At 49.3% G+C, this 139,641-nt stretch overlaps 7 protein-coding genes and 1 long non-coding RNA gene across 16 annotated transcripts; 3 read left to right on the forward strand and 5 right to left on the reverse strand.

Moving 5' to 3' along the window:
• The first annotated feature begins 6,844 nt into the window (after positions 1–6,844).
• Positions 6,845–12,947, forward strand: EIF2B2 (eukaryotic translation initiation factor 2B subunit beta). The gene is made up of 8 exons (XM_055715662.1): positions 6,845–7,074; positions 7,668–7,788; positions 8,391–8,539; positions 9,266–9,429; positions 9,711–9,806; positions 10,671–10,808; positions 11,529–11,595; positions 12,492–12,947. Exons 1-8 carry the CDS (start codon positions 6,912–6,914, stop codon positions 12,647–12,649), a joined length of 1,056 nt encoding a protein of 351 aa, XP_055571637.1. The 5' UTR covers positions 6,845–6,911; the 3' UTR covers positions 12,650–12,947.
• Positions 12,948–13,936: 989 nt separating this feature from the next.
• Positions 13,937–35,146, reverse strand: MLH3 (mutL homolog 3). Of its 8 annotated transcripts, none has more exons than XM_055715656.1 (13): positions 35,028–35,146; positions 30,748–34,106; positions 27,082–27,180; positions 26,358–26,428; positions 25,261–25,365; positions 23,114–23,186; positions 22,393–22,464; positions 21,313–21,421; positions 17,916–18,075; positions 16,709–16,732; positions 16,426–16,507; positions 15,006–15,157; positions 13,937–14,411 (listed from the first exon to the last, which is right to left on the reverse strand). In XM_055715656.1, exons 2-13 carry the CDS (start codon positions 34,031–34,033, stop codon positions 14,337–14,339), a joined length of 4,308 nt encoding a protein of 1,435 aa, XP_055571631.1. In that variant the 5' UTR covers positions 34,034–34,106; positions 35,028–35,146; the 3' UTR covers positions 13,937–14,336. The 8 variants fall into 8 exon arrangements, 7 of the variants coding, with proteins under 7 accessions (XP_055571631.1, XP_055571632.1, XP_055571630.1 ...); XM_055715657.1 differs by having other exon boundaries at positions 34,997–35,146; XM_055715655.1 differs by having other exon boundaries at positions 34,956–35,141.
• Positions 35,147–35,328: 182 nt separating this feature from the next.
• Positions 35,329–36,556, reverse strand: ACYP1 (acylphosphatase 1). Its single transcript, XM_055717156.1, has 2 exons — positions 36,413–36,556; positions 35,329–35,996 (listed from the first exon to the last, which is right to left on the reverse strand). The coding sequence occupies exons 1-2, from the start codon at positions 36,494–36,496 to the stop codon at positions 35,781–35,783; spliced, it is 300 nt and encodes a 99-aa protein (XP_055573131.1). The 5' UTR covers positions 36,497–36,556; the 3' UTR covers positions 35,329–35,780.
• A 915-nt stretch (positions 36,557–37,471) lies between these two features.
• ZC2HC1C (zinc finger C2HC-type containing 1C) lies at positions 37,472–41,218 on the forward strand. The gene is made up of 2 exons (XM_027812584.2): positions 37,472–38,689; positions 39,369–41,218. Exons 1-2 carry the CDS (start codon positions 37,472–37,474, stop codon positions 39,633–39,635), a joined length of 1,485 nt encoding a protein of 494 aa, XP_027668385.2. The 3' UTR covers positions 39,636–41,218.
• A 2,195-nt stretch (positions 41,219–43,413) lies between these two features.
• On the reverse strand, positions 43,414–68,876 carry NEK9 (NIMA related kinase 9). 2 transcript variants are annotated; one of them, XM_027812569.2, is made up of 23 exons: positions 68,592–68,876; positions 67,985–68,014; positions 67,011–67,188; positions 64,015–64,070; positions 63,076–63,146; positions 61,096–61,201; positions 58,303–58,434; positions 57,217–57,327; positions 56,561–56,625; positions 55,569–55,619; positions 54,369–54,561; positions 53,020–53,164; positions 51,876–52,076; positions 51,436–51,482; positions 50,438–50,593; positions 49,939–50,047; positions 49,232–49,393; positions 48,678–48,848; positions 48,391–48,450; positions 47,630–47,820; positions 47,245–47,409; positions 46,373–46,585; positions 43,414–45,957 (listed from the first exon to the last, which is right to left on the reverse strand). In XM_027812569.2, exons 1-23 carry the CDS (start codon positions 68,778–68,780, stop codon positions 45,835–45,837), a joined length of 2,925 nt encoding a protein of 974 aa, XP_027668370.2. In that variant the 5' UTR covers positions 68,781–68,876; the 3' UTR covers positions 43,414–45,834. The 2 variants fall into 2 exon arrangements, with proteins under 2 accessions (XP_027668370.2, XP_027668368.2); XM_027812567.2 differs by lacking the exon at positions 67,985–68,014 and having other exon boundaries at positions 68,592–68,875.
• A 649-nt stretch (positions 68,877–69,525) lies between these two features.
• LOC129736521 (uncharacterized) lies at positions 69,526–71,974 on the reverse strand. The gene is made up of 2 exons (XR_008733255.1): positions 71,774–71,974; positions 69,526–69,707 (listed from the first exon to the last, which is right to left on the reverse strand). It is a non-coding gene; the product is annotated as an uncharacterized LOC129736521 (long non-coding RNA).
• A 1,457-nt stretch (positions 71,975–73,431) lies between these two features.
• On the reverse strand, positions 73,432–89,452 carry TMED10 (transmembrane p24 trafficking protein 10). The gene is made up of 5 exons (XM_055716269.1): positions 89,171–89,452; positions 84,978–85,098; positions 80,434–80,507; positions 76,158–76,284; positions 73,432–75,700 (listed from the first exon to the last, which is right to left on the reverse strand). The coding sequence occupies exons 1-5, from the start codon at positions 89,393–89,395 to the stop codon at positions 75,579–75,581; spliced, it is 669 nt and encodes a 222-aa protein (XP_055572244.1). The 5' UTR covers positions 89,396–89,452; the 3' UTR covers positions 73,432–75,578.
• Positions 89,453–112,755: 23,303 nt separating this feature from the next.
• On the forward strand, positions 112,756–115,484 carry FOS (Fos proto-oncogene, AP-1 transcription factor subunit). Its single transcript, XM_055716920.1, has 4 exons — positions 112,756–113,052; positions 113,479–113,724; positions 113,854–113,961; positions 114,080–115,484. Exons 1-4 carry the CDS (start codon positions 112,912–112,914, stop codon positions 114,686–114,688), a joined length of 1,104 nt encoding a protein of 367 aa, XP_055572895.1. The 5' UTR covers positions 112,756–112,911; the 3' UTR covers positions 114,689–115,484.
• The last annotated feature ends 24,157 nt before the right edge of the window (positions 115,485–139,641 follow it).

Genomic DNA, 139,641 nt, shown 5'->3' on the forward strand with positions numbered 1-139,641 from the left:
TGCCAAGGGGGAGGCTGACAATAGGGGGAAATGAGCCATGCCGCACACCCCGATGGTGGTGGCTCACGGTCCCAGTCGCTGCTGCCCGCGGCAGGCGGAAGCGTCCGGCCTTAGTCAGCCCCGGCTGCACGTGGCAGGAACTCTGCTGTTTGTTTTGGTTCCTCGGGAGGGGAGCTCGGCCTCCCCAGGGACCTGTGACCAAAACCCCAGGCACCTGATGGCCCGGCTGCATGGCTGGGGAGAGCAGGGTCTGGCTGCCCCTGGGTCACGGGCACTAGGGCTGGCTCAGGTCAGGCACGAGCTCGGGATGGGCACCAGGGCTGCCCAGGGGCACTCAAGGCAGGAGACTGGCCAGGCAGAGCCCGCAGCAAGCCCAGCAGCTGCATCCAGGCACCGTTTAAATCCTCTGTGGAGTCAGGGATGATGCGACTCAGGAGGAGATCCCTGAGACTGCCCGAGCCAAGCCCTGAGAAGCCATGACCCGCAGCCAGCCAGCGCTCCAGAACAGGTCGGTGGCTGGCGGACCCAGCACTGCTCAGCTTAGTGCTTCCTCTTCTAGCACAGGCTGGGTTTGGTGCTGAGGCTGAGCCTGGGGCAGGGGACAGTCACCTTCCCACCCGGCAAAAAGCTGTGGGCAGGTGGCAAAGCAATGCCAGCAGCAGACAGGGGGGTTAATGATGCCTAGCTGTTTCCCAGCCCAGCTGTCAGTCAGGTGTGCCTGGCTGGGAGGTGACACTGGTGACACTGCCGGCTGCATCCGCATTGCTCGGTGGCCAGCCGGCCAGGTAGCCCTGCACGAAAGGGACTGGCCAGGCCGCGGGTGTTTGCAGGAGAGCACAGCCCTGGAGCAGGGCGAGGCACCGGAGAGCCGAACCGCAGCCCCAAGCATACGTGGGTGCCTACAGGTAAGCGCGTCGTCAGCAGCCTCCGCAGGGCGTGCAGTGCCTGCGCCAAACAGCCCCTTGTACGAGAGGTACCGAGAGTGCGGAGCGGGAAGCTCCCACAGCACGGCTCACCTCCCGCTGCCCCAGCCCCGCTCCTGAAGCCCTGGGTGGGAGCAGAGGCCCCAGACCCCAGAAAGCCTGCAGGAATTTCTCTCCGGTGGCTGCAGTGTGCTGTGCTTGGGAAAGCCCAAACAGGCTGCGACCAGGACAGACTGGCACAGCAGCGTGTACATTACCCCCCACCGCCGGCAGAGATGAAACACCCCACGTTGTCTCATGGGGCAGGAGGGACAGGGTCTGGCAACCCCAGGAGGAACAGGACTCTCCCAGCAGGAGCGGAGCCGCCCCTCTCCCCAGGAAAGAGATGGAGGTTACTTTTCCACCGGAGAACCAAGCACGTTCTGCACATCTACCCTGTTTCATCTCTCCTGGCAGGAGGGCGGTGAGCATAGAACGGAGAGGAGAGGCACACGGGCACGAAGCTGCTCCGCTGCTGCCCCTCGCCTCCCAGCCCTTCGGCCCAGCCAGCCGGTGGGCAGGGGCTGCCAGGAGCTCCTCTCCCCTGCCAAACTCGATCCCCATCCACACCCAGCCCAGAGCTTCTGGCTGCTTATCATGTGGATGCAGTTCTCCTGCTTTTAGCTGTCATAATATTGACACAAAGCAAAATAATAGTGATGGCAAGACTCTGCCTGGCTCTGGAAGGCAAACAGGCGAGGAGACAGGGAGCAGCAGGCTCTGCTATTGTGCAGGACGGGGCAGCAGCCCAGGCTGCTTCCAAGTTCTGCTCCCCGGCATCACGCCTGCTGATAAGGGGGGGGGCTGTGGGATGCGAGCGGAGGGGGATGCAGGCTCCGCAGCACGCTCTCCCCGTCGAGGAGCGAACGTGTGCATCAGCAGGGCTTCATCCCCGAGGCTTTCCCAGAACGTGGGTGGAGGAGTGGCTCATCTCTCCCTTTCCCTGAAACCTGGCAGCCGCTGAATAGCTGCCATCACCCGCAGCAGACAATGAGCAAAGCGAGGCCGGGGCCAGCTGCAGCGCCGGGAGCGCATGAGCGGAGGAACTGCAGGGACCTGGCCGGTGACCAGGAAGCAGCCCAGACTGCTGGTGTCACGGACCCCTCGGTGACCACAAAGCGGCCAGCCCGCGCTTTGTCTCGACCCAAAGCCCTGGCTTCCTGCAGCCGCGCCGCCATTTGCTCGGAGGCTTCTCTGAAGCCAGCCTGGAGGGACGGGCCCCTGCCATCACCTCCTCCCCGGCGCGGCCAGCCTGCTGCGTGCCCTCTGAGCGGCGACAGAGCCATGGCCAACACCTGCACGGTGCCAGCCAGCCCCCCCCGAGCCACTCGTGCCTTTGGTGGCACCGACCAAACCGACGCCTTTTCCGGGTACAAAGAACTGGCACACCATCAGCAATGCCGGGGCCAGCACCGCCCGCACAGCCCTGCGCCGCGGTCCCTCATCCCTCGCCGGCGCTTGTTTTCCTACATGACATGCAGTGACTTCCCACACTTCCCGCGCCTCTTCCTGACCAGCCTGGCCTTTGAACCAGCTGCTTCCAGCTGCCTGCATCCCTGAGAGGAGACCTGGGGAACTGCCACAGATGAACGAGCCGACGAGAGAGGCTCCACATCCAGGGGAGGCATCTGTACGCCAGCTTCCCATGCCTCTCCCGCAGACTGGCAATGGCGCGGGGCAGCCCAGAAAAACCTTCCTGCTTCCCAGCCTTGGTCCCTATTTTTAAGGCTCTAAAAAGGAGAGGGGCACAAACGGCAAACTTGCTGGCAGGAGAGATGGTCCCTGGGCCAGATTCAGAACCGCCTACTCTTTTCCCGTAGGGATCGCAGACTCCATCGGTACCGCAAGGGTCTGGCTATGGGCTCAGCCTGCCCGCGGGCGCTGCGCTGACACCAGGATGAGCCAGCAGCCGTTCTCCAGGCAGACAGGCGCACGTACACGCGGGCTGCTGAGCAAGGAGCTGCATCCAACCCTTCGCTAACGTGAGGCACCGAATCCACCCAGTTACTCCCCATAGCACGCCCTGCCTGTTTCTCCTCAGCCACCCAGGCAGTCACAGCAGCCACACTTTCCCAAGGATGGCCAGTTTAGGGGACAGTTGTTAACCGGGTCATCAGCGAGGACCAGCAGAACACGTGCCCCGGTACCTGCAGCGTCACCCATGAATTTCAAGCATGCTAAAACTGCCGATGACGCAGGCAACACGTGCGTGCACCTCCAGACCCCCAGAGCTGACCCTTCCAGCTATTCACATGCCTGCTTTTGATCACCAGCTGTTTGTTTGGGGTTTTTGTTCTCTTTCCCTGGAAGCTCCAGTTTTACGCGTGCATTCGGTGCTCAGTTCAGCCCACCATTTCCACCCCCTTCACCTACTAAGCGACCTACTTTCTCCCCCGTAGCACGCAGAAAACACTGGTTTAGGCTTCCTCAGCCCTTCAGCATTCACTCCTGCCTCCTTAACAGCCCTGCCTCCGCATCTCTGGCTGTAAGAGCTTTGGGCTTCAGTTGTCCCCTCTGGTTTTGTCTCAAGTCTTTGAGCACAGACCTTCCACAGAGCAATCCTACCACACCAAAGGCACCTTTGGTGCACCCTTCCCCTTAGACTGTGCTTTGCATTCCCCCCATTCCCATGCCATCCTTAACTCAGTCATTTGTGCTCAGCGAGTGGCTTAGGCATCCAGCGATGACCCTATGCTGCGTCTTCCCATGTCACCTATCCAGCCTTCACAGCCCGTGCTGCGCTGACAGCCTGCCCTGTTGCTGCTGCTGGGCCGTGGCTGTGCTGGCTCTGTCCTGCTGGCTCCTTCCCTTCGCGTGAGCATCCCGCCTTGCTTACCCGGGTGTTGCAGACGAGTCCAATTACTAGAGTTCAGCAAACTCCAATTCCCCTCCCTGGCATTTCATCCAGCCCACTTATCTGCCGAGAGTTTCTAATCCAAACAGCCTCCCAGCACAGGATGTTCCAGTGCGCTCGGGCTCTACCCAGCCTCTGTCCTGCCTTCTCCTCCCTCACACGAGCACTTGGGGGATGACATTTGGTCCCCTGGGATGCAGAGTTCACTGGGTGGAGGGGAGCAGTGTCTCCAGCAGCCACCCCCGAGGGTACAGAGCAGGACACCATCCTGGGCAGGCTGGCAGCTCTCCAAGGAGATGAACCAGTTTTCAGCTTCTCTGCAGGCCCCGAAAATGTGCTGCCTTGCTCAGCTGGCCAGCTCATCCCCTGCTCAGCTCTTTTGCCCACAGCACCAGCAACCCCTGCAGTCGTGTCAGTCTCCTCGCTTGCTCACGCACCAACTGGGAAGCTGCAGCAGCCAACTCTGCTGGAGGGGACCTGGATACACTCGGGAAGGGAAGGGAAGGAGGGTGTGCTATGCAGGAGGCAGCTGCCTGTGGCTGCAGCAGGAGAGTGGGGTCCTAGTCTGCAACACCTGGCAACTTTGGACCACTAGATGAGTCTCCTTCCAGCTGCTCAGGGATGAACACGTGCACATCCCACCACATTGCCTCTGCCACAGTGGCCAGCACCGCCTGCAAGGCAGCAAGATTTCAGCTAAGTACACCAGGACACCAACATGCATCTTTCCAGTTGCCTTTCCCCACTTGCCCCGTGCTCCCCACACTGCCTGTCCTCTTCTCCACTCCCTCCTTTTCAGTCCTCCTGGGCACTCCCTGCCTAACTCATGGGTCCTGGCAGCAGCTGCTGGATAATGACAACCAGATGTCTCTCAGCTGCGGTCCCTTTGAGCAGCCAGAGCCTGGAGTTTGCCTTTCAGCTCTCCAGAGAGCCACAGGATCTGGCTCAGCTCAGCTCCACAGGGCTAACAGCTCCCAAAATCCCCATTCAGAGCCTTTCATTCATGAAATACAAGGCAGCAGACCAAGTGCAGGACTCTGTCCCTCAAGGGACACCAGACTGCTGGCCGTCTTTGGCTGGCTGTGGCAGCAATGCCCAGTGGAAAGTGCTGTAGGGAACAGGGCAGGAACAGTGCGAGCAGGGAAAAACCTCTGTAGCCTGGCAAGGCGCTGAGAAGAAACTGCCCCGCAATAGTTACTGGGACCAGAGCAGGGAATGTAAACAGCCCAGCATCCACAAGGAGGTCATAACCTCAGAGTCCGGTTTCCCTTCTTCTTCTCCCTCTCCTGCCTAATCTCCAAGAGCTGCTCTGTTTACTAGTGAGATAAGTAAACAAACAAAGGAAAGCTCCGAAGCAATTTTTTTTTTTTTTTTTTACCAAGTCACTGCATGTCCCAGTTCCAGGGTGCACACATGGGAGCGGTCTCTGCACGCCATGGCAGCTGGCACACAGCAATATGCAGGCACTGCCAGCAGCAGAGGCAGGCAGCTGATGGGTTGCCTTGCCTCCCATGTAGCTGTGTGGACAGGCAAAAGCATGAAGTGTGTGACCCTGTGCAAATACAGAGCCAGGTAGGCCTGGCTCCAGGGAGCCTCCAGTTTACACAAGGTGGAAGAAAACAGACCCCTAAAGCTGGGGAAAAGGGGGAAGAGAAGGGAAGGCAGCAGGGAACGAGAACATGCCTGGTTGGCACAGAAGGGCCCAGTACAGCTGAACCCACAGCAAGGCAAACCCTGTTACCCTTCACTGACTCTCTCCAGGGGCAAAGAACGAGACAAGCTCATCAAGCAGGGAAACTGTGACTTTCAGCCAGGGCAGCAGCACCCCCCAAGCACATCCAGGCAAACCCAGACATGTGGCCTTTCACCAGGTGATGCAGCAAGCCTCTTTCCGCAGGCTGGCATGCACTCTGGCTTCCAGGCACACTTGAGGAAGGGGCACTTGAGGAAGCCACAGGAGAGAGGTGTGGAAGGACTCAGTCCATCCCAGGCTTTGGGTCACAAATCATCTGCAATATGTCCCCAAGACCCAACCCACCGGCTGTTGGCACCTTCCTGGGGACCTGACACTCCTTGGAGAGCAGCTGGTGAGTCCTAAAGAATCAGACAAGCACAAAATAGATGTGACGAGCACCCAAGGCCCTCCAGGCCCCTACAGAAAGCACCTACTGAAAGCTTCCAGCATAAACCAGTTTGCTTTGATTTCCTAATCTAAACCAACAGGACACAGAGCAGCACCACGGAGTACAGCAGTGCCGCAATCAGAATTATTCCGCGGCTCCTGCCTGTTCCCTGGACACAGCGCTCCAGGAACTAGACACAAAGGAGCTACATTCCTGCCTTATCCAGGGCCGGTTCTGGCTCTGCCAGCAAGAACAATCGGACTGCCAGGAACTGCGCCTTTCCCACCCCATTTGCTTTGGCTCCCTGCGCCTGGAACACCGCACCGTCCAAAGTAAATCCCTGCACATGGGCTCTCCCTGCTGCTCGGCACAGGCCCGGCTCCCTCCCTCCCGCCCTACAGCACTGGCGCTGCCTTCCCTCGCACAGGCCCTTCCGGACACCGGCCCGCAGCATTCCCACCACCGAAGCGGCAGCGCGCAGGCCCGGCCCCTCCCCGTGCGGCGGCAGCCCCGCCGCTCCGCCCCGGGGGACCCCGCCAGCACCACGCCCCCCGGGCTGTACCAGGGGCACCTCGCCAGGGAGGCGGCCCGCCGCCCCCGCCCGCCCGGCTCCAGAACTCCCCACCCGGCCGCCCCGCACCGGCACCGCGGCCTGCAGCGAAGCCCGGCCGCACCCCGCCCCTCTGGGCCCGGCCCACCGCCGGCCCACAAGCCCCCGCGCCACGCGGGGTCAGGGGTCACCACCCCCGTTTCCCCGGTGACGGACCCACTCCCTGCCCCCCGCCGCCCAGGCCACGCGCGGCCTCCGCCACTCCCTGCCAGCCGCAGCCCGCCCGCGCTTCCCATTGGCTGCGCCACCGCAGGAGGGTGGGAGCGCTTTGGCAGCTTCCGCCAATGGGGAAGCGGGGCGGCGGAAGCGGAAGCGGGGCGAGTGGCTACGGAGCTCAGCGGGGCCGGAGCGCTGCCGCCACCATGCCGGGCGCCGCCGAGCGCGGCTCGGAGCTCTCGGAGCAGATCGAGGCCTTCGTGGCGCGGCTGCGGGGCGGCGGGGAGCGGCCGCGCTCTGAGGACACGGCGCGGCAGACGCTGTCGCTACTGCGGAAGATCATCGCGCACGGGCGATGGAGCCGGGCCGGTGAGGGCGGCGGCGGGCGGACGCAGTGCTTCTTCCGGGTGCTGGGAGGAAGGCGGCAGCAGAGCCCGGCGGCAGGGGCTCGGCAGTTGCCGGGTCCGGCGCTCCGGTGGCGGCCGTAGGGTGCAGAGGGAGTGGCAAGGGCGGGGCAGGCCCGGTGCGGCGGCCGGTGCGTGTGCGGTGGCCGGTGCGGCCGGGAGCCTCGCTGGCAGCTGCCAGTGGGTCCGGGCTCCAGCACTTGCCCTGCTGAGCCGCAGAGCCTCCCACCCCACAGCCTTGCTCTTCTCTCGATGCGTCGGTCTGAGCATGGGCTGTTCCAGCAGCAGCCGGTTTCCTCTGTCACTCAACTTACTGCTTATGGTTTTCCGTAAGTTTTGAGTGTGTGCTGCGTCCAGGTGATTCATAGTACAGACACCGCAGTGGAACGAGCAGCCCTGTGAGCAGCTTTCAGCTGGCATCTCTGTGCTTCCTGGTGTTGCATTACTAGTGGCAGCACCAGTCTCTGGTTGTGAGGCATCTGTGGGGCACACGCATCGGTTTGATGCTTGCGTGGGTTTGCTCTGGGCAGCAATAACCAAGGCCTTTCCCTCTTTCAGGAGAGCTCATGGATCTGATCCGGACAGAGGGCCAGAGGATGATGGCAGCCCAGCCGTCTGAGACAACCGTGGGCAACATGGTGCGGCGAGTGCTGAAGGTCATTCGGGAAGAGTATGGCAGGTGAAATGCCCCTGTACCCCGGCGTACCCCTGTACCCTATACTGACAGGTCTTGCTGCCTGTACCCCTCCTAGGAGCCCAGAACAGCCTTCCCACACACCGTGTCCTGCTGCTTCTGTGAGATCTCTGTAGTTTCCATCACCCCCCTGTTCCCGCCTCTCCTGTAGAGGGGCTCGGTGAGTTTAACATCAGAGGAAACCTGTCATTTTCAGCATAGCTGATAACATTTCCTTTAGTGAAACTCCTCTTGGCGTAAGTGCTGTGGGTGCACGAGAACAGTCTGTGCCCTGACCTCGGGCCTCTCTCCTTGCATTCCCAGGAGGGTCCATCCTACTGGAGCAGTCACCTTGAGCCTGCTCCTCATCTGTGGGCTGCAGCGTTTGCATACAACTTAGGAAGGCACTTCATGGCAGAGCTTTGGGTGTCTTTCTGCTAGAGACAGCTAGGGAAGCTCTTCAGCACACTGTGGCGTGCCTCCTGTGTGTGGTTTTCCTTCCTCTCTGTTGACATCCAGGTGTGCTGCGCTGTGGGGATGGTACTCAGCCTGGCCATGCCCCTGCCTTCTCTCCCGAGGCTGAAAGGCTGTTTCTCATCTCGCCCCAGGCTTCATGGGCGCAGTGAGGAAAGTGACCAGCAAGAATCTCTGCACAAACTGCTGACTTCTGGAGGACTGAGCGAGGATTTCAACACCCCTTATCCTCCCCTCAAAGCTAATGTTATTGAAGCTATTAATGAGCTGCTAGTAGAGCTAGGTAACGGATGGGTCTGAACTGCCCCAGGGGTGGAGCTTCTTATGGGATGGGAGCGATGCTTTCCCCTCCTCTTGGGTGGAAAGAAAACAACAAGGATCAGGGAGGCTTAACCTGAAGGAACTAAGGAACTGAAGTCCTGCTGCTCCCAGGACTTAGTTTGGCTTACGGGGAGATGGGTGGAACACTGCAGAGGGAACAGAGTGGGGGCTGTTGGCCTGTGTTCTTGGTCTTCTGGGAAGTTGAGTCCTCTGAGGAAGAGTCTAAAAAATACACCAAGGTTGGACTTAATCCCTATGCACATATAACCTGACCCTTGTCACAGAGCACTGTGATACATTTTTCTTCTTCTGCGATCTTGTGACAGATCAGGTGTCCAGCTCTCAGTCTGAGGCACAGGTTGCCCTGCCTCTCCTTTCTGTGTGGTTCTAGTGCTATTGAACTGTCACTAGTTGTTGCATGGGCATGGTGGTTATCTGGAGTTGTGCTGACATAATCCACTCCCCTCACAATAGAGTTTTTAGTGTGGCTATTTCTAGGAGTAGCTGGGGAGCACAGGGTATTCAAGGGCCAGCTTCTTGGTCCCTGTCCACTGGTAAAAAGAACAGGGAGAAAAGCTGTTCCTGCTCTACCAGTGCTCGTAGCATCGCTGTAGTAAAAAATGATCTTGTTGGACAGCCCTAGCAGCACAAGTGTTGCTTTTCCACCTATGGCTTCCTTCTGTTACAGAGGGCACCACTGAAAACATTGCTATGCAGGCGCTGGAGCACATCCACTCCAATGAGGTGATCATGACCATTGGCTACTCGCGCACTGTTGAGGCTTTCCTGAAGGAAGCTGCCCGCAAGCGGAAATTCCAGGTCATTGTGGCAGAGTGTGCACCGTTCTGCCAGGTAAGGCCCCAGCTGGCTGTCGTCTCCAGGCACCACGCTGTCCTGCGCATTCTTACTGAAATCTTGTCTCTGGAGGCAAGCTGAGTGTTACAGAAGTTCCTTTGCAGTTGAGAGACTGAAGGCGGCTTGTTATCGTACCCTGTGTCCTTCAGTTGGAGGGCTGTATTTGTGCCCCATCGCTTGGTATTTTCGCAGTTCAGACAAGAATTGAGTGCTAATATCTCTACAACTGCACTGCAAGGAGCTGTGTCCCAGGGGACCAATTGGATTCTCCTTTTTAGGGTCACGAAATGGCTGTCCGGCTATCTAAAGAGAACATTGAAACTACTGTCATGAGCGATGCAGCTATTTTTGCGGTCATGTCTCGAGTCAACAAGGTAAGGAGGGCTCCACTGGAGGAGGGAGTTCACAGGAGGTTAGGTGCTTTGGCTTCCCACACCAGCCACAGGTCCCAGCAGTGATGGATGCATTTCTTCACTGAAAACTCAAAACTGTAATAGTCCCTGTTTACAGCTGGGGTGGAGATTTGGGGTGGAATCCCAAGTCAGTGTGATGGCTCACTGCACAGTGATAGGTTTTTCTGCCTTAGTGGCTAACAGACAGAACAGTTATAAGAAACGAAGCCAGGAGAGCCTCAAAAGGATTAACCTTAGTTTTTAAAGAAGATGGAACAAAAAGCAGCATTTCCAAAGAGGAAAAACTCTCCTTGTCTGGAATGCAAAATTGGTGGCGAAGGGAATCACCAAGGTGTGTTTTTTCAAACAACATACCTGTTCTGTACTTTTATAGAGATGAAGACTTGGCACTCCAAACTCAAAAAAAAAAAAAATCTTTTTACTTAATAAAATCTAGCTACACCACTTGCAGCAAGGGCATTGTTGCAGGCAGCAGTTCAAGTTACTTGTGCAATGCTTACTTTGCGGGCTTGTAGAACAACAAGGAACACAGCCCAGTTTCTGCTCAGTGTTCCCTGCAGTAGAACATACATTTGTCCTCTGAAGTTCTCTGTGCTGGCCTCACCATGCTGGAGTCATGTTCTTGTTAGAGAGCAACGTCTCGGTGCAGAGCCAGTGCCAGATGAAACAGATCAGGCATCCAACTGTCCTGTAACTCCAGCCTTTGGCTGGCTGGCTGTTCTGACAAACTCCTCCTCCAGCTCATCCAGCAGGGTCCGAGCCAGGAAGCGTTCCTTCCCCACTCTGCTGTGGAACATGCTATCTAATGCTCATTTGCCTTTTAAGGTCATCATTGGTACAAAGACAATCCTGGCCAACGGCGCCCTGATCGCTGTGAGTGGGACTCACACTCTAGCGCTGGCAGCTAAACACCACTCCACTCCGCTCATTGTGTGTGCCCCCATGTTCAAGCTGTCACCACAGGTAGGCACAGCAGCAATTCAGGACTAAGCCTGCTCTACATAGAGATGGGGGGTGACTTTACGCTTGTGGGAGCTCAGGATGGACAGCACCATCTGTCCCAAGGGGAGGTTGGTAAATGAGCCATCTCCCCCATCTGGTGCTGTTACTTCACATAGGAAGTCCTGACGCATGCCACATTTGGAGGAGGGTCTCCTTGAAGCACCCTCTGCCACATGTGGTAAGCAGTGCATGAGGTGTAAGGATGTAGACCACTGCCTACTAGAGACTGACATCACCATAGTTATTTTTTCTTCAACCACAGCGGATTTCAATTTATATCTTTGGTGTTGAAAGACCCTGTGTACTGACAGAGGAGGTAGATGGAGATGCTCTAAACTGTTTCTTGCACCCTACTTTCTCAGTATTGCCAGATGAAGTTGCAGACCGAGGATTTAGCTTCTCTGCTCCAGTCCCCTAGGCTTTGCAGAAAGGCAGCCAGGTTGTAGGTGGCTCTAAAAGTGCTGAGGGAAAACCCTTCACCTGTAGATGTTACAGAGGTTCTAGGCACAAGCACTATGTAATTATTGTAAACAAGTGTCGTATCACCTGGCAGTCATCTTCCTCTGCTTCCAGCACTCAGGTTCTGTTTTCACTAGGATAATGAGGCAGTCCTTTTTTTTTTTTTTTTTTTTCCTCCCCCCCCCCCCCCCCCCCCCCCTTCCTGTACTCTTTCTCATTCAGTTTCCTAATGAAGAAGATTCATTCCACAAGTTTGTGTCACCACAGGAAGTGCTGCCGTTCACAGAAGGTACTGGTTCTTCTTTATATAGCCTGGTCAATCTGGTTCAGACTATAATTTAAAAGAAATTTTTTAATAGCTCACATAAAGCTTAAATGTAAGACTGTCCTGTAACCCAAGACAGAAAATCCTTTCTTACTGTCTTAAGCAGAAGAGAAGTGCTGGGAACCATCCTATTTTATACATAACTTTCTATTACAGGAGGTACAGAGAAAGGATTTCCCTTGAACACTATCTTTGCACTTTTGCTTCTGCTCTGAAATAGTCAGTGTTTTATTATAGGATTGTAATAATGGTGCCAGGCAGGTGGAAGTTTCCTGTGGGACAGAGCAGATGCCCAACGCTGAGGGCAGCTTCCTTTCCTTCCTACAACTCATGTTAACCTCCTGAAACTTTGTTGTGTGATCCACTTGTTGAAGCCCAGTATCTCTGCAATGGGCTGCCCACAGAAGCACCATCTTCAGAAAGGCACCAGCTCCCAAGTACCTTTTCAGATAGCAAAGCCTCCTTCAAAGCCCTGTTTCTATGTGACAAAGACTACCAGGTTTGGCACAGGTTTTTGGTTTTGGCCTTCTGAGCTTTTCTTTAAATAATAACTTTGGCAGCATCAGGACTCTTACATCCTGGTTACATACTGGCGGTTTTTTTTTTTCAATTAGTAACTACATCAGGGGATCTGTGGTCTTTTATCAGTAAAAACTACCAAAAGAGAGTGCTGCCATTCATCCAAGATTGCTGTATACCTCTAATTCCATGACATCAGTGAGGAAGCTGGAAAGTATCCAGGACATTCCAGTACTGACTTCAGGATGGCATGCACATAGCCAGTGAGCTCAGGAAGATGTTCAGAAGGCTAAATGTACTTTGAGTTGCTTTGCCTAATATTGCTGCTATTCACTTTACAGGGGAGATCCTGGCAAAGATCAATGTTCACTGCCCAGTGTTTGACTACGTCCCTCCAGAGCTCATTACTCTCTTCATTTCTAACATCGGGGGTAACGCACCTTCCTACATCTACCGCCTCATGAGTGAGCTCTACCATCCAGATGACTATGAACTGTAAGGCCACAAAGCGCATCACTCTCTAGACTCTTCCCAACCTTCTCTTTAGAAAGATACAACAGCTGATTAAAGTGTACCTTGTGGTCAGGTTGCTGTGGGGAATTTGCTCAGCAATGTCTTTCCTACCCAAAAGCAACAGAAGGCAGAGCTCTCGTACAGGTTTGGATCTCAGCTGTTAGAAGTCACATGGAGCTGCTAACCTAACTTTGATTTTTGAAACAGCAAGGTGGGAGTTTAACTCTCTGGGGCAGCTAAGCTGTTACTTCAAAGTAGGCTGCAATAAAGGCTGTTTACCATGATCTCACTGTTAAGCACGTTTTCTATATGCAGTTTCTTTGTTTCTTTAACTAGCAAGAGTTTTACCAATGTAGTGAGTTGCCTGCACCCGTGACGCAGTAACAGGCTTTAAGGTGTGCTTTAATCTATGTGTGTGATGGGAATCCATTGGCAGTTGTGTTCAAAATGGATTTTTTTTTGGTAGAAATTTCTGATAATTTTTGGTGACCTGCTGAAATACAAACCAGCTTTTTGTACAATGCTGGAATGGAATTTCCATTCTTGATGAAAAGCAGACCTTGAGAAGTCCTGTCAGCTAGCTGCTTCGCCTCCCTGTCAGAAGGCAGAGCTCAACCTCTTGTTTCGCTTATTGTAGTCTGAGGGTCTTTCCTTTCCTGTACTGAGTGACTGTGATTATTCTTCTTGGGTGGACCTCTCTCATTTGGAAAGCTCTCGATTTTTGTGAGGGTCAGCATGGAATGTCTTAGAAATCTCAGGCTGTTGCAGGTCAGTCAGATCACTCTTCATTAGTCCCCTTTCATTAATGTATGGCAATACACTACACCACAGGTAAGGCATCAAATGAAATTAGTTTCCACTCCTTTTGCTTTTGATTCAGCAGCTGTCAGTCTCTGGTTTGGTTTTAAGTTGTATCTCTGTGATTAAACAAAGACATCTTCTTCTTTTACCATTGTGAAATAAGCTCTACTCCTCTACCTTAGACTGAGATGCAAAATAGAATTGGGACCTGTAAAAAAATTCTACCTATTGTAAAAAAATGCCATGGGCTATTTAGTTATTTCTGTGGGGGTAAGTTTCTGTACCCTGGGAATGTATGGCTATACTAAGATTTAGAAATCTCTCACTCAAAAACACAAACTGCAGGGAGCTGGAGAAATCTGTGTGTCATTCGTTGGCTAGTTAAAAAGAATGGTTTTTGATCCTAACTTGGCCTGTATATACTATGAAGCTGGTCAATCCTCATTCCAACCACTACCATGAGCCCAAGGAATGAGTTTATATTAATTTTATTAGTAAATACCTCCCCATTTTCAAAGCACTATAAAATAAAGTGTCTTCTCTCTTATGCAGAATCATGCTGTAATTGCTGAAAAAAAGCACTTTAGTAACTGTGAGAGGGTGCAACTCCTTGCCTCCGATCGTCAAGCACTGACATAAGGCCCAGGCTTACAATGTAATTCCTTATGTTGAAGATGCTTCTCCAGGCTACGTGGGGTGGGCTCCTTCTGCTGTGTTCTCCTGCCTGGCCTCTGCTTCTTAGGTCAGTACTCGGAGCAGGAGACTGCACTGGCTCAGAAACTTGGCTCCACACAGGGTGTTGCTAACAACAGGGGCACCTGGATCATACCAACACTTCTAGTGGTTGCAGCTTACAGTCTTAACTTTTTTGATTAGGGTTGGGTTTTTTTTCCAAATAGATGCCATGCTCGTGCCATCTTCCGCAGTCTAGCCAGATTAGGTTTAGGCTGGAGGGAGAAAAATTCAGCAGCACTAAATCATAACTCATTTAAGTAAATGAGCTTCAGTGCCTCCACAGTTGCCCTAATACAGTCATTCCCAAGTTTTTTTAATATCTAATTTGAAGTTCCACCTGGCTTTCAACAGAATCCAATTTCATAACTTAACATAGCACAGTAATAGCAAAGGAGAAGGAATAATTTTTTTTAAGTGTTGTCATTTCTTTGCTTTCTCCCCTCCCCCCTTTTTACAACACCTTAAACTTCAGGGAAGCAGGCATTTGTTTAATTATTATCTCTTCCAGTAGCAGAATATCAGAATTTACCTATTTTTTAAGTTTTACACTTAAAAACTGCAAACACGTTAAATATATGCTTAACTTTTAAGGACGTGTGGACTGCATTCAAGTCAATGTGACCATTCAAATGAAATATGGTAAGGTCCTTGCTAAAATGTTTGCAGGACAGAGGTATCAGCTATGTAAAAATTCAAGTAAGATACAGCCATTGCTGATGGTTTCTAGTTCCAACACACCTATGGGGCGTGCCTCTGATAATCCAGAGTGTGGATTATCAGAGGCATATCTGTCTCCCACACAGTACCTGCTTTTCCTGCTGTAGATGGTCTGTGTCTGCAAGAGGCATCATGGAAGGTCTTCCATGAGCACACTGGAAGGGCAGCTGGCAAGATGACAAAGCTTCAATAAGCCTGCAGCTCTCCTCCAAAGTCAAATGCTCATTAAACTTAATAGCTCCTGAAAAAAAGATACAAATTCTTCCATGTGCTGCCAAAGAGAATTCAAACCACCCAGCTGACTTCCCTCCACTCTGTGGTTTTCACAAAAACAAGGCAGCTCCCAGAGATTAGCTGGGGAGGCACAAAGGCTGCATTAGGGCAGACCTGGGGCTTAGCTCAGACTGCTACATAAGGATCAGCTTCCCGTGGCCTAAACCTTCACCCAACCTAGGTCTGATGGACTCTAAGATTACTAGTTTTTGGCTTTTCAGATGACACTGCAAGAGGCAAATGTTTGGGGTTTTTTGCTTTTTACATGTGCGTGTGTGCCTGTGTTACAGGTGAAGACATAAGCAGTTCACAAATCAAAAACCAAGGTGACACCTAATATCAGTTCCATAGGCTTTACCAGTTTGATGTGCCTGCCACTGACAGGCATCAGTTCCAAGACGAAATGCTAGCCCTGCCACTAAGTCCTTTCTGAGAAATGAGCACTTAATGGTATCCAAAGGAAATCAGAGCAGAGTGTTAGGGACTCATTTCAGAGGTGTTTACAACCTTTAGTCTTCACAGATGCACAAGACCATCTGCAATCTGTCTTTCAGCCATGGGACTTTTTTAGATGTAAAGAAAATCATATACTGTCTGCAATTTGTAAAATGCAGTGACACGCTGTGAAAACAGATGCTTTCGGTTCACGTTTATCTCTTCAGCATAATCTTGTTAATACTGTATATGGCAGAGGAATTGCCACAAGAGACTATAGAGCTACTGCCATCTACACATGTAAGGTCTGCTCATTTCCAGGTCCTGGAAAGCCGTAGTCCCTTAGAAGATGTAAATTCTTAATGAACTCCTTCCAAAAATACTTCAAAGGTCACAGGCACACTTAAACTAGCACTTTTGGTACTTACATGAAGTAAAAAATGCTTTTTGGGAAGGGTCTGTAAGTGATCTTTCCTACTTGCTTTCAAGCACCTTCTAGCACCTCCTCTTGCCCCTTCACAGAGCTGTTACTTGAGTGGTTTAGAGCTCACAGGGATGAGTGCAGCTCAGAACTGTATTCTATCTGTGTTTCATATGAGGGTTGGAAAACATGAATAAATCAGAGCAGCATTGCTTGTCCCTCACAGTGCAGTCCATGAAAAGACCTTTATCTCCTCTTCCCTCTGAAGCACAAACTAATCCTAGAATTCCTGCAAACGTTCTAAAACCACTGCCCCAGGGAAGATGTGTAGAGACAGAAAGGTTAAAAAAAAGAATGAAAGAAAAGTACAGTTTCCCTACCATGACAGGCCTGGGAAGCTAACACCTTCAGAAATGTCAGAGGCAGTGGCCCTCGTGCTCCTCCTCCTGTGGTCTGCACTAGCTAAAAGTAGTAAGGGAACATCATCTTACTTTCCATTTAATATGAGAAAAAGGAAGAACTTTAACACAAGAGAGACTAAAAATGAGGAAAAGCTAGTGGATTATCTAGCCCACCTCTCATTTGAGATTTAACACACTCCCTTTGGTTCATGCAGTAAGCTTTGCATTATTATAGTCAGTTTTAGAAGCAGCCCCAACTCACCTCAACTTGTTCTTGAATAAGCTCCTGGAAAGAAAAAAGGTATTATCAGTTGCTATTTCTCCCTTTCATTACCCATATCCTACTTTGTCCACATCTGTGTATAATTTACTGTGTAACTGCCAAAACCAGGAAAAATGATGCTGTTGCACAGTGTGAAAGATCTAGCTGCAAGTCCTGGCCTCTGACAAATACCTTACCAGACCTTAGGCTAATCACTTGGTTTCTCTCTGCATCAGTTTCCTATGTGTAGAATGGGTATAATGGAACTCTCATACCTCAGGGTGCAATGAATGCATGTTATCTTTGAATAGCTGCCCATTCTTTGGATGATAGTCTATGAGGGTTTCATTTCTGATGTCTAAAATGCAATGAATTCATAATCAATCATGAAGAGGTGCTACCAGTCCTAATTAAAATAAAAAGGACTGCAGAAGAGATCTGCCAAAATGCTTATGAGATCTTGAGGCGTCAACTAACAATGAGTGCTCACGAGGCAGAGACCTGATCCCCTCCTCCACCACTTTTAGTGTTCTTGGCTCCCAAATCACAGCAGGGGATTGCATTTTGAGTTCTTCCAGATCATAACAAGGTATGAAAAGAAAATTTAAATCAGATTATGATCTCTGTTTCTTCTTTTCATATGAAAAGATGTATGGGAAGACAGGACTGATTCACAATGGCTCAGCCTAGGGGCTAAATACAGTGCTTCAGGAACAATTTTTAAGGAGTCCTTGAAGAAGTTATGATTGTGGAGAAATGTTTGCAATGGGAACTGCAAGTAATCAGTTCAGCAGTTTTTTCCTCAAACTGCAGAACATCTGGAACAGCAGCTTTTAGAAAGCTGTACTGCCCATGCAGAGATTTCATGACAACAACTTTAAATCTTAACAAATAATATTTCTGTATTGGCAATAGTGATCATTTTACTGTTCATTCAAGCATTCATGAGCAGTAAACTGTTGAAACATCTGTACTATTTACTGTTTTTCTTAGCTTCTTCACTAGTCCAAGTCTGAAACAGTCTCTTATTGTTTCTGTTATAGTTCAGGGACTTCAGCTGTGGAACTATTTAGCTATTAAAAGGGATGACACCCATGTTTGCCAAGGGACTTCATTGTCTCCCTCATAACAGAGATACTCTAATACCCTGGGCCATTAACACAGAGCAAGACCCCGTATCAGAATTTCACCCATACCCACAGCTGACCTCCACAATGTTTTTAGTGACAGGTTGTCTTTTCCGTCGTAATTCGTTGGCTTCTCTTTCTATAAAACACAGTGGCACTTTCCTCACTAGAATCAAGGAGCTGTTGGTCTCAGAAAATGATAATTCAAGACCCAAGTCCTCCAAATTTTTGTAGCAGCATCTGAGGAAAAAAAATACCAGAAAGACATCAACCACAGTAGCTATGTTTCCACAGCATACATAAATATTTCTGTAGTCTACATGTATGTTTCTTCCTGCAAGTTTCCGTAAAATGCAAGATGCAAGAATCCATGCATCATGAGATTCCAAGTAATTCTGCCCTTTCAGCCTACATTCAGCCGCATTTTTTCACTCCAGTCAGTTGTGCGTATTTCATGTTCCACAGCCACAAGATCTAAGCGTTCCTGTATTATGTGGAGCTTTATGTCTATATTTATAAATCTGTCTTTACTAAAGATGCATGAGGTGTCTGGTTCAACACACAAACACTCCAAATACTGAAATTATGCAGCATAAAGACTCCTTTCAGTTCAACCTAAAAAATTGTGATTTCAATTGGCATGTAATAGCAAATATTTACAATGGAAAAAATATTGTAAGAGATTTATGATAATTAACTTTATATCCCATTAAACAAAGAGAACCCAGGAAAGAACAACTTCTGGTGGATCTGACGTATTTCACCCTGTGGATGGAAAAATACACGCAAAACTGGGACTTCATAGTCAGACGAGAACTCATCTTCAAAATGAAAACAACTGTAGCAATATATAGTTTAGTTTATTAACTCAGGGAATATTCACTTAAAACAGTTGGTGAAGGTCAGTTTTAGAAAAAAGATTCTTTTTAGAAAAGAGATTCTTTGAACAAAAAAGCAGCTCATCTAGACTTACTAAAGTCAGTCATGAGAATAATGTAATTATTAGCCTCCATATGAAGATGACTTGTGTAATTCTACCCAAAAAAGGAAGACAAGTATAGCCTTTAGCAAAAGCAAAGAAAGACAGAAAAAGCCCATTGTGGTGAAATTACAGAATCCAAGCAGCTATTGAAGTCAGTCAGGGCTTTTCTTTTTTTCTTTAAGGGGGTGTTGGGGGGAAAGGAAGTTCAAGAGAGTCAACTGAACAATGCATTACTACAATGCTTGGTGGACAAATAACAGAATCAAAGCTGCAGGTGAACCAGAGGTCCAGCTGAACTGTTAAATAGCAAGCAGAGCTGAAGAGAAAGGTCTTTTAGGGAACTTGATTGATTTCATTACATCCAATTTTAACACAGAATAGTTATACTCTGCCAGCAACAATAACAGTATTTAGATTTGTACACAGTACTTTTTAATTCATAATTTTTAGTAAGGATAGTCGCACAGAATGATTGAAAAGAGATGAACTGCCAATAAATACCGATAAATTAAAGAGCAACACAATAAAAGCATCAGTAAGCCAGCACTAGTAAGATTCTTGAATCAATTTTTTTAATAATGGAAAATTACAACTGGCATCCCACTGTGCTGAGTAATTTAACCAGTGTCCTTAAAAGAAAACCATGCCTCTCTGATTTACTTTATCTTTCTGATTTTTGCAGTTTATTTGTAATTTAGCTGATGAAGAAAAGCAGCTCACAAAATTTATTTGGTCTTTCAAAAGCCTTTGATGATGCCTCTTAAAAGTAGCTAGAAAAGCAAATGCAGGAAGTTGTCATGGATAGAAGAGTAACATTTGTTGTGACTTAGAAACTACGGAAAAAAGTATGCTGGCAACAGATGTTCAGTGTTCAACATGAGTCCTCATCTGTATCTTCATAATTGTTTATCAATGACATGGAAAAGAAGAGGCATGGTCAAGCAGACAGATTTGTAGAAAACAAATTATTTTGGTTAGCTGAGACTAAAGATGATATTGAACTCAATCAGAATGTAAACAAAGTAGAAAAATGATGAATAAAAAAAGTATAATTAAAAATGGACATAAAAACCTAAATTCACTACTCCCAAAGACAAATATATGCAAATTATCAGGAATAATTTGATCTATTTGCACATTTTGCTGGTTTCTAGGTAAATAGCAAAAATCTAAAAAACCCCACAACTCTGTATGTTTCATTGCCATGACTATTCAACAAACAAGCAGTTCATGCAAGCAGCAGTAGCCAAAAAACCAAACAAAATATCAGAAGTGGATATAATAGACAGAAAATATGGGTACAACTGCAAAGCTACCATACAAATCAACATGATACCCTCACTTGGTATATTGTATTAAATTTTGGCCATCTGCTCTCAAAAGTAGATATATCAGAAGCCGAAGACATTCAAAGACGAGTGCAAACATCAGGAGGCACTGCAAATATTGTGGGGTTAGCAAGACCATCATTCAGAGGTGGGAACAACAAAGGCATCCAAATATTCCTGAACTATGAACAGCAACAGTTACAACCTCACATTTTTCCCTAAGGCTAGTGCTTTACACATTCCTTTGGAATTTCTGGTACTGGCCACTGTCAAAAAAGTTACCAAACAAATATAGCAGTGACACTGTTATGATTGGAATACGCCCAAAAAGGACTTTACACCAAACAAATGTATCCCTACAACAGGCAACAATTGTAACAAGGAGTGATTTAAAAGCTGTGGAGTTTGCCACAGACATCACAAAAAAGAGCAGTTTGAGAATAATGAGGTAGTCCTGTGAACGTTAAGATAGTACTTCACCTGAAAATGAAGGACAATGCAGGGGGGGGAAAAACCATAAATGCATACGGCAGGTGACAGGCAGGGATTTTGGGGAAAAAAGCTTGATTATTGTCCAATAGGTCTGCAACAGTCCAACAACAGATCTGTATCTAAACGTGCAGTACAAAAGTTAAATATCCTAATAGTAGCTAGGCCCCCATTCTGAAACATTTGGGCAACAGTGTTCATTAGTTACGCTTGGCAGGCACCTAGGATTAAAGAATGTGTTTTTGAAGGATTCACAACACAGACTTCCCATACCCCATCCCTCCCAAACACTGCCTGTTAAATCAGCGACTGGATCAACACTATGGGCACTGGACTCTGGTGTACACTCCCAAGTCCTGTGCCCCAGACAGCAGGATCTGTTGGAGACTGCGTTGGCACTTTACTGGCCTGCCCGTGAAGGTTTACTTTCCCAGGGAAAGCAGAGCACGCTGCGGCAGCACCGAGATGGCATATCACAGGGTTTTGTCTTGAGATGTTGTAACAACATGCCTGAGAAGCACATCTATATTCCTCGGCACAGATATAGCCAATTGGTCTCGGCTCAGGAAAGAATCAACAGCTTCTTTCCTGAGCTTCACGGTAACCTAGCAATGCACAGAGATCTTCCTGGTCAACAGAGCCATCCCCAAAGGTTTAGAGCTATTGGCCATTACCAACCGCAGAAATCTTCTTTGTTCTTCTGTAACTTCAATTTCCAAAGGGGGAGAGATGGAGGAGGACAGCAATTTCTTCTTGCCACATGCTGCAGCTTCCTTCTCATAGGAATCTGTGAATGAATCATTTAGAAGTATTCCCTCTTTGAGTATTTACGCAGGCATTATCCTTAATGACCCTATGGTTTGGCATGTAAACCTCTGTTTGGATTAAAAAGTGACCACAGAATGCCTTCTCCTGAAACTTGTGGAGGACTGGGAATGTCACAAACCAGACATCTAGTCTCTGGGGAAGGGTTGGTTAATGCCACTTTGTTTTTTCCCACCAGTTCCAAAAAAGAGTCACCCTAAATAGCAAAAAAACTACTGATATATTTAGTCCAACTCAGAGAGAGCAATTTTTCCACAGAAAAGTCTGATATAAATGACATTAAAATACTATTAATTAAGCGTTTCTCCTTTCGCTCTTTAACTTTTTTCACTACCAGACCAAAAGGAGTGGAGTTCCCGGAACCCTCTCTGCAGGAACTGCGCAGTATTTGTTGATGAAAGAGAAGGTCAATGATTTTTAAGTACTTGATGGATGACTATTGTGCTTTTTAACAGTGAAACCGATGGCTAATGAGCTTACAGAGAAGACTATTATCCCTTTGCAAACAGTTTCAGACTGTGGAAATGTTAGGCTTTAAGTACAGTATTCAGCTAAAAAGGAACTAAATGAACTATGCTCTTTCGTCCGCATCCCATGTCTTATTCCTCACAGTATAACCATATAATCTTATTGATGTTGTTCTATTTCCTCTTCATTGTTTTTCCTATCAGTCTTCCTGCTCTTTCATTATGTCAGGACTATTTTCGTTCGATAGTTCTGTCAGTAAAGACTGTATCTTCTATTTTTGGAAACACTGTACAATTCTCAGCTGCCAATACTATGACTGCTATACATACTGAATGTCTGCACTCTCCTAGGGATCAGGATAAAGATGAGACACGAATATCCTGTTGGTCCTATACATCCCAAACAGCTCATTTGTACTTTATGTGCACTAATTATCTTTTTTCCCAAGACTGTCAGAACCCTCACCTGCAATAAGCTGCTCCAAGCGGATCCGTTCATGAGCTGCATGTTGGTCCACCAAGATCAAGAGGTTTCCATCTAAAAATGTACCACAACAGATGAGAAATAGGCAACTTTGCACCAGACAACTGCACAGGTCGGGAAGAATGACCGCTCTCTACAGCCCACATTTAGAAGATAACTATCAACCAGTTTTACAGAAATAAAGTGAGGAGGAGGCTGTGTTGGCAGAACATAAAGTCACTACAGAACAGAATTTTAGTGATCCAAATTGGCGTTTAAATTAAGGTAATTAGATTGAGTCAGAAACTCTTGTCTATGGACATCTTCTAACGCCAGATTGAGAGCTAAGGTCACCCACAAAGTGTTCTGTTTAATACAGCCTTTAAAAATGTTACAAAAACTACTGGGTTTGAATGCCTTTTTTGTACAGCTTCAGCAAGCTTCAACAATGAATATGTCCAGACACTGTGAACAGAATCTGGGAGATGTTAGTAATTTGAGTACAATCTATTTTTATAACACTAATCTGAAGGCAGTAGGAACATTCAACAACATCCAAAATAAAGATAAAGAAGATCCAGGAAATTTCAAGTGAAGACTAACATTTTCCTCTAATCACAGTATCATCCCAAGGCAAGAAGAGAATACAAACAGGATAGCATTCCCTCTGCAGTCTAAATACACTTGACAGACACCTCAACTTTGTGTTAATAACCACTCTTACCTGCCTTTTTATCCATTTCTTTCCTAGTGTTGATTAAACAAGCAATAAATTTATTGTCCACTTGCTGAAGAACCTGTAAGATACTCAGAAAAATCACTACTCAGTGGTAAAATCATTTTTAAAATTAAGACAAACAAAAGAAGACAACAATCAAAATGGATCAAGTGCAACAAACAGCTAGTAGGATGATTAGGAGAGCGGAAACCACATCTTTTCCAATCCCAAAGGCTTAAAGAATTTGTCCTAGCAAAACCAAGATGGTATATAATTACTCTTTATAAATACAGTGGGGGGCTAAATATGGAAAAGGCAGCAATTATTTAAGCCAAAATACAATATTGGCACAAGGTCAAATCTGTAAATTGCTCATGAAACAATTTAGTCTGGAACAAAGAGAAAGTTTTAAAATATCCAAGAAAATTATTCTGGATCAAATTTTTTTCAAAGAAAGTCAAAAGGGCAAGAGCTCTAATTGTTCTAAGTTGGAGCTGGAAATCTACAGAATTTAATAGATTAAATGGTTGTGTAGAAGCCTTCTTGAATTGTGAGTTAAAGCTGTGCACAGCGACTCTGAGTATTTGATTTGCTGATTATCACCAAAAGAAAATGTAAACAACCTTTTTTTTTAAACTGTCCTGTGTTTAAGGACTTGTGCTGATCATCTGTAGCAGTCAGGAAGCATTTTTTTTTTTTTAATCTCATTTTCTGATGTAGAATTTGCCTCTATGACTTGAGTCCACCTTTCCCTCAAGCATCAGAAATGAACCACAGCTACAGGGAATACTGAGCAGGGCTGCACAATGCTTTCAGTATCTTATTCTTAGATGTAAATTAACAGATGTGGTGTTAGGGAGGAATTTCTCCCCAAGTCACATAGACAGAGCTCACTGAATTCTCTGTCTCACAACATGTGCATTGTTCACCTCCTAGGTAAAAATGAAGAGATGATCCTATTCCTTTGCAGGAATGAAAGACATTAATGATTCTATTTATTCTTTTCCTGCGGTATGATGCAACATTCTGTGCTTTTGGTCTTTTCTATGGAGATTCTAAAAATTACAATAGGGCACTGAAGGTAGCGTTTAGCTTCTTCAGGGATGGGAAGTGGTAATTTCTTCTAGCTTTACCTCCTTTGAAACATAAAAAGGAAAACATTACGCAGGTAAAGTTAACTACAGAACCACTCAGTAAGTTTTAAAGAATAGTTCTTATTATGAATAAACAGAAAAATGGTACCTTCCATTTTCCAGCTTTCCTCTCCTGTCTTTTTGAAACATAACCTGTTTACTGTAATAACTTTATTTACTCCTGTTATTCTTGCACACACAACAGAAATAAGGGAATCATTTGGATCCTTGTCCACTCTGGAGATCAACATTACCATGTCCCACACAGTCAGAACCTGCAACCTCAAATCAGCAACCTGATTGCATGAGAATAATGCTAACTGGGCCTGGAAGGCTTTTGTTACTGGGATGCAACAAAGGGAGAGAATCCACTGTGGCACTTCAGTCCAGGCAGACCATCAAAGAACGCAAATTGAAGCCACACATTTACATTAGCTTTTAAGCTAACATATAAAACATTTGATAAAGAAGCACTAAAACAGTTAAACTTGATGCTATGATGCCATTTTTAAGAATCACTTTTTAGGGCAGACATAAATCTTGAAGTGAAATTTCAAGCCTTTCTGTGAAGCCTGAGATTTGCTTTTGAAATTACCCTGCTGAAGAATTAAATTTCTAAGGTCAACACAAATGGAAGATGCAGGACAGACATTTCAGAGGAGTACAAACTAAGCGAATGCCTACAATAAATATAAAAAATTGCCCATTGAAATATCATTTAGTTAACAGTGCTTCTAAGCAGCAGTAGTAGGGCTGCCTCTTGATTTGATTTAACCATAAAGTCAAGGAATGTTAGAGTCACTTGCAGACAGCTGATTAACCACAAGCTGATACTAAGATCTGGCATGACATATGTCTGCTGGTATCACACAGCAACCAAGAATTCTGTTGGTGTTTGTGAAAATTAGGGATATGAACTATTTCCCTGGATACCTCTTTCCCACCAGGCAGAAACATCAGCAAATCCCATCTGCTGAATGGGAATTTGGCGGTAAAAACTAGTAATAGATCATACAGTACCTGCATTGAATGAACCATATCTTTGGTGAAACGATAAGGATACAATATATTGTGAATTTTTACAGCCAGATTGTCAGCCTGACCGCTGGTCACATCAACAGCAATCTGTAAAAACAGAATTACAGATCAGGCAGGCTATAAAGGATATGGCAAAAAAACCCAACAACCCAAACAAACATAAAATACTCCCAACAAACCAGCTTTAAGAAAAACTGGAACTAAGTCTGTATTTTGACAAACCAAGCTTTCTGCAAGGAACAGCACTAGCTAAAGATACCACACAACAAACCCTCTGCTTCCATCCCCATATACTTTCCCATCTGGATATTACCTGCTAACTTCAATGCATTCAGCTGATTTCAAGTACCTACCAGAAAACCCGAAGTTAATCATCAGCCTACGTGAGCTCTCAATGGATTGCATTACAAAAGATGCATTACCCTGAAATGAGTCAGAGTACACATCACGGCAACAACTGAACAAAACTGTTCCTTTTCAGAAACTCACCAGCAGGTGGTTTGCTACTCCATCCCTATTGTTTGCAGGTGGAAATGGTTACATACGTATGTTTACACACACACACGGCATGATGATGAAAGATAATGCTATCTCATGACAACAAAGGAAGTTTTTCTAAAAGCTCCAACATTGTTTCCCTCTCACATGCTATAATCCTGCCAGGCTATAAAAACAATTATAGTAAAATACACTTCTAAGACCCATTGCATCCCAGAGAAGAAAGGTGGATTATTTTAATTCTGTTCACAGACAACAGACACGATATTACAATTCTGCCATTTGATAACTTTTAAGATTACTATCTCTTAGACAGTAGAAAGAAAGACAGCTTACAATAATGTTTTGCTTTTGAAATAACATAAGCAAAAGATTAGCCTGATACCTGCTTCTCTGACTTTGAACAAATTCATGACAACTTAGTCTATAAAAAAACGTAACTGCCAGGTCTACAGTCTAATATATCACTGAAGACCTTATATGTAATTATTACAGTATTTGCAATTTTGGCCCCCATGTCAGAAAATAACCGAAGGCTAAAATGATTCTTACCTTAGCACGAGATGGAAGATAACACTCACCTCTGGGCAGGGAACAAAAACAGGATTATGCCATTCTGAAAGCAACGACTGGAGAGACTCCCCTTCAGCATCTAGGAAAGAACACATACACAACACAGGGGCTACCACCATCCATCAGTGGAAGGTGCATTGGGTACCTTTACCTCACACAAGTACTACCTTACTTTTTTCCTTCATAAAAAGGGCAGAATGTACAAATAAATAATGGAACGTGAGACTGGGCTTTAACTTTCTGCTTTAACTAGGAAGCACACTATGCAGCTTTCGGACTGCTGCAGCACAGTTCAACAGGCCCTGGAAATGGGGGGTGGGGGGGTGTAGGGAAGGGGGGAAGAAAGACCTGTTTAGCTACCCACTCCCTCTGGACAAAGCCACATACCAAAAAGATGATTTCATCCTTTCCACCACAAAAAAAGTTGTGAGGATTGAAACTATTTTTCACATTCCAAGGTTGGAACAAGTACAAAGAAGGGAGTAGGTAATTATTCTTTAAACTACTGACATAATTCAACAAAGAACTGGGTATTTCATCCTGTAAATAAGTATCCCCTAACCTGCCTTCAACCCTAAAAGATTTTTTTTTTCCAGTTCTAGATTTGAGATGACTCACACGGTCCCATTGTTAACAGACCTTGAGTAATTCTGGGTTCCTGTTGGGACATCTGGGAGAATTCTTTGATTTGTTTTTGCCACAGAACACTGTGTCCTGGAAAGCTGGCCCTACCTCGCAGATCCTGGCTTGCTAGAGTCTTCTCTTTTCGAGGTCTAGGAAGGAAGGGTAGCACAATCTCACTTCTAAAGGGATGGCACCTGAACTGAATCCCTAAACACAATACAAATTTACTGCTGTAGATTCAACAGCATGCAAAATTACAAAAGCTGTACAATTATTATATTCTTGTAAACAAGCCTGTGTTTAGCCCTGTACAAATTAAGAGTATCCCACAGATTTTGCAATCTAACATTGAGAATTAAAAGTACGTATGTAAAAAGTTAAGAATTGCCAGACTCGCACCAGGAAATGCATTTTAAAATAGTACCGTGGCTTCTGCAGGACTGTCCTTAAAAATTGGCTGCTGCTTTAAAAATGTAACAACTATTTCCAGAATTAGTGCAATCAGAAGTGTTATCCCCAAAGAAAAAGAGGAGGCATATAGCAGTCTGTCAGATACTGAATCACTCTTGAATTCCCTCCATTAAGGAGTGGCAAAACTGTCAGTCTATCACCACTCCTATCAGTATTTATCACAGTTATCAGGAACTTGTAAAACTGAAAACTACAAGTCAGTGAGACTGCATGAGATATCAGAGTTAGCCTAACAACATGTTCCTACCCACCCAGAAATGATTTAATGATATTACAAACCTGCACTGTTATCAAGATTATTAAGAAAAGTGGCCCACATTTCCAGCACAGTGGTAAACATTTCACCCTTCCTTTGGTACAATTCAGACTTCTATTCTTTGTGAAATAATAATGAATTAATAAAGTTCCTTTCTACTGAGAAATTAAGGGTGTGCATTCAGGAAAAGTGGCAGAGTGATAACGCCAAAGAAAAACAGCTGCGTGCTGATAAGCTGTGTGAAAAGGCTCTATGAGATCCTAGGCCAGTCCGTAGACTCCTGAGTGTTGGCTCCATTCCAGTAAGGACCACTGATAGTCCTACCCTGGGGACCAAGAATCCTTTCAAGAATCCAAACTGGCAGCCCAGCACAGGAGAGTAACTCAGCATCCCATTGTCACAAAATCCAGAAGAGAGGACAAGATGGCCTGACATGATTCCTGGTAAAGCGGCCAATTGAAGAATGCTGGCTAATTCAGACTCTGGCAGAACTTTTATAGCTATTGTCACAGAAAGGTATTATCTCTCAAGCTGACAGAAGCATACATGATCTATATGAACAGAAGTCCAGTATTTTATACATGTAATAAACAGTCATCTCCCTGCTTATTGTTGCAGGAAAATCCTTGTTCAGGATATACATTGCTCACACAGCTAGGATTTTCTTGCCCAAAGGCCAATAAGAATTCAGAGCTGGCAGAGATATTAATATGATTTTTCTGGCAAGTAACGTCAGAAAAGGTGCTGAGGATAATAATGTATCTACTTAATACATGCAAACCACATACAAGTACCATGCTTGAGTATTCATTTTCACTAACCTCAATTAGATCATTAAAATATCCTTACTGTAATGACGCATCAGTCAATAATGTAATAAAAGTAACAAAAAATGTAACTGTAGCTGGCATAAGAAAGACCAAGTTGAACCGGGATGTTAACCTACAAATGCATAGCATTAAATTATTCAAAAAAGCATCTGATGGTGAAATGAAGCCTGATGGATTTTCCCATAGCACTCAGTTTAATCAGTACAAAGATGCCTGAGGCTAACCTACAAAATCTAGCATTTCTGTTGAGCACATGGCTTGTGACTGGACAAGATGGCAGATGGCCACCACTGGAATGGAAAAGATGATATTGATTATTCCTACCTTTTTCCACCTGTCACCCACCAACATACTTTCCCTAAATTTGTGTATGAGATGCCGTTCTTAATAAATCATGGGGCTACAAAATTCTAAGTTGACACCTTGGGGTTACTGACGTTACTCTAAAAAGCAAAGTGAAAGCATACATAGCAAGTGAAGAAATTATTCCACTCCTGGGTCTTAACAACAGTCCAAAACAGTGCTCAACAGCAAGAGACATGAAGGTTACATTAGGATACAGCTATGTTTATTCCTACGGCTTAAAAGAATGAATATCCTTTGCTTGAAAAATGTGTCTGAATGTTTGTGTTGAACTTCAAAAATCTAAGCTCTATAGGGTCTAGCCACAGTGCAAACACCCTGTGAAGGTCTAGGAGGTCCAACCTTCAACTTAAAAAAAGCTGCAGTAGACATCTCACCAAAGAACACCACCATTGACAGAGCTAAGGAAGAGTGGCACCATTGGTACGACAGAGAGTAACACCAGTGATAAGGCTAAGAAAGAACAGTGCCATTGGAGGTAAAAAGATACAACACAATACACATCTTCAAGACTACAGACTATATACATAATCTGAAAGGGTACATGAGGTATTCTCTTCATAAACATGAATGTGCTACCCAAACGCCCTGGGTGGAAGGTCAAGCTTCACATCTCAGTGCTTTGGCTGGCTACCAAACAGCACTGTGGGCAACTGACCCACAGAAATTAAAAGTGTTAGTCCGGGAGAGTACATTTGCACTTGCAAGTAGTTTTACCTAATAAAACCAGAGACATTTATGAGCAAATTTCTAACAAATTTACTTAAATGGAACACCATAAATATTAAGAATTATTGGCATAAATTATTATTATTATAAGGGAATAGCTTAACAACTGAAACACCTACTGCACCAGTGTTTCTGTAACTGGTGATAAAGAAGGAAATAACAGAAAAAGTGAAACAAACCAGAGGCTGTCATGATTGATTAGACAAATATTTCATGGGAGAACCATCTAGAAAGAAGTTCAGACTACATTTTCAGGGCAAATTATGCAGCAGCAAATAGTCTACATGTGGAATAGCTGCATCTTCACTCATAAAATCTACCTATAGACAGAACAAAGAACAACTTTGAACAAAGATACGTCCATGGAAGGGAGAATTATCAAAAACACTATTCTGCCGAGCCAGATCAGGAGGACACAGAAAGCTAGACCCAACAGACAGATCAATGAAGACTCATGAACACCACACCCTTGAAAAATACAATGCAATGTAGTGTCTTGTCATTCCTGGAAAAGCTCCACCATCAGACCACCACCAGCACTGTACAACACCTCCTACAAAGCCAAGTGTGAAGGAACAGCCTTCCAAAATCTGCAGAAAGGAGATTACACATTCTCAACGAAGAGTTAAGATTTTCATTCATTTTCCAAAGGTTGTTTTAAATTGTCTATGCAGATTGAAAAAATATCATCTTCATATGGGGCTTTCAGTAACAACATATGCTTAGAAACATAACTGTTTAGGACAAAATGGTAAAAACCACAATATTTTTCTGGTACGCTTGCTTTGAAGTATGTTTCTCATTTTATATATGACATCAATTATATATAACTGTGATCACAGTAAATGTCATGATGCCCAGTGAAAACTAGGCAGCTGTCTGGTAATTGACAAGTTGCTGACATTTATTTTTACTGTTTTATTAAAAAGTCATCTTTTAGTATCTTGGATGTTAACATCTTACTGTCTCCATAGTTCCCAACACTTTCCTGTTTTCCATACAGCTATTACATGTAGGGCAGCAGTTATTTCAGTATACAGTCAGGTGCTACCAGCAAGATGTTTTATGCACATAACAGAAAACAAATGGCTTTCCTCATCCCATTTTTACCACCACCTCTCTTACCATTCTCTGAAACAACATTCACAGCCATTGTTGTTATATCTTGAATGCAGGCAGCTCGAAATTGTTCCGTAGGAGGAGTGCTGTAGGTGCTCAGTCCTGTTGCTTTATTGATGTATATTGTCTTACCCGATGAAACATCAAAATCTTGCAGCCAGTCAGAACAAGATAAGTCATTTCTGGGATCACCTGTGCTTGTGTTGTCTGCAGAGAATTCCAAGTTACTTAGGAAGGTCATATGGGGAACCTCAGTAGCTTTCAAATTTTTTTCTGAGGATTCATCTAATGTGCTTTTATCTTTACAGATTATGTTTGCACAATCCTTTTTAGCAGGTAATGATAAAATATTGCTTGAAGAGACTGTGCATTCCCCTTCTACATTGCTGAGCGGTGATGGGCTAACAGTACCTTTCACGAACTCTGTTATACTGTCTGACTGCCAGCACGCACCCTCCTTAGAAATGCTGTAACTATATTCCCCCATTTTTTCCACTGAGGATTTATATGTTTGACAAGTATTATACAAAAAATCGTTATTTGAAGATTCAAGATCAAAATAGTAATCTTTTCTACTTGGACCTATTTGGAGTTGTTCATCAAGTTGTCCTTCTACTTTGCCGCCACTTTTCATCCTGGACAGTTTGGATGACAACGATCCTGGAGATCTTTTACAACTTGCATTTTTGTTACTAACCTGAGAGTAATCAGACAATGTCAGAGGACTCTGACAAAGAGCTCGTTTGTCCTGTGAAGTTTCTTCAATGCAGAATAAAGTCTCTTCCAAAGAACCAAAAACTTGGCTACTATTATTCGAATCTGTATCTTCCACAGCTGGAGTTTCACAAGTGCTCAAGTTACCATGGTGACTATTCTCATTCTTTGAAAAGTCACAATTAGCTTGTGAATTTAAAATCGGGAGACCAACTACACTTCGCTCTGACAATGGTGTTGGTAGTGTACACCTGATTCTCCCATAACATCTCCTGAACTTTTCTAATGAACCCAGCTGTGTGGACAAGCTCAACTTCTTAGAGGGCTGAGATCTTGGCACAGCTATTTGTCTTCTAGGGCTTTTTGTAACTTTATAGTGAGGAATACCTGAAGAAGTTGCCAGCGGCAATTCTGTAACATTTGATGTCTCATAATGTCTTTTACCGGTGGCAGTAGGCATAGCTATCTCCTCATGCACCTGATCTGACAAAGTTTTTTTCTCCAACCACTCATTACCATCAGCCATGCGTACTTCTCTGGTGTGAGGAGGTGGATATTCTTTATTTGTATTACTGGAAATATTCTTACCATTTAAAGACTGAATCCGAAAATTCACTTTGTTGCCAAAAATATCCTTGGCACCGACAGGGCCAGGCCTACACTGCATGTTTAACGCAAGATTTGTTTCTGTTTGTTCACATTCATGTGGGGGCTCACTTTGCCTAGCACATGTTATGAAGCCTGTAGAGCACAATCGTAACGGTATTGAACTAACAGGTCCTCTTCTAGCATCATCTGTCACTTCAACTGTTTCCCTGTCTCCTCCTCCTGCATTACAGAGTCTCATCAATGAACTTCCGGAAACAGTTTCCGTTGCTGTTTCATTAGAGTCTTCTCCCTCAGATGGCAACTGAATAATATCATTATTTAAGATACAGACCTTATCACTTTTGTGCACTGCTTTGCCTTGCTGGCTTTCCACATCTTTTATGTAACTCTCTGCACAATGCTGCAGGTCACCACAACAGTCTATTTTTCTTATTTCTGATCTGGCCCCTCCAGTGAAAGAAGAACGAAGATTTTCTGAAGGTTTCAGATGAGTATCAGACGCTTTTTGGGAACTGTTAGTGTCTTTTGGCTCCTGCTCAGAGATATGTGATACAATGAAATCAGTCGTGTCATCTTTGCTGGGCAGTGAAATCTCCACTTCATTGTTTCTACATGGATCAGATGGTTCAGCAATCTTCTGATTCAGGGTGATTTCAGTTTCCTGTAAATTTTTATTTAACTCTGTAAGATTTGAAGATTTCTTTGCAGTAACAGATTTCCTTTTTACATCTTTTGATTGCAAGTTACACATTTCATAGGAATCTGCAATTTCATTGCACGCTTTCTCAAAACTGTCTTGGATACTCTTCTCATCAGAAATTGAGGGCTTCAGAACTGGAGCGTTATGCAAACAAAAGTCATTATCTTCATTAAATTCTCTGATGTCCTCACTACACGGTTCAATAAATAAATTTTCTCGTTTCAAAAATATTTTCACTCCTTCCTCTACACAATTTAGAAGAGCATCCCAGTTCTGGAACTCAATCAGAGTCTTTGCAGGTTCCAGACACACATCATAGTCACTGTATGCACAGGTCACATTGAGAATAAAGATCCCGTACAATTCCGGGCCACAACGATGGCGACCGGGACTTGAACTAGCCTGTCTGCTCGCAGGGCCACTTTTTGCCTTGCAAATGACACTTTCTTTTCTTAATAAAAAATCAATTAGTTTATGTAGTCTTGTCTTTAAAACAAGCCTTCTATTCACATACAAGAACTGCATATTCTTGTTGTAATGTCCTTCAGTACTGATATAACCACTTATCTCAAATCCCCCAGACTTATGCTTTATTTCTCGTAACTTCTGAGATCTGCCCAACCCATAAATTTGACAAAATCGTGAGTATACATCTCTTGTCTTAGGGAGCTGAAGCACCATAGAACAAGAAATGTCATTCCTTAAAGAAAGGGAAACAGAGGGATGCATCAGTGAAACAGCCTCTACTTTCTGTCTCACTCTCTCAAATTCCAGCATAGGATCCATACATTTTCTCCTCACCGGTAACTGATGGAACAGATTACACACAGTGACTGTAGTTCCACCACTTGGTCTGCTCAATTCAGCTTCACAGACTTCCAGTGCTCGCCCATTGTGAAACAGTTTCACAAATGTTTTTGCTGTCCTGCTGGTCTTAGATGAAACTTCCACTATACTGGCCATGTTGGCTATGCTTGCCACAGCCTCCCCTCTAAAACCGTAGAACGTCAGGTTCTCCAAGTCTCCCACTGAGCTGCACTTGCTGGTGAAGTACCGCTTTCCCATTAGATTTAAGTCCTCTCTCCCCATCCCGGAGCCATTGTCCACCACCTGGATCTTAAAAGCTTCCAAATCCACCCTGATAGCTATACATGTTGCTTTGGCATCAATGCTATTGAGGACAAGCTCCTCAACACACTGCCCCAGTGAGTTGATAGTCACTCCAGAACGCAGCTTGGCTCGAACATCTTCCACCAAACATTTGATCATGTCAAAATCAGATTGATGAGAAATTCAAGAAACTGCCAGGAGCTCACTCCTCCATGTTCCTTAAAATTATGCTCTGGGTGGAGAAAAAAAAAAAAAACAAACCAAATTAAAAGCCTGGAAAAACTTTCATTTAGTGCATTCACCTTCATAAATACACTTTTCTCAGTTTTTCAGGTATTCAGAGGCTATTTCTGTGGTGACTTTCCTGCTCAGGCTTTGACTATACATCATTGGTGCCTTCTGGGTAAAAGCTCAGAATATGAGTCTATGCTCTTTACTAACAACATACTTGATTCTGAAATGTAACGCACCCAAACCAAACTCCAACCACGATGAAGCAAAACTCAAAGAACCTGCAAATAAAAGGTTTCTACTTCTATTTGTATCAAAAATACAAAAGTACCACCAAGAACTGGGCAGAGCATTGCTTTCCTCTGGTTTTCACCTCAGCACCCTCACATCAACTCACGATGCCTCATTCCGGCCAAAGAGCATCTGCTGCAATTCTAAGGAATACAGCAGGCTTGGGAACGGCTGTGGGATGGCTGAGTAAGCTGGTTATGTGAAAAAGGACCCACTATTTCCCAAGTCCCTCATGCCTGCAGGTTTCTCATTCAAGAGGGCGCGCCATTCCCCCTCACGCCCCCGGCGCGGAGCTCCCCTGCAGCTCGGCATCGCTGCTCGCCCCCCCCCTCCCCGGGCCCGGCGGCCCCTCCGTGACAGGCGTGCGGGGCTGCCCAGCCCCAGGGGCAGCGGAGACCCTCCGTGACAGGCGTGCGGGGCTGCCCGGCCCCAGAGGCAGCGGAGACCCTCCGCGACAGGCGAAGGGGCTGCCTGGCCCCACGGGCAGCGGAGACCCGCGCCCGGCCTCGCTGCCACAGGCGGGGCCCAGGGCGGCCGCAGCAGCGGGCCCTCCCCTCACCTGGGCCCCGCCGCTGCCAGGCTGGGCGACCCCGCTCCTACCGGCCCCGCGGCCCCTCTCACCCCTCGGTACCGGGCTGGGCGGGGCGGCCCCGCAGCGGCCGCCGCTCCCACGGTGCGGTAGGACTGGGGGGACACGGGACCGGCGCGGCCGGAGGCGGCGGCGACTACGGCTCCCAGCAGGCCGGGCGCGCCGCGCGGTGCACGCCGGGAGCTGCGGAGCCGCCCCAGGGCAGCCGGAGCCGGGACCCGGGCAGCGCCCCTCCCCCCGCCGCCGCCCTCACGGCCGCACCGGGCTCCCCCGCGGCACCTCCCCGGCCACAGGGCCGCGATCCATTCAACCCACGTACGACGCACCCGTTCCACACAAGAAGCAAGCTCCAAGCAATTTTATTCTAAATTAAAAGCCAAGGTCGGGAGCAAAATTCATGTTTCTGAGGCATTCAGAGCACAGAAATGACGCTTTTAGCAATCTGTCCTACCAGCACTGATTCTGTGATTTCCTTCATGTGAGCGTAACACTATACAAAATCCAAAGAATTTTACTGATGTGCAACTAAACCCCGCCCTGCGCATACATTCAGAAATAAAGAGGCCGTGTCCCTGCACAGCCCCCGCAAAAAAGGCAGCACACCTCTTCCTCCACCTGCCAAAACTCTGTGAAAGGCTGGGAGTTAGACTGACAGTACAACGAATCAATAAATTAGAAACGTAATAAAATAAAGTTCTCTAGAGCTGAATAGTGGCTAACTGAACTAACGGGGAAGAGGGGAAACATTCTGTGAGGGGACGCCATGCCGCAGATTTTGCTCCTTCCCGGACAAAGTTATTTCAAAATCTGGAAGTCTTGGTGTTCCAACTCCGTGATCTTCTTCTCATTGCTGAACTCGGCTCGGCTGATGCGGGACTGGGGGCTTCCTATCTTCCTGAGCCATTCCTGCAGCTCCCGCACCCTGGCTGTTGGACCCTGAATTTGTCCTTGCACAGTGCCGTGGCTAGTATTTTGGACCCAACCAACGAGTCCTAGCCTCTTAGCCTCCCCCTGAGAAGACAACGCAGAGCAAAACGAGATTAATTCGAACTGTTAAGAGAGCTACAGAATGACATTCACATACAGCAGTCAATTTTATAGCTAAGACACAGACTTCCAAGAAGCTCCTCAGGCTCAGGCAGCGGGAAAGCAGCAGAGGACGCACCCCAGCACTTCATAATATTCTTCCGCATGAAAAACTGGGGCTGAAAAGCACTTTTCAGCCGTGCTTATGTAACACAGCACAGGCTGCCCGCAGCACTGACAGGATGGCTGCCCTGACTCCGGAGCCCGGGCCGCGGCCATCACCCAGCCCACCCCTGGCTCAGTCCCACCGAGGCGCCCACAGGAACTGCGGCCGCCCCTCACGGCTTCCCCCCAGCCCGGGGCTAAGCCCAGGACCCCGCCCCGCCAGCCCTGCCCCGCACCTGGGTGTACTTGCGGAAGAAGACGCCCTGCACCTTGCCGTACACCTCGTAGTCCACGGAAAGCAGGCCCTCGCCCTCCGCCATGGCGGCGCCGCCCGCCTCCTCCTGCCGCCGCCGCCACGCCCCACTGCGCCTGCGCGGCGTCCTCTCTCTGGGGGTGTGGCCTCGCTCCCACGCCCCCCCCCCACCTTGGAGCCAATGAAAATCCAGGACCGGCATGCGGCCTCATGAATAATGTATATTGACTCGCCCTCCGCTCAGTCTCCCCTCCTCGGCCATAGAGGTGCGGTCCTCCCAGAGAGCAGAGTGGATGAATGACCGTTGCGGAGGAACCACAGAGAGGCCGCTCAGCAGCGAGAGCGGCGCAGGAACTGGCATTCGCGTGCCCCTATCCAGGCAACGCAGCGACCGGGGTGGGCAGAGCTCCGCGCTTCCCGGGCGACCGGCGGCAGCCGCGGGTCTCGGGTCCTGCGGGTTATGACAGACCCAGAAGCGAAACGGGTGGCGACGCCGCATGTCGCGGAGTCCGGGCGCAGCCCCACAGGTAACTTAGCGGGTAACCCCACTCGCCCCGCGACGCCGGCCTGCGGCGTGGGTACCGCACACGCTCCGGGGGATGCGGTAGAACGAGCCTACTGAGCTCTACCGGACACCTGCGTGTCACAGTCGTGTGCCGCACTGGAGGATCTGCCGTGCCGAAACTGGAGGGACGCGTACAGGAAACTCCCTGAGGGGGGGCTCTAACAGTTTCTGTGGCAGTACAGCATATTTCTGCTGTTACCGTGATAAGACAGGGCTCAGGCAGAAAGCTAACTGAAATACCTTATTTCTGGCTGCATAAATGATTGGGACTAGAAGAGGCACTATGGGAGCTCCCTAGATGGAACAAATGTAAAGATTTACAGAACTTGGAAAAGTTACAAAACCTTCGCTAACGTTCATTATAGTTCCTCAATGTAGCCTCCAGGTGTAGACTGTTCAGAGAAAATTTGTCCAGTTTTGGATAAGATAGTCTGTAATGACTTTGCTTCTAACCTCAGGCTCTTTCTCACGCACAGAATGGCTTGGTTTCCGCCAGTGCGTTCTGTGATGGCAGCTCCTAAGCTTGTTCCCTGTTCCCAGCTGGCATACCAGAACAACTTTCAGCATAAACTCCTATCCGATAAAGAGGAAAGTTTAAAGGATCACTATGCCCAAAAGAGCCAAAGCTATTCTCTTTCTCCGGAAAGTAGTCAATACAGCTCTGGGTATGGAGGCTTCTGTTCTAATGGGCTGCAGGGCAAGTACCTTACCAGCCAGGCCAAGACTCTGCCAGCTATATCAGTAGCCGGACGGAAAGAAGGAGTGGACCGTGCATATCCTTTGAAGCCAGTTCTTCACTACTGGAATGTGAGTGGTCCAGTGGTCAACACAGCACAGCTCAGGAGTTCCCCATACATGGAGGAAGCTCCAAATAGTAGGCTTAACTCAATGAGAAAAGGGCAGCTTCCAGCAGGGAGGTTTCCGCTAGCTACAGTGTTCTCTCCTTGGACAGAAGAACCTAAACAGTCAGCCTCCCACCTATACAGGAGCAAGCAGGCCTACATCCTAAAGTTGGAGGAAGATGGATGGAAAATGGAACAGGAAATTCGAAAGCAAGAGGCCCTCCTTAGAGAGAAGCTGAGTAGAACAAAGGAGGAGCTTAGGAGGATTCAGAGAGAGAAGGAGCTTGTCAAAGCAGAGGAGAGAAGAGGCAGAGAAGCAGAGAGGACCCATGAGGAAAAGGCTGCAAGGCACCCTGAGGAGAGAATGTTCAGAGTTGCAGTCAGGCCAGGTGATGGGGTCTTCGGTGGGGTGCAGTCCGCAGAGGCCACTGTCCCCAAGCCTGGCACTGCCCGCCACTCCCAAGAACTGGCTATGAGGAAACTCAAGAAGGAACAGCTGGTGGCCAGCAACAGCAGAATTCGAGACCACGTACCCCAGGAGCTTTCAGCCTCTTCTTCAGAGCTGGCCGCAGAAGGTAGCTCTTGTCCTGCCACCCATTCAGTCCAAGGTTCTGGTGACCACCCGTTTGCAGAGGCGCCATGCATGCAGGCTGCCAGTGATGAGGAGCAGCAGGAGCTTGGAGAGTGCAGCTTCTGCGGACGTAAGTTTTTCCTTAGAAGGCTTGAGAAGCATATGAGTATCTGCAGCAAGATCCAACACTCCAAGAAGAAAGTGTTTGACTCAAGCAAAGTCCAAGCTAGGGGCACAGAACTGGAACAGTTTCAGCAGTGGAAGAGCTCAGAGAGGCCTCAGGTAATGTGCAGTCCCTTTGCCTCCCTCAACCCACATCTGCTGCTCACATTCCTTCCACCTTGACATCTAATTCTGACTGAGATGTGAGCACCTTCACGTGTACGTGGGGCTAAGGGATAAAATCCAGCTATTGCCTCTGAAAGGTTCTTGCCAAATAGATCCATTTAAAATCTAATAGATGGGAGGGCGAGGGTCCTAACTTGTCTTTATAATGTGTTGAGGGTGTGTGCTCCCAGAGAAAGCTCACTCCTTGCTGTAGTCAGGGTGCTCAGGATGCAGACCAGGTCTGCTGCAGTAAAGCTTTATGATGGGAAGGGCTGCAGAGAACTGACTGAAAATCCAGGTAGTAACACAGGCTGTTAAAATGAAGGCAGTGGAAACATGCAGCTCTGTTCCTGCAAAGCAGCTGTAGCAAACTGCTCCAGTTCTATGGTCCTACTGCTTGCTTTTCTGGTTAGTCTTAAGATCTTTCTATGTATTGATGTCTCCATCAGTATTTCCTTCAAATCCTTCTCTGTGCTGGTCTTTTTGATCCCCTTTGATCCTCAGTTTCTCAGCGAGGGTTTTATGTCGACAGGGAGTGGCCAGGGAAGGGTGACCTGGGTTGGACCCTGAGCATAAGACGAGAATGGAGGCTGACGGTGGTGCCAGTTGCTCTGACTGCCTTTCCCTTCTGCAGAGGAAGCCACCCAGAAGGAACAACTGGAGACAGAAGCATGATTATTTAATGCAGACCCTGCAGCAGGCCCGTCAGGTTCAGCAAATCGTCTCCCAGGGAGGAAAGGCACCTGCCCCGCCCTCATTGCCTCCCATCGAAAACTCAGACTACGTTGCCTGCCCCTACTGCACCCGCCGATTTTCTCCCCAAGCAGCTGAGAGACATATTCCCAAATGCAAAACCATCAAGAACAGGCCCCCACCCCCACCACAGAGGAAGTGCTGTTGAGACGGTGTCCCACTGTACCTGCTGTTGTCATTCCCTGCCTGTTTTCTGCCAGGTTTCCAGCCACAGACACTTGTGATTTTCCTGCTTTCCCTAGTCTCAACACTGGCTGCAAGCATTGAGCTTGTAGTGCAGCAAGTGAACAACCTGGGACGTGTAAGCAGGATACTAGAACACCTGTACTTTGACCTGTGCCGCCCTGTGCAGGGTGCCCCTCTGGGTGCCGCTTCTCCCCTCAATGAACTCTCAGCGTAGGCGTAAGGCAGGCACTGGCTACTCAGCTGGGCAGGGGAAAAAAGGCTGTTGCTGGGGTCAGCAGTGAGGAGCAAACCAGTCATCAGAAATGGGACTGCTGTTCAGAACTGTATTTTGCCTGTAGGTTAAGGTGGCTTGGGTGCTGATTGTTTTGTTTTTTTTAACTATTGCCCGATGTGAAGAGAGCTGCTTTAGCTCACCAGTGGCTACAGACTCCTTTTTTTTTTTTTTTTTTTTCCCTTCTCCAAAAGCATGGAGTAATGCTGTTTGTGAGAAGAAGGGCTGGGCCAAACAAAGCATCTGCCTTTTGTTTGCTGTGCAGCTCTGTAGGTGCAGTATTCAACCCTGGACGTGCTAACAGCAACGGTGGTTCTGGCTAATGTAGCATTTTTATTGTAGCTACCTGCAAGAGACTGGGATGCAGGGGCTGCCTCTTTGGTTTTGAGGTGGCTTTTTTTTTTTTTTGTCATAGAAAGGAGTCCACATTCTTCAAAACTTTAGCATTTAGACAAGACATTTGGAAAAGTCAGAGGGAGGGAGGGGAGGAAACTATGTAAGCAGTTAACTTTTTCAGCACACAGACTGCTGTGTTGTTCTGTCCATGATACCTGTGCTAGATGACAGGATCCAGAGCTGTCATTTCATCCTTGCTAGTGCTCTGTCCTATTTGTTGTAGCAGTGTTCAGCTGAATAACGAAAGCTCTGTAGGTAGGTTTATTCCACGCTTGTTCTGCAGCAGCCCAAGAGTTTATTTAGATGCTTTTCTAGAATACTGGTGACAATCCTGGGCCTACGTCTTACCAGTTGAAGATCTGTAATGTGACCACTTAAAAATCCAGTGTGCCTTGTTTTGGTTGGAAAAGAAGAACTGGGAGGAGTATTATTAAATGCTTCCTCAACACAGGAAGCCCAGGATCAGAAATTCAGGGGGTTAGAAAAGCTACCAGTAGCAAGCATTTAATGTTTGGGTCCGTATGTCAATTCACGTGCATTTAACAGCTGAGTACTCTGGACCAGCCAGGCCCTAGAGGCAACAGAACAACCATCCCAATGCGTTACCTACCATGTATAACAGCTGGGGCTCTGAGCTGGGAAGGGGTGGAAGAAGAAATATTTAATTAAAGAAGAATGGCACATGAGATCAAAAATAGGTCATGAATAAGCACAGACTGGAAATTAGGTTTCTAACCAGGAGAAGAGTGAGATCACGGAAAAACCTTCCAAATAATTCAGCACAGGCAAGGAACCTACATTGTTTCAAGATGGACTTGGAGAAGATCACGGAGCAGAGCATACAGCAGGAGTTAGAAATAAAAAATTTTCATACAGAGCGTTTGTTGCTGTCTCCAGGCTTTTTGTATAATGTGTGAACAACACCTCAGTGGCAGTTCTGTGCCTCAGTGCATCACTTTCAGGATCTGAGAAGGAATTTCCTCCCCTCAATTCTTAACTTGGCTTCTGATTTTTTTATCTTTTAATTTATATCCAAAATATTTAAGAACTGTTACAGTTAAAAAAACCCAAACACCACCCCCGGACAGTACACTGAGGAACTTCACATCAGAAAACCCGTTAGCTGTTTCACTCATATGTTCAGGGTTAAATCAACAATTAGATTTAATATAAAAAAATCCTTCTTTTGCTTTCTCATTAAGACGCAAGATACTTCCTGGGGATTCTGGCCTCACACTAAAGGTCTTAGTTTGCCACACTGTCAGAGGGTCTTTTGCAGGAAATAGGTGTCCTACAGACCCTTTTAGAGAACCATCTGCTTGTAACTGGTGCCAGTTCCTGCACATTTTTTAAGTCAGTTATTTTTCCAGATTCTGATTTTTAATATGTCAGATTAGTTCTGTTGTGTAAAGTTGTTTTAAATGGTCACAGAGCGGTTTGTGTTCTCAAAGAATGACTACTTTGTATGACAGAGTTGCAACAGGAAGGAAACAAGGAAAAAAAACAACCCAGCAGCTCCTTTTGCAAGTCCTTTAGTAAGGTAGCAGCAGCTCATGGGAACCTAGAAAAAGATGAAAGTGACTAAACTGGACTAGTCAGAAGCTGAAAAAACACTCCAGCCCTCCATGGGTGGATGTGACTCCTGAAAGAAGTTGGAGAGCTTCTACCCTATAAATATGTGGGCAGAAATCTCAATCCCTTGGCACATCCTAGAAAAGCACGAAGGTCCCAGAAAGGGTCAGTGCAGTGCTGTGCCAGCGGGTAGGAGCATACAAACCTAGAGAGTAGAGAAAAACCAGACTTGAAACAAGGGAAAATAATTTGCTATATCCAAATCAATTGGAGAAGGAAGACCAACCAACACTTTAACTTCAGAGCTTCAAAATAGAGGACAGCAAGAGGTAGGAAAGGGGTGAAGTGGAACCTTTATGCCAGCCTCCTTGATGAAAGGTGCAACTGAATTAACAAAAGGTAGTTAAGAAATTCAGTACCACTGCCTGTCTTATAATATTAACTAATTTCTCTTGTGCTATGTTTTATTGACCGTATTTAGTGGACTCTAAAAGTCAGCAGAGTGCAAATGGTGACTGGGGTAGACACAGAAAAGCTTTTGATACTGTAAAATAAATCTATCTGTTGGGGACTAAAGTGACAGGCAAACTGCTAACACAGAGATTGAAACTGTAGATTAAATGAAAGTTATTGGAATTAAATCACCAGGCTTCATTTATCATATTTGTTTTAAAGCTAGCAGTGGGCAGCTGACCCCTCTTTGCTGAGCTATTGTTTCAGGTCAAGACAGACAGCAGTCCCCAGGAAGTCTCTGATAACTGGTTTAAAACTTAGTAACAGTTTAGCCAAAGTATCAGGCTCAGGACCGAGATTTACTCCACTACTTTGCTATCATGGGCAGTGTTAGCCCGGCACTGCTCAAGCTATGTTATTCACACCAGCTCAGTTCCTCTTTGGCTACTGCAGTACAATCCCTCTTAAAGACATGCTGCATTTTCAGCGTCCAAATCTCTGGTGTATTTTAAGGCTTTGACCCAGCTCTACCTCTCAAGATATTTTACAATTTACTAAAAACCCTGATAAAGTATGACAGGCTTTAAGTACAGTGTGCAGGACCAGTTGGCCAAGCAGATGTCAGGCAGGTTCTCCCTTCTGTGGGCCTTAATGCTCACTAGAAGCTGTTCTGAGAGAAACAGGTACTTCTTCCCTTTGAGCCTCTCTCTTCCTGTTACTCATTTCCCACTTGGCACCACTGAAATAAACACAAGCACAAAAGCCCCCTGACATCACTAGGAAGAGATGTAGCAGCAAGAGAAAAAAAGAGTCAGTTTGTTGTTTGTTTGGTTTTTTAATGAAGGGACACAGAACGTGACTTTTTTGTTTCCCCACACCAAAGAACCTGCCAGCCCACTGGCCCTCTTTCTATAAGCAAAAAACCCACCCCAAAACAACAGAATGCCATGAAGCCAGCTGAATATATGCATATTTTCCCTCCCTCTCTTGCCAAAAAAACAACCAACCAAACCCAAACCAAAAAACCAAGACTCCAAACACAGGAGAATGAGTTTAAACATTTATTTAAACAGAAACTCCAAACCACTCCACCCTTTAACCTTTCAAAAAAAGACAACGACAAACTAGTTTTCAGCCAGAGTGTCAGAGCAGGCATAAGTTGTGTTCCACTATAACAACTCAGTAGCAATACTAGCAGGAGACCAACACATATGCAGCTAGCACTGCAAGAAGGGGAGAAGTAAGAAGGGGTTTGAAACTGCTCAAAGGCACTTCTGCCCACTTGCCCTTCTGTTTTCAGCCCAAAACAAAGGTGCTGGCTTTAAACTGCTTTTTTGGTTGCATAGCTGGCTGGTGTGAAATCTGTGGTCTGTAACAGGCACAACCTGGATAGCGTGAATCCTCTAAGGCACATATGAGATTGTGGAACACAGGGCATCCTCTGTCAGGAACCCTCATCCTCCACTAGATCCAAGGGGAATCCAGTCTGTGCACCTAGCTTCCCAACTGCAGAGCATTGAGAAATGAGGATAGCAGTGCACTGCAGGAGAGCGACTCCCATCAGCTTGGTGCTTGCTTATTGGACATGGCTCAGGCTCAACTCTTCACTCCTCAAAGGCACTGCTGCAATGTGACCAACTCAATCATTTCCAACTGCAACAACAACCCTCAAGCCGGGACCCTAACCTGAGAACTGGCTTCAACGCACATGGGGGAAAGGAGAGCAGTCACAAGGGCAACCAAGTGATGCGGCTGTGCCAGGGCGCCCGGCACCCACCACCTCCCAGGAGGGCTGTCCTCCTGCCCTTCCTTCAGGAACAATGGATGAGCACACTGGTACAATCCTTGCCCTGGACACTGCGCTGGAGAGACTACACTTGGTTCAGCTCCAAGATACTAGCAATAGGCACCGAAGAAATATTGAAGGAGCATAAGTTTTACAAGCAAATGGTTTGACATCCATCTCTAGAGACAAATGGGGAATGCTGGCTCCCCCCAAACAGTCTCTCGAAAGAAGTAGTCTAGGAGAGGTGACAGGATATCCAACTCCACTAGACCTAAGGCAATTCCAGTGACATGCCATTGATGGGGATGGTTTAAGCCTGATGAAATCACCTCACTCTCACAGCAAAGGTGAGAGGCACTCAGGACTCCTTAGAGGTGTCACGTAAGGCGGAGGAGGCAAGCTGCTCCCAGAGATCCTACCAATCCCATAAGCTTACTTCAAAGTCAGTTTGCTAACAAATTTAAGGGGAATAAAATTAACCTCATTCTCAAACAGGAAATGAGGAAATCTTGAGCATCTGACCATACTTCTTCCCATCTCCAATTTTCTTGGGAAAGCCTCTTGCTTCTAGAAAGAAGGTGAATTCCAGACAGAGACTTGATCATTCCTGGTCATTGGGGAAGGCTGCATCCTGTGACCACAGCATTAATGACCCCATTCTGGGTAGGAAACTGCATTCCAGCTTCATCAAAACACTGAGTGGAAAAACACTGATTCTTCCCACACCCACACAGAGCGTGGGCACCAGGGGCTGAGGAGAACAGAAGCCAAGCAGGGAGCAGCTACAGGCTTATGCCAAGAAACCAGAAGCTCTGGCATCCAATCCAAGTTGAACAGCTGGAGCAAGAAATGGGTGGCTTAGTCTGAGGCCCAGATGCTTGTCATCTGGTTGGGAAGCAGGTGGTCTGAAACCGAGAACTAGAGATCCCATCTCAGATAGTCCCTGCTCCTGCTGTTGGAAACAACACCGGATTCACTCATCTCGATGCACTGCCTGGAAGTTGGAAAGCTCTAGGCACCCAGAATAAAGCCTTTAAACTCTTGTCTGTATGGGCCACTGGACACAGCCGTATGGCCAGAAGCTGTGCCTCGAGGCCAGGGACATGCCGTCTACCATTATCTCCCTAAGAGGAAGATCTCTGTTGCCTCCAGAATGAGACCTTCTCTGCTCCCTCTGCCCCTCGGCAGCGGGGAGCAGCCTCACCGGCTGGGCCTTACCATATGGTAGGGAGAGGATCCAAGTCCTTCACCCCTCTGAAGTGAAAGTGGCGAGTCTTAGGGTTCAGCCAGCTTCAGTACAAAACAAGTCTCCTCCTCTCATCTAGAGATGCAGTGATGAATACTGGGGTCCCAAAGGCAGCTCCCAAGAAGCAGTGAAACAATGAAAGGGCCACAAGCTGCTACTGGAGCTGTTGCCATAATGGGGCCATTCTGCCTCATGTGCAGAATTGACAGGTAAGGTACAAAGAGGAGCTGCTGCTGCTTCAACCACTGAGCTGGCCTAGAGCTCAGGGGCCCTTCCTCTCTCAAACTCACTCCTAGTTCGTATCAAACGTACATGGGTGCTGCTCTGGAGCCTCCGGCCTCGCTCCTTGTCTGCGAGTGACCTGAAGCCAGGAAAGCCGCTCTCTGCATTCGGTTAGTGTGCTGTGAAATTAGATGGATCCCAGTGGGCTCAGGAGACTAGAGGCTGGAGCGGCACGAGTCCGTTCCCAGGAGACACCAGGAATCTGAATCCAAGTCAGGTTTCGGATCCACTTCCATCTCCTCTTTGGCTGTCTGTGTTCCTTTGGAATGAACCTCCACCTGCCAAAACACACAGCAGTTATCCAAACAGCTCTAGGACTAGCTGCAAAGAAGCTAAGAGCCACAGAAGGCACAGTTCCTATTCTCCACATCCCTTTGTAACTCCCCGCGACATCTGACCACCCATCCCTTCTCATCAGGAGATGATGAGAATCCCAGGGAATCCCAGACAATGAGGTCCCTCAAGGACTAGGCTGTCCTCACAGGAAACTCTCTTCTTGGCTTCATTCCTGTTGCTACTACCAGAGCCTACATCAGCAGCTCAAAGCAGAGCCAGGCATCATGCTCAGTGTCCCCCTTCTGCTCTAAGGGAGACATCTGTTAAGAGCTGCTTCCTGCTGCGCAGCCTCTACAATCCATGCAGGAGTGCAGTGAGCCCCGAGCATGGATGTGCACCCAGGTGACAAGTCCTCACCTGCTGCATTCCCTCCATCCCCCTGCAGAACCGCTGGAGTTGGGCACTCAGACGAACAGTTTCCTGCTGCAGCTTCTTCTGATCATCCAGACACTGTAAAACCAGGCCTCGGAGGTGCGTCACCTCCACTTGCAGAGCACTGCACATGCAGCCCACAACAGGAGATGTAGCCTTCCCTTCGCTGCATGGCAAGGTTGGACTCAGACAAGCAGGCTGCAGAGACATGGAGAGAAGTCAGGCCAGATCTGACTGCAAGGCCAGGAGTTATATACGCCACAAGAAGAAACCGTTCACAGAAAATGTCACCCCAGCTCATTTCCCAGCTTCCCAAACTTCTAGCAGCCAAGGTCAGCAAGCTACTAGTCATTATGTCTTCAATACAAAGCCACTAACTTCCTCCTTTTTCTGGGAAAGCTGCTCCTGTCCTCCTATCATCAAAATCCACCTGGTTTACCCCTCTTTCCCTAAGCCTGGGATCTGTGCCTGCTCTTGGGACAGAAAACTCCTGGAATAAAGTAGTCTCACAGGTTGCGGTTTCTCAGTGATTTCCTGTATCAGTGCTTCTTTCTATCTCACAGCAATTTCTGCTTTCTAAATTTCTATCTTCTGCTAGGCTTCTGGGCTCTAGGCTTCTCTTCTTTAACCATATTTTTCCACAGAACTGATCTCAGTATTTTCAATCTGACAAAGCTCAAGCTTCGTGTTCTAGATTCCTATGAATTGTTCTCTTTGCAGCATCATCTCTGATTATCAACAGCCCTCTTTTCCTCATCCAGATGAATTAGGCCAATCCAACACTCTCTTCTCAGCTCTCCCCATAATTCAGATGTTGCCATTTATGGTCCCAAACATCTTGGGGTGGGTAACATTACCCAGGGTTCCATTTTGGGATTGTTTAATCCAACAGGTTCCTCAGAGGCCACTTTGAGTCCTTGAAGTTTCTGGTAGGGGAGAGTCTCCTTCTCAGGCTCTGAAGATGCCATGCTCAGAGGAAAGGGGCTGTCAGGCATGGGGATGAATTCAGCATTCTCCAGTTCCTGGATACACAAAAGCAGCACTGTCAGGCCTGCCTGCCTTCATCTCCTCAACCAATGCACCCACACCCTCTTGTGGTAAAAAAGGCAGTGAGGCTTAAAGGGCTCCCCGTGCAGCACAGCTCTGAGAAGCTTTCAGAGCATCCCTTAAAGGTGGAAGGGGCCATTTGTTTTTCCCCAGCCTAGATCCCCAATTTAAGGCGTTTCTGAGACCCCCACTTACCTTCCGTAGCCAGCCAGGGCAGGAGCTGCTGTCGGAACTGTTGCCTCCCTTAGCTTCTGTGGTGCTGATCCAGCCCCCCAGCTCACGATCTGCCTCCATTGTTCCCCGAAAGCCTCCACTGGGATTGGGGGTCTCCGCTTCCTGTTCATTATCTTCTTCCTCTCCTCCTCCAGTTGTGCAGCTCTGAGCCACTAGCAAACAAGAGTGAAAACTTTATACTTTCCCCACCTCTGCTATTCCCATTGTCAAACCCCAACTGGAGCAGAGAAGATGCAGAAATTTGGGCTGTAAGGCCAGGATGAGAGCACATGCTAGTGGCACCTCCCTCAACAGCTCATCTCCTAACACTCCCCGCAGGCCTCCCCAAAAGGGCTTGCGTGCAGCAGTTTTCTGCAGCTTCTTGGCCCCAGCCCTCCCACAGGTCCAAGAAACTGGACTCCGTCTCTCCCAGCAGCTGCCCCATAGCCATCGTTCCCTCATCAGCTCCCTTCAGTGACTTCCTCACAGCTTTTCCCTGCGAAATTGAAGTTTGAGAACTACAAACGCCTCTCTGCATCCATGTTCTTCCGCCCATTAACAGTTCTCCCTTTCCCAGCTTTGGGCCATCCATTCCCATGCACGACACCAACTGGATTTCCTCCTTTTCACCTCTTCTGTGAGGAGTTTCACACAGAGAAACAATGCAGCAGGACCAGACTGCACCCACTCAAACCAACCACTGAACGGACTTAAACCACTGCTCCCCAGGGCAGGTTACTCACCAGTACCAATGGACAGGCCACTGCTGTTGGATCGGATTGTTTTAGAGTTCAACACCTTTTCTGTAAGGAGAGAAGCATGCTTTCAGTTAGAGTGCCGCATCAAAAGCAAGACAACTCCTAGAGGCACACAACAAAGCCAATGTTGCAGGCCTAGAGCTCCGAGCGGCTTGCCACGTTCCCCCACACCACCCTGGCCTGTTCCCAGGCAGGATTTATAGCCCAGGTCCTGGCAAGCAATACATCATCATAACCAAAATCCCAAAATTTCATCCTAAAGTGACACTTACCAACAATGATGATGGTGTGCCAGCCACGGCATGACAGGTCTGGAACATGATGCAACGATCCAAATATTGGCCGAGGCCATGAGGTACAAATATCCGAGCCGTGAGCTCTCTCAGTTGATGTCATTGCCAGGCGCCCATTCCCACCATTACCCCAGGCAAAGATATGGTTGTCTGAGGAAAGAGATTCAGAAGCCTCAGTTCCCTCCCTCTCTCCCTCTTGATCAGTAATTGCTACAGGGATCACAGCCTTTCTGCTGTAACTGCTATCCCAAACTATCTAATCAACCAGCTCCATTTTGCCAGTGGGAGAACAAACTGGTAACAACAGTAAACTGGTAAAACAGGCAGCCACCCAAGCTGGCACTCTGCAGCCCCAGGGACAGCAAATGCTTGGCACTGTGCTGGGTCAGCTAACAGCCTCCAGTCTAGGAGGATTTCTTTATTTCAGTGCAGTGCTGCGGGGGTGGTCTAGGAAATGATCAGTGGGAGTCAGTTAACCACCCTGCAGATCTAGTTCAAAGGAACCCACCACAACTTTGCAAAGACCCACTCACCGTCAGTAGCAGCTATGGTGAATTCATCTCCACATGAAACCCTTATCACCTGCTTACCCCCCAGGGGGCCTCCCAGCAGGTTAATTCCCAGGTGCTTCTTATAGTCCCCAACACCAAGCTGTCCGCACTTGTTGGAGCCGAAGGTCAGCAGGCGGCCTCGCTCTGAGAGGAGGAACGAGGAGACAGTCACAGCAAGGACCCAACTTGGGAAGCAGCCATGCATGCAGAGAACTAGCAGCAACAGCCCACGACCAGGAACAACTCTGCTGAGAAGCCAGCCAGGATGGGAGGGGACAGTGCCACCCAAGAGGAATGGCTTCAGCCTGGAAACACTTCCCCAGTTCCTTCTCCTATTGCTCCCCTTTTCTGATGCTGGGGGCTGGGACTCCTCCCTCCCAGCCCTCTGACTGGTGTCACCTGGGCAAAGCCTAACTCGGTCATAAACAATTCCTTCACTAGCGTAATCCTTCCCCAAACCTTTGTTTTTCCCCTTTAAAAAAAATGAAGGCTGACCCAGAAGCTGATGCTGCTGCTTCAGCTGGCCAGGAGGCAACGCTACTGAGGAACAGGAATCCTGGGCTCCGGGAGCAGGCCTAAGCCTTGCTACCAAGAGCACAACCCTCAATGTCAAGGGTCAGGCTGAAAGGGCAAAGCTGATGTAAAGTAATCCAGCAACCAGTATCCACTTCTTAATACACAGGGCTCACCATCAATGGAAGCTGTGTGTGTCTTCCCTGGAGAAATGGTACGGATCTTGTAGAAGGACAGCTGCTTGGCCAGAGTAAGGGAAGTGGCATATGGCACCTCACAGTATGTCTGAGAAAACACACGCGGATAAGCAGAGAGTCAAAACCCACATTCATCAGCTAAGATCTACTCAAGCAGGTCTTGGCAGACCACAACATTAACCTAGACAATCCCAACATGGGTATGGAAAAGAACTGCCAGAATCCATGTCACTGGCTAAGTCACCCTGGAGCAGCTCGCTATCCATTTCGCTACCTCAGACCTGATGTCAGCCCATAGGGCAGACAGGAAACTGAGGAACAAACCACCTCTTCCTACAATCCCAGTATCCATTGTCTTGGACTGGAACTAACAAATTGGCACAAAGCTAATGAAGGCTTGGTCACTCTCACAGGACCTCCATTTTCTCATATACTACTGACTGCTGGGAGCTGGAGCCAGGGACCCAAACGCACTTACGTCATGGTTGATTATCCCTGATGTGCACTGATTCAGGCCCAGCTTGTTGAACTCGTTGAGTCCGCATGCCAATACTTTGCCTGTCTGAGTGAGCAGGAAAGTACCATCACAGCCACAGTGAACGGACACAATGTTTAAGGTCTTTGGAACATCCACCTGTGTGGAAGAAATATATCCCAAAAAATGAAAATCCCAACACCTACTACACTGAAGCTGGCACACGGAAAACATATGGGGTTAGAGCAGCGGTTCAGCTAGTCTGGGCCCTGACAATAGCCAGTGCAGTTCTTTTGAGTGAGGGGGTACCATGAAGTCTATAGCATACCGAAACTCTGGTCACAACGCAGAAACTCAAGGCATCCTAGACCTTGTGTCCAGACACCAGTGAGCCAGCACAGGAACCAGAAACGTGGTGCACAGGCATCCTGGCCAGCTGGGGTCCACAAGCACCAGACCCAATTAGCTGAGCAGGGCTGGGTCTGTGCTGCGTGGGTGCAATACCATGTGATCGCGGATATTTGTCCTCCAGGCACATATTTGTTCCTTTCTAACCCCCAATGGGTTATATTATCTCATTACCCCTAGCACTGTATTTCAAGAGGGTTTTACTTGCAACTCATCTTTAACTCATTATGTCAAATTGAAAGACCCCCAGCTGTTTGCACTGCTGCAAGTTTCCTCTACAGCCCCGAGGTACACAGTTTGGTATTTCCTACTACAATTTCTACAACAATAAGTTTGGCATTTCCAGTTCCAGCGTAGAGATCGGAGCAATCAAGCTCTAAGTCACGATGCTGGCTGGATTGGGAGTGGTATGCCCCTCTGCCATGATCTCTAGGAAGAAATTAAGCAAAATGAAGTGATGAAGAAAAGTTAAAACCCTCGCAAACTCTATGATATCTCAGAAAAACACCTGAACCTCAGGCAGTTAATATTTCCAAACAGCAACTAATTTGGATTTACGCCATGCAGATTTGGAGAAGTAGTCACAGCCCTACCTTCTGAGGGGTGTAGTGATCTTCTTCTGAATCCAAGCCCAAGCGCCCTGCACCAGTGAAAACACTGCAGTTAGAAATGGCCTCACCAGGTGCCCATCCCTAAGGAATGGTATTGTCTCACCACAGTCCCAAAGGCATCTCCCTCCAGAACTAGAAACCTGCTCCCCTACGTGCACCGTTGCCTGCCAATCCTCAAGGTAACCCAATCCCACTCACAGAAAAACTGCCCTACCCAGATGGAAGCCAAAACTAAAGTGCCAAGTACTCAGTCCCCGGTTCCCCTTTCTTACAAGGAAAGAAAGCCCCAAAGATACAATGTTCTTTGCCTCCTGGTGCACCCAGACAGCCTTCACCCAGGGCCTGCATTACACACCTGCACCAAGCCACTTTTTCGAGGCATGCCCCAGAAACCCTCTAGGTTCCAGGGAGACTCTACCTACCATACTCTCCACAGCCCCAAGTGTACACTTCTCTGTTCCTGGTCAGCACTGCCACATGGTTATCTCCACACGAGACCTGCTCCACAGGGTTGGTAAGAAAGAAATCCAGCTGCAGGGGCTCAAGCACTTCAGAGCCATAAGCCTTGTCAACGCCAATGCATCCGTAATAGTCCGAGCCAAAGGCATACACCTGGCCCTCATCTGAAGGACACAAGGGAAGCTTGGTCAGCACAAAGAGCTTGTATTAGGTGGCATATTAACCTCTTAGGGCACGGCCGGAACAACCTCTTTTCTGTAATCCTCCTCCTCTTTAGTGCAGAACAATGTGATCAGAAGATAAGGAGTGCTTTCTTGTTCATGTTAAGATGGATGACCTTACTCCACCACCTTCAGCTATTTCAGGCCACCAGCGTAAAAAGATCTTGCATTGAACCTGCCACTTTCTTTAACAGAAACCCCAAAATCAATCCTGTAGCTCCCTAAGTCACTCCTCCAGCACACCAAGCATCTGAGCTTATCTGTCAAACCTCTGCTTTTCCAGCACTGGCAAAATAAGCTGGAAACTACCTTCTTCAAGATTTGTTTTCATGGGTAAAGCAAGAATCAAATTCTTCCGTAACAGACAACACCACAGTTAACAGATCTTCAGAAGTATGAGCAGGGTTAGGACTAGAGACAGCTACCAAGTCTCAAGCTTTCTGAATTAAATAGCAAATCTCAGATACACATCTTCTTTTATCATTGGGTGATTCTTTCCCCACACAGTCCAAAAAGAGTCTCAAACACATTTACATTCATGACTTTCAGCTCCTCTGTCTTTAATACAGGCATGTATGGAGGCACCACATGCAACAGCAGGGACTCCGCACAGCCACAAGGAGCTGTGCTCAGCACCCAGCATCATCATCAAAACAAAGCTCATCCCTAGCAAAACACCCAGCCTTCTAGGGAGTCAGTATTGTCCTCTGTAAAATAGTGTTGATCTATCTCCACTACTGTACCTACTACTGTCAAAACTGAGGGGTGAGTAACATATGAGGCTTTCTCCTTTGTGCACAAAGCTGCTCTGCTAATCTTACTGTGAAGGCAAACACCTCCACAGCACAGCAAAGTGAGGGGATGCTGGTCCCCTTCCCTCTCTCACCTGTGATGCACACTGTGAAGTCATCTCCACAGGACACCTGGCGAATGGCTTTTCCCTGAAGCTTCTCAACATGCTTTGGCTGCCGGTAGGAGGCTCTGTCTCCATGTCCCAGCTGCCCGTGCAACTTGGTGCCACCCTGCATATTCTGCAAGACAGAAACCTCTGGTAAGGTTATGTACCCACAACTCCAGAGACAGTGCCGATAGTTATAGCACCTCAAACAAAAACCAGAAGACAACAAAGAGCACGAGAAAGTGTGTTAACTACTCTAGGGAAGAGACTGCTATCTGTGTAGTGTAACAACATTCTAAATGCAGCACAGGCTTTCAGGCAGTTAGGTACTAACAAGGAGTGACCTGGTCTCAGGCCACCAGCTGGTGAGGAATCCCTGCTCCTTTCTCATTTGCCAGGTTTGATACAGGACTGAAATTATCTTCGGCTTTTGGACTTACTTTTCTAAATCCTAATGGCTTGAAAGAAACCCATAACATAAAACAAATGTCACCGAAGTGGCCAGACCTACCAGTGCTACAGGAAAAACAAAACAACTCTGAGTAGTGTGAAGCTAAAACTAAAACATTAACAGCCAGATGGAAGTTTTCAGTGGCCATTCTTGCAGGAACATCCAGCAAATTACTTCAAGTTGCTCTCCTCCCATTTGGATGTCTTTCTTCTCTCACCCACCTAAGGGTAATTTCTAATCTGTCTTAACAGCTTCTGTATCATCAATACAAAAGCCTGTGGAAGCCTGGAGATGCAGAATACCTCCACATCACTGACCATCTAAGCCTGAGAAGGCTGGATTCAATTGTTTTAAATGCATTATATGCCAACATTTTTTTACTCACTTTAAACTATTACAGAACTTCCATTCATCATAAAAAGCGGAGTTGTTTAGTATAAGACATATCTAGTTTCACCCACAAGTTGCCTGTATTACAATGAGGTCAACTCATGTCACCCGTTCTGATCTCGGAAAACCTTCCTCAAAAACGCATAAAGCCAACAGAACATCCTAAACCCTCCACTGCATTTCTAGTAGTCAGGAAGGGGAGGAAAAGGTGTCTGATTCTGTGTCTGAGCCCACAAGACCACCATTTACAATCCTCAAGCGCACAGCAAGTCTCCAATACACCTCCTGTCATGACGGAAAACTTGAGAAACACACCTGCCTTGGAGACTTGGGTCAGCCCCGAAGCAGACAGCCTCACAGCGTCCACTATAAGCAACATTTCTCCTTTTCCAAGCCACTCTCCCATCTAATTCTAACAGGCTTACTGAATGGTCTGTGGTGGATCTGGACCTTCCTTTCCCACCCTCACCCCCTTCCTGCAGTTTCTCTCACTTACCACCCAGGTGTAGAGCTCCTTCTCCACCGTCACCACAGCAAAGTGAGTGTTACCAGCACACACCTGGCGTGCGCTGCAGCCACTTTTGATGGCATCCAGCTTCTGGGGGGTGGACTTCCCACCCCCCCAAACATACACCTCACTAGTGCGCGAAGTCACCACTGCAATGGGAGCCTCATTCATGGTACTTGACCTGCACAAGATCCCCCCCGACAAAACACACAGGCTTTTAATGAGGAGTTCACATTCACTGTCATCACTCATTTTCCTACTGTTGTCTATCGGTTTCCCCTTCATGACCACTCAGGGTTTTTCTTTTCACAAACTTCTGAACTCTTTTTGTTGAGTGGTTGTGAGGCCTCAACTGCTATAGAGAGACTCAGGTTCAAACCTGTCTCAGAGCAGCACAGAAAGCAGCCCCCAGGAAGCATTTTAACAAGCCTACAGTCTAATTTGACATAATTTAAAAAGACTGGGCTTTCACTGAATGGCCACGGTGCTATCCTCATTTGTGAAAGAGAAAAAAAAAAGCCTTACAAATGGTCACGAAATCTAGCTCAGAATATAGCAGCATCCAAAAGCTTCAAACTTCCCTCTTTCCTCTTGTATACAGTCTGCGAGCAACCCATGAACTGGGATAACTTCACATTAAGCGCTCAGATAGTAGTTCCAAGTTTAAGAGGGAAAAAAAGGTTAAATTCTATCTGACAAATCAACAGAAAAAACAGCTATATGTGTCACAGAAGCTACCTGCTTCATGGAGCAACCCTGCCTACAGGCTTGCTGTGGACTGTGGAGAACCTCTGCATATATCCAGTTTTTTGAAAGATATCTATGTTCGTTTAATATTCAACATCCAGTCACATTCCTCCTGCTGAAGGGAATCTGCATGAAAGGGGGGATCTACATTACATCCTCAGATATGCAGGCTGTAAAGACTACATCCTCAGTAGGGCAGATTAGAGCTGTATGGGACCTGCTGAGGTAAGGCTCCAGCCATACATATAAGCAGGATAAAAAAGGCAGAGTAAAATGTGGGACAATAACCACGTAACAACTATGTCAAATTCCTAGCATTTAGGGATCTTCTGAACTACACTCTTCCATTAAGATTGTCACGAACTAACACTCTCAGCAAAGTTCCTCTCTGGGGAGCTGTTCTCTCCAGACTTCCTTTCAGACACATGCCCAAATAATTACCTTGGTCGCTTATTTGGCCCATTAAGCAGTGTGACTTTCTCTTCCATCTCCCTGCCAAAGGAGAAAAAGCATTTTAGGAAACAGTAACGTCGCCCAAAGCAATTTACTGACAAGCAGCACACACAGACCGGTTTCCTTTCCAATCAAATGCTGCTCCCTCTTGGAAGAAATGTAGCAGTTATTTACCAGCTCACAGCAATACACAGTAAGTAGGGCAGAAGTAATGTACCATACAGCTAACAAACTTCCAGAAGAGCTGAGAACAACAAACTACATACATACCAGAATGTGGCCAACCAATACCCATATAGCACAAGAATGATCTTATATGGCTAAATATCAGGATCTGAGCTTTTACCAGTGCATACAGCAAGACAAAACGCAAACTTTGCTGACCACCAAAAAGAATCTTGGTATAAAGGACTAAGTCTGCCGTTCCCAAAGTCACCAATGTGGGATCCAAACAGTCCAGAATTATGGTCCACCTTTCATAAAAAGACAGCGTGTACAGGCTGATGTCAAACTAAGGTAAAATGGGCCACTTTCAAGGCAACTTTCTCCAGAAGACAGAGGCAACAAAGGGAGAAAGTGAAAGTTTCTACATTGGATGATACATTATTTTAAAAGGCCTTTTCCAATGAGCATAGGAGGATCTCTGTGACCCTTCGTTCACAGAAATTTGAAGAGCAGGAACCAGCAGTCCTCAAAGGAGCCTCAGAAAGGGATGCCTCAAGGTTCTCAATACAACAGCTTCTAAGACAAAGGATGCTGAGATCCTTCTCACCATACCCATGCACCAACAGAACATCAGATCAGAAGACAGCAAGAATGCACTCCTCTCCTAAAGAGGTAAAGTATACTTCAACAACTGCGTCACATCAGCCCAAATTAACTTCAGGACTTTGCCTCAAAGCATAAATGCCACTAAGCTGCACAAACCCTGCTGCTCTCCCCAACACCTGTCCAGGTTTCAGGCAAGACCATCTGATTACCTCCTGCGTTTGCTGAGAAGGGGATGTTCAAGCAATTCATCTGCAGTGGGTCTCTTCTCTGGATCCTGAAAGAAGTGAGCAACAAGTCATTCTCTGGGAAATGCTCATCATCTACAAGGAAATCTTGGGCCAGAAGACCTCATTCAAGCCTACATGGACCTCCTTCCCTGACTCCCTTCAGAAGGGAAAGGAATTCATTCAAATATTAGGAATGAATAGGGATAAATGCCAAGGATGTGCAGGAGGGACTTCCATGCTCTGACAGTATCAATAATATGTTTGTTTTCAAGGCATTAGTTCCCTACAGCAAGCCAGTCACAGTCAGAAAGTCAGAACCTTAAGAGACTATAGAGACAATATTCCCACCTCTGCAGCATTGCATTAGAAAATAATTGCTTCTGCCAGCCCATTAAATAATTGGTGTCAGCGTAAATTCAGCACCTGTCCAGAGCCTGCCAGACTGAATGGCATCTTGAGACAATGCTTTCAGAGACCTGGAGGAAGCCCAGCCCTAGCGATGCCTCAGGCCTCACAGAAATTACCCTGCATCAACAGCCCTCATGCTGAAACAGGCATGTCATTCCCCTTCACCCCTGAACTCCATGGCTTAGGCAGCTGGGAAGGGGTGTTTGAAAATTAAAAAGTACTTCACCAACCTGATCAAGGCAGGAATTCACCATCTGGATCAGCTCCCGGGAGTAGACAGTGGAATCAACCTCCATGGCACGATTTCCCTGTACAATCTTCACACAAAGGTTCAGGGGATTCTAGGCAGAAACCAAAAACCAGCTGTAAGGGAACTGAACTGGACAATGTGTCCACTGGGGAGAGATGCTATAAGGCCACCATTATTTTTTTTTGCTCCTTCTCTGATCAGGACACATCCCTCTGCTTCCCTGCCTAGCAGGTTCTCCAAAAACTTAATAATACTTCCTGCAGAAATGGTACCTCTGATAGGCAGGACTTGGTGGCAACATCCAGCTTTTCACCAAATTCCCTAACAGTGGAGGGAGGACAAGTGTCTCTCTGCATGGAATCTCCTATGCAGCATATTGCCATTGAAACACTGCACAGCAGCAAAGTTACAGGCGACTTGGTAGCCATGATGAGAGGATGTCAGGAAAGGATGGTATTTTCACATTGTCTCTTCAAGGGTTACAAAATTTTGCACCGTGGTAGCTACCAGCTTTTCCCATCTATGGGCTCAAGTTCGCAAATCACACATGCCAGCCAGCAATGCTCCCTTTCACCCTCCTCATGCCAGCTTGACCACCAGCTTCTCTTGCACCCAAACTTCAAGAAAGTGTAAGAGGATTAAATCCTATGAAATCCGAAGGCTGGAATTTTTCACTTAGAATGCTGCACAGAAAATTTGCGGACAGTAACGCTGAAAAAAACCCAAAAAACTACACAACCACAAACTTCCTCCTTGTAGAGAAAAGGATGTTTCATTCACAACCATGATACAAATGACCACAGCTTGTATTCTGCATCTGGTAAACCCAGGGCTGCAGACAAGGGTAGATTTGGCAGAAGCCAGAGACACACCTGCAGTGCAGGGTAGGGGAAATCGTGCAGACATTTCCTTTGGCTATAGTTGGCCCTCCCAGGCCACTGTTTTCTTAATCAGCAGATTCAAACAACGAAAGAAAAACACGAGCTAAGAAAGCTATGAGCCAAGTGCGAATCTCAGGGCGATAAAAAAATAAGGTTACTCAGTCCATCCTCATTTGCAGACTTACAGTAGCGTCAAAGGTCCTCTTCAGAGTAAGCAGCTCAAAGATGACACAGCCCACAGCCCAAATATCTGATTTGAAGTTGTATTTCACACCCTGGCAGAGTTCTGGGGACATATAATACGGAGTTCCCACCAACTAGGAAAAATAACATTTAAAAATCAGAAATGGTTTTCAGGAGTTCTGCATCCATCATGTTCACACATGTTCACACCATGAGCATTAGAGCTAGATGCAGCTATCACACAGCACTGAAGTGACACAGATGACAAAGCTCACCAACACGCTGGAGGGATGCGAACAATGAGCATGCTTCTTTGCTTCTCATCAACAAGCCTGCGCCTGAGTTTCTTAGAAGATCCTAGGCACCTCTCTGCTCAGATTCTGATGTGGTACACAGTTCTCAGTAGAGTAGTAGTCGTGAGAACACAGTGAGGACTGCCCCCTCTCTTAAATATATTACATTTAGAGGTAATCAGGGGCTTACGTACTGACTGGGCATATGGAAACCCCAGGCATATGGAAACCTGCCTAAGAGGCTGAAGGAAAAGGTACCAAGCAAAGCTTCTAAACACAGATGCCAGCCCATGGCGATGGTGCCACTCTGTCGCATCACAAGGTACTGCCAGGACAAAGGCTACTCTGTCTCTGACAAAAAAAACGGGATACTTTTGGTTCAGTAAGTAGAAAGCTGGCTCAAGTCCCACCTGAAAGGCTTTCACTTCAGAAGTGGACTTTCCTCAACAACCGGTTTAAAACAGAACACCCCTCACCACACACAAAATCCCCAAATCCAGTACAGAACTACAGCAGCCCCCCCAGGAACAACAGAAATAGCGGCACAGCTCAAAGTCACAACAAGGAGACAGAGAACAAACAAGATAAAAGGTGTAAGAATGAAGCTTCCAGATGAATGGAGCTCATTCCCTAGCAAGGAACTAGACAGCGAAATAAAATGAGAAAGACAATTTAGAAGAAGGGGAAATATTTATAGTTGCCCTCTTTTCAACCCTCAGCAAAGCTCCAAGGACTACAAAGTTTGCCCTTCATTAGACTCTGCTAGTACACTGGATACCTAATGGGCACATTTAGAACCTCCATCTCCTTTCCATTTCCCATTACCAAGCGTGACAGCTAGAGAGCTGTGCAAGTCCTGGCCACGGGAAGGTTTAGAAGCCCAGCTATTTGGAGTATCAGATGGAGAACTAGGACACAGCGCCTAAACCTTTTTAAAGCAAAGGATAATGTACGCTTTCTGTAACACAGAGGTGTATTTTCGAAATCTTCCTTGGTAAATGCGAGAAAGAATGATAAATTAAGAGATCAGCATTTAGCAAGCAAACTTTTTACAAAATCACAGTTTGACTGTTGCAATCACAAATACTGACAATAACATGTTTTGCACCGTTTTCACAAAAAAATTACTTCCAGACTGCCGCTGGTCATTAGATCACAAACTGAGCCACTGGCACACTGACACAGCACATCCAGCATATACAGGATGAAATATGGTTGAAGGTATGTCTCAGAAGTAAAAAAGGAAAAAAAAAAAAGCTCGCAGGTATAGATGGAACACACACAACACAGGCAAAACCAAGCCTAGACATTCACAGCATAGACTGCACTTTCTCTGAGAACTAGAAGACTGTGAAAAACATGACAAACAAAAGTGGTTTTGCTGCAGCCCAGCTTAAGTGAGAGCTTTATGCAGTAGCCTTGAGTTCCCACTTACCGTGCAACTGCACAATAGCGCTCATGTTCTGGAAGAAGGCTGGCAAGTGTTGAACTACACATCCTAGCAGAACACCAATAGCTTGCATTAAATCTAATAATACGGCCTGATGAGGGGAAGTGCAAGCTGGTTGGCTTGCATCCCAAACTATAATAAAGGCCTTCAGCAGATAGGAGCTCCAGACAACGTCTCCCCTTCCAAGCCTAGTGCTCACCACAGAAATTCATGGAGCTGGGAAATCCAAGCCGAGCCTTCCAGGTGCCTGCAATACAGCTTACCCTGTGTCATAACTCTGGCTGCGAAACTGCTTTGTGGAAGGGTCGGGAACAAAGCCAAGCTTGACAGCTTGGTAGAACTAATCTCTCCAGCAAAGCTTCGCCCCCCTCCAAGAGCATTATCAATAAACCATACACCTGGTTGCCATAAGAAGCACAAGTGCCTTCTTACTTCTTTGTAATTCAGTTCAGAGCCTGAGTATTAAAGAGACAGGAGATATATCTATGGCATGGTGCAATGTCACGCAAGCAAGTCCAAGCTATCTCAGATCCAGCTGAGGTAAAATGCCCCTGTTAGCACAACAGCATGACAAAATTAATTTAACTGACTAAGCTGCACTTAACTAGCCCAGAGGGAGAGCGGTGTACTGATGTGACTCTACTGCTATCTCTGTACCTTCAGATAGCACTGCCTTTGTATTACATAAATTCACCTATAGAAGTACCATGCCTAGGTACCAGGGAAAGAAAAGCAGCGCTCTGCAGCACAGCCACACTGGCTCTGGCAAAATTCCACGCCCACAGTGGCACTTATCTTTAGTCTACTGCTGCTTTGCAGAGAGACAGACCTCCAAAACGTAACCTTAGAGCAAGGATAACTGCAGGCTACAACATCCCAGCAAATACGCTGATGTTAGTGAGACAACACTGAGGGAAATCGAGGGGAGAGGGAAAGGAAAACCACAGAAGACAAGCAGCAAGAATGTACACCATCCCTGGTCTTCTGCAAGGCATGCCGAGATGAAAGGAAAAACAAACCTCAGTTTGCACACAAAGGCAGCAGATACTCACAGTCTCAGCCATAGAGTACTCGGAGTTCAGCTTCTTTGCCAACCCATAGTCTCCCAATTTAATCAGGTTTGCCTTGGTTAGAAAGATATTTAATGTCTTTATATCTCTGAAAGGAGAAAAAGAAATGCAGACACTCGAATATATTTCTGGGTTTCACAGTTTTCCACACGTTACTGCACCTCCCCCCCCAAATGAGGTACTTGCTATTCTGTCACACACACACAGAGCTCTCCGAAGGCAATTTGACCCCAAGTACTGGGGTAGTTATCCACGTTTTATCAATAACCCACATAAACACAACACAGTCTAAAAAGCTCAGGCTCCAGACACCTATATAAAGGCTACAGATCAAAGATAGCTCTTTTCCCCCTCTCAGTCTCTTCTCATATGAAGGTCATTGAGCAGGTCTTATTTTTCCTGGTTTTAAAAACAGACCTAAGCCAGGAGTCACTGAGCTCACCAAAAAATGTAAATTGTGCATGAATATGTATGTATGCAAATATAAATACACACACAAAGGGTGTGTAACAGATGCCATTCTACAACTACAAGTGTAACATCCCTCTACCTTACGCCTCAGGAACAACTCTTTATAATATGATGTACTATGCCCAGAAGATCAAAAGGCTGATTGCCACGAAAATGCAGGGTTCTGAAACTCATTGAAAACACTTTCTCCCAGACAGAGTAATTTATATGTAGTTTCACAGATTAATATAAGAGGCTGTAAATAGAGAGGAAGCCCCCGCAGTACGATATGCTTCCCATGGCCAACACTTCGTAACACCCCCTTTTCCTAACGTACCATCAACAACTTCCCAGTGTAGATCAGGACAACATCAAGTAAAGCAGCACTTTGCATTCATCCACTTGGGGCATCGCAAAGTCCTGGGTCACTCTGACAATGTCTGCAGCAGAAGGAAATCACTGCAAACATTTAAATAACTGTTCAATTCGTTATTATGGAAGGATCTGGGGCCACACATGTTCCTAGACTGGGAACCTTGCTGTGAAGATGGGCAACAGAGCTGGTAAGTAGGAAATCATCACAAAGTAGGGCAGACACGACATCTGCTTTAGGTCAAAAACTTCGGCACTACTTTGTTGACAGTAGGGTACCAACCCTTCATTAGCAAGGCTTGCCAATTACCAGACATTCAGAATGGCAGCAACCAGGATGTTATCCCACAGAAAACATCCTCACACAGCTATGCTCATTAGTTAGAGAAGGATGTTGTGCAGCACACGATCCAACCCCATGCTGGAAACAGTTGTCTACATGTGCGGTACTCCCCAGACCACCACAGCCTCCTTGAAGCACACATAAGCCAAGAAATTTACCCCTCCCAAACAGAACAGGGCAACAGGAAAAGGTAATTAGCTACTCATTAAAATCTCACAGTCAACGTCAAAATTACCACTACCAGCTAACAAGCTACGTTACCTCCTTAAATAATAGGCCCGAGAAATGAGATGAAGCAAAATACAGGACAGATCTTTGCATGGGTTATATTACAGCAATGCACAAATGCAAAGCTTTCATCATTGTTATCCTCCATGAATTACAGAAGGATGTACATGTTGGTTTGAAGCTATTAATTGCGGAATGGGTAGGAAGTACCTTTGGCCTGTGGTAACTGCTCTTCCTATCCACTTTAGCAAACTTTGTTTACATGCTATAGCAATAAAGAGCCAATTTACTTCCTTCCTGCATGGATGAACTCTTTTAACAGAGCTGCAGCATGAAAGATGGCAATTCCATTTTCACATACAACATTTATTGCACATTTATCAGAAGATGGTTTCTAGCCCAATAAAAATTCTTTACAGAAGTGATACTTCACATCTAGGCAGTCCAGCTACGCTTTGGAGAGAAGTTCAGCGCTTGCTTTAAACACAGAAACAAAGGCTACTCCATGTTCGGCACTCACATCCATGAACCACACCGGTTACCTCAGCTTCACGATATGCCACACTTACCTGTGAAGAATTCCTGCTCGATGAATGCAGCTCACAGCTGATGCTATTTGAAAGAGATACCAAACCACCATCTGCAAAGGTAGGAATAAAAGCTTTATGTGAGGCTCAAAAAAACCCCCCACAAAACCCCATACATCCCTGTCAGGCACAACGAAAGGGCCTGACTGTACCATTTAGATGCTCTTTCAGGAGCATGAAAATTTAGAATTCCCTGGCTTGGAAATCTCTGAAAAGATATTCCAAAAGGCAGATTGTTCTAGTGCCACTCACAGTGTCTGTCCTGACCAGCGCCAAAGAATTCAATGAGTGAAAAGACCTAGGAATGACAGCTAATGACCACCTGGGAAAGATCGACAGTGGGGCTCTCTGGAATATGAACTGTGACCATTTAATATTCACCAAGCACTGCAAGGCCTTAAAAGTCATTATGTAAGATAAATAAGTATAATCATTAACCACCTCAGCATCAGAACATTAGGTGGAAACAGACAGCGGAAAATAAGTTCAAAAACAATAAAGAAAAAAAGAAGTAACATGAAAAAAATCTATGGTGAGACAGATTCAAGGTAATTACTCAGAAAAGAACCTAAAAAATGGTTCAGAAGAGAAAGAAATTGAGTACCAACCAGGAAGAAACATAAAAAGAGGTTTAAAGTCAAAAGTTAGCCAAGGTCATAATGCAACCAAAGCCATTTGAGCATGTTTTTTCATTATTCCTCCCTTGGAAGTCTGTACTGTTTATAGACAGCCAAAAAGGAAAAATTAAGAGTTTCTGATAGTCCATAAATGCTTGCAATATTCAACAGGCGAGAAAGGATGTCAGTCCCCAGATAGACACAAAAATTCCCCACCAGCACTAGAGAAAAAATGTTGTTTAAGTACTCGGATCCCCAGAACATTAAGCCAACCCCACCACTCCCTCAAGCCGATCCAAATTACCTCTTCTTCAAATAACTTGTCTTTCTGCCGCAGAATCTTATCGTAGAGGTTCCCTCCTGTAATTAGAGCAAGAAAGACAGAGAGGTTCATCTTAGTTAATAGTAGCAGTTACTCTGCTCAGGTACTGCTGGGAATACTCAAATCCCCCAAGAGATCTGATGAATCACTACAGCTCTCCCTCAACACTCTTCACTTAAAACTGGTCAGACTCTCACAAAATTAAGTTGTTTTTCTATCGAAGAACTTTACTGGCATATCTAAGCTTAAGCAGAGATGATTCCTTTTTAACACCACCATTTAATACTATCTGAAAAGTGAATCAGTAAGATAAGTTTTTTACCTGTTAAGTGCCTCTTGGGATATGTAAACATTTATAACCTGTACACCAAATCACGTGTGAGATTGTCCTATTCAGCATTATTTATAAATAAATACATTTAAAAAAGAGAAAGAAAGCAATTATAAATTCAGAGTAGCCCCTGAAAACACAAGTTACTGTCTTTCCCCATTTACTGCCCAGCTTTGACATGCCTGTCTCCTTCATCTGCCCTGTCAAATACATCAATGCAGAAGTCACAAAGTGTTGACAGCAGCAGCACCACCAAAAGCCTGAAATCAGCAGACTCTTTAGGTCACCTCACAATTTCAAGACAGCCGACTGAAAATCAAGGAGAGCTAAAAGAAATGATGCTGAAGGCAGCAGGCATTGACACTCCTTTTCAGATTAGCATCCTACCAGTAAATCCCAAATCTCTGATCACATCCTGTTGCTATTCCATTTCCTAATTATCATATATTATGTCCTAACAGTAACGGAACACCAGGCCCTTTCCAATTCCCACAGGCATGGTGCAAGACATCTTTCTGCTGTATAATTTCCATGGGCCTATCAAGTTGTAGATGTCCAACACAGGTCACAACGGCTCCGTTGCCTACTGGGGGGACTTATTTCAGACTTCCACGTTTGGAAGATTTTTCTGATATTCTAATTAAGATCCCTTCACTTAATTTCTTTTCATTCAGCCTTGCTATAACCTCTCAACAATTCTTTTTTCTGCCTCATGTTCACATTTGTAAATTAACTACAAATCACCCTTCACATTCCCAAATTAACCAAATTATTAATTTCTGCCTCTTCTTATGAACCTCTTTCCTAGCAATTCAGACTGTGCAGGCTTTTAGTGAATTCTGTTTCTCATCTCTGATTTTTTGCCATCTTTTTTTGCAACATGAGAGGTACTACATCACCGAAATCCTACACAAGGGGACAAACTAGCTCTTGACTAAGACAATAAATACCTCTATGCACACATACTAAAACCAAATTACTTCCTTCTTTGTTTCATCTAATCACATCCAACCTTCTGACACTCTATACTCTCTTCAACAAATGTATGTTACAGGATGTTTCTTCCCAAATCCATTTCAGATGTATTCACTGGTGTTATGAAAAATCCAAGTCTTAATGGTACCATGATTTATATACAGGACTATAGGCAAATAAATCAGTAACTTGGCTTCCTCCCCTGTAAAATGGGGACAATATTTACTCAAATTTGGAAGTCTTTCCTAGATTTCCAGAAGAGATGTGCCAATTGTACAGTAAAAGCTCTGGATTCTGAGGAGTGTCTGATAGACACTAGTCCAGGCTCACTTTAAACATTACTCACAAATTATCTTGGACTTTTACACTGTGAAAAACCCACAGAAACTATTAATACATCAGCAAAACCAATATCCTGTACCACTCAGATGCAGGCAACGCAGGCTATATACTCATCTCTTGGTTATTGTTCCAAAGTAAAACAGTTTAGAGACATTAACAAACACGTACAGACATCAGTACTATGCAGCTTCTCTCTGTGCCCTCCAATGAATTTATAATGGACCCAAGCATGCAGTCTTTTTGGGGCAGCAAAATAACTCACACAGAGTATTCCTAAAATAAATGGGAGCACGGAAGAGCCAACATTCCCCTACTCTTGCACCCAACTCCACCCTGCATAAGAACAAAAAGCAGAGAAGCAAAACCAGCTTTGGCCAACCTGCCAACCAGGGTGTTCTCACAAAAATACTTGGTAACTTACTCTCCAACCTGTCCCAGTGAAAGCAACCTGTCTAAGATGATAACAACATGATAACAGCCTTTTCCACCAAAAGAAGGTTTCTGCTGATGAGCCAAGGCTTAACATAACCCCCAAACACACGCAGGATACCTAGTCAGGGGAGTTGTCCCACTCACCCCAATAGGAACCATATTGCAGTTCTAGGTACGTATCCTGTTCCAGCACCATTAGCCATATGTGACCTCCTCTTCCAGCTATCCAAGAGCAGCTGCAGCTTAGACCATCATATCAAATCGTTCCACCTCTACATCCCATCTGGGACCGTTTCCCCTGCAAACTCCAAAAAATACTACCTGATCTACTCTTGGACAGAATTTTAATGTTTTCTCCACCACCAGAAGGACCAGATTATTATTTTTTTAATAATAAACACAGAAGCTGATAGCACAAGGCAGGAAAAAGTCCTGACTGTGGTGTGCCAGTAGATTTTTAAAACTGATTTATAATTGCCAAATGGAGAGGTCTATTTAAGTGATGCTACTGACAAACAGCCCCACTCTGTACTGGCAGAGGCGCCTGAATATCCTTATGATCTTTTCCCGCTGTCCTCCTAAAAGAACACAGCAAGGCGCATTAGAAGCATACATTACCAATAACCAACTTCTTCCACTGCACCAGCTACTCAGAAGACTTGAGAAATCGCCTACTGCCTGAACTGCTTGCACTAACTACTGGGCTTCTTTCTTTGGCACCCGAGTGACAAAGCAGTCGAAGGGTTCTCAACCTCTTCTTCAGCAGCTATGCAGCAGAATTCCCCTCCACTCCTCTGCTCCCCAGAGGACACCCCAGGAAAACTTGTTGCAGGTTCTGCAGGAGGGTGACTCAGCAATGTGGCAGCTGCCTGTCTGTAAGTGGGAGTAAGGATCTCACCATTACAGTACTCCAGCTCAATCAGCAGCGTGGTGTTATCCATGAAGTGATTGTAGTAAGCAATGATGTTCTCATGCTGCAACAAGGCAAGAATAACGATTTCGTTCAAAGCATCACGACGCTCTTTTTCTGACAGCCGGGTCAGGTCCACCTCCTTCCACACTACAAGTGAGTCATCCTGAAACACAAAAACATCTTTTAATTAAAAACACGCTACTACAAAGAGAACAGTATGTGCCTTTACAGCAGGAAATTAAAATTTCAGGAAAGGTAAAAAAAAACTTTCCTGCCTCTTACAGATTTCGGACAAAGATTCTCAACAACAGTAAGTTTTGAAGTTTTCTGTTTGTTCCTAGGAATAGCGATGGCCTAAAGCCATCTTTCTAGCTGGCCAGCACTCGCTTTGACAAAAATAAAAAAATTTTAAAAAAAGGAAAAGAAAAAAACCCAAAAACCAAAACCTAAAACCCCAAAAAACATACTACAAGGTTTCCAGGGGAAGACACATAATTTGGTTTGTTCCAATGAAGACTAAACATACTCCAGTTCAATAAAGGCAGGACAGTATATTTCCAATCCCATAACTGTAGAATATTGCACGCCATAATCCATTACAACCACCCAGGTATTCCTAAAAAAAAATATGCATAAAAAATATCACGGAAATGAGAACAAATCCAGTTTGCCCCTGTTAGGCCCATCCATGTTGTCAGACACACTATGAGTGATCTGTTAAGTGAACAGTGTTCACTTACAGCTGTTCAAGCCGTGACACCTTGGGGTGGCCTTCACCCAGAGAAAAACTGAAGAACTTGCCTTGGGAAGAAAGTCAAGCGCTTTTCTTTGACAGCCACTAAAAAGCACAATTATGATCAAACTGGATAGGACTAAATGACCTGGGAGCGAGAGGAGGACTGGCTTTGCAGCCAGCTGCCCCTGATTATGCTGAAATGCTGATGCCGCGAGAGAGTTACCTGTATGAGATGCCCCCATGTCCTCTGTGACTGGAATAAAACATAGAAAAATGAGGAATCTATTAGCGTCAGAAGAGTCTACACATCTCTCTACAGAACTTCAGGGGACCGAGCGACTGGTGGCTCCCAAATGTGCTGAAACCCAAACCCTGCGCCCCTCGACAGCAAGGGCCGAAGTCACGGCTGTCAGTTGCCCAGAGGGCTGTCATCAGTCGCCCAGAGGGGGCATCAATCGCCCAGCGGGCTGTTGTCAGTCACCCAGAGGGCCACTGGTGGCCCAGAAGGCAGTCAGTCACCAAGAGGGCCGTCAGTCGCACAGAGGGGCATCAATGACCCCGAGGGCTGTTTTCAGTCACCGAGAGGGCTGGTGTCGGTGGGCCAGAGGGCTGCCGTCAGTCGCCCAGAGGGCCGTCGGTGGCCCAGAGAGCTTTCAGTCGCCCAGAGGGCCGTCAGTCAGTCACCGCGGGGGCTCTCCGGGCGCCGGGGCCTCCAAGCACGCAGCCTCCGGAGCCCCCCGGCTCGCCCTGCCGGCGGCCCCCGTCCCGCTCGGCGCTGCCCCCGGGGGAGGAGGCGGCGGCGGGGATCCCTACGGGCGGAGGCAGCCTACCTCGGTGCGGCGGTAGAGGGTGGCCTCGCCGAAGGCGCCGCGGCCCAGGGTGCGGATGGGGATGTAGTGCAGCTCCTCCTGCTCGCCAGGCAAGCCGCCGCCGCCGCGGGAGCCGCCCCTGCCCGAGGACTCGCTGCCGAAGTCGGAGCTGATGGAGTCGCAGTGCCGCTCGTACTCGCCCAGCGACATGGCGGCGGCGCGGCCCGGCTCCCCCTCAGCGAGGCCCCGCGAGCCCCACGGGCTCCATGTTGGCTCCCCACGGCGACCCGGAACCGTTTCCTGCCGCCGCGACCTCCGCGCTCCCGCCTCCGCCGGGGCCCGGGCCCGGCCCGGCCCGCCCCCCCGAGCCCCGGCCGCCCGCCCCCGGAGCCTCGGCCCCGGCCGCCCCCCCGAGCCCGGCCCCGGCCCCCGAACGGCTGAAACCGGCGCTTGAAGCCATGTAACGCGCGCGGGCCGCCCGCCGCCACCTCAGGTGCCTCAGCGCTCGCAGGGGAAGGATTTTACTCCCCAAGCAGTCGAAGTTCAAGGTTATTTTCCTAAAAAGCTTTCAAATGGTTATTTTGGTACTAAAAAGCGGAAGTAAATGATTTGTACCAAAAAAAAAAAAGGCATTGCTGTTTCTTATGGCGCGGATACTGACTTTCCTTCTTGCTTACCTGTGTTATGCATAATGCGCTTTATTGAAAAATAAATGCTGGAAGGGAGAACAGACCCATAAACACCACCACTGTGTCCCCAGCTCAAAAAAGATGAGGGTGGATTCACGTTTCACACCGTTAATTAAACATCGCAGCATCCCCTGCTGTGCCCCTCGCTCTTCCATGGCTTTTTCTTTCCAGCCAAGATGAAATAAACTCAAAGCTTCATAAATAATATCTTAGATCCAGAGCTACAGCAACTTTTCCATCATAAAGAAGTATTAGCAACCTGAATCTTAGGTAAGTGATTTATTTTCTTCACAGATGATGCATGCCATCATCATTTGAATATTGTGTTTTCAAAGTTCAGCAGTCACAACCACGGATGGGGAAGCCAGAGTTGAATGATAGGGAATGTTCTCTTCAGGACAGGTGATCCAGTGCTTACAGGAGACGTCAGGGATTTGTGCTTCGGCATCTGAAGTGAGGTATGACAAAGCCTGGTTAGCTTTTGTGCCTCTACCTCCGGAATATGCTGTATTGCTCAGAGCATGAAACAAGTGGGGTTCCTTGCAATGCAGCGAGGGTTAAACAGCTGTTTGTCGTTATACACACCTATTTTAAAAGTGAGTAACTTACCCATCAAAGTTTATTTGCTGTGTGCATCGTAACTAGTTCCATACAAAGACGTTGTCCTTCCAAGCAGCAAAGACAGCATGTTGGTTTTAGAATTAAGGAGCTTGCAGGAAGGCATGAAAAAGTTCAGACAGATTCTGCTAAGGATCATTCACTCCTTCCACTACAAGGGCAGTACCTGGCAAAATGTCACCTGGCAAATAATAATAATAAGAATTTAAAAAAAAAAAACTAGATGGCAAAATATCATGGAAGTGGGATTAAGGAATCTGAAACAGTTGTAGAAAGCCAGAAGACTAATTGAAAAAGTCAATCTTCATTCTTCCGATTTGAAAAGTAGAGTTCTCTTGCCCATTATTATCTATGGTATCATACAAATTCTTCCATAAAATGATCACAGTAGTAGCTACAATCAGGTTTAGCCGCCCCAGAGCATTGCCTTTAGTATGCTTTAAAAAGCAGGGCAGTAATTCTCACAGCAAGATGCCCCTAAGGGAAGTAGCAGCCACTGCCCGCTCAGGTTTATTGGAGTATGACTGAAGAATGTGCACCCAACCTCAGACTGAATTTTTTACTCTAGCATTTGAAGAAATCTCACCACCTAGAGGCAATGTGCCATTCTGCCTCTTGCAAAATCACTACTGAAGGATGAATTTTGTAAGGGTAGGAACACTGTCATTTAAACCAAATTATAGCAGGTATCTGCCTTAGTTCAAAGATCTGATTCATAGTTTTCAGAGTCAAGACAGTACATTGATTATGTTACTAAGACAAGGAAACAGCAGGTCACACTGAGAAGGAAGAAATGACAAGGCATCTACATGGTTCATTATAATTAAGATGACAATACCATCAGATTCCGGTTACATATGTATAGCAAATACCTTATACCTGGGGGAAGATTATCCAAACAGATTCAGGGGGAAATACAAGACTGAGCAGCTAGTATGGGTGAGCAAACCCTAGTGGGTAAAGCTCTGCAGCAAATAAGACCAGAGCAGCGATGGGATATAGCTGGAGAACACAAGCAGGCCCTTCCCTCTGCTTGCCTCATCTGCGTGGCAGCCGTAGGAACAGCATCCCCCATATAACGAAGAAAAAACAAATTCATCTCATCATGATGCCAACAGCATAGCTTGGTGCAGCTTATGCAAAGATCACGTAATGCAATCAATTTAAAAGCTCAGGGAAAAAGTACCTCGGAAATAGCAGCTATGAAAGGAAATTAAGTGACAGGAAACCGCAGAAATGAGACAGAGCAATGCGAGCATGGTTCTGTTGTTGCCTTTTTTGAGTAATGTGCCCCCAAAGGAAGTTATTCAACATTTTACATGTACATTCAACATGTACATTTTACTGCAAAACCTGAAATACAAGAAGTCCGATGGGTCCTTCAGGACACAGCAGTTTTCTCCAAACATGAGCTAAACAAATGATCCTCACAGCAAAGATCGCTGGGACGGACACCTAGAGACCACAGGTCCCCTGGCAGGCAGTGTCAGCAAGCTGAAAGCGCTGAAGCCGAGTTTAAGGTGATAAACCACATGGGCCTCTGGCAATAGAAGGAGCAATCAGACATCTGTTACCGCCATTTTGCAGAAAGTTTAAGTCGCTTCAGCTACAACTGAAACAGAGCAACTCCCAGCTCCTGTCAGCGCAGCAGACTTCCAGTGCAAAGCAAAACAGGCTTCCTACAAACACTGCTGAGCAAATGCAAGTATTCTAGTGCTGCAACAAAAGCTTGGGCTCACCCGTTTCAGGTTTACAAAATGATCCAAGAAATGCCAACAGGCAGTTTTTCTAAATCCTCTGCTCCTTCCACCTTACTCAGAGAAAGGCAGGCCTGCCAGAGCCACCACACCACCACCGGTGGTGGTTTGGGAGAGGAATAAAAGAACAAGCACAAACCTGACAAATTTTTCAGGTGGAGAAGGGGCAGGAGACAAGACTACCAACCCTGAACTCCCAGAGTCTTCACCAGACCCAACTGGTTTTTCTCCTGTGAAATATTCATCCATTTCAGGTTCGTGCTCTCTCCTTCCCAACAAACCACCTTCAATGTATGGGAAGTTCATTTCCCAGAGACTTTGTTCACTAAGGGCAAGGCCACATCAGACATCTGAAAGACAAGTACAGCAGAGGGACACAACTAAAGGTATGAGAGACAGACAAATACATCACGTGTACTGGCAGGGGTGAAGAGAGGCAACGCTACTTTTCAAAACCTCTGCAGTAGGACCCCGTGAAATGCACAGGCAGGAATCCCCTAACGATCTCACCAACCAGTTGCCAAACTAGTTTTGAGTTGAAAAATCTACTAGTTAGGAAACAACACAGGTGTACATACATACACTTGGGTTATTTCTCACATAGCTGAGCAGCTTGTAAGAAATGAGCAGAGTGTGTAAAATGCTCATCCCCTCATGCATGCACGTGAACAGCAGCTGCAGCAGGAACTTTGTACAGGGTGCAGCCTACATTGGCATAGCAGGGGGCTGGGGGGGGAAGGGAATATGCAAAGATATACGTTACTTAGGAATGCTCACGCGCTGTGTCAAGTAGCGTGATAATTAAATCGTTAGTCACATTGACAAGTGGGTGGAAGAGGCTGGAAATGTCTGATGCAGTTTGCTACGGGCAATTATAGATTTGCCAGCAACGCATCTGTCACACGCAAAGATGGGCTCAGACCCAAGTATCTGCAACAGCTCAACTTTAGCCCATTTCCCACAAGTAAAATGGAACGAAGACACCAGGCTCTGCATCCGCAGTGCTGTAGAACAGCTCAGACCCACCACCAACCTAGCCAACCTACCGCATGAGAACAGCTGTGCAATTCCACATGCTCAAATATTCATCCGGGAAGGAACTTGCAGAGGCTAATCCTTATCCAAAGATCTGGGAATTTCCCTTCTTGAAACTCTCCCCAATACTACTTACTAGTTACATAGCATTTATGTGCCCCCCAGTCCTGTTACACAGCATATCTCACTTGACTGCTGCATTGACAAAAGGCTCACAGGCTCAGCGGAGATCTGAGAGCAGTTCAGTAAATACCTGACCACTCTCTTCAGGAAGCATCTGCCACTCACACAGGACCAATTAATCTTTGCAACAATGTAAAATTTCCTCTAAAGCACAAAACTGAAAGTAATTCCATTTGTCTTAATGAACTACATTTTACGTGGGAGCTGACTGTGGAAAAACTGGATCTCGAGAGTGCCAGCCTTCTCACTGTCAGCCTCAAAATTCTTCCACATAATGGGATATAATTAAGAAGTGGAAGGAAGAAAGGCCAAGAGTAACTTGCATTAAGAGACACCTTGCTTGCTGTGCCGGTCCCACTCACAGGGAAGTCTCTGCAGCCAGTACCTTTCCCAGGTCAGAATTCTCAAATTCTTTAGAAATTAACTGTTGCTACAGCAACCCAAAGGCTTGCAGGGGGGGTGGCAATGGTGGGTGTCTGTGTACTTGCTGCTTCCTGCGACACATCAGCTTGTAGGAAACGGCAGCTGGTAGGAATGTGCATGTAAGAGGACAAGACTCACACGGACAACTGTGGTGGGTTGGTTTTCCCCAAAGAAATTTTATTTGAGAAAGTTGACAAAAATCCCCCAACCAGTCATTACAGGTAAATCCACACCAGTCCCCCGCACCTGCTCCCCAGTAACCATACCAGTACAGTGAAGATCAAAACGTAACACCAGAACAATGACACTGTAACAGTCACCTGGGGAACTTAAGGCCTCACCACCATTTTTAAGATACAGATATCTTTGTACTCAGATAAGGACGGGGAGAGGATATCAAAACAGACAAGACTGGAAAAGCCCCTTTCTTGTACTGTCTTTTCAAGTTATATAAAAACAAAAGCAGAACCTTAACAGATCTACAGGCTTCAAACTGTAGGACCTTAAACTACCTTCAAATGACTTCTGTAATTCAGTCCTGTGGCATCACTGCTGTTCTGCACTATAACAGCTTTCAAAAACATACAAGGATAAAATTGATGCAAGGGCAGAGGAGTGGATGTGGATTCTTAATATGGCTTTATCAAAAAAGAAACAAATTAAAAGCAATCTAAGCACTTAGCGGTGGAACTAACAACTCCAGTAACTTCGCAATGGCAAAGGGGAGGGAAAGTACTAATGTATTTAGATGACGAGAGGTCGTCTTTTCATCCTCTTTCCCATCGCCTCCCCCCGGACAACCATTTCCTTCCCAGCAACAGATCAGATTCAGGTCAGAAATCATAAATCCATGTTTTCAGAATGGTAGGCCAGGCCCAGGGCCATGACAACCCCTTCCCTAGCCAGAAGTGTCTAGGCACATGACACCAGAATGCTGTGCTGCTGAACCATTTGCACTGAAGGAATGCAGGGAAGGTGAAAGAATTTTAATCACTGCCTAAAAACTGCAGCAAGTAAGTCCAGGAAGTTAACCTGCCTGTTTTTTCCCAGCCTGGCTTATTTAACATCATGCCATCTGGATGGCTGAGAAACGACAAGAAGCTACTTGCTCTCTCTAGTACCGCAAAGGAGAATAACAATTACATTAAGGGCACAGTTCAGACTCCCCCAGACATAGAATTAGCCTATTCCTACCCTGTACTGCTTTTCTGAGTTCATCCACATTCTTCCAACTCCTCTGCCAACCTGCAAGGCACCCTTGCACCCTCAGAGCTCAACACAGGGTACAGGCCCTCGTATTTCATGTGAGCAGCAGCCCACTTGGCTTTGAGGTCTCAAAAACGAGGTCCAGCCAGCTGCCTGCTGGATAAACACTACACTGTTAGATAAGAAAAGTCTCCTGCTCAATGTAAGCCCAAGTTTTGCAGCACAACCTGCTCCTATTTGCTCTGTGACTGTATCTGATGGAGGCCTCCCGTCTGCTACACAAAAGGCCGTCCCTGACCAAGGCTTTCAGGAAAGCTGCTGCACCATTTCAGAACAAGAGAGGCAAACCCAAGACAAACATGTGGAGCAAGGGCAGGACCAAGGCTGGACAGCTTATCTGAGCAAAAGCAGGCTTCTCCTTTCCAAGCTCAAACACGCTCCCAAGCCCTACTTCCAAGGCTCCCCTTCCTCCAGGCTGAACCACCGTATGCTCGAGTGCCCTGACCCGTCAGCACAGACACCAGCTCCCACAGGGAGAAACACAGAGGTCCACGACAGGGACCAAACCTTGGACCTCCCTCTATCCTCAGGCCCTGCTGGAATGATGAATCCTATCGCTTTGTACTCACCTCCATTTGCACAGGGCTTAGATCCCGGCTGGTCAGAACAGGGAATGTCCCGCTCTGCCCTGGTGCCCACTGCATGGCACCTAAAGAGCTCAGCAGGGTCAAGTGGCTCAGAGTAACACTACAGTCACAGACAGATGGGAGACATCATCAAGCCAAGATTATAAAAGGAGAACAGACAGCGCAAAAAACTTGCTGCAGCTGTCGTGGAAACATCTTTTTTTTTTATTTAATCACTGCCCCAAGAATACCCAAACCCATCAAAACCTCCCCCACCCTCAACATCCAACAGGATTTCACAAGTCCCCCGTTGCCTCCAACGTTTAGGTTCCCCTCCCCCTTTAGGGTCCAAGTTCCTGCAGAAAAGCTCCAGTCAGTGGGTATCATCTGTGAGATGGCTCCAGGGGGCCACAGCTGGGTCCCAGCGGTGTCCAGCTGGGTCTGAGAGGAGGGGGAGGAGGACTTGCTCCTTTACTCAATCAGTTTCTTGGCCTTGAAGAAGCGACGCAGGTAGAAAACCTGCCAGGTGGCCAGTCCGATGAGACAGCACATGGAGAAAATGCTGAAGTACAGAACCCGGGTGTTTGTTGACTCTGAAACAGACAATATACCATTGCACAGGAGCCTGCATCACAGGATGTGCCTCAAGAGAGCAAAGTTCCCAGGATTTCCTCTCCCCACCCTTCGAAGGCAAGATATCATACAGCACGAAGGCAAGGGCACCCAAGCACCAGCAGTACTCAGTAAACACAGAGGGAACAAGAAGGATAATGAGAGAGAACAAGGTGAAACTGTGGTCAGTGGGCAACATTAAATGGTACAGAGTAACCCACATTCAGGATGGAGAAAGAAATTCTGGAGGTGGGACACACAAGACTCAGTGATTGCTTCAGAAGGAGAGAAGTATCAGCAGGTTTCCCTTACTAGGAACAGAAGGGACAGAGACCGCTACAAGGGCTTGCTCTCCAAATGCTGTGCTAGTAACACCCCGCAGAAGTAAGTAAGGGGTCTTAGAGCTCCATCCCTCTGAAGGAGCACACAGTCTCTTACCATTCGTGTCCCTCATCTCTTCTTCTCGTTTCTTCATATAAGCAAAGTCATTAACAATGGACTCTGAAAGATCTTCCAGGCGCCTCAGTTCTACTTCCAGAGGCTTCAACTTCTCCACTTTAGCAATCTAGAAAACAGAAGAGTCAGGCAATCACTAAGCCAAAACCAAAAGCTCCCCCACATGGGTTTTTACTGCCAGTTTGAACCACTCCTCCTCACACACTACAAATCTGGGACATCCTTCCCCCAGGGAAGCACCTCTACAAGCCAGAAATTACCACTGCATAAAACACTATCACTTCTCCCACCTGTTCTCTGAAACACACTTTCCTACTACCCCTCCTACACAACGGAGGAGCACAGCATGCCTACAAGCACATTTCTTCCTTATTCAGCCTAACGTTAGCTTATTTACAGTTGACTTCTGAGGAGTGGGTAGAAGAGCCTGCCACATGACTAAACCTCCAGTGAATAGAAATCAGAGTGAGATATAGGTGACTAACTTACATACGCATACGATACTGTTCTATAGGCACACAGGATATTAGCACCGAGACTCACCGTTGCCACACGCCCCAGAAAGCAGCCTGATTCCCAGTAGTAATAAAAGCGCAATGGTTTGATTACACCCACGAGAGCTCAGGGCTTTTTTCATCACTTACGACTGACAACCTCAAGGGCTGCATAGGCTCTAGGTAGGGACCACGCCGCTACGAAGTGCTCCATCTGCCTCAAGCCACCAGGTGGCGCTGCTGGAATACGTATGGGACAGGCTGCCACCGAGCCAGTTGAAGAAGGAAAAAGAAAAATACACTTCCCTCATAAAAGCTGGTTTTAGAGGACATCATTTTTGCGCAGCACAGGCAACCCACAGTCCTACAAGTCACAGGGTTTTATCCAAAAAAGAAAAGTCCACAGGAAATACAGTTAGAAAGCATGGTCCACAACAGCAGCTATTTAAAGTTGGATGTGAAAACATGTGTGCCTTCACCCGTCCTGGCTGTAACCTGACTACACATTATGTAAAATCTGTGACACAAGGACATTGCTCAAAGGAAGCTAGCTGCAACTCCTGCCACTGCTACAGCATGGAGTTTGAGTAACTCTGGTCCTTGCATAGAATTTGCTGCTATTGCCAAGAAGCGACAGGCACCTGCCATGAAGGCTAGATGCCATTGTCCCCAAGTAATGCAGCAGAAGAAAGATGTGCTACAGGAAACTACAGAAAGCACATGGACACCTGCAGCTCACCAACGGTCTCACAGCCACACAGAATTACTCAGACATAAGCCACAGGACAGCATCTCTCAGTGGTCTGTGCTGACAGGCAGGCAACAGGGTGCCCAGGGTGCAAGCATCACCAAAACACCACTTCCAGAGGCAGCTGCCTGGGTGTCAGAGCCCACCTGAGGAGATGCTCGGGACCAGGCCAGTGCTAGCTGATCAGCTGTTTCACTGAAGGGTCTTCACATGACACACATATCCTGGCAAGTAGCAAGCCATCAAGCAGTCATCTGAGGCTTTTTATGCTGAGGTGAGCTGTATATTACAGCTTTGCCTGCACGGCAGTGTCAATTTGGTGAACGTTTGTGAGGAGAGATAGGAAAGGGGAGGTTAAACCCCTGCTGCTTTCTAGTGGCCTGGACACATACCTGCCAGCAGGGCTTTGCTGAAAAACTCGCACCCGTTTAAGCATGCCTATGGCCCAGACTGCTGAGGAAGCTAGAGCAGCAGGTCTGTAACACACACAAAGACTCAGGCAGCTCTACTGACAAGAGAGCCCCACACTGACCAGCTCCACGATGTTCCTGGAGGGCACCTTTCCTCATTCACAGAAGGCTATAAAGGTTCCACTGGGGAAAAACAAGGCTTGTCTGCTGCATCCTGCATCCCTTCAGCTGCTCTTAATAGGTGTAGCTAGGATCATCTGATAGCTACTTGTAGTGCTGCGTGCACTCTGAAATGCACATCCTGGAACCTCTTTCGTCCCTAGAGAAGCCAATATGCACAGCTGCTCCAAGGGATTTTTGTAAAAAGCCCACCAAGCACTTGTGATGATGGAACACCATCATCCTAGAATGAACATCTGAACCACCAGAACTGACATGACAACTCCACTAACTCCTCAGGGGCCACTCAAAAATCTGTCAAAGCCTAACTCTCTTCCTAGCATAGGAAGAGACACACTGTAGCCAAGAATTGACAAGGAACAGCTGATCTGGAAAGGAACCCAGATCACCAAGCCTTCTTGGTGCCCTCTGAAAAGTCTTTTCACTCTTCCCTACCTTCATTTCTACTTATCAAATACAGAAAGTTATTCCTCCCTACCCCAGAGAACTAAGGTATAACATTGCCATGCAGTTAGCTTTTCTAACCCAGCTCACTCTCCAAGGTGCTTTGCTCCAAGAATGTCCAGATCTATGAAAGCTTATAAAGCCAGACTTGGATGTTACCCCTCTTCTAACTGCATGTATCCATGCACAAGCAGGGTATCAGTGACCCTCGTTCAACTCCCCCCATCAAGTCTCCTTGCAGCAATTCAACAAGAACAACTCGGGACAGAAGACAGGTCATTGGCACCTTACAGCACACGAACATCACAAGCAAAAGGCTCAAAAAGGCATCAATTCCAGGAAACCTGAGCAACAGGCCTGCCCTCTGAGGCCTTACAGCAACCAGTCAAGTCAAAACCCACAAATACTACAGCAACCTGGGGAGAGGGAATAAAAAAAAAAAGAAAACAGACTGCAAAGCAGTGTGGCTAAACATCTGTAGCAGCTGTGCAAACATTAAACCAGTCTGAGTCCTTTGCAGACATGCTGCTCAACAAGGCTCAACACAGTCTGCCCCTCTGAGAGATCTTCACAAGTCAAGGACGCTTGCCAGTGCTGCCAAGATCTCCATTTGGTATCAGGTGGGACTGCAAATCTAAATTCTTCTTTTCTCACATTTGTCTGTGGACCTTTTCCATTGATCTAACTAAGCTGACATGCATAATGGATATTTAGTTTTATTCCAAGACAATTTTATCAGTACAAACAGTGAGCATGTAGATATACAGTCATAGGAGAACCTTTCTGCACAGGCACAACACTTCTAGGTGGTGCTACAGTAATATAACTCAGAATATGCTGTGGGGTTGTATTTAAAGAGATTCTGTAAATGCAGTCACCATAATTCTCCCACTTATGCTCTATGGGGTCATCCCATAAGATTTCAACATCTTGTAATCCTTTAGTAGCGGGTTGCCAGACAGCTGGTGCAACGATTGCTCTGCTCTTCCCTGACCCCAAGTGCTTTTTTACTCCCCACGTAGGATGTGCTCTAGACTGACTTCAGCCATGCAGGACCAGCTAGCCCAAAGCTCAAAAAGATACAAAAACTCCAGCATTACCATCTCAGAAATTTTTCTTTTTCTAACTGGCACCATAAACAGCATCCTCTGCTACCCACTGTCCTCCCTAAGGCATGTTCCATGCTTTTGTGCACAGCAGACACACAATCACTTGCAGGAATCTTTCTCTGCCAACAACTCTCATTTTCTCAGGCACAGGCTCTGTGCTGGGGGCTCACTGACCCTGAATTCTAGTAAGCCAAAAACATAGTAGCAACCATCAAAATTCAGCATCCAAACCAGCCAGGACTGTTCCAGCCACAAAGCAGCTGCTATTCCACAAAGCTGGCTCTTGGGTCTAAGAAAACTATGTCCTCTTAAGATGGAAACATTTAGGCTTTATGCCTATTTGCAATGTCACGCCTTCAAACCAAACACCCATTTCACACCAGCTGTTAGTCTGCCAAACACCTTTATGTTGATACACTGCCAGTTCTTCGAAACGCACAGGCGCCATTTCAGGGCTGTTGAGCTGGGACGTCTCACAGTCGGGAAGGTAAGAACAGTAACATCACAACTTGACCTTTAGGAGGATCTGATATTAACCTAAAATGCCCTCCGCTGCTGGGGCTTGGGAAACTTCACATCTCCGTATCTTGTTGCTTCTGATGCCTATGCCCAGAAGCTGGGTCATGCTGTCCTAGCAAAGAAATTCACACATTAGGCTCCAGTTCCCAGAGTAGAGAATTAATTTCAGTTGATGTTTGTCTTTTTTTTTTTCCTCTCTCCTAACACACAAAGCTTCACTGGAATTGTAGGTTGCAGACAGGCTTTCATCACCACTGGGAAAACAACTTCCCATCATGAGCCCCAGATCTACAAATGGCATCACGTGAGTGCTGGGAAAGGGGAGCCTGCAGTGCAGGCAGCCAGGGGACATACCTCCTCGTAGTTCTTTGCTTCAACTCCATGCTTCATGTCCAGAATCACGAGCTGGTCCGGCATCCTCCCTGTTCCTGGAAGCATAATGAAAGGATTCATTGTGTGAAACATTCAGCCTGCCAGGAAATCACCAGCTCTCCCCACCACAGAGGAAGAGCTCACAATATCCCTCCCCTCCCTCCATGTCTGCAGCTAACTGCGGAGGCAGCACAGTCCAGCCTAAAAATACAGAGACTTCACAATAAATCCTGACTGTAGGAGAGCCTCCCAAAGATAATGAGAACAAGCTGTAACTAAAAGCACTAAATGTGTGTAGGATGCAAATCACTGTAAAAACTGCAGAGGATTAGAAGATGAATACCAGCTGCTATGAGACAGCCTGGTGAAAAACAAGTCACTAGAGGGACAGATATTCAACTGGGAAGCCCACGGTCCTCCTAGCAGGAAGCGCACCGGCAACTTGTCAAGGTTACTGGGGTTGTAAATGATTTTCCATCCAAAGGAGCAGAAGGTAAACTGCACCAATTGAGGAATATGGCATATGGGGACTACTGACCCTTGCATGCTGCAGTGTTTGTAGAAACGAAGGCAATCCCTTTACCAGCATATCTTTTCAGGGAAAGAACAGCTCAGATGGCTGAGATCCACACTGCTAACGCAAACCCTGAGATGGCAGAGGCTTCTGAAGCTGAGAAAACACCACTTCAGAGAACTGCCAGCTGAAGTTGCACAAACAGCGCGTAGAATAAGGCTGTAGTCAACAGCACAGCAGGTATCTTTTAAGGCTGTAGCCCCCAAGCTAGAGACACCTATGGCCAATAGGTTCTTCTGACTGTCATATCTGAGAACATTCATAAGAAAATTTTATTTTTATATATCTATATATATATAGGATAGGCATACAACATACCCCAAAGAATGCAGCACATCATCTGACCCAAGTATCATATCCCACTATACCACCCACCAAGGAAATGTCTGTACATAACGCATTCCCAAATCCCAGCACTTTGGCCATACAGTTGTCCTCAGCTGGCTGCCAGCAAAACACCAAGTCCGAATTCACTTATACTATGAATTTCAGAGTCTTTATCCAGGATCACGTCCAATACTCACACTCTACTTTAGGAGTTTGCCAGATGGACATTCCCTCAGTCCACAAACAAATTAAATGTACAGGTTACACTGGGTCACTCCAGTCATAGCTAGGAAGATACTCCCGGTCTTCAATACAACATCCCCAATTTTCTCTCTACCCACTGAACAGCTCCTCAACACCAGACCAGAATCACCTGTACCACTAGCAGAACACAGAATAACCTACTGACAAGGTGGTCCCTATCAACTACAAACTGTTCCTTAACTTTCAGGAGCTCAAAATTCAAACCCAGTTATGTAAGAGCCCAACAGATAAATCGGGATTAGGATGGCATTTTTTATTTTCTTATGAAAGACCGGTTACTGTAAGAACAAATTAAAATCCCTACGCTGTTCTTTAACAGACAGGCTGTAGACAACCACCCAGTGCTCCTGTCTCCAACCACAAGTTTTGACCGCTTGTGCCATACATATACCAGCACGCCTGGAGACTGGCAGGTAGGGCAGCCAACAGTAGCTGGAGAAGAAAATTCAAAGCACACAGTTCAGCAAGAGGTTTTTTTTAAAGTTGTTTAAATTACAGCAACTTGGATGGAGAGCTGGAGCTTCCAGGAAGAGATGAGAAAGATGAAAAGGCTAGTGAACAGGAGAACAGAACTGGAAGGATTAATTTGTCAGGCTGGAACAGAGAGCTGCCAAGAGGCAGTAAGAAACCAGAAGAGCTGCTGGGTGCAAAGGGATGGAAAGCAGACATTCCGAAAGAGGTTAATGTTGTCAGGGACTGGCCTGGAAAAAGTCAAGCTGCTCTTCTATGAGTTTACTGAGCCCAGGGCACTAAGCAGCTCCCTTCATGCCCATCAGATCCTCAGTAACTCCCTGCTCCTCCTGCTCACCAGAGCAGCCTGAATCAGCAGCAAAGAGAAAAACAGTTAAATCCCAGAGATCCTGAACTAAACTGATACCTACTTCCCACAGGAGGTCTTCAAGAGATCATCTCACATGAGCACAGAACTGTTTCCAGGGAGATTAGGGGAGCTCCTAATTTGCAAAGTCAGTGGAAAACCACGATGGTTGAACTGGACGTCAGAAAATTTTCCCACAGAAATTCCAGAAAAAAAATAAGCCATAACACTCTTAAGAAAATTTGCAAAGAGACAGATTATAGAAGGAGCAAAGAGATAGAGCTTAGCACGCAGGCCCTACAGGGGAGCACGTAGCAAGGCCAGGCTGTCTGTCTCGGAGATTAGCATACAGTGGGAGAGTAAGCATGTCTGGGAACAGAGTACTGCTCAGGAAGACAGGATTCTTCCACGGTGGAAGAGGAGGGAAAAAGCCTGTCATGCAAACCCCCAAAGCTCCAAAAAGCACCCTAAGAACTCCTCCACTCTGATAAGGTGGACCTTCTAAACAGGACCTCCTCCTCACTTCCTCTTCCTCATTTCTGTGGTTAGGGATTGAGAAATCCCAGTTGCTTAGATCCCTCGGGTCCCAACGGCTCTGGGCTTCCTCTGCCAACAGTTTTTCTCTTCCAGTCCTCCACCAACATCCTCCTTGGCTGCCGCACAAGTCCTGACCACTTACTTGAGACTGTGGGGGGAAAAACCCAAAACCTTTAAAGAGAAACATGGGGATAAAACAGCACTTGGTCAGTTCCCCCATTCCCATGCTGACCTTACAGAGGAAACCATGCGCTTCCCTGTGACGTGGTTACTTCTCCCACAGTACCTTAACCAAGTCCTGCAGATGATCAAGCCTCACAGCACTGCCTCCCTTACTTTAATACTGCCTTGATTTCCAGCACAGGCATGGGAAATCTGAAGATACTCACCATGCAGCATCTCTCTTTAGCAAGGCAGTACTGGGGTACCTGGGTCCAAAAAGAAACTGCCAGCTTGGAGGCCCCTAAAGAGAAAGCCTGCAGAAGAGGATCCAGCTGCTCAATTGAACAGCTCTAGATTTTGGCACCTCAACGCCCCACTGGTCATCAGGCAGAAGCTGCATTTAGAAATGTTTTATCCTCATCAGTACTGAAAGCTTTCAAACAAACTTGCAACAATACAAGGGAGCCAGAGAACAAATATTTGCTACAACCCAAGGAGCTATAAGGGGCCCAGCCTAGGCAAGAAACCCCTGGTCATAAGCCCTGAAATAAGAGTCTAGACAAACTAAAGAAAGAAGCCTTTCCCACTTCAGTGTGTGATCGCAGGGAAGCTATGAAAGGTTCAGCAGGACTGTCTGGAGACTTCCCAAATACCCAGGTGTCGGACAGTAAATAGCACGAGTGACTCCTAGATGAGTCATTAGTGCCTGCATGTCTCGATGTGTTAAGGAGCATTTGGAAGCCCTACTTCTGGAGTGAAGTAAAAGCAAAATCATGAACATTTGGGGTCACTGCCTTATCTATAAAACACTATAGAAGAGGTGTTACACGCCAGATCCCTCCCAATCCCAACAAAAATGACAGCCTTCTCTTTCTGGAAAGTTCTCTTCAACTTGCAAACTATTTGCATTTTATACGTGGAACAGAACACCAAAAGAGAGGCTGCCTTTCAACAGGTATGAGGAATGCTGCTAGTGACTGCTCCGTGAAATGCTCTGAGATCTTATAGGGTAAGACCTAAGAAGAACTGGCTCCAGGGAGCAGAACTCCGAAAGCAACTGTGAAAATATGTGAGCACCTACAAACTTACATGCACTCACACCACCGCAGATGAGACTGGAGCCCACGTGTTCACTGTTTTCAGCACATTTTTCCTTAAGTTGAGCCCAGCCACTCAAAGCAGCACATGCGTCACACTCACAGGAAACGAGCGCTGAGATCGTCAGGCAACCATCCCTGCAGCACAAATGCAAGGCTGACGTTCTGCTCATTTCCCCTTCCCTTTATTGACCGCTTAAGAGAGCAGTTGCGGGTGCAAACAAAGGCCACGTTCTCTATACACACACTCCCCCCAACCCCAGAAAACAGTTGCTAACCTAACACAGAATTGCTGCCAAGTATGCATTGTGGAGAGATCACGTTCCACCAAATGGGGAGAGATGGTCAGCTGGGGAGAAAGACAGGGTCCTGAAGACGATGGCATCCTGCTCTGTCCTGGCTCGACTGCAAGATGGGGAGAAGCATGAAATGGGCAAAAGAGAAGTGGTTTGATCCCCAGTACTGCCACTCACTGCAACTGTGGTGACCTCCGTGGGAGGAACACGCAATTCCCCTTTCAGATGAAACCCAAGCGCTCTACATGACAGCCAGAGAATTTTACTTTACTTCAAATGCAACATCGACAGAGATATTCTGCAGTGAGCCTACAGCCTCCTGAAAATCAGCTTTAAGAGTCAAACAGCATTTTGTGGGCCACACTCAGTATCACTACCCCTAAACCGCACATCTATGCGAGCTTGATCAGAAACTAGATAGAAGCAGCCAACAGACCTTTCACTGCACTTACCTACGGGAAGCTTGCTCTCAAAGCAGGCCTCAAACATATCATAGTCTTCAGTGGTGAAGGCAAACTTGCCTTTAGTGGCATCCTCCTTGGCATACAGGATGTGCCCAGCAGAGTCAGTTATCTGTAAGAGACAACAAGGGTAAGAAACATGGTGCTTCACCACCACGGGCTCACACTGCCATACAGGAAGGGTTCTCCTAGCCTCCCCCCTAGATCTGCTACTTTCTCCTTTCAGCAGTTTCCCTCCTTCCTTGCAACTGTATGAATTCCTCCCCTCCTCATCCCTGTTCCAGGAGCTGCAAAAATCAAGAGTGCCTCTAAGGTAAATTACTCTTAAACAAAAAAACAAAAAAAAAAAAAAAAGGAAAAAAGCAATCAACCAACCAAAAAAACCCCAAAACCGAAAACCACACTAATTCCTCTTCCTCCTATAACCTCCAAATACAGAATACATTTAGGAACTCTAGCTGAACCAAACCGTTATTCACTGCCTTCATTTTGCACACACAATTCATAAATTCCCATAGCAACAGAGATATGGAGAAGCCTTACGGGACAAAAAAAATAAAAATAAAATAAAAAATCATTCCCCAGAAGATGAAATGGAGAAGGGCACATCCATTCCTCTCAAAATGAACCACCAGTGTGGCCCCGAGTTATACAAGGTTTGGGTGCCAAGATCCATAAAAGCAGCCACTCCAGGACAATTCAGACTACACAGACAGAATAATGACTGCTTTGCACTAAGTCTATGAAATTAACTAAGAATAGGCAAAAACTGTAGAAGGTCTACAAAAATGCTTCAACAAAGAGTAAAAACAAAAACAGAAAACCCAAAGACACACATTTCATGACGCAGACTTGAAAATCATTGTGCTCAATTAAAGGCTCGGTCCAGTTTAAATACTCTGACCGTGGAGAGAGGTAAAAAAAAACCCTGAAGGTGTCACAATACTGCATGAGTATCAACTGCGTGTGTTCCACTGGAATGTTTCCCAGTTTCCCTCAACTCTATCCTTCAGCAGGTCTGAAAAAGCATGGGTGCTAAAGTTAGGAAGGGCTTTTGAAAGTCTTAGAGGTGAAGAGACTAAAAAGCTTGGGAATAATTTTAAAGGTACATAAGACAGAAGTACACAAAATAATTTGTGGTATGGAAAAGGCAAGTCAGACATTCTCCTTTACGCCACCTTTCAACAGCAAAACAGCCTTTTTTTACTTGTACAAAGGCCATACAAAAGGGCTATGTACCCAAATTTTTTATAAGGAAACACTCTTTATTCTTTTAGAACAAGCTTATTAACTCCCTGCCACGGGATACCACTGATGCCAGCAGCCTGCTGGACTTGGAATAGATGCGGACCTTCACATGGATAACGAGAGCTGCTGCATTAGGCAGGAAAAATAAAGCATATAAATCCTCATGCCTCAGGCATAAACCATAGCAGGCAAGACTTCAGGAACAAGCTTCCTCTAGATACAGCTTATCCTGTAATTGCCTGTTACGGGATTTGCTGTAGCTGCCCTGAACCATATGGCATTTGTCAGTGTTGGAGAACAGCGAGGAGCATGGTTCTCCTCCCGCGCTGCCTGCTCAGAGCTCTACCTGTAGTCAAGCGGCGAGCAGATGAAAGCACACCTGCGTAGTCAGGCACGGGCAGCTGTGATGCCAGCCTCCGGCCACAAGCCACCAGACACAAGCCACCTCCTGTCTGGAAGTCACCAGGCTATTGAACACTTGAGCACTCGGCTCAAGTGAGTGAGCCCTACTGGAGGACATGACTGTCCACATTGGACCACGCAGACACAACGTAAAAGCATGTGTTTTGGTCACCATATGGTGCATGTTACGGAGCGGTCCTGATTAACCAAGATGCTTGATCAACGTGGTGCCGCATAATCTGCACACTGGGTTCTCCATCCCAAGGCACAAGAACACAGTAAAGCTCTCAAACGTCCCTATTATTTTAAGCACTGTTCCCTTAGGGCTTTGCAGCCACCAGAGCTAATCTTTAGCTAGCAAATATTATGCAGTTTGATCCATTTTTGCCCTTTGCAGCTCTAGCAATAGCCTGCTCACAAACAGAATTCTGGACAGTGTAAGCTCTGCTATCTGCTTTCATCAAAACTGAATAGCATCGCCCAAATCAGCCAAATGCACTGCCCATTCAGCTGGGACGCGGGGGTGGGGGAAGCTGCTAATAGCCCAGCCAGAATGAGTGTGGGGGAGTTGACCTGAAAGGGATTTTTCATTCTATTCTAACGTTATTTACGGTAACGCAATCCCCTACAGACAGGGCATTGTTCACCCTTGACAAACAGCCCAACGGTTCCCCAAACTGCCAGCCTTGACAATGGGGCAGAAGCACATGGCCAGGCCCAAAGGAGACCTCAGCCACACCAACGCTGCCCCTCAGCAGCCAGCTGGCAGAGCCCACGGATTCCTCCCAAACAGAGGGTGCCACTGTTAGTGCTGGGGTATCGCACACACAAAGCTCAGCTCACCAGCAGGAACTCAACTGAGCCCCACCAGAATTAACTACCAACCTCTTCCATGTGGTGGCCCGATCCAGGGGACCGAAGCAGACCATCCAGTGCAGACAGAGAGCCCACCTGCAGACATGATGTCTGAACTAACCTTTCCCCCATCGACCCAAAGACACACCTAGCAGAGGGGTTAGCGCACCAACAATAGGCCCAGCATGTTGGGAGGCCACAGCATATATTAACAAGAAGGAAAGCAAGAACTGCATGAATTATTATTTCTCCTTTGTAGCTTTTTGAACTAGTAAGGACTTTTATTGTAACTGCAAAAAAATAAAAAGAAGAAAAAACCCGCCAAAACCCAAAAAACAACTTCCATGAGCAGTCCTGCCTGGATACTAGCTTCAGCAGCAAAGCCAGACTAAGACCCAAGCATGGGATTCATCGTTTCACCGCCTCCCTAGACAAGTCCTCTGTCATCACCGTGAATTTTGGAAGAGACGGTGTGGGGTCAGTTGACCTAAGAGCAGCCAACCAGAGAACCAGGAGGCCTGACCACCAAGTGTTAAGAGACAGATGGGAACGTGGCAGTCTGAAACACATGCTCCTTACCAGGCAAGTACTACAGCAACATTTTAAGGCATTAAAGCTGCAGGCCTCCACCTATAAACAGACAAGTATCCTCTTACAAATGATGTAAGAGCAGGAGAACAAGATTTTTAAAAAAGCAAGACTCCAGAAATGGCCTTCTCTAGCCATAACCAAGGACGACTGCCAGTAATGCGAGGCCGTCAGGCGTTTGTAGGCCGACGCTGGAAGGGCAACCTGATTTCAGCAGACCTCAAATACTCACTCAGTAACACTGAGCTCAGAGACTCCCGAGCAGACCGTTCGCTCCCTGTCTGCACACTTTTCCAAGCCTTTGGGCACCCAGACAGAAATAAAAACCAGACAGAAAGCTGTTACCAACTGATGACGTAGCCACGGACCTTAGTGAGTGAGGTGGGAAATGAAGAAAGCCCAGGGAAGGCGGACCGCGGACAGGATTAACGCAAAGTTGTTCTAGTTTTAATAGCTGCTTGTCACATCGGTTAGCGGCATATATTGTGCCGACCCTTCCCCTGTACTCCGCGAAGACGCTTTAGGATTATTTTCCTCGCTGTGGCAACCACCTGCCCCCTTAAATCCCACGCGTGCCGCCAGGCAGCAAGCGTGCCCTCCTGCACGGCCGCGTCGCGTACCGAGCCCCGGTGGCGGAGCACCGGCTGGCCCCGTCCCCGCAGCCTGCTGCTCCTGCCCGCCGTGCCAGGCCGGCCGCGGGACGGGGCCCTGGGAAAGCCACGTCACCGACCGCTTCCCCCGTGCGGTGCCGGTGGCCTCTGGGCGGCCTCGCCCGGCCGCCGCGCAGGGCCCCGGGCACGCAGGTTCCGGGGCGGCCGGGGTCGGCCGCTGCAGCGCGGCTCTGGGGGCAAACCCGTGTACGTGGCTCCAGCCGGCGGAGCCCGTGGTCGGGCGAGCGCTGCCCCGGCCCCCCCCGCGCCACGGGCGAGAGGCCGGGCCGCCGCAAGCCCCGCGCGTGGGTCGCTGTCACGCGTGGAAAACGTCACCACCACCCCCCGCCCTGCCCCCGCACGCCGGGGAGGCGGGGCCACGCCGCCCGCCCCGGCCGGCCCCCGCTGCCCCCGCCCCGGCCCGCGTCGCCGCGGCCGCACCTTGAGGTTGGCGGAGGGGCCGGTGGAGGAGCCCGGCGGGGCGCCGATCTCGTACTCGCCCGTGACCAGCGTGTCGCGGTGGATCTCCTCCCGCAGGCACTTCCGCGCCTTGCCCGGCAGCTGGAAGGAGATGGGCCGCGCCGGGCCCACCAGCGCCAGCAGCAGCAGCAGCGCCAGGAGCGGGGCCTGCCCGAGGCGGGGGCGGCCGGGCAGCGGCAGCGGCATGGCGGCGGCTCCGAGTGCGGCAGGCCCGGCCTCCGCCTCCGCCACACGTGACCCGCGCCGCCGCCCGCGTCACGGGGGGCGGGGCCGGGGCGGGGCTGCGGGGCGGGGCCTTGGGGCTGGCGGGGCGGGGGCGCCCAGGGCCCGCGGGGTGGGCTGCTCGGTGTCCCCCGGGGGAGGCTGCCCTGGGCTCAGGCGCTGGAGCCCGGCCCTTCGAGCGGGTGTTCTGTTGTTACATCAGTTGTGAATGAAAATAATTCATTAATAACGGAAGATAATGAGTGGCGATCGTTTCTTTCGTTAAAGAATTGAAAAATTATGACAAATCCAAGCGTGCTGCGGGGCGGAGGAGCGGGCTGGGAGCGGACAGGCAGCCTGGATTGCCCAGAGACCTCCAGGCAGCTGAGGTCCTCCCCTGGGAGGTGCACGCGCTGTTTAATTTATGGGTCATCTTAATTTCGGAGTAATTTCCCTCTCAGCTTCTCCAGCCAACAAAATTCCGTTTTATCTGACATCTCGCCTCCTCGCATCAGCACCCTACAGATACCATACGACAGCAGCAGAGCTGTGCGAGTGGTTTAGCCAGCAAAGAAAATTATGATGATTTTTTAGAGAGACTCCGAGGATGCGATGTTTTCCCTCCCTTTCCAGCATATGCTCAGATCTACCTTTTTCCCCTCTTGGTCTATTTTACCCTTTAGCAACACAGCACTAAAAAAACCCCACCCAGCTCTGCGCCGCTGCTTGGCCCGCACTGTACCACCAGCATCCCTCCGGCCTCAGCCTGGCTCCCCAGGCAAGGACGACAGGGACCACAGGGACAACGGGCACCGGTGGGACAAGCACCTTGCTGGGGGGGTGACCTGCCTTCACACGGAGCACAGGACGGTTTCCCAGGTGTGCGGTTGTGATCGCCACGGCTGCAGTCAGCTCCGGGCATCACCTGCAAGTACTTGGGTGTGCTGAGATGTAAGGAAGGGCAGGAGGAAAGAAAAAGGCAGTAACATCGCTGGAAAGCAAAAAAGCTCTTCTATTTCTAGTAACTTGAATTTAAAAAAAATACGCCATTGTTTCATTTTTAATTCTTAAACACCTCCAGTCATCTCTCTCCAGGCAAAACATGCCTTTAAGGATAAGCAGTGACTAGGAAGCGGTACAGACTCCGGTCTGAAGTGGCTCACAGCAGCAGTCAGTGCCTGGATGTTCCTGTGCAGACCCAGACAGGCCATGTCACGGCCAGAGCATTTTAAAAAAGTCCTGTGCTTTCACATCCTTGTGCTCATATCTGCCCGACAATACGATGAAGCCATCCATGTGAAGGAAAAGAAACAGAGCCCAACTGTACAGTGAGGGAGTGACCTCCTTGCTTGGCGGGACATAAAGAGAACCCTCACAAAAAAAAAAAAAAATCCCAACACTAGATCTTTGCCCTTCATTAAATGGCGTGTTAAGGAAACACAGTTTTCCTTAGCAGAGCGTGTATCTTTTACATGAAGGTCGAACGCGCTCAAATATTCAGCTTGTTGCTTTGCTTTATGCTCTACTTTATTGTTTGACATGGGATTTATGGTCACTTGTTGCACATTTCAATAAATCTTTATTTTTCTAATTGGTTCACAAACCTTTCCTTACTTGGACAATTCAATTATTTGGAAACTTCACCTTAAAATAAATATTTAGCTCTTTCTGCAATATGTCAAAGTATTTTTGCATAACAAAAACATTCTTTCCATTGCAGCACTTAAGGCAGAAATAGCTATTATTTCACAAGCTTTAAGAAATATAGATTACTAGAATCTGAAGATATGAAATGTTGTAATGTTGTGCCACAAAATTCCTGATGAAACACGCACAGCACGGCCAATCTCTCTGTGCAGAACATTCCTCATACCAATTATATGTGCCCAGCCTTCTAGCATGTTTAAAACACTCAATAATGCTTTATTGTCTGGGGCAAATATCAGAGAAAGTGGCTCATTCATGTTTAGGTAGCCTCATTTTCTAAAATCAAAGCATGATGTCAAACATCAAAGAGCAAAGATGTTTCTGACTCCAGTCCCTTCCTATTGCGGCTGTTTTGTCACGGTACGTTTTTAGATGAGTTACATTTACGACTGACAAATTTATCCCCCGGTTTCTTTATAGCCTTCTGTCGTCTGGATGCATTAAGCTAGAAACTGCCATGCAGACAAGTTCAGATCCAATTCTAAAACCCCATCCGAGATGCTTCAGTGCTTTAGCGTGTTGTGGAAGAAAACAGTGCCGAGCTGCAGCGAGCCTCTTCACAAACCCCAGCTTTTCCCTCTTTAAAGCTCTTAAAACATCCAATGAGGCAATCTTCCTTGAGTGTGCAAAGTAACTTAGAGCAGAGGGGGAAGCATTTTAAGATCATTTCAGCTGCAGATTTAGAAATAACAGTCTTGCAGGGACTTGCCTTAACGTTTCCACATAGTGGAGGCTGGCAAAATGAAACGCTTCCTGGAATTCTGAAACACTTCACAGAGGAGAAGGAGAGATTGATAACTTGTTATGCAACTTTCCAGATGAAGCGATGACCTAGTTGAGCTTAATCTGCTGTGTTAAGAGTTGTGGGAGCTCGGCAGTTAGCTGGAGGCAGGTATTTGTTCTCACTGCCGCTAATCCATAGACAAATGGGTGTATCCCCAAAGAAAGTATTACTCTGTCATCACCCAGTCATGATAAACTGTCAAAATTTAAACCATTCTGTTTGAGTATGCCTTTTATATTTCCAAATATCCCTAATGCCATTTCATTGCTGTCTTGAAAATGAGGAAGATAGCAATGAATTATTCAGCTTTCAGCCCTGTGTTAATGAGGGAGCACTGGAAACCTTTGGGTATCTCTGTGGCTTGAGGCAGCAATGGCCACTGAAGAAAATATGCCCTTTCCCACCACATTTCTGATTTTGTCTCAAATGAAAAAGAAGTTCACAAAGTGTTGGCAGTAGTCAGATTTTGCCATACCAAAATATATCTTTTGTCTACATAAATGGCAGAAAGCAGCACTAATTTGCTGTCTCCGTGAAACAATGTGTATGAATGTGTGTGAATGATGTAATTACAATTTTTATTTTTATTTTTTTACTGTTTCTGCGTCAGCTGCTGTGGCATTTCTGCATTTTCTCCTTTTGGACAATTAAAAGTTGAAACAATTTTCTTCTTAAAAACTATTCTAGACTTACTTTTATGCTCTAATCCTTTTGCATTCTGCCTTGCACCTGGCAATCCACTACAAGCTACTGAGAAACTTCTATAAAAACTACATACGCTTTACAATGCTAATCGCTGTTTTTACTAACCATGCAAAATTATTCATCCACTTCTGGAAAGTGCAAGGCCTCTTCTTTTAAGGGGCTATATTTGAACTCATTGCTGGGATATAACCATCACAGTCACCATCGTGATCACAATCCAGATGGGGATGTTATCCAATTGACTAAAAATAAATCAGTGGGTAAACAGCCATAAAACAGCACTGCACTGCTCTGCCTCCCCTGTGATCCGCCCCAGAGACCCCAGGCACTGTGTGCTGGCCCTATAGCTAAAATATATAGCGCTCGGATAGGAGGTGTGGAACAAAATAACCTTTAGATATCAAGAATCATGTAAGGTAATTCCTTGGAGGAGGCAAACTATTGTTACAATGGATTTATACGTATCTGCTTCCATTTCACCCAGTGACTGAAGTTATTTCTACCTAGTTAAAAATCCTGCAGAAATGTGAATTGGTTTTGCCTAAAATCAAGCGTATGGGGCTTGATCTCAAGCATGAGTTCATTTCAGGCAACAAAACATCCTTCATCAAAGGTAGCCCAGGTTCCATCACGCTCAAACCACGGCGAGGAGGTGAGCGCTCACTATGCTTCTCCCATCTCTCCCCAGTGCTTTGCCGGCTCCCAGGCAGGCTTTTGGCTTTCAAGCAATAGCCTGGCTGGCTCGCAAGGCTCTTTCCCAGCTTCCTAAGGAAATCTCCCCCTTCACTTCACATCAGCTTTCACCTCCTGCCCTTCTGGAGCTCAAGGGGAGCCGGTTCCCCTTCCCACCCCCAGCAGGCAGCCCCAGCCGAAGCTCCGCTCCTCCTGCAGCAGCGTGCACCATGCGAGTCCCCAGCCACGCGGCTCCGCTGGGCTCTCCTGTCTTCCGCATCAGGATGAACTCGCCCAGCAAACACTGATAAAAGAGTCCACCTAGAAACCTCCACCCTCTGCGAGAAGCAGCTGGCTTGCTACCTCCTCTCAACCCTGTCCTGCCCTCCTCTGACCTCTGTGATAAATATGCCTCTGCTCAGGGAGGGTAAAACATTGCTGTTTGCATAGGCTTTCAAGATGCTCTGCAAAAGGTTGCGTGCAATTTTGTTTACCTGAGCCACAACTCTAAAAAAAAAATAGATGCTTAGGGTATTGTCATGTCTTAACAGGCAAGGTCTGCAATGTTAAGTCACACCATTATTTTTCTTTCAGTTATGAAACACGGTGCAGGCTCAGGACAGCACGGAAGAGAGTGCGTTGCGAGGTTTGGGGCATCACTTCATGGTTACTTTTTCTTAAAAGACTAGAGGTGTGATACACCTGATCGAATCCCCATCTCTGCATCCAGCCAGGCGCAGATGCTGCGTCCCTTTTCCAAGCAATGGGGAGAAAGAGGTTGTTGTAGAGAGAAGGTCATCCCATCCTGAACCAGACACCTAAATGGGGTGCAGTAAATCCCACCCCAGGTTTCTTCAAACTAAATTTATGCTGAAATCGAGGTCTAATCAGCGGTTACATCATATATTGCTGCTCTGTACAAGTTTGACTGAGCAGTGTCCTCACCTGTGAAAAAAAATGAGTGAAACGGAGAGATAAAGCCAACTTATAATGGACGGCACCTTGAATACAAGGTAGTTGGCCATGCTAGATCCACCTTCCTGCGGATCAGGTGGACTTCTCACTCTCCTCATCCCTGCCAACTGCGGGGGACCCCAGACCCACTTCCAGACCTCCCAGACCAGCTCCTCCACCATCCTCTTTCTGATGACAGCTAGTGATGGACGTGACAGGAGAATGGAGAAGCCCACAGCAGAAATACAGGACTTACTCATTCCAGCATCAAGTCTTTACTAGTTGGAGCTAACTAGAGGACCTCAGCAGAAGACTCACTACCCATTTTAAAACATACACTGACTTGTAACGAACTGGATGTTCCCTACCAGCCATATAACTTTCTGAATTCTTGAATTAAACGCTTTCCAGACTCGCTGTCCGATGCCTGTGAAGGTATTTCCTGAAATCAGTTTCAATTTTTAATAACTGAAAGTTTATTAGCTTATCTGTCATACAACTTGTCCTCCAGTGGTGCTTGAGGGGGACGTCGCCAAGCCGGCTCTCAGGGAGGATGGCTGCCCAAGCTGCGGGGAGAAATGCGTGAGTAGGTGTGAGGAAAGGCACGTGTATGCGTGTGTTTACGTGCGACTCTTCCAGATGAGCCCCAGTTAAGATGAGTTGTGACTTCAGTCGCGTATCCAAAAGGAAAATTTTAAACGGAATACTTAATGTAACCATCCAGAGAGACTTTCACGTGTCAAAAGTAATGCGAAAAATACCCAGGAATCAAAAAATAAATATTCTTGTGTAGGCTTAATGTGGAAAATACCCAGGAATCAAAAAATAAATATTCTTGTGTAGGCTTTGCACATGATAGCAGTGAGCTTTTACGATGTAGGAAGCCTGAAGTCTTTTTATTATTCTACTACAGTGATGATTAAATGTCAAAAAGGTTTGTTACTAGGGGCTGCATTTCTTCAAGGGCTAATTTTTATTATTATTTTTAGCTTCTCAGCTTCTCAGCATTTTTATCAGTCTATTCTCAGATCTTTCCTTCTTATATGTAGCAGGTTAGTGCAAGAACCATGGGGAGGGAACATCAAGACAGGAGAGCGCTCAAATTCCAATTTTAAACACAAAATTGATCTCAGCTGTAGCTATGGAGCCACTATTTCTGAATGACAGTATCCTCCTGTCACCTGTTAGTAGTAAACAGAGGATGCCTATGCACAGGGGCACTACAAGATATCTTTCAAAGATACCTTCATGCTAGACGCAATGCAGAGTACCAAGCCGGGTTCTCCAGTGAAAACCACCCTTAACGAATTCTTGCAGGCTGACATGGTTTTGTTCAGCTCAGAACAGCCTTGCTGATTATTTTAAGATTAACATGAAGAACACTCCTCCATGCAACTCATCAGAGCAGTCAGCATCTAGCAAATGGCTTCATGAACACCACCTCGTACGTATCAGCAACAGTGCAGCTGAACGCTGCTCGAGTCACCAGCTCTTGGGAGGAGGCTCGGCAGCCCGGGCAGCAGTTAGCTGGGATGTATTATTGGATGCCTTCACCCAGCTGCACTGTGTGGCGGCTTGAGTGTTAGATTATAAATATTCCCCCTTGTGAAAAGGGGAAGTTGGCTGGATGAACACTGATTCAGCAGGACATATTCATAGCCTCGGCAGAGATTGGTGTGTAAGGAAGCAGGAATGGGAAGCATTGAATTAGGCTTGGGAAGTCCCCTCTCTCCACAGGCTCATGAGGAGAGCACTTATCCCTGGAAGCTAGTCAGCATGGCACGTGGGCAACAGGAATATTAATAACTCCTCTACAGCAAGAGTTCTGCAGGGCAGGATGGCTCATCCAAACCACAGCCCCTGTGGCCACTCAGTGCAGATGGGCAACTTCTGCATTGCAGAGTTCCTTCTGCAAGGGCAAACGGAGCTGCTGGCTCCGTTTGTGGGGGTGCAGGAGGCACCCCGACAGCCAGGGAAGAGGTACCTCAGGGATACTGGTTTTCTCACTGCTGGCTGCAGGCAAGAAGTCACTCCTAAGCATCGTACCAAAGACTGATGGGCTTTGCAAGCCTTGCCGGTGTGGTGGGCTTAGTGAGCACCAAAGACATGGCTGGCCATTGCGTGTAACATCTGATACGGAGAATGTTAGTAGAGAGGACCTTTGGTGAGCAGCACAAGGAAGGCCTTCTAGCTGGAGGGAAGGGAAAATCTCGTGATGAAGATGGATACGATGTGCAGTCACAGGTTCTCACCTATCCTGCAGCAGGGCTAGGAAAAGCTGATAAGGGTCAAGCAGTAAGAGCAACATGGAAATCTCCTTTGCCCTACAGAAGGCTTCCCAAGAGGAGCAGGTCGTAGGAGAGGTGTCAGAGTGGTGGGATGACTCTGGAGTTTGTCTCAGTGGTAGCTTTGTGCGAGTGGCTCTGACTCACCAGGGCAATTCTGGACCAGGGGGGTTTCCAGGAGCCTGGGGCTGAAATCCCCAGGGATGTTAGTCTAGACAGGGTGCTCTTCCCTTTGACCTCACTGAGGGCCTCAGCTTCCTCTTTATGCCGGTAACGCCAGCTGCCAGGACAGGTTATTTTGGGCTACAGAACAGTTATGAAAGAGCAATGTGCTGAGGGTTTGAGGAAAAGGATGCTCCTGTTCTAAGTATCCTTTTCAGACCACAGTTGTGCCAGGCTGCTCCTTGCTACTCCTCACGGGAAACAATTTTTATTCCTGATGTCTTCTAAAGAGACCCAAACAGCCTGAGAATGGCTCCTTGCCTGATGCTCGGCGAGAGCTTGTAAAATGAGCTCAGATTCCCCCAGGATAACCAGAGGGAAATCCCAGTCATTAAATCTTCCGTCAAGTGACGTAAGACGGATTGCAAATTAATCCTGCTCCTCATTCATCTCATCCCAGCAGAGATCCCGCTAGTAAAAACCAGTCCTCCAACAGCCGCAGGGGAATCCCAGACTGTATCATAGTGCTCCCCTGCCCTCACCTGCAACAGCTACGCCTGGTGCTCAGTGTTCGCCTGTTACTTCTTCCACCCCTCAGGGGCTGGTGTGCAGGAGAAGATGCAGTGAGGTGTGAGCACACCAAAGGCTTCCCATATTCCACGCCGTGGAGCTGTGCAACCCTCTCTCTGCTTTTCCAGCTGCCTCACCTGCTTTGGTGCCTCATGTGAAGAGTGACGAGCCAGCATGGTCTGAGGAGGGAGGGTTTGTGGCTTGTGGGGAAAGGATGTGTTTTGTGGGCCTTTCTGGCCTGTCCCATCCATCCTGGTCCCTTCCACCTCTGTCTCCTCTGCTCTCTCAGAGGCTTTCAGCTACTAATAAACTAGCGATTTCAGTAAAAGGAAGGAACCTGGTAACCAGAGCAAGCACAGGGTGAATGCCCCCTGTCCAGCTGCCAGGCAGCACCCGGAGTTCTGCCTGCACGCAGTGTTGGCAGCGTGGGCAGCGTGGGCAGCGTGGGCAGCATGGGCAGGAGCCCTCCTGGGGCAGCATTGCAGGGGCATCAGGCTATGCTGGGTCATGTGGATGCAGGTGAAACTGTTTGTGGCTGGGAGGAGTCACACAGCCTTCGGTACCAACCCAGAGAAGCTGGGTTTTGCTACACATGAAGCCCTTTGATTCCCAAACACTTTCCGAACGGCCTCACTGAATACGCAAAACCAGCCTGTGCCACTTCAGGTGCTCCAGTGTGCTGCGCATGTGCACACTTCCCACAGCCTTGTCATGGGCCAAAGGAGAAGAGAACGGAGGACACAGGGACACTACAGGCCCATGGCTCTGCACGGTATGGTTGACATTTGGATTGCAGGGCAATTCCTCAGAAATGGTGAGATAAGATAACAGTGATAATAACCATAAGATAATGGTGAGACTGATACTTAGCAAACAATGTCCCCATGGAAATGCAAGCAACTTCCCGGTGGCCTCTGCCGGCTGAAAGCAGGACTGAGGAGGGACACCCTGGCATGACACAGGTGTCCCTCCTCTCATCTGGTCACTTCTCCCGTTGAGCTGTTCAAATCCAGGAACTCGTGGGGGAGATGACCAGATCTCATTTGCTCCGTGTGGCTTTGGGGTTTATTTTCAAGCTTGGCGTTAGGAGCTGCTGCTGTGGCTGCCTAGTTCATCTCTTTACCACACCGCTATATGTATCTGCGATTCCTGCCTCCAGGAGCTGGCTGGGATCTGAGCCACCTTTCCGAGAGCAGAGGTACCCAGCACTGCCGTGTGACAGAGGTAGAGGGGGAAGGTGGCAGAGCTCCAGGGGATGGGGCATAAATTACCTTCACGAGTGGGTACATCTCTCAGACCATGAAAGTAGTTTTAAACCTTTTGCCCTTTTTTTTTTTTTAATTCTTTTTTTTTTTTAATTGCTTTCCCGTAAATAAGGATTAACATAGAGTTTTTCTCCAGGGCTCTTGTCATCTTCAGTGTTTGACAAATAGCTCGCCTTCCTGAATCCTTTCCCTGTCAGCTGAATGAGGGTGGGGAACATTAGCCCTAGAGAAGAGGATGGGACACCAAAGCACCCATGTAGCCACATGGACATCAGGGAAAGATGTGTCCAAGGTCACAGATCTGGGCAATGTCACAGCGTATAGAGGACAACTGCATTCCAGGCTCTTTCTCCTCTGTTCAGCCAGCAAACCAGACAGTAAAAATCAAAGCCAACACATTGAAAAGAGAGAGCTGAAGTTAGACGCCTCCATCTGTGTGTGTGCTTTGGACAATGACACTATTATTTTTATCTGGTATTCAGAGGCTTTGAGCAATTGTAGTTTCTCATGTCATCAGGGAAAGGCTCAGACCTTATCTGGGTGTCTATGCAAGGATGTAGGTGACTGTTTATAAGCTTCTAGCCTAGGCTTTTTTCCTGGCTCTTTTTTCCTGTTTTTTTGTTGTTTTTTTTTTTGTTAAGGGGTCTGAGTCTCCACGAAGTGTGAAGTGTTTGCTGAAGCAGCTTTTCACCACTTTCCAGCACTACATAGCCTGGGGCTCCACCAAGTTGCAAAGTCAGCAGAGACAAGCAGGGCTGGCCAGCTCAGGCGGTCACCTCCCAGGGGACAGCAGCAGCTCTGTGTCCCAGCTCACAGAGGCAGGTTTGCGTGAAAGAACGCTCCGGCTGGGCTGGAGTATTCCCGCTCCAGCATTCCCCTGCTCGGGGGCTCAGCCCTGTGAGACTGGTCATTCCAGAGCTCAGCTTTCGGGGGGAGGCCTGCTCCGACCCCTGTGGTGTCTGCGCTGGGTGGGCGAGGGTCAGCGCAGCACCGGAGCCCGCGAGCGGTCAGCCTGTGTTCCCAAAAAGCAGCGACGAGGTGTGGAGTGATCCCCCAGCGCCTTCGGCAGCCGTGCCCCACCCCCACCCCCCGCCGCTGCCTCCTCTTCCACACATGGATCCCCTGCGGCCACACACCAGCTTGGCTGACGGATTTTACTTGAAAGCTCTGGCAGGCTGTGCCGCTAATGGCAGAGCCCTGAGCCGGCTCCCTCTGTCTCCCTGGAGTCCCTGCGCAGACGTAGGTGCACGTCACTGCCTGCTCTAATTTTATCCGTGTTTGATGGAAGAGACGAACTGAGCAGCAGGGAGGCAGCTATTTTGGTTTTCTCTGTGGCTGTGGGTTATATAAAGCATCCTGCCATGACCTGCGTTGCTCAGGACCTGCTTCGCTGTCCCCGTCCCAGCCACCACAGACCAGGGGCTCAGATCCCTGCTTGCCAGCAGCCAAGACCTGCACACGTGCGGCAGCCACATGGGCCAGGTGTGCCATACGTGCATGCGTACGGAGAGAGCGTGTCAACAAGATCCAAGGGTAACCAGCTATAGGGGGAGACTGGGTCTCCTCCTTGCCGTGTGGTGTGACATGCACTTGGGGGTTTCACCTGTTCCGACGCCCCGCACATCACACGTGCTCCCTGCCAGCATGGGCATGGGCACAGGCTGCCCGGGGTCTGCAAGCTTTGGCCTGCCGGTGCAGAGCACTGCAGCTTTCATCTCACCCGGGCGGGAGGAGCGGCTCCGTTAGGTGGCAGCAGCAGCAGCAGAAGCAGGAGCAGCAGCAGCAGCAGGAGGCTGCTCTCCCCATGGAACCTCTGTGGGTGCACAGGGGGGCGAGTGGGGCCATGGAGGAGCTTGGCTGGGCCAGCCCAGCACCTGGCACCGGGAGCTGGGCAGCGTGCTGGGGGACCCCATAGGGTGGAGGGGATGTGGGGGGCTCCTGCCTGTGCTTCCTGGGGCTCTGGGGTACCTCCGTCTGATGGGAGCCAAGCCCCAGTGAGGTCCCAGGGACTGTTCCCTGGGCTGACCCTCCCACACGTCAGGTAGGACGTGGTAAGCAGCTGGCAGCAATTCTGTCCTGTGCTAGCTGACCACAGCACCCACGCAATAGCTATTTCCCAACTGTGGGGAGCAAAGGCGTAGGCTACGCAGGGCTCCTCACATGCAGGGGCTGCTGCTCCTCCACGCCTGGCCCTCCCAAGCGGTGACTTCATCACCGATGCTCCAGCGCCTGGTCCCAGGCTGACGAGGCAGGGTAGCAAGCCTTGGGCTTGTCGGTTGGGGAATTCTTGGCAGGCGGCAGCGTGACCAGAGCTCCTTCTTCTCTGTCTGGTGCAGGCAGGGTCTGCCAACATCTGGGTTAGGTGCTAGAGCCCGCTGCCTGGGGGAAGTTTTGGGGAATGCCCCTTGCTTCGGTTTCTCGTGCAAGCAAGCAAATTTAATAGCACAATATGGATTTGGAAGCTAAAGTAATTAGGACGTGTCACTATCCGATTGGCACCTCCCTGCTCCTCTGCTCGCTGGGTTCTGCTTACCCGGTGCCCAGCTCTCCTGCTGACTCATGTCAAAGCCGCCTTCTCTCTAATGACCGGGGGTCAGGCCAGGGCCCAGCCTGCTCCCTGGTTCTCCTCGCTCCCACGCAGTTCCCGCTGAGCCTCCTGTGGCGGCACTGGCAGGACGCACCCATTTCCTAAAGAGTCACCTCCTGGGAACACTGCCGAGCTTCCACGGTGGCCACGGCATCTGACATGCCCACCCCCTCCAGGGCATGTCCCTGCCTGAAAGCCCCTGCCCGCTGTGGCCCAGCTGCTCCTGAGGATGCACTGCTGGGTGCGGGATAACACACAGGGCGAAGGGGGCTGCGCTCCGTGTACAACCCCTGCCCACCCACACAAGGACCTGCTGGCTGGGGTGGTAGTGCTGCTTCCTTAGGGTCTTCCTTGCAGGACCTGTATATGTCTTCCTCGTGTACCCCCCGTGGGTGCTGGGAGCTGTGGGACCCCCAGCATGCCACCGCATCCACTTCGCCAGCACGCTTGCCGGGGCAGGCCCCTGGGAAAGCGGCAGGCGCAGAAGGCATGCTGGAGGAGGGACGGGAGTGCGTGCAGGAGCGTGCATGTGTGCACGTCAGGGAGAAGGAAGCCGGGCTGTGAGTGCTGGAGGCGTTGTGAGCGCCAGGCACAGGCTGACAGGCGAGGGCTGCCGCTCCCATAGGAAGTTAAAACTGTTTCACAACAGTCACGATTGCAGCAAGCGGCTCACTCCTGAGTGATCCTGCTTGCTGGGGACAGAGGGGACAATCAGCATCGAGAGGATGAGTGTAGCCCAGCCTGGGATACGGGGGAGCATCCTGAAGATCATGTGGATGGATTTGGTCTGTGTGGAGGGAGAGGATTTGCACGGAGTGCAGCAGCTCTGCAAGCCCCTGTCGTGCTGGCCGAACATCATGTTGTGTGTTCAAGGTGAAGGGACAGGAAAGGAGTGACGCTATTATGCAGCCCCCTGCAATGCCGCTGTGGATGCACTTCACTGTGAGTGCTGCCTGAAGGGCAGAAGCCACTAAAACTGCCCAAACTGACACCAGAGCAACCAAGAAATGCACAAAGAAATTAAAATGCTTCATGGAGTGAAAATGTTACAGACCCAGGGTAAACTGGAATGGGAGAGCACCCAGTCAGCCTCCTCTCAGTTCTGCAAGGAAGTGCAAATGGATTGAAATATTGTGTAAAGGGGCAGATGATGCCCCTCTCCCCCCAAGCCCTCCTGCTACAGCTCAGCTCCAGCACTCATTAAAGCCAGTCCTAGTGAGGCCAATTCAGTAAAGACTTGTCCCAGGCTGGGACTCACAAAGGCTCTGCAGATAATTGAAGTCCTATTAGCTCAGGGTCCTCTTGTGTGGCCACGGTGACACTGTTTTGGTGCCAGGGCTGTTAGAAGCGGTCTAAGCAATCCCAGCTCCTCAGCACACGTTCACATCCTCTCTGTTGCTCCGGCACAACACTATGCGCAGCTACTTGGCAAACCAGATCCAGGAGCTGATCTGGCAGAAAAGCCATCCTCTTTTGTTTTCCAGGGGTTAGCCGCTTGCCAGCACAGCTCACCGCAAGGCTCCAGAGCAGCACCATGCGCCTTGGCTTGGCCCAGGATGTGCCTGCTCTTCCTCCCAGATTGGGATCAGCTGATTTAGAAGGAGGTGGGCTGCTGCTGGCACCGCACCCTGCACCGTGCCGGCACAGGCGAGTGCCCAGCCGCCCAGGTTGCAGCTCCGCAGCAGTCCGAGCCGAGCTGCCCTAGGCTGGCTTTTCACGCTCCTCCTGGCACGGGACCCAGCCTTCTTCCTGCACCGGTTGCTGACTCCTGACTTTGCTCCCAGCCATTTCACCTTGCTATGCCAGCAGAGGACTAGCTGACAAAAGGCAGCAAAGGGTTTTCCGCTGAGGTAGCACAAGAGGGTGGCTCCTCACCCCACAGCCAAGAGCCGGACCTGGTCAAGAGTGGGGTTCCTCAGTGGGGAGGGGACCCTGGCAGAAGCTCAGCCCATGGCAAGCTTGAGCAGCAAGCAGCCTGAGCTGACCTCCAACCTGCTGAAATAAAGCGTTGCATTTCCAGCCGGGTCAGCATTCTGAACCAGCTTGCCATGTGGTTGCGTGCCCCTATAGCCAGCACAAGGGAAAGAAATGCGTGGCTCAGGCAGGAGGGGACCCAGAGCAACATGGGGCTGCGTGGCCACCCTCCTCACACCCCAGACCTCCAGCTCCTTGCTCTTGTCCCATGTCACTCAGCCAGGCCCATGCGGTGTGGGGCAGCACGAGTTTGGGAAGGAGCAGCCAGGGCAGGGCTGGAGGGAGGTGACCTGAACTTCTGCCACACACTGACCTCTGTCCTCCTGCCCCACTGCTCCTTGCCCATGGGTGAGGTCCTACAGCAGATGGGGGGGGGGGGGGCACACCCCAGCCCTGCAGGGACACTGACTGGCAGCATGGGACACTGGGCTGCCTGGTTGACTGAGACAAGGCAGGAGCTAACAAGGAGGACACCGGGCTAATTAGCCCCTGTGGCTCCCTGCAGCCCGGGAGCTGTGATAGCCTGTGCCCTGGGATGGGATGGGGCCAGAACGCAGGCAGCCTGTCCTGGGAAAAAGGGAGCAGCAGGAGAAACTAGTGGCATTTTTACTTTCTCACTTTGGTGTGAAACATGGAGGAGAAACCATCCCCCTTACCACAGCTATGAGCTGCCTGGACAAGATGCATCTCAGATGGAAATGGGGCACCACTAATCCCCCACCGTGTGCCAGGCATCAGCAGCAGGAGCTGCCTGGGGCAAGGGCTGTGGGAGGGTGCAGGTCCCGGTGGGACATCCTCCCTGCTGGCCTCAGCCACTCTGGCAGGTGACTTTGGACGTGCTCTGCATTGCAGCTGGCCAGACCCCAGGCACGCTCCCCGCCTTTGGTCACCTACCCACACTTTCCCACGCTGTCGACGGTCCCTGGGTGCAGGTGACCGGGCACCTGCGGCATGCGGGGAGCTGCCATGACCATGCAGAAGGCCTTTTCTCATGCCTGGTGATTACCTTCCTAAACACCGGCACTTCAGGCTTGCCCTTGAGAAGCAAACACTAATTTCAGCCGCACCCTTTCCTGCCCTGGGGCTGCAGGGCGAGGGTATCCTCAATGTACACTGTGTTCACTGACAGGGGTGTGGGACAGGAACCAGCCCTCGTAAAATCGCCTGGATTGAACCTGCTGCCCTCAGCCTGCCAAACCAAACAGAGCTGATGTAAAGCTAACAGCAATGACAACAGCCTGGCTGCTGGCAAGGGTTGGGCAAGCAGCTGGTTTCCAGTTTGCTGGCCTCAGCAGATGGCGGCGGCAGCAGGAACAGGCGCTGGGAGTTCCCACCCCGCAGGCACCGACGCAGTGGCCGAGGCGGCCGGGGTGGCCCCAAGGTTCCCTCCTCTCCCATCTGCTAGCGGCATTTGTGCAACCCCCGGTGCGAAGACAGTCTTTGGGGTTCCAGGGGAACCCCCGGGCTGCTGTGACCCACCCACCCGGCCCTGGCACTGGAAGAAATGCCCATGGGTGGGTCCCCCCGGTGGGTCCCCCCCCAGCCAGGTCTCCTCGCCAGGCGTCGCACCTAGGAGAGCTGCAGGGTGGGAAGCTGATGTCAGAGGCAGAGACACCTGGAGCACACCTGAAGGCTGGCAGACAGGGAGGAGGCACAGTGCTGGGAGCAGGGCTCTTGGCATCAGCTCGTGCTGCCCAGGTACACAGGGAGGAATGTTTGGTCTGTCTGGCACCGCTGTGCGGTCTGCGGGGCTGTTTTGGCAGAGCGGGCTTTGCTGAGAATGCTGCTGTGAGGGGAGGGGCGGACCCGGCTGCTCTTCAAAAGACGGACCAGAAAACACTGCAACAACTGTGGTTCACTTTGCAGTTTCTTTCCTTTTTGTTCCAGCGCCGCGTCTCTGAGGTCTGATGCACACGTACTTCACACCCCTGCCCCGTGCAGCACCCCAGATGGCGAGCACTGGAGACCCACACGTGCTGCGGGTGCTCGGCCCACACCTGCAGCGGGGCACAAGCTCAACGCCTGCTCCTCTCAGAGCAGTGCCTGCAGGGCGGCCTCTGCAGCCATCCATCTGTCCATCCATCCATCCGGCCATTTGTCCATCCGTTTGTCCAGCCATCCATCCGTCCGCTCGTCCATCCGTCCGTTCGTTTGTCCGCCTACCCATCCCTCCCTGCCCTGGGCTCACCACTGCTGGTCAGGCCCCCCAGTGCAGCAGCCGCACAACTCACCTGGGTTAAAAATAAATCCTGCTTTTCAGCAGCCTTATTTTTAACCCTGAGCCCGTTTCCCTCCTCAGGTTACCCAGCCCCTGCCCCCCCGCCCTCAGCTGGGGCTGCCGGCCGCAGGCTCCGCTGCCAGCCCACGCCACAGACTGCGGCCTGCCCGTGGGAGCTCCCCGTGGCCAGACGCGTGGGCTGCGGGGTCCCCAGGCCGAGGGGCTCCCCCGAGCCGGGCGGAGGGGCGGGCCGGGCAGGGGTGCCCCGACGGCGGGGCCGTAGGAAGCCGGGAGGTGCCGGAGCCGCCGCCGGCCCCCGCGCCAGGCCCCCGACCGCCGCCGCCACCGCCTCCCAAACAAACAACAGCCGCTCCCGCTGCCGTGGCGACAGAGCCCCACCCTCCGCCGCTGCCATGGCGACGTGGCCCCGCCCCTCCCGCCGCGGCTGACGCCGCCGCCTGCGTCGCCCGCGAGCTCCGGCGGGGAGAGGAGGGAGGGGGAGAACGATGACGTTGCCGGCCCGTTTCTATGGAAACCACGCACTAACGTCAACAGGTTTGTGTGTTTTCAACGTTCCGCCGTCTCCCGGGCAACGTCAGGCGGTCGCCCCGGCCCCAGCAACAGCGCCGCGATTCGCCGGGAGGGGCGGGGGGCGGGGCCGGCGCGGCGGCGGGGCCGCCCCCTCGGCGCGGCGGGGTCGGGGCGGCGGGCACAGGCCCGGGGCGCTGCGGCGGGTGTCCGGGCCGGGGGCACGGCGGCCCCGGGGGGCGCCCAGCCGGGGGCGGTGGGGGCTGTGTCACTGGCCCCACGGCCCGCCCGCCTGCCCCCCACGGCGGCCCGAGGGGGCGAGCGGGGCCCGGCGGGAGCCGGAGGGGTGCCGGAGGCCTCAGCAAGCACCTCAGCACCGCGGTGGGCAGCGCGGGTGGGCCGGGGGTCCCGGGCAGCCCTGCCGCCGGGCAGGACGGAGGCGCAGGCCCCAGGAGAGCGGTGTGCGCCGTGGGAGGCCAAGCACCGTCCGTGCCCAGCCCCGCGTTTCAGCTGCTGGAGCCCAAACCCACAGCTCCATCCTCTGCTTTCCCACCCGGGCCGGGCCGCTGCCTCCAGCCCCCGGGAGCCGCGGGGTTTGCCTGCGGAAGGCAGGTGGGAATCCCAGCTGACAGGACCCGTGGCGGGCTGGCTGGGGCCTTGTGCTGGAGCACAGGCTGCAGTGTCTCCCCGCTGGTGTGGGCCCACACCGGCGCTGGCACACTGGTGCCCAGGGAGCCCGGCAGGGCCGAGGGGTATGTCGCACTGGCAGGGGGTGCCAGATTTGCAGCATGCTGAGCTCCGCTGGGACCCTAAACCAGGCCCGGAGAAGGCGAGTTACCCTGTCCCTGCCGGCCTGACAGTTGTGCCCTGGCAGCACCCGGGCCCTCCATATGCTGTCACACTCAGGACCACTGTGCCTCTTCTGGGGGAGCACCTACTTGTGTTTCCAGGCCTGTACTCTCTGGCCTGTTTACATTTCTGTCTGACCTCGACAGGGAGGGAAGTGGTCGATCTCTTCGGCTGGTGGTGTGGGCCTGGATAAGGGCAAGTGCTTTCCTCTACTTGGAATGAACTGAGGGCTGGTAGCAGTGAGCAACAGAGACTGTCCTCCAGACCCCGTTCACCGTGCAGAGAGGGAGCAGAGCACCCCAGGTGATCTGCAAGTCTCGTACTCCTAGGTCTCTCTGTGCAAGGGCATGCTTAGCTCTTGGTGAAGTTGCACAGATACTTAGGGATGAGTTAACACCAAAGATGTTTCCTCCTCCCAGCAGTTCCCCCCAGCCAAACCAAATTGCTTGGCAGATCTGGATCCTTGGGGAGGATCAAAGCCTTGGGGCTGGGCTGGCAGCGCTCCATGCTGTTTACATGTATGTATATTCATGGCACTGTTAACCCCAGACTATTTAATAATACTGAATTTTGTATTTATTACATTTCTTAAATACCATCTATGGAACCTCAGTTTCCTGGGGTATTCCCAGTGTTTGTTCCTAGGTCAGAAAAGGCCGACTCTCTGCGTAGCCATGCCTCATCACTTACTCCCTTGCTGTGCTACTGGGGTTTCTATTCCTGCAGTGGCAGTGTCTTTCCACAGAGCCGACAGCTTCCTTCAGCTCTGCCTTGTGTGCAGTCTGACTGTCCAGCCAGAGGTACAGCTCAGCCTGAGCAGGGAGCAAACACTTTGCTTTCAAATCTTGCCATTGCCTTTTAGAAGCAGCAACTGAATGTGACTCCCTCCAGGCCAGGGTGGGCCAAGTCTCTGTGAGTCCCTGCAACTGCCCCATCACTACAAGACACTTTGCTTGTGTTAATGGCTGTCCTCCAGAGCAACCCACTTAAGTGCTGGTCTGTGACACCGAATGGTACAGGAGGAAGGTGATCTGGAGACTACCTCCAGTGAAGCAGGGCTGTCTCTCTAGGTTGTAGCAAAGCCTTAGGCTGTCCTCTTCCCTCCCAGGCTATCTTCAGCTTTGTGATCCTTTGTTTGTCCTGAGTCCCTTTGAGCTGTTCCCCGGAGCACTCCCCAGTCACAACAACTAGAGAGTTGCTTTCTGTCCCAAGCCAAACAATCTTTAACATCCTGTCCCCTCCCTTCAGTTTGGCTGCTTTGTTCTCTGTCCGCAAGAAAATCTCCTTAGCTAAGCACAGTGGCCTTTTCCTCCTTCAGCTCAGCGCTTCCTCCTCTGCTACCCTTGGCCCACTTTCTTCAAGAGCCACCACACCAATGGAGGAGTGGGACCCCTTTACCCAGACCCCAGCCCATGGCATAAGCATTGCTGCGGCTGCTTGGACCCACAGAGAAGAGGCTGCTTGAGCAATGGGACCATCCAGCTGCCACCTACAGAAAGCTCTTGGACACAGTGAGACGCCCAAACTTTCTCTTGCTTATGTGTGGGTTTATTGCAGGCTCCTTGTGGGGTTCCACTGAGGAAAGCACAGCTGTACTTGCCTCATTGGGATCTTGTTTGATTATCAGAAAAGACCTGCATCAGCCTGTCACGGGGTCTGAACATGCTGCCTCTCACCCAGTGCAAACTTCTTGCCTTTCATTTCTGGGACTTCACTTCTAAAACATTGAGCGGTTCTACAAATGCGCAGGTCGTTTTGTTTCAGGTGTTCTCTCCTCCCGGCTGGGCAGTGCCCTGGGGTTATAACCTGAGCATGCACAACGCCCTGGGATGGGCCTATGGCCCTGGAGCCGGTGGGGAGATAAGAGGCCAGCTTGGCCATGGTGCCCCAGCTCTGTCGCACCGCTGCAGCGCACGAAGGGATGGTACTGGCAGTGGCAGGAGCTGCGGCTGGAGAACTTTGTGCTTGAATTGCTCTGGGTTATGAACCCTCGCTCGTGGGGCGATGGCTGCCAGCCCAGCCCCAGGGCGGTGGGGTGCGGAGGAAGCGCCGCGATGGGTGACGCCGCCTTTTGGACCTGCTGGCTGTGAGCGGTGTGTGGTTTCATTAGTGTGCGGAGCGAGGTCCAGCCATGCCTGGTGAGCCAGCATCCCCCACGGTGCAGGCAAAAGCAGGAGGCAGAGTGGCGAGAATGGGTGGGAGGGCTCGACAGCGTCATCTACAGTAATTGGCAGCCCGTGGCATGCGGTGGCACGACCACGAGATGCCAGGATGTCTCCACTCGCAGTGTTTATTCTTTAGGATGTCCCTGTCACACACCCAGCTGCTGTGATTATTAATTACTATTTATACTTTGCTTTGGGTATGCACTGCATTTTAAATGCCAGCAGAGGTGGGAACCTTGCCCTCCTGGAGGCTCCCAGGCTAGGTGGGAGGTGATAGCTGCAGCGTGTCTTGGGGGGAGCTCAGCCCCCCCCCGGATAATGTGCTATGGGCCCTTCCTCCACCCCCTGCTCCTTGGCCACATCAAGAGAGGGGGGCAGGCCCCCACCACTGGTTTATCAGCCCCCTTTCCTGCTTTTCCATCCTGTTTGCTCCTGAGCCCTGCAGCCCCAGCCCGGATCCGCAAACTTGCCTGGCACCAGGCAGACAGAGCGGGGTCCCTTGCGCCATGCTGGGAGCACATGCAGCAGGGGACACCGCGAACAGCCGGTGTCCAGGGGCAGCTGCACTAATAGGAACCTGCCCATGAAATCTGTACTGCAACGGGTGTTTGGGCTATTGCACGGATCCTCTGATGGTATGGGCAGGGTGCTTGGCCAAGCAGTGATGGCTTCTCAGTGCAGAGGGGTGTTTTACAACGAGGAGCTATTTTTTGGTGCCCACAGCAGTATCCCCTGCGTGCCAGCCCTGCTGCTGGACTCTGCCCCCCAGGTCTCCTTCCCACCCACTCCAGCAGCCCTGGGTTAGCTGGAGGCAGACATCTGTCACAGTGCGTGCCCGGAGAGGGAACATGGAACCACACTGTGGTCCATGCCACTGACAGAGGTGGGTCAGGGCTGTCACGCAGCTGCCAAAGGGCCATGCTGCTGGCATGAACTTTTTCCTGGTGAGTGGCCAAATTTAAGCACAACCATCTCCTGGCCCCAAAGCAGGTTTTGGCTGTGCGGGTTGCACTGACCCATATGCCTCAGGTGCTGTTCTGCTGTGGTTTTCCAAGCCCAGGCTCAGTCGCAAGCCCAGCTGTAGGAGGGGTGTGAAAACAGGGCCAAGTTCCCATGCTGCATTCTGGGACCAGGGAGCTCGCTGCTCCCTCCTCAGCCTGGGAGCTCCAAGCTTCCCCATCTCCCTGCTTGGCGGGAGGAAAAGCTGGGGCCAGGCAGGTGGAGGGGTCCCGTTTGTACCCACGACAAGTTCCTCGCTGCATGCATGCTGTCCTTCTGCCCTGCCAGCACCCTTGTGATGCCCAAGCAGTACAGTGTCCGTGGCCTCCTCTGGCCTTCCCAGAGGAAGAGCCATCTCTGCTGGTAGTGGCCAGCAGCCACCTCCTCGCCAGCCCAGGGCCCAGCCATGCCATGGTCTTGTCTGGAGCTCAGGAATGGGTCATGCTGGGATGGGGGACCCCTACGCCTGGGCTGGGGGGAATCCCAGTCCCTATGGTGGCGCATCCCTACAGCTGAGGCCCAGCCAAGCACTGCCAGAGCCCAGCGAAACCCTGCTGGCCCAGGCTGTACAGCTTTAATAGTGTTGCAGCGCTCAGTGGACTCGTGGTCCGTTCCTCAGATCATGCTATTTTGCAAGGGCCAAACACCTCTGCCTGTTCCTGGCTGGTGAGGGGGGCAAGGAGCCTTCATCAGGCTCTGGTGGCATGCTGGCAAGGGCAACCCCGTCACCTGGGCAGGAGGTTTTGAGCTCTGAGTGTGTTTTGTCCCTGTGGTACTGCTTACTTCCTTTTTTTATTCTCACACACACTGCGGTAAAACGTGTGCACCCCGTGTTTGGAGGAAACAACAAACCCACGTCATGTGTTTTCGCTTTCAGTGTTTCCTTGCCTCCACGTGTTAGAAATGTGCAGTGTCCATGCACTTTCCATTTGGTACAGAGCGTGCTCGGTCACCAGTGGAGATGGCAACAAATGGTTTGCATGGGTGCCAGAAAAATATATTCAGCTTTGGTGAAGGGGATCCCCCTCCTTGATTTCGAGACACTTCTTTCGGAGTGGGTGTGTGTGTGGCAGTTTGGCTAGAGGAGCCCTGGGGCAGTTTGTAGATGGCAGCAGGGCTAAGCAGGGATTTTCTGAAATGAGCCTGGAAAATGTCTGGGACTTGAAGCTGTGTTGGAGGCTCTCGCCCATGCTGGGCACCAGTGCGTCAACCCAGCGGCCGCAGAGGTTCAGCCGCTGGCAGGGACAGCAGGGTCGTGGCTTTGCTAATTTGCTGGCACGTCCCTTCCCTTCCCCCGGCAAAGCTGAGTGACCTCCAAAGAGACCCCTGCTTGCCCCACTGCTTCGGCAGGCAGCACGGGGGAATGCTGGCCGGGGGATGCTGGCTGGGGAGGGCAGCCCCGGGCAAGCCCGGGCTCTGGGGTGCCCTGCCAGGGGCTAGCCCACGGGCTGGCTCTGAGCTGGCGAGAGGCAGCGCTGGCCCCCGCGGGTCCTTCCCGGGGAGCGGTGCAGGCCGTGAGCTGCGGCAGTCCTTGGCTGTCCCCTCCGCTCTGACGGGCAGCTCAGAAATAGCAGCTGGCCCAGTTCTCCCGCCCCCGTGGCCCAGATCTCTAAGAACAGAGGCTGCTCGCACAGCAACAGCAACAGCAGCAGCATCAGGCGCTGCATTTAGCCCATGAGCTCAAACAGCGGGAGAGGGTGCCAGCAGGATCCCAGCCTGGCTGGGTGACGCTCCTGCTTGGAGACTGCGCTGCAGGCTCTGTTTGTTGCTGTAAACACGCTCGCTGCTGCAGCTTCCCTGTTACTATCTATAGCCCGATCTCTTGGCTCCCGTGCAAGGCGAGTCTGCGGTCTGGCTCCCAGCTTAGCCTGACCTGAGCCAGGGCTGCCTGACATCCCCGTCGTGGGTGGGTGTCTCCGGGCTTCGCTGCAACAAGGATCAAAACAAAACCCAAACTGGAGGAAAGGACGAGCCTCACCCCTCGTTCCTCGCCGGTGGTTTCCCGGTGGCCCCCTGCCCATGCCCTTGGCGGGTGTCCCAGCGCCCGCGAGGGCTGCTCCCAAGCTCTCCCAACCTTCCTGGGGGGCTGCGGCCCCCCCAGGCTGCCCTGGCAGGGCTTCCCGGTGCCGTTACCCTCGCTCTCGCCGATTACTCTGTGTATACAACAGACAAGTAAATAGTGCCGCATGAGCGTAACGCGTTCCGCGCTGCAGGGAAGGGGGGAGCTCGGGCTCCCCGCACGCAGGGCGCGCCGCGGCCCCGTGCCCCGCCGCGGCCAGACCCCGCTTCGTGCTGGGGACGGGGCTTCACACCCCGCGGGGCCCGGCCCCCGGCCCGGCCTCGCCGCCTCCCTCGCAGCTCCTGGCTCCGCCGCGGGGGCTGCGCGGGGGCTCCCGCCGAGCCGCGGTGCCGCCGCCCCCTCCCCCGCCCCACGCACCCCGGGACGGGGGTCAGCTGCGGCGGGACGGCGCCCACGGGGCCCCCGGCGGGGTCTCGCCGCGCGTGGGGAGGGGGAGGGGCCGCCGCGTCCCGGCCCGGCCCGGCCCGCGCACCGCCCGCCGCACTTGGCTGCAGCCTGGAGCGCTTCCCGTCAGTCACGCCCCCTCGCACAGGATGTATCCCATATAAGGATATCTGCGTCAGTGGGTTCCCGAGCCCGGCCGTACCACTGCGCGCGGGGGGGGGAACCCCGCCGGCGCTCCCCCGCCGCGCCGCCCGCGGGGCTCCTCCCGCCCGGCGGCCGCCTCCCGCCCCTCGCCGCGGTTCCTCTCGCCGGGAGGCGGGGGCGGGCGGCTCGCGGAGCGGCCTCGGGGGCGGTGTCGGGCGGGCGCGGGGCGGGCGGCCCCACCCGCGGGCACGGGTGGCGCGTCCCCAGTGACGTCGGCGGGAGGGTATAAAACGGAGGCGCCGCGCGGTACTCCAGCAGCAGAGGCAGCCCCGGCAGCGGAGCGGAGAGACGCGCGGCGCGGACCGGACAGAGGGACGCACGCAGCCGGCCCCCTCTTCGCTTGCTCCCCACGAGCGCTCCGCCACCGCCGCATCGCCCCGCACCGCCGGCTTGCGCATATTGAGCCGACATGATGTACCAGGGCTTCGCCGGAGAGTACGAGGCGCCCTCCTCCCGCTGCAGCAGCGCTTCCCCGGCCGGGGACAGCCTCACCTACTACCCTTCCCCGGCCGACTCCTTCTCCAGCATGGGCTCGCCCGTCAACCCGCAGGTGAGGCGCCGGGTACGCCGGCTGCGCCCTCGCCGCGGGGCGGGAGGGGACGGGTTGGGGTGGGACGGGAGCGGGCCGCGCGGTGCCCGCGGGGGGACTGCAAGGCCCCCGGCGGGCTGCCCCGGGTCGGGGGCTGGGCGGGGGGAGCGGCCCCAGTGCCGCGGCGGGGAGGGCGGGGGGAGCCGTGGCCCGGGCCGCGCTCTGCGGCGGGTGTGTAAAGCGGCTTCATTGATAAAACGCGAGTTCATTGAGGAGACTCCGGAGCAGCGTCTGCGTCAGCGCGGACGTCAGAGATATTTATAACAGGCCGCTCTCGTGCGGAGCCGGCGCTGGCAGCTCGGCGCCGTGGCCGGCGCGGCCCCGGGGGCGGCGGGGAGCGGTACGGGCGCCCCGCTGACGGCAGCCCCCCCTTCCTCTGTCCCGCAGGACTTCTGCACCGACCTGGCCGTCTCCAGCGCCAGCTTCGTGCCCACGGTGACTGCCATCTCCAGCAGCCCCGACCTGCAGTGGCTGGTGCAGCCCGCCCTCATCTCCTCGGTGGCCCCCTCCCAGGGCCGCGGGCACCCCTACGGCGTGTCGGCGCCCGTCCCCGCCGCCTACTCCCGCCCCGCAGTGCTGAAGGCGCCGGGCGGCCGCGGGCAAAGCATCGGTCGCAGGGGCAAAGTCGAGCAGGTGAGCGGCAGGACCGGGGTTGGGGGGGGGGGGGGGGGGAGGGATATGGGGGGGATGCGGCCGGTGGGCTGCCCCGGCCGGGGGTCACCGGGCTGGCAGCGGGACTGAGCGGCCTCTCTCTGCCCACAGCTGTCACCGGAGGAGGAGGAGAAGAGAAGGATCCGCCGGGAAAGGAACAAGATGGCAGCGGCCAAGTGCCGCAACCGGCGGCGGGAGCTCACCGACACGCTGCAGGCGGTAAGTGCTGCCCGGCAGGCAGGGCGGGGGTGTGTGTGGGGGGTGGCAGGAGGAGGGGGACACACACTCCAGCTGGGGGTGATGCCGGCCTTGGCTGACAGCCTCGCTCCCTCTGCAGGAGACCGACCAGCTGGAGGAGGAGAAGTCTGCGCTGCAGGCGGAGATAGCTAACCTGCTGAAGGAGAAGGAGAAGCTGGAGTTCATCCTGGCGGCCCACCGGCCCGCCTGCAAGATGCCTGAGGAGCTGCGCTTCTCCGAGGAGCTGGCAGCTGCCACTGCGCTGGACCTGGGCACCCCCAGCCCCACCGTGGCTGAGGATGCTGCCTTTACCCTGCCACTGATGCCCGAGGCACCGCCGGCCGTGCTGCCCAAGGAGACTGGCAGCAGCGGGCTGGAGCTCAAGGCTGAGCCCTTCGATGAGCTGCTTTTCTCCACGGGGCCGCGGGAGGCCTCTCGCTCCGTGCCTGACATGGACCTGCCCGGGGCCTCCTCCTTCTATGCGTCGGACTGGGAGTCGCTGGCAGCTGGGCCCAGCAGTGAGCTGGAGCCCCTCTGCACCCCCGTGGTGACCTGCACCCCGTGCCCCAGCACCTACACCTCCACCTTCGTCTTCACCTACCCCGAGGCAGACGCCTTCCCCAGCTGCGCTGCTGCGCATCGGAAGGGCAGCAGCAGCAACGAGCCCTCATCTGACTCCCTCAGCTCCCCCACCCTCCTGGCCTTGTGAGGGGCTCCAGCATTGACTGACCTGTCGGGCCCCCTCCCCTGCCTGTGCACCCCCACGGACTCGCTGCTGTGCCCCATGGGGCTCCCCGGGCCTGGGGAGGGCCCCGCCACCGCCACCCCTGCCCCCCGTCTGGCCTGGTGCCCCGGGGCCTGGCAGAGCGCCCTGCGCCGAGGCATCGTACCTCTTCCAGAGATGTAGCAAATCGCATGGAGTTTGTCTCGTCCCCAATGGCCCATCCATGAGAGCTGGTAGTCTGTAGCATGTCCCACATGGCTGGGTAGGTGACTCCCTCCCCTCCTTAGTATCACTAGCATTAACTAATTAATCTCTTGGTTTTAAATGATTGGAATTTAACCTGGTGCTGGGTATCTTCAACTCGTATCTAGTGCAGCTGATTAACAATAACTACTGTGTTCCTGGCAATATCGTGTTCTGATGACTTAGCAATGACCCATCTTACATGGGGGGAAAGAGACTCTTTTATTTTCTAGTAGGTAGATAAATAGCTATATCCATGTACTGTAGTTCTACATTGATGTTCATTGTAACTTTACTGATCATGCATTGTTGAGGTGGTCTGAATGTTCTGACATAAGTTTTCCATGAAAACGTTTTTATTGTGTTTTTAATTTATTTATTAAGATGGATTCTCAGATATTTATATTTTTATTTTATTTTTTTCTACCTTGAGGTCTTTTTTGACATGTGGAAAGTGAATTTGGATGAAACTTAAGCATTGTTTGCTTATTATTGTTCAGAGACATTGTCAATAAAAGCATTTAAGTTGACTGCTGAAGCTGTCCTAGTGTTACCTTTTGCATTGCTTCCCTGGTGACCCTGAGGGGGTTCCCTGCTCTCTGATTTAGGCTGGCCTGTATCAACAGCAGGCTGGTGCTAGCTGCCTGAGGCACAGGGTGTGTTGGGGTGTGAATATTTAAATATTTAAGGCCAGACCTGTCCTTGCCCTGGTGTTACCAGGACTGGCTGTGGCTGTGCCCTTCCCACCCCTCCTGGTGGGCAAGCAGGGTCATTCCTCATGGCCTCCCCTATCTGCTCTGTCTGGATCTGCTCCCCTGTGTGTCACCTGGTGTGGCCTTTTGGTGACAAGCTGGAGCCCTCACTAGGAAGGAGGTAAAAAGGGCAGGTGAGTTCAGGGAGGCCACCTCCAGGCTGGGGCCCACCCAATGGCTCACATGTGCCTACCAGCCCAGCTTCCTCCTGGCTGGGGAGCAGAGGACATGCACCCTGGTGCTGGGTGCCCCTGGACTTGGTCTAGCACCTCTAAGAGGAGCTATAGCCCGTCTTCTTTTGGCCACAAGGGGAGAAGTGCGCCTGCACTTTCTTCTGACTTTGGGCTAAGTGGCATAAGGCAAATGGCTGACCCTTCCTTTGCCTCTCAGTTTCTATTAAAGCTGGTGGCCCAGTCCTTGAATGAGTTAGGGCAACCAGCCCACGTGCTCTGGGAACGTGCTCCTTCCCTGGGGTCTATGCAACATACCTTCTCTTGCCTGAGTCAGTTTAGAGGGGCTGCTACCCTCCATTATTCCTGCTGCTTGCCCACTGAAATGGGCTTCTCTGGCAGGACAGCAGCTGGGGCAGGTCACACCTGTGTGCAGAGCACTACTTTGCTCCTTCCCTAATGCTGGCGCATGAAGAGTCCCACAAGAGTGGCTTTCACTGTTGAGAGCTCCTTCCTCAAGGTGGAGGCACAGACACCACCTGTGCTGGGCGTGTGTGTCCAGCTGAAGGCCACCTTGATGCAGCATTCTCAGGAAATCTCTGCAGGCTGGCATTCAGGGCTGGGTTTGTGTAACTCCACATTTCCTGGTCACTGCAGCAGGCTCTGCTTTCTTCACCCCTTCCCTAATCAGAACACGCACAGGATGTATCTCATCTCAGTAGCGTGTATTGCAGCTTCACAGCTTGCTCAACAAGGCTTGCTCTGTGCAAAAGCAAATATTACGTGTGCGGCTTACCGTCTTTCAACATTAAGCTGGAGGCAGCACTGACAACTGACGAAGAATGACTCCAATTGCTACTGTGATGCCACCCACTGAGAGGCAACTACTTTCACACCGCCACTTGAGTTTGCAGGGGCAACACCCAGGCGCAGCAAGTGCACACTGACCCCTGAAGCAGTTGTCTAGGTGTAGCTGCACGAGAGTGAGACTTACATGACAAGTAACCCGGTGAAGTCAGTAAATCTGGAATCACAACATGCATTCTGCTGAAAGACCATCAGGTTCAGAGCTAGAGAACCCAGAGGTCTCAGAGAGCCCGCACACGCTGTTGAAATCACCAGACGTTCAGCAGAGGCAGAAAGGAGCCTCTAGCATCCCAAAATACCACACAGTCCCTTCAAAGTAGGTGGACTGATCCTGTCCTCATCATCTCTCATAATTACTGGAGAGGTTAAAACAAAATCTGAATTCTGATACACAGCAGTCCTGAAGCCTAGCTGAGGCTCTTCTTTCCAACAGCAGCGACAGCAAGTGCCAAGTGTGTCAGCTTTTGCATTTGTTACGCAATGATGTCAAACTCAGGGGTGGCACTACATGAGCCACCTTACGTTTAACCCCAAGCTCCAGCTCCACTCCTTGTCTTGCGATGCCTTGCCCCTCCCTGGACAATCCAAAATTCAGGATGTGCTACATAAAATGTATGGCATGTCATGAATGTGATTTATCTGCTTCCTAGTGTTTGAGAACTCTGTAGTAAAAGCTCACTTAAATCAGTGGGAAACTTGCCACTAACTTCAACAACAGAGCCATGAGAGGGAATAATGCAGCAATCTCTGCTTGGATTACAGCTTATAATTGAAGCACATGCATGTATCTGATACATCACACAGATACGGGCACAAAGCTTTGTGAAACAAAACAATGGAACGAGATAAGACAAGCAGGTAACGCTTGTGTTATTTCTGACGCCTCCTGTGCTCCTGATCCCGTTGAGGGCAGCAGTGTAATTAATTCTTAGAAATGAAACTGCAACGCGAGGAACGGTGGAATTTGTATTATGAATGACAAGGAGCAGGGCAGTAAGGCAACACGCAGAGCCTAAAACACGTTGCTAGCAGCCTACAGAAGGGTACAGGAGGGTGCTGGGGCTCCAGGGCTGCTCCAGCCCCCCCCAGGCGCGGCGGCCCCGCTCGCCCCTAGCCGCCAGCGCTCCTGCCCCGGGCCGCGGCGGGGCGGCCCCTCTCCCCGCAGCCTGCGCGCCGGGCGCGGGGCCCCGGGCGGCCCCCGCTGCCCATACCTGAACCACCGCGGCGGTTCCCAGCGTCGGGCACGGCCCCAGCGCGACCCCGCGGGGCGCCCTCACGGAGCCGGGCGCGCGGCGGAGAGACCGCGAGCAGGGCTGAGGCGGGGTCTTCCCCGTGACCCCCGCGCCGGCCTAGGGGCCGGGCCCGCCCCGCCGCCGCCGCCACCGCCACTGTCACCGCTGCCCTCCCTCAGTGGCGGCCGCTGGGTCGACCGGGCCCCACTGCGCAGCCCCGGCGCAGGCCGCTGCGGGAGCCGCCTCATCCCGCCTCACGCCGCCGCCGGGCCGGGCCGAGCCGAGCCACCGCGCATGCGCGCCCGCCGCCTCGCCCCGCCCCGCCCCGCCCCGCCCCGCCGTGTTTACTGTTTGGTTGCCAGGGCGCCGCGCGGCGGGCGCGTCAGGGACGTGACGTTCCGCTCCCCGCGGAGGCGCTACGAGCCAACGCCATGACGCAAGTACTTCCGGCCGTGCCCATATATGGCATAAACGGCGGCGCCTCTTTCTTCCCCGCGGCGGGCGCTGGCCGGCGGCTCGCGCGTGCGGCTGGCCGGCGGAAGCTTCCAGAAGGGACGGGAGGTGGGCGGCCCGCGGGGGGGAGCGGTGCACGCGCGCGGGGGCCGTGGCCGTTGGCCTGGGCTTGTCCCGCGGGGAGGCACCGGGCTCCCGGCAGGTGGGCGCCCTCGGCGGGCTGAGGGGGCTCCCTGGGCGCCGGTACCCGCCCTCCGGTACCGCCCTCGCCGGCGGGGCTGAATCCCAGGCGGGTTTGCCGGTGCCAGCCTGTAGCTCCTGCTGGCCTTACCTGGGCCCCCCGAGCATGGCCTGTCTGCCTGCCTGTTCCCATGCTCGGCTCCTGGCTGGACCCGTGACGGTGGAAAAACAAAGGAGCTATAACTTAACGTTAAAAATTGGCATAATAATAATTAGCTTTTATTTCCATATGGAACTGGGTAAACGAAAATAATTACTGGGGGTTTTTTACTGCGCTCGTGGTACAGGAATTACCCTGACTTCAGTATAGCAGGTAACCAGGCACCTGTATCCTTGAACACTTGTTCTGCCGGTTCTCTTGTTGTTTGTGTTGTTGTTACTTTGCCAATAAAGCTGACTCTTGCTTTCGGTCAAAATAGAACAGGATGCCTGCCAAAAAAAGTTCTCGGAGCCAGTGGACAGTCAAAAATAAATGAATTGTTCAGAGGAGATAAGGTTCTAGAAAAAAACCCCAACCCTAAATTAGTATTTTCTTCTGTGCTCACTGTAGAAGAACTTCAGAAGATTTCTGTGCTTGTGCACTTACTTTGTGAAGGATTTATCAGAGAGTATGCCTCAAGGTGAAGTGCCTGTAGAAAAGGTTATGAAACAAATAGCTAAAATAAAAAGCACTAAACAGTTGGACTGCATGATATTCATCCGAGAGATCTAAGAGAAGTCAAGATTTAAATAGCTGAGCTGCTTACTAATGATTTCGTTTAACATCACATTTAGAAGCGCTTTGATAACAGAATGGAAAGATTGTTAATATGCCAATTAAAAAAAAAAAAAAAAGTGGGCTAGAAGAGTTCTGGGAGCTGCTGAGCAGTGAGCCTATTATCTGTACCTAGCAAGTTAATGAAAATAGTTTAAAAAAGGTGAACTCTAGTAGGTGTGGGGAGAAAATGGTACCAGGAGAGCTGGCAGAGCTTTTCTAAGGAGAGGTCCTGGCCTCATACCTTGTTTGGACTCTTCTGAGGAGTCGGGAAAACGTGGACAAGAGAGATTCAGCTGATGTCACGTACTTGGGTTTCTAAAAAGCATTCAACAAAATTTTCAGCAGAAGCAGCTATGGTATAAGAGAAGTTGTCAGGTGGGTAGATGACACTGGGTTAAAGACAGGTCACTGTAAAACAGGGCAAAGATGTTTACTTGGTGGAAGGAGTCAATATATGAAGTTCCACATGTTGAACTGAGCATCTGAATTGGAGCCTGTGGTCTGAGGGGAACTTTAGTAAAACATCACAATACAAAGAGAGTAGGTAATACAAGTTGGTGTACAGAAATGTGAAGTGTTTTAAATGACAGATGAACAATCCTGACTTAAGATACACAGAAACAGTCTAGAAGCAGTTTTATCACTTAGGAACAAGACCTTGGCATAATAACAGTTCTGTGAAAATCTCAGCTGAAGGCTTGGTAAATGAGCAAATCAAATGTTAGGCAGTAAGTAGGAAGAGCTAGAGAACAAAGCGGAGAGCATCGTTCCAGCACGGGGTAAACCCGCAGTGTGCCAGTGCTTTGAATGCCGTGTACAGTTCTGATCTTGCCTTCAGAAGGACACAGAGCACCATAAGAGGTGCAGAGAAGTACATGGGTGTTCTGAAGTGTGGAACAGCTTCTGGGTGAGAAACAGATAAATTAACTAAGACTCTTCATCCTTACAGACATGGGTAAGGGGGGTTTCTTTCAACATAAGAATGCTGTGCATTGAATGACAGTTGGGGGAGATGTGGGGTAAAACCATACTCGACAAAATTGCTTATTTCATATTGTGGTTACTCGTGAAAAATCTTGTTGCGTGATTTTGTGGATACTACAAGGGGTTTTTTTTGAGCTGAACGTTAAGTCCAGAAGATTAACAGAAGAAAAAGCTCATGAGGACTGTTAAATACAAAAATATCCCCTTTGGCTGTGGAAGTCCATGTTTCAGTAGATTTTTGGGGCCTTGGGGAATGCTGCGGGGAGGCAGCACTACACCCTGGCTTTGTCCTTGCAACCTTCTTCGGGTGGTTGCTGTCAGGTAGCGTTCAGAAGACTGGGGCTGGTCAGAGAGGGAGGAAAGTTGCACTTGGTGTCATCCATTAACTATTCCTATGTAGGTTTGTATTTACCTGAACTTTTGTTCTTATTCTGTTCTTCCTTATTGTAATGGTATTTGAAATTTGTTTAAATTACCACAAGATGTGATCTCATATGTCCGTGCTCCTCATCCGTTCAGATCTTTAACTGATAAGGTGGTTGGTTGACGCTGCTTCCCGGCAGGCTTTCCAGGCATAGTAGGTAGGCTGGTGACCCGGTGAGGTGCTGAAGTGAAACTAACAACACTCATTCTTCTCGTTTGGAAACAGCGGATGTCCACAAGGGATCTGGATATTATATCAACAGGATATCATGGGAAAACAAAAGAAGGTCATAACTAGCGTGTGGACAAAGTATCTGTATTATTTCCAATTATGGAGCTCTTGTTCTGTTTTCCCCCTGCCGCATCTGTAGTCCACAGAACAGCAGATTTTCAGCTTCTCTTCGCTGATTGTATTTGAGCTCTGTTTTTATACAAATGCTTTGTAACTTGATCCTGTTGGCTAAAGACAATTGGCTGCAACATTAAAGGAGTCCTTTTAATTCTGATTGTATCACATCTTCCATTTGATAAGTATTTAGCTCTTTCTAAAGAGCCCATCTGGAATCTTCTCATGCTAGGGAATAGGGGAAGTGAAACCAACTCATAATATAGTATTTCTCTGGTTTTGTTTGCAAAACTAAGTATTTGTTTTGAGTAAGTAACAGTATTGCAAAGGCCGTAAAATACAGTGTCAGTGTCAGTCTTAAAACATATAATCTGAAACATGCAGGATTCAGATGTTGCCAGGTTATTGGAGGTTTTGAGAAAACATCTTTTGACACCGCTCTGAAGTATAGCGGGTGCTTCAGCATGAGAATGATGCAATTCCTGCTGTGAAGCGTTTGAACTCTTAATTGTAGGAGAAATGACAGTTGCCAGTAGCACACAGAAGAAGGAAGGACAAGATCTGTGACAGCATTTAAGCATGTGGTATGGCAATTGAATTAAAATAGTAACTTAACCTAATGATGATGTGTCACTAACCTCGAGGACACCAAGGGAGATAAACCAAAGTAATTTGCTGTCGTTACATAAGAGATGAGTGCAAAGCCAAGAATGGGGTTTCGGAGGCACAGATAAGGATTTCATTCTGAGACTTTCAAAGAATTCAGCTCTTCACAGCTTTAACTATTCATGGGAGTCACAGATCCTCCCATCCTCCCTTCTGCCCCCTTTTTTTCTTTTCCCTACTGTTTCTCAGCAAGTTCCGGGTGCCGCAAGCCTGGGTTCCTTGGCTATGCCTGTGCTGCTAAATTGAAGGGGGTAGGCAGCAAGCTTGGGCATTGGGCTGCTGATTTGCCACCCTACTCTACTACACAGTAATACCTCTGGTCCCTGAAACAGTCTTGGCCTGTGTGGAGCAGCAATCTCCAAGGCGGTGCTTGGGTGTAGTTCAGAGGGTAGTGTGTGTCCGATGAGCAGCGGGCAGGGCTGTGTGAACCCTGGCTCCCTCCACTCCGCTGGGTCACCCAGCAATACCCTGGCAGGTTTCTTACTGGCAAACACCCCTCTGTGCTGTGGCGTATGACAGGCCCTTTAGCTTCATGCTGTGAATTACCCCTCTGGGCTACAGCACAGCCTTTATTTCTTCCATTCAGGGTGTTTGAAATGACACCCCTCGAATAATACTTGTGCTTTAGGGCTACAGGGGCAGACATCACGTGTAGTTCGGGGGTGACCACAGGCCAAGCGCTGCATAGTGTGGATGTGGCGAGTATGCCGCCTGGCCCTGCCACCACAGAGCAGCAGTTCCTGGCCCTGCTGCATTTGGTGGTGTAGGTGCTGCCTGTGTCACCACTTTATAAAGGAGCTCTGGCAGCTTAGAGGATTTACCTCACTGTAAGGGTTGTGTGAGTTGTTCAGTGCTCCAAAAGGAATCCTGGTGATGCAGTGTTTGGTAAACTACCTCCCAATCATCCTAAGTATTGTGTGGAGTTTAAGGGAAACACGAACTAGTGTTTTTCACTGAAAGGTAGATACGTAGCTGTAATTAAGAGACAAATACAAATTAGAGACAAACAGTGAAATAACACACAAGGAAACATGTTACTCTACCTGGTTGTTTATCTTCAAGACCGTTTAGCCAGCGAGCTGAGCTGAGGGGCATAGCAAGCTGATGGGATGGTTTCCATAGCTTTGAGAACTCTGAATGATACTGATACAAGCTACCTCCCCCGGAAGGGATGCTCCTGATTAGGAACATTTATTTGAGAAAAGTTCCTCTCCACCCAGGCTTGCAGCCTGCCAAGGTCTTGCTGAATGGCAGCACAGCCTTCTGGTGGATCAAAGTCCTTTTGTTGTAGCTTTAGTCCTTGTTGCGGAAAGGTACTACAGGAGTGCAAGACTGTCGCTTGTTACACCAGAGCAGGATTAACACGATTTCTTGATAAACCTGACGTACATTGTGAACATAAGTAATTTTTGCCAAGAGGGCTTTAGCACTTCAGAATTCAAATGTTTAATTTTTTTCATATTTTTTAGAATCTATAATTTGAGAAACATTTTACTGTGCAAGTGTTTTCATGCCAAAAATAAATGCAGCTTATTTGCAGATTCCTTATAGATAGTAGATACTAACAAGACAGTTCTAGAATCGGAGATACTTTTGTGTTTATGAACAAAGTGCCAACCAATTCCATTTGCTGGATATGCAGAATTGCGTATAACTCCATGCAGTCATACCCCAGCAAAATCTCCTTTTTCCAAACCTCTTTATGACCAAAGTCTGCAGTATTTTTCCTCTCAGTGCCACATTGTCATTTATTGTTGTAACATCAGACATTGGCTGCTGTTAAAGGCCTGGACTGTTGCACGCATGTGAGAATGATTATCATAGCTAATTTAAGGCACGTGTAGTTGCACAGGGAATGACCTCACAGCTTCCAATCTTGTCATAAATACAGCTTAATTACTGGATATTGCATGACAGATTGTGCCCTGCAGGTGATCAGGCACAGAATGTGGTAAAGACCAGCTCTGACTCTTAACCAAAGGTTTGTATTTCCTATTAAGATACATTATGCACTGAAATAATCATCTGTGTTTATGAGGACAAAGTATTATATAATGATTTCCACTTGAGGATCTCGGAGCTCCTTATGGGCACTGATTGAAGTGTTCTGTTCCATTCTGCAGCTTACCGTGAGCCGTTCGGAGCAGCATCTGAGTACTTTCCAATTAACCTCAAATATGACTAATACACAAATGTGTGGTTTGTTCCCTTCTCCTCTCCCCAGTGGATCTTGTGGATCTTGCAGTGTGTTTGCGTTACAGGTGAAAGCAGCGTAGCTTGCAGTCTGGGTGGGCAGGTACTGAAGGGTCCTTAGTCCCTAGGGAGCTTGTTCTTCAAATTTGGACAGGTCCTTGGGAAATGGGGTCTCTTGCACGGCAAGTATTACATTATTGCAGCGTCGTCTTGGGCCAGAGGATCACAGTTGTTGCCTACAGTCTATCTTGGTGTTTCAGGAGACTTTTTTTTTTTTTTTAATGTACTGGTTTCAGGCCACTTGAGTGGCTTGAAGATGACAACCTCGGCTTTTGGCTGACTCAGCTGTCCCCCAGAGCCATATGAAGTGGGTGAAGAGTGTGATCCCATCTTAATGGCCAGGTAGATTGAAGTGTTGGAACTACTCATCCAGGCGACCTTAAATTGATCTACATGTGTGGTCCTGCTATCTTCTCTGCTCCTATCTATGTGATTCTGTTTCCTTCCTGGTTTCTCCACAGTTACTTGTCTGACCTCTCAATGAAATGGTTCAGGAAGTTACACTGGCACAAAAAAGCACATTTATGTGGGAGGGTTAAGTTCCAGCTGGTCTGAGTCCCTGACCAAAGTTACTGCAGGATCAGTCAAATGCTGATACCAGAGCAATGGAAGAAGCAGACCCTGTAGCTGACAGAGCTGTATAAAGTCCAGTGGAACAGCATATTGAAGGCATAAGTGATTTGCCTGAACCCAGTTTGGAGCACTCACTCTTCAGACTGTGTGCTAAAACCTAATGTTTTACCATGAAGGGGGTCAAACATTGGAGCAGGGTGTCCAGAGAGGTTGTGGAACCTCCACCCCTGGAGCATGTCAAAACTTGACTGGCCGAGGCCTTGAGCAACATGCTCTAAATGGCCCTGCTTTGAGCAGGGTTGGGCTAGGTGGTCTCCGGAGACCCCTTCCAACCTATGTGATGCATTAAGTCTATGATTGGCAGGATCGGTTTCAGGGAGAGGAGTTACGTGTTGGTGGTGGTGCTCGTGTGAAAGCAGCTGAGTGGTAACACACAGGGTTTGTGGCAAGGCAGTACTCCAGATATATGAAACATCTCTTTGTATATGTATGAGCATCTCTAAGATCTGGATGGCATGCTCTGACAGATCTAACTAGCAGTTTTAAATACTGTCTTTACTGTCTATAGTGAGTTGCTAGCTCTCCCAGGTGACATAAGGGAGCTTGTGCTGTACCCTCCCCTGTCCCCAGTGCTGTTAGCTAGACAAGTGACTGGGGAAAGGGGGCTTGTGCAGAGCTCTCTGATGCCCAGTGGCAAAGGCTGATGTCGGCCATTCCTTTCTGCCTCCCCTGGAATGGGTGTGCTAATTCAGGCCAGGAGAGCAGTGTGGAGAGTGGCATGGGGATGCCTGAAACCACCCTGCCAGTTGCATCAACACACGAGTCAGACCCGTGAGGCAGCGCTTTTAGGCTCAGCAACCCCAGGTCTTTGGGGTCCGGAGACATCCATTCACTGGGGTTTCTTTCCACCATGTCTGATTTTCCATACTTGTAATCTGTGGATAAAGCGTCTTAGCTTAAACCAATGTGCTATAGTTTTTACTGGAACTGACAGAAGCATGTAAATGTCTTTGTGGCCTTGGTGCTCAGTTGCGTGACGGATGTGAGCACAATCGATCGTGAGCTGTAGCGAAGCTGCCCAGTAAAACGGCACAGGGCTGCCTGTGTCTCCTGGATTTTGGCAGTCCCCTCCAGGTCCTGTGTCACTGGTCTTGGTGCTACTTGGGATTTCATCATCCCCGTGCCTGGAGTCATGTGGTTATGTAAGAGTTTAAATTTTGGGTTTTGTTAAGCATGTGTTTAGATCTCGAGATCAAGGAGGAGAGTTGGGCAATACGAACCCCGTAGCCCCAGATGCTTGAAGCAACAAGCAACGCTCAGCGCGCTGACAGCAGCAATATCGAGCCGATCTCAGGTGTTACTGGGGATCTGGCAGGTGGGTTGGCACCCGTGGGTGCAGCGGGCTGGGCAGCCCCCCCACCTGACCCCCCTCGGGTGAAGAAAACACCCCCAGCCCCTCCGTGCCTCGGCCGGGTCCCCGGGGAGGGGTGTCAGGGACCCCGCAGCGCCCACCTTGCGGGCCGGGTCCCTGCCCCGCTTCCCTGGGCCGGGCACCCGTCACCGCAGCCCTGGGCGGCCCCGGCGTGTTTTTGCAGCCTTGCAGGAATGCTGCCGGTCCGGTGGGTAAGCCTTCATTCCTCGCCTTTCACTGCTCCCTGCTGGTCGCCAGGACGCCGAGCACTTCTTGGCCGGGGGGGCGGTAAGCAGGAGAGACTGGTTCTAGTCAGGAGGATTGAAGCAGGATGCTCTGGCCGCGGAGGTCATTACTCCAGCCTCGTGCTCAAAGCAGGTCGAACAAAAATGTGTTGCTCACTGGGCTGACCAGTTGGATTTTGAATATCCCTGGGAATGGGGCTGCTACAGCATTTCTGGGCAACTTGGTCCGGTGTTTGACCAGCTTCATAGTAAACTATCAGAATCTTGGGGACATGCTTTGAAGAGTTAGTACTTCGCCACCGCGTTCCCAAACTACAAATTCCAAACACTTTTTCAGCAGAGTGGCTCCTCAGCCAGGTGGCACCCTATACTGTTGCATGGAGTTGTTTTGTCCCAGATGGGGGACTTTGCATTTGATTCTTTTTGAAGTTTATGAGGTTCCTATCAGGCATTTATGATTCCTCTGAATGGTAGCACTGCTCTCAAGTATGTCAGTCACTACCCCTAATTTGGTATTGGGCATTAATTTGCTGGCTGTATGCTTTGTCAGATCACTCAGGGTGTTAGCAAAGGCATCACAGAGTATTGGCCCCAGTGTTGACCCTTGAGAGATGTTGTTCGAGTCCACTGGTTGTCACTTCGTACTGCAGCAGATCAGCTTCGAGTTTAGTGGTCCAGCCAATTTTCAACCCACTGCATTATTCATGTACCCAGTGACTCTCATTTGTCTGTAAGGTTACTAGGGGAGATGGCATTGAGATCCTCATTAAAGTCCGTCCCTGGCTCAATCAGAACCAAAGAGCTGGCGCTCCACCCCCAGTGCAGCAGCCTGCTTTGCAAGCTGCCCCAGACAGACCCTCCAGTCCTCTCCGCAAAACCTCTACCCCTGTCCCTCACCTGATCCCACCCACCTGCACTGACACTGCTCTCCAGCTCCCCTCCTTGCTGTTGCCCATCTGCTTTCCAACAATTGCCGAGCCTCACAAGGGTGCTTCCTGGGGCAGGACCAGGTAGGTAAGTAGACTTCTCATGGAACCGACAGGTTGTTGATACATGGCCAGACTTGCTTTCAAAGTCCTTTGCCTTGCTGTGTATCTGCTGTGCAGTCTGTTAATTTAAATACCTTTAGATGATATCTTGTTCTTAATCCTCTCAAATATGTACTTGTGCTGATATTGAGTCTAGTTTACCTAATGAAGCTTTGGATAGAGTGGTCTGTTCCTGTAAACACCATGCAGACCAGGGGCCCGGCAACTTCTTATCAGTTTTTGCCCTAGGAAATAGTAAAAAGTCTGAGAGAGACTGTAGGGCTGGGATCTGGCAGAGACTGTGGGGCTGGGATCTGGCACTTGTGAAAAGTGCTGAAGACTAAGGCACAGCACACAAGGAGCTTGGACTCCCACAGGCTATGCTAGTCAGGGGAAGAGCTTTGCTTTTGTTTATTTTGTGAAGTCTGTTTTTTGCTCTGTGAGCTGTGTTCTGCAGGAGGGATATCTTGGGCTAAGCCTGTCTTGGGCTGGTGAGACAATCCAATACTGAACGGTCGACAGAGGCCAGATCCTTGAAGGAGTGTCTTGCTGTAATCACTGTGCTGGCAGAGGCTGTTCAGGTGGCAGTGAGGCTGAAGGGCTCTTCAGATAGAGAGGAGGCTGTGGAGCTTGTTGGATTCAAATACCGCACTCTGTGTGTAAGTTGGGGGTGACTTCTGAAGTAAGGAGAAAGGTAGGAAAATACATTCCTGGTGGAAGGTACCTGAAAACTTTCTGCACTGCTATGGAATTACTTATGTCCTTGCAAAATGGGTAGCAAGAAAAAATCCCCGTCTGTGTATGGCTCGTGACATTTGTTTTTGATCTTTTGAACCCAGAACAGAAATCCCTGTGTGGCAAGAAGGGAAGTTGCGAGTAAGACTTGGATAAGAGTTTGGGTAGGGTGTATAGTAGAGCTTCCTGCTGTGTGAGCAGCAGCACTGCAACCAGTTCTCAAAATTATCTTCTCTTCACTCCTTGCACAGTGGAGAAGGGAAGGCAAGTCTTCTGAACCCAGCACTGCTCTGCTGCTGCTGCTGTTTCTCATGGCCAGGACTTTTACATGGTGGGAGAGTGGACAGGGGAGAGATGCTGAGGGCAGCATGGAAATGGCTGTGGAGAACTGAAGGGGTGAGGCACCCCAAAGCAGCAGTAGAGACTTGTCAGGCACATTAGAAGGATAGGTTCCTGAGCCTGTAATGTCTGTCTGAACCCAACTGACTCCTGTGTGATAGCTGCTACGGTGCTTCGTTGGATCTGCAGTTTCTAAGGCATTTCCAGAAACAGTCATGCTTCTAGTTGTTCTTCTCTCCTTGCTCTCATGGAAGAAGCATCTGTAGGTTTAAGCTAATCTGGTATCTTGCCTTCCCTTGTACCTGACAGCCTGCTATGCCCAGTTGCTCACCATGCCAGATCAGAGAACTGGCCCTGTGTAGTTTGAGATACATTCACTTTGTTGCACTTGCTTGGGTTAATTGGCCATTCATGTCCTGTTTCAGAGTGGCCCATGGGGGTCTCTGTTCAAAAACAATGTAACTAATTTCATTATTTTCTTTTCTCGCTGAGGACAATCTTTCTTCACCGCCTCTATCTGCTGACATTTAGTGTGTTGAAAGCAGAGCAGTGGGAGCCCTGGTCATTGCAGTCAGCCATGCAACAGAAATGGCCACTGTTGTGCTGGTAATGATGGTTAATTACTTGAGTTTGAAACGAAATGGTTTGTTAGCAGTTACGCAGCTAGAGTCCTGCCTGTCATACAAGCTCCACTGTTCTCAAGACCTTCAGAGTAAAAATGGAGACCTAGTGAAATGTACAGGCAGTAACAAACGCCATCTCTTGTTTGTTGATGCTGGGAGCAGGGGCGTTTTGCTGTGCTGTTCGCTTGTGAGTGAAGGGTGTTAGTCCCTGGGAAATGGTCTTCCTCTCCTGAGGACTGTCAGATGTATTCCCTTTGGGAGCCCCGTCGCTGGAGTTGCAGAGCTGTAGATGGTGTCTGCCGGATGATCTCAATGACACAGGAGCGGGCTTCGCTGAAGGAGGTCTAATAGCAGCAGTACCTGAGGAGCCTCCTCCTTTTGCTGAGCCTGACAGTAAGGTCCTTCTGCTCCTGCTGATGGCCTCTACCCAACCCTCTCAGTACGTGAGCTAGCTCCTATCAAAGCCAGAGGCTGGATGAGTCCAGCTGGGTGTTTGGCTAATGCTTCACAAGGAGCAAGTTTTTCTTTTGCTTCCCTGTACACTGCAATCCTTCTGCTGACAGGCAAGATGTTAAAATACAGACTGTGTGGCCCCTACTGATTCTACCCAAGGCTTTTTTCCTCCCTCCCCCCCCCGCCCCGTGGAAGCCTTACACGCAAAGTCTTGCACTGTGCCTTTCAGTGCAGGCTTTGGATCAAGCCTTGCAAAGATTGGGTGCAGCTGCCAGACTGCTGGAGGGGGTTTTATCCTCACATCAGATGGAGCTGGGGTAAAAAAACCCAAACAAACCAACAACCAAAAAACGCCGGGTAAATCACAGAGCCAGCAACTTTCTTGGCGTCTCCGGGACTGTGGCTCCTCCTGCCCCTCCAGCCTTCAGAAATGTACTCGGCAGAGCTGCCCGCATTGAAAAACAAATGCATCCCAAACCAAAACAAACAGAGTTGGGTGTTGGTAGTGAATGGGCCAACACTGAGTGTTGGCGTCATCTCTGCCCTCTGCCAGCATGTTGTCATAGGAACAGCTGGATTATTTTACAATCCAGCTGTGGAGCCAATTCTCCAGAGGAGTAGCCTGGAGGGAGGAGAGATGGGCAGGCAGAAGGGAGCACTGCTGCATTTTCTGGTAACTGGAGGGAGGAGTATTAATGGTGAGAGGGAGGGAAGGATTACCAGTGAGTGTATCTATCATAGCCTGAAACTGCAACTAGTCTTCCAGATAACTGACTCTCTGCTGTTAGCTGCATCTGGGAATTACGAGCTGCCCTGTGGGGAAAAGGGGGGTGAGGAAAAAGGCAAATATTTTATGTGCTGAGTCTGATAACGTGTATCGCAGTGTGTTGTCCTGCTGTGACTGTGGCTTGCCAGCTGCGGGGAGTGCTCTGTACCTGTATGGGGCCCTGGCACCCCAGAAAGTTGGAGCTGATCATGTAATGGGTGTTGGCTCACCAGGAAAGGGATTCACCACCGTTACCTTTGCCCTCTTTAAAATACTTGTTGCCCTGTTTCCTTTCTGGAAGCTCCTTGGATCCTGCAGTTTTGGGGGTGCAGAGCACTGAGGGCATTGTAGGCACCTAAGCGGAGGGTTGCTCTTTGTGCTGGTGAGGGCTGTCGTGCCACCACGGACATGCTTGGTTTGATGGCAGGGCGTTTGCTCTTGAAGTGAGCTCCGGGCCTTGTGGTTTAGCAAGTCACACTGGTTTTGTGCTTGATGAGTACCCTGCAGTGAAGATTTGGTGACAAAAGCTCTTAAGAGCCCGCAGAGGTTGTGAGAACAAAAGCAGTGCCTTTGCTCCCATACAGCTGGGGCTGCTGCTCTTCCAGTAAGGGGAATCCAGGCAGAAGGAAACCCGCCTGCTTGCAGGAGCGCTTCTGGCCGGGTGGGAAGCGGGGTAAGGCGGAGAGGCTGGACTGGAGGCGCTGGTACTAGCAGCCGCAGGTGTGCCGCGTCCAGGGCGCCGCTACACTCGCCGTGCCTGAAGCGAGAGGCACCCCAGCGCCCCCAAGCCTGTTCCAGCCCGGCTCGCTGCTGGCAGTGGGGTCGCGGGGCCCGGGGCTTGGCGGTGAGGGCGGTGGGCGCTGCCGCCGCCCCGGGGCTCCTGCGAGCCGCGGCCGGTAGAGGGTGCAGCCGGGCGGCCCGGGGCCGGCATCGGGCGGGCGGCGGGGGCACCGGGCCGCCCCCAACCGCCCCCGCTCCTGGAACAAGCCCCCCCAACTAAGCCTCGGCGAGCAGCTGGGGGAGGCTCGGGGTGGCGGCCTGGCCTGGGGCTGTGTGGGCGCTCCTGCAGCCGCAGCCCTGCAGCGCTGAGGGGGCTGAGCCGGCCGCCCCTCGGACCTGGGGGAGCCCCGCGGCTGGGGGCGCTGAGCCGGCAGCGCTGTCCCTGTGCTCCGCAGCCCGGCTGGCCTCTGCAGGGATTCTCCTGTTGTCGCTCACAGGGAGGGGCGTCCCAGCAAGAGAGGAGCATGGGTTGACTCCCAGGATGGATGCATTAGCCCGCTGAAGGAACCAGAGCCGTGCTTCCCCTTCGCCAGGTCATCTGGCTGCTCTCTGGCTGGCTCTGGAGGCACCTACCCTCGGTCAGTTTGCAGGTGACACCAAGCTGGGTGGGAGTGTTGATCTGCGGGAGGGCAGGAAGGCTCTGCAGGGGGCTCTGGGCGGGCTGGACCGATGGGCTGATGCCAACTGTTTGAGGTGTAACAAGGCTCAGTGCCGGGTCCTGCGCTGGGGTCACAGCAACCCCACACAGTGCTACAGGCTGGGGCAGAGCGGCTGGAAAGCTGCCTGGGGGAAAGGACCTGGGGGTGCTGGTCAACAGCCACTGAACAGGAGCCAGCAGTGTGCCCAGGTGGCCAAGGCGGCCAACAGCGTCCTGGCTTGTGCTTGAAACAGTGTGGCCAGCAGGACCAGGGCAGTGCTCGGCGCCCTGTGCTCGGCACTGGTGAGGCTGCACCTCGAATCCTGTGTTTGGTTTTGGGCCCCTCACTGCAAGAGGGACATTGAGGTGCCAGAGCGTGTCCAGAGATGGGCAGCGGGGCTGGGGAAGGGGCTGGGGCACAAGTCCTGTGAGGGGCGGCTGAGGGAACTGGGGTCGTTGTAGCCTGGAGAGCAGGAGGCTGAGGGGGATCTTGTCACTCTCTACAGCTGCCTGAAAGGAGGTTGCAGTTAGGTGGGGGTCGTCTCTTCTCCCAAGTAACAAGTGACAGGACAAGAGGAAACAGCCCCAAGTTGCACCAGGGGAGGTTCAGATTGGATATTAGGAAAAATCTTCACTGAAAAGGTGGTCAGGCATTGGGACAGGCTGCCCAGGGAGGTGGTTGTGTCACCATCCCTGGAGGTGTTTAAAAGACATGCAGATGTGGCGCTTAGGGACATGGTTTAGTGGTGGCCTTGGCAGTGCTGGGTTAGTGGTTGGACTGGGTGATCTTAAAGGTCTTTTCCAATTCTATATATATATATTCTATATATATAATTCTATGATTCCCAGGGCAGCATTCTCATATACAGTCTTTGCCAGAGCTATAAGAACAAGTCCAATTTTATTGTTTGATTTTGAAGTGGTGAGTGCATGGCAGCTAAGAACCACAGAATGCCGTGGAGCCTGGGAGACTGGCATCATGATTTTGCCCTTTATCAGAGTTCAGAAAAGATACCGAGCCATTTTCCCTACTTTACTTGGTGTTTTTGTTTATCTCATGTGTGGATTGATGCTGAATGTGCAGGCTAGGGTCTAGGGCAGAGTTGAAAGGGTGGGTATGTGTGCTCTACCTTATTGGTTCTTAACATTTTAAATAAAATACAAGTCAGAGATGTAAAGAAAAATTTTAGGCACTACAGTACCTTCTTCCATCCCTCCTGCTTTCTCCATTCTTCTGGCTCCTCCCAGTGGTCTCTGTTGACCTTGCCAGTGAAGACTTGCAGCCCCCTTTACAGGGATGGCAGGCAGGGCTTTGAGAATTCACACCCAGCCTAGCTTTCAGCATGTGGGCTTCTTTACCAGCACATCTCCAAGCTTCTGAGAGATGCTCCAGTGAGAACTGGCAGCTTTAAATTATTTGCAGGATTTGGATTTACTAGTAAAGACACCTGTTAGAAAAAATGACTTCTGGGCTTTTTCAGTAGAGCAGTTCTAGACCTGGCCCCTGTTCTGGAGGAGTTGTTTGCAGATGAAATTAGTTAGCATGGAGAAGAGGTCAGAGTTTGGCCTGTAAAATATGTAAAGAAAATTCTTTGCCTGGCATCTAAACTACCACTCCAGTTATTTCCACATTTTTGAGGAGATACAGAGATTCCTCTTTTCTCATTGTATTTTTGGTCTTTACTGCTTTGGGGATGTGTTTGAGGATGCAAGCTGCAGGCAGTGACTAATGAAGTGTCTCAGATGTCTTTCCAAGATGAGACAGCCACTGGTGTGGAAAATACTGCACTTTTTCTGGGGGGAATTTTATCTCTTGCTCTCTGCTATAAGGAACCCACTTTCTTGTTCTTTATTTTAGCCTTCAGCGGGCAAGTCAGAAGGACCTTATTTTCTAGAGCTTCAGCAGATTCCTGCCACTGTGACGTTCAGGTTAGACTTCTGTTTCCAACTTATCCCCGGTCTCAGCTGTTACAAATTTACCTGACCTCATCTGCCCATGCAGGCCATCATACTGACACCACTCCATCAGCTGGTAAGACTAGCCAGCCCAACTGCTGTTGTAAGCTGTTGAGCCGAGTGATGTGGCCAGAGCTGTGGCACCAGGCAATGCGGTGAAGCAATGGCAGTGGTAGCCCCCAGCATGCTGATATGCAGACAGGTGGCTGTTACCGGTGCATGGATCAGCTCGTGACGTGTGGAATGAGAGCAGCAATTGATGGGTCCCTAGATTTTGCATGTAAGCGGTGTAGGCTCTCTGGTTGTTTGTGATACAGCTGTGTGGTGCTTTTAGTCTTCAAAAGGTTGGTGTTGATGGGCAATCGGACTGTCCATCGGTAGAAATTACTGAAGGTGAGACATGGAAGCTGGGGCAGAATGTGAGAAGGAAGCGGAGAGAAGAGAAAATAAAATTGGTAGAAGGTAATTGCAGGAGGGTAGGGCAGGTGTGACATTGGCTTTTATGGGGAGTACACCCCCACTGTGTAGGTACAGGGAAGAGCAGGCTGGAGAACATTATTGTCCTGTGGAATTACTTGGCCTAAGCCTGATCCACATTGGCACTTTGAAGGTTCCATGTGGTAGCTGGAGCCCAGGTCTGCTCTGGGAATTCCCCAGCAATGAGAAGTCCCTGCCAAGGTGAACCCAAGACCCTGGGAAGTGACCCAGAGTTCAGCACCCGGGCTGCTGTGCCGCGGTTCCTGCCAGTGGTGGTGGTGATGCCGATGCCAGCTCAGGGAACACACGTAGCAGAGTTGGAGCACGCTGCTGCCCAGCTCCTTCTGCCTCTCAGATTCTGTCTTTTCTTAAGCGGTACTGTGAAGGCAGTCATGGCCAGTGAGGGATCTGGGCCTCCTGTGCTTGGTGCTGCACCCCCAGAAAATAAGCAGCCCATCACTGAGCCAGTGCTTAGCTGCACTTTCAGACAGAACTGCCCATGCAAAAAGAGCTTCAGGCACTCTAGTGCATTGTTTGTCCAGGTTTTCCCCAAACTCCTGTGTCTGAGAGTGGTTTGTTAGGAGTCCAGATGCTTTTTTGAAAAGGATCATTAACAGACAGTCCTTCAGAGACCCTGAATGTGTTTGTTATCCTGAACTGGAAATGTAGATAGGACTGGTGTTGCTGGGTCTTGGCATCTGGTGCCATTCCAAGCATGAAGTGTACCACTCTCAGTAGTAAGGCATTAAAAAATAATTTTCTAATATGTCAGAGTTGATTCCTCTTTCTCTGATTGCAAGAGTTTTTCTGCTTGCAAGCTTTTCAGTCTCCTAAGCTAGGCATCAGCTATAAATTTTTTTTGACAGGAGACACAATCAGGTCAGCTTTGGCCCTCCAATGTCAGCTTTATCTAGTGGCAAACTTATAGGGATCACTTGATGATCAAAAATAGAGATCGAGCGAAGACTTTTTCTGAAAAAATAAATGTGCCTTTGCCCATCATGTTTACAACCTTGGTATTGCAGCCATGAAATCCTGCAAAGGAGAAGGGCTTAAAAGTATGGACAAATGTGAAACTAATTAGCTTGGTGTCATTGTCCAAGCTGAATGAAGTGCTGAAAGAAAATAAACATTTGCAGTGAAACACAATGTGGATCTAAACAAATTCTTTCAGTTTTAGTAATAATCTGTAGCGATTCCTTACTAAATGAATGACGTGAGAATTTTTTTATCTTAAAGCTGGGGTTGTACTCTTGACACCATCACTGCCAAGCCGTGCACAGTTGAGCATGGACCTGCTTTTCCAAAGGGCTTTTGCCATAGCGGCTGGGCCGGGCTCTTTCACTCTCTCCTGTCAAAGTGTTTCTTTGTGCAGGCAATCCTGATAGCTGCATGTGTCAACTAAGCGTGCAGCTGCGCGCACCGTTTTTCCTGTTGCTTTGGACTCCTGCCTTGTAGAGATCAGTCCGTGAGTGATTATGGTTTTTAAATTTGCTTTGCAACTAGTATGATCCCTGTGAGTGCCTTTATTTCCAGAAGTAGCTGATCGTGGATTTGCCTTTAGATAAAGAATTTTCTATACTCTGCCCTGAGTGGAACTTGTCAGATGCAGGGAGGCTTGTTGCTGCAGTTATGTCTGCTGTGAAATTCCCAAGATTCCCATCACCACCCTCGTTTAAACATCCCCCAGCCCTGCTATAAACAAGTGAGAGACACTCACCCTGCACCCTGGCTGGGAGCCAGGGAGAGCGGGCGCTCTGGTTGGAGACAGAAGGGAAGCACAGAAAATAGTGTCAAGTCGTGAATCATCTCAGTGAGGACTGACAGCCACCATCAACAAAACCAGACAAACCTGGGGTCGCTGCTTAATAAGCAGTTTATTTCTCATCGAAGTTCCAATGTGCAGGCGAACTGGAAAAGCAGCAAAACACTGATGGGAAGCAGCTGCCTGTGCTCCGTGCACGTAGGGCAGCTCCTCGCCTTGTCCTGTCGCAGCAAGATACCTGTAGGGCTGTGGATGTAGTGTATGGGCTTCTCAGCTGTTTCTGGCCGATGTCCTAAGGTGACAAAGCCTATGTAATCATGCTATTTACCATGGGGCCCTTCTGGCAACTTTTGAACATGTTGGACAGTTTCAACCAAATTTAAGAGGGGAGTAGAGTTTTCCAAGATTGTTATGTTTCTACAGGTTTTGTGATGCTCTACAGGTGGACAGAAGAATGGGTCCCAGTTCAGTGCCATGCCTGAGGCATGGAGAGTGCAGCTGGTATGGACCCTGGTCTGGCAGCTGTGACCCCTCTGTGCGGGGCGCATACGTTGGTACAGCAGCCAGTGCACACATGCATCAGGACTAGACATAGCAGGGGATGGGAAGAGGCATGAAGAGAAAACCAGGATTAATGCAGTGCGGGAGAGGCATACAAAGCCAAAAGACACCAATGTGGAAATTGGCTCACCCACCGCTTTCTTTTGTTCCAAGTTCCTTATCCAGACTGGCTTGTGCCTCTTGATTCTGGAAAGAAATCTACAGTCTGTGCTCGAAGCGAAGATTTAGATACACCTCTGTAGCTTTGTGCACTCAGTGTGAGACTCACTTGGTTGCTTGCAGCCTAAGCTCCTCTTTAGCTGGGTTTGAAGCTTGAAAAAGGTGCCTGCATCCTGGGGGAATCTGGGGGGATTTAGGTGCAGCCCACCAGCTCCTGGCAAGTTTTCAAGCTGTCATGGCTTCTCTCTTTGGGAAGTTCTCGCTGCCTGGTCTATATATGCTGTTCCCTTTCCTCAAGTGTATGAGAAAAAGAAGCCTAGGGGGGTGCTACAAGGCGGGTGAAGTTTTCCTTAGGTACTGCCTATGCAGAAAGTTCACAGGCCCAGAGCTTTATGTATTTGTTTGTTTTTGTTTTTGCATAAACAACCTCATACCCAAGCAGGAATCATAGTTTTTGCCTTATGGAGTACCTTACCACATTACTCTGGAAGGGCTGTAGCTCTGTTTTGCAAGGTATCTCCTGCTGTACAACTCATGCCAGTGGATCCTCGTGATTAACTGCACACCCTGGGGGTTCCTCCTTCATCTGGGCCACACTGCAGCGCTTCTCATGTGGGCTAATTTGCTGGGTTGTCCATGTGCTCTGTCATTCTGGGGTCACCTTGACCAGCCACTCTCCTCTCCATTTGAATCAGGAGCACACGGCTTCTGGCCTGTGGCTGGAGGGTGCAGCCAGCCCCCTCTGGTCTCCGTGCCCCCTGCTCCTACAAGGTTATACAAGGAAAGCTGAAACTTTCTTGCCAGAGGCAGGAGAGCAAATTCAGTCTCCAGCAGACCTGGAACAACGAACAGCTTGGAGAAGGTGTGCTTCCAGGACACGTGCCAGCTCTGAACCAGCACCAGTGGCAGGTTTACAGAAATGCCACAGGCAAAACGAGAGCTCTGGTAACGCACAGGCTCCCCAGGTTTGACAGGCAATCATCCAGCCTCACCTCTTGTATAAGACTGGCCCCTTCATTTCTTGTAGTTACCCCTGTTGCACACCCAATAATGCGTGCTTGCCAGCAGTGCTTTGGGGAAGTTAACTAGCCTCAGTGCAGAATCAAATGGAGACAGGGAATCTACCGTGTCCACGGGTTGATCAGCCACACTCTACAAAACAGTGTTTTATTTCTAATCAGAAATTGCCTGGTTATGGCATCTGGCTGTGGTTCCCATTCTTCCTTTCTTCAGGAGATTTAAGACTTTTTTTTTCAAAGATTTTCGAGTGTCCCATGTTTACTCCCTGGGATTACAGCGGGATAAAGCCACTTGCTTCTGTTGGAGAGGCTAAACAGGCTGAGTTTACTACGGGGCAAATAATGCAACTCTCAGCTGCCGGAGCCTCTCTTCCCTCTCCATCCCCCAGTATCAACATCCCTTCTAAAGCAGGGAAGTAATGCTTTTGCCACTGCTGTATACACTGGCCTTGCGTACCTTCCTTTACCCCTAGCCACCATGCCCGTCTCTGAGTATCTACTGTGAGGACTCAGGCTGGATTTTACCCATGTTCCCAAAGGGAAGTGCTTGGAGCCATATTATATGATGCAAGGTGCATGTTGAATCAGAAAGGGACAAAGCCAGCAGTAACCGAAATTTTTTTCTGAGTTGTAAGGTCCAAAAGGGATTAATCACTGCAGGGAAATGGGTTCTCTTGTCTACACAGAGGGTGGGAGAGAGAGAAAAGAGAGTGCTTTAGAACAGGGAAAGAAAAGTCCTTGCAGTGTCCCTGTCTACCAAAATAAATCTTTGAAGAGAGAGAGGAAACAATAGCAGCAGAAAGCTGCCAGAGCGATGGCAGAGCAGAGCCTTAGGAGCAGATCTCTTCCTGACTAAAGGCTGCCAGCTCTGGACCTCTGTGGTTAGTTTGCTTTGGTGAACCCGGTAACCACTGGCATGTGCTTGTCTTTCTCATCTGTGGGCTGCTTGCTAAACAGGCAGAGTGGTGATACTGAGGGCAATATCCTAGCAGGAATGTAGCGGAGCTATTGGATCAAATACTGGATTTGAACCAAACCAGTCCTGTTTTGGAGCAACTAAACTGTCCGGTGGGCTGGAAAAAGCTCTGGGGAACCTTGACCAAGCTTGCTAGAGAGCAAAGTAGTGGAGAGTTTCCATCCAAAAAGAATCCAGGCAACATCTCCTTACAGTAAACAGAAGAAATCCTTGCAGTTTTGTGATCCTTAAGCATAAGGGGGAGTGGATGAGGCTGCCGGGAGCAGGCTGACAGCCCTGGGAGGTTTTGTACTGACAGAGCACATCTGTAGAGGAGAGCTGCCAGGCTGTCATGCAAACCCACTGGGGGACCATCTCACACTTCAAGCACATGCTGTCTGCATCTCCGGGGCTCCTCACACCTTCCTGGACATGACTTCAGGCAGGGAAGCAGGTCAAATCATCGGCATTATTAACAGCAAATCTGACATCTGGGCTGGCCAGTGGAACAGCCCAGGCATTTGGTTTGTTTATTTTTCTTCTGCCTTTGGCGCTTTTGCTCTTTACAGAAGGTGGCCTGAGCGTGTTGCTAACACACCACTTGGAGTAAGCACTAAACGAAACTCCCACTATTTTGAGGAACCCAGCTTGGGCATTGTTTTAATAACTGCTGCTTTTTGTGATTCTTGGACAAATTGAAACTAAAACCCCTTCCCTGACACACTGTTTTTGTCTGTTGTGCTGGTAGGCTGCTCTGTGGCTGCAAATCCCCAGCATACTGATGTACCCTGATTCTGCTCTCACTTGGCCTAACTTGACACTCTGGAGTAATTTCATTAATGTCAGTGGAGATATTTCCTCTTTATGCTGGCGCACAGCTAGTTTGGATGTGAGCCCCCACCATACACAGAGGAGAGTCACAGCTCTCCCCTGCTGCAGCTAGCAAGGTCTGTGCAACAGAGGTGAACTTGCTGGAGTGCAGAATGGGAGCACATAACTGCTGGAGACTAGGGAGAGCAGCTCTCCTTCCTCTGGCTTGCAAGTGACTTTGCCAAGAGCCATTTTTCAAC

This window comes from Falco cherrug, chromosome 7 (genome assembly GCF_023634085.1).
Source record: "Falco cherrug isolate bFalChe1 chromosome 7, bFalChe1.pri, whole genome shotgun sequence".
Taxonomy (NCBI): domain Eukaryota; kingdom Metazoa; phylum Chordata; class Aves; order Falconiformes; family Falconidae; genus Falco; species Falco cherrug.

Excerpts from the sequence above, each read along its gene's own strand:
- MLH3 (XM_055715656.1), bottom strand. The coding sequence starts at position 34,033 with ATGATCAAATGTTTGGTGGAAGATGTTCGAGCCAAGCTGCGTTCTGGA. Across the intron at positions 27,181-30,747 it reads GAATGTTGTTTCAGAGAATG|GGATTCAGTTCAGGTGCCAT; the intron begins GTAAGAGAGGTG and ends TATTGTGTTTAG. Across the intron at positions 25,366-26,357 it reads TTTTTGTTCCCTGCCCAGAG|ATTGCTGTTGATGTGACCAG; the intron begins GTGAGTGTTATC and ends CTGTTTTTACAG.
- ZC2HC1C (XM_027812584.2), top strand. The coding sequence starts at position 37,472 with ATGGCTTGGTTTCCGCCAGTGCGTTCTGTGATGGCAGCTCCTAAGCTT. Across the intron at positions 38,690-39,368 it reads AGAGCTCAGAGAGGCCTCAG|AGGAAGCCACCCAGAAGGAA; the intron begins GTAATGTGCAGT and ends TCCCTTCTGCAG.
- TMED10 (XM_055716269.1), bottom strand. The coding sequence starts at position 89,395 with ATGCCGCTGCCGCTGCCCGGCCGCCCCCGCCTCGGGCAGGCCCCGCTC. Across the intron at positions 85,099-89,170 it reads GCCCCTCCGCCAACCTCAAG|ATAACTGACTCTGCTGGGCA; the intron begins GTGCGGCCGCGG and ends TGTCTCTTACAG. Across the intron at positions 76,285-80,433 it reads AAGCAAAGAACTACGAGGAG|ATTGCTAAAGTGGAGAAGTT; the intron begins GTATGTCCCCTG and ends TCTGTTTTCTAG.
- EIF2B2 (XM_055715662.1), top strand. The coding sequence starts at position 6,912 with ATGCCGGGCGCCGCCGAGCGCGGCTCGGAGCTCTCGGAGCAGATCGAG. Across the intron at positions 9,430-9,710 it reads AGTGTGCACCGTTCTGCCAG|GGTCACGAAATGGCTGTCCG; the intron begins GTAAGGCCCCAG and ends TCTCCTTTTTAG. Across the intron at positions 9,807-10,670 it reads TCATGTCTCGAGTCAACAAG|GTCATCATTGGTACAAAGAC; the intron begins GTAAGGAGGGCT and ends TTGCCTTTTAAG.
- FOS (XM_055716920.1), top strand. The coding sequence starts at position 112,912 with ATGATGTACCAGGGCTTCGCCGGAGAGTACGAGGCGCCCTCCTCCCGC. Across the intron at positions 113,725-113,853 it reads GCAGGGGCAAAGTCGAGCAG|CTGTCACCGGAGGAGGAGGA; the intron begins GTGAGCGGCAGG and ends CTCTGCCCACAG. Across the intron at positions 113,962-114,079 it reads TCACCGACACGCTGCAGGCG|GAGACCGACCAGCTGGAGGA; the intron begins GTAAGTGCTGCC and ends CTCCCTCTGCAG.
- ACYP1 (XM_055717156.1), bottom strand. The coding sequence starts at position 36,496 with ATGGCGGAGGGCGAGGGCCTGCTTTCCGTGGACTACGAGGTGTACGGC. Across the intron at positions 35,997-36,412 it reads TCTTCCGCAAGTACACCCAG|GGGGAGGCTAAGAGGCTAGG; the intron begins GTGCGGGGCAGG and ends TTGTCTTCTCAG.
- NEK9 (XM_027812569.2), bottom strand. The coding sequence starts at position 68,780 with ATGTCGCTGGGCGAGTACGAGCGGCACTGCGACTCCATCAGCTCCGAC. Across the intron at positions 64,071-67,010 it reads TGAGCTGGAGTACTGTAATG|GAGGGAACCTCTACGATAAG; the intron begins GTGAGATCCTTA and ends CTCTAATTACAG. Across the intron at positions 53,165-54,368 it reads AGGAGCTCTACACCTGGGTG|AATATGCAGGGTGGCACCAA; the intron begins GTAAGTGAGAGA and ends TCTGTCTTGCAG.